At 47.6% G+C, this 144,179-nt stretch overlaps 1 protein-coding gene and 1 pseudogene across 4 annotated transcripts; one reads left to right on the top strand and one right to left on the bottom strand.

Moving 5' to 3' along the window:
• Nucleotides 1-431: 431 nt before the first annotated feature.
• Nucleotides 432-62,266, bottom strand: DRD2 (dopamine receptor D2). 3 transcript variants are annotated; one of them, XM_084893731.1, is made up of 9 exons: nt 61,923-62,266; nt 57,565-57,674; nt 12,952-13,271; nt 7,892-8,001; nt 6,796-6,932; nt 5,448-5,638; nt 4,433-4,519; nt 2,655-2,982; nt 432-1,528 (listed from the first exon to the last, which is right to left on the bottom strand). In XM_084893731.1, exons 3-9 carry the CDS (start codon nt 13,234-13,236, stop codon nt 1,335-1,337), a joined length of 1,332 nt encoding a protein of 443 aa, XP_084749857.1. In that variant the 5' UTR covers nt 13,237-13,271; nt 57,565-57,674; nt 61,923-62,266; the 3' UTR covers nt 432-1,334. The 3 variants fall into 3 exon arrangements, with proteins under 3 accessions (XP_084749857.1, XP_084749856.1, XP_084749858.1); XM_084893730.1 differs by lacking the exon at nt 57,565-57,674; XM_084893732.1 differs by lacking the exons at nt 4,433-4,519; nt 57,565-57,674.
• Nucleotides 62,267-86,435: 24,169 nt separating this feature from the next.
• Nucleotides 86,436-87,380, top strand: LOC311627218 (lysine-rich coiled-coil protein 1-like; annotated as a pseudogene). The gene has a single exon. The product of its transcript is annotated as a lysine-rich coiled-coil protein 1-like (transcript).
• The last annotated feature ends 56,799 nt before the right edge of the window (nt 87,381-144,179 follow it).

Genomic DNA, 144,179 nt, shown 5'->3' on the forward strand with positions numbered 1-144,179 from the left:
TGCCCTGGCGACGAGGGCTGAGGCTCAGTCCCTTCAGGGATGCTGGGCCCTAGAGTGGGGAATGAGATGTGGGGACAGCCTGGCTTCCCTCTGGCAACCCCTGTCACTCTGGTGATTAGGGGAGCCCACGGGGTGCTTGGGGTTCCCCCTGGAAATGTTCTTGCCTTCATCTTGGTTGACAGCTAGGTCAGGGCCGCCCAGTGACAGGACGGAGAGGCACTCAGGCGGCTTGAGAGGAGAAGGCGGGAGGAGGGAGACACAGGCACACACATCTCCCTGTCCTCCTGGGGCCTCTTCCTTTCTCCTCCCCACCCCCTTTCCTGGAGGGTGTGAGGACGCCTCTCCACCCTCCTGCACAGACAGGGATCTTGGCTGCGTCTGAGGCGAAGGACAAGGTGGCGCCGTGCCCATCCCCACAAGGGGCCGCCAGGTGACTTATCAAAGTTTTATTCGTTTGGAGCATGTGTAGTGATGTTACAGAGCCTGGGGCTGGGGCTCCCCCACTGCAGCATCCCGTCCCCCCGCAGCAGGGCCAGGCCAGGGCTCCTCCCTCAGCCGGGCTCCTCCGAAGCCCAGGCCGTGGGAGGGAGGGGGAAGGGAAAAGAGAGGAGACAAAGGAAAAGGAAAGTGGGTTTGTGACATCGTATGGCAGGAGGCTGCCCCCAAAGAACCTCAGACACCCCGATCCAGGCCCCAGACATAGTCACAGCCGGGTTCATCCCCGGCTCCAGGCTGGCCATGCATTTGCTACAAGAAGTTCACCTGAGTCCCTCCGGAGGCGGCAGGGTGGGCTTGGGGTAGTCTCTTAGGGAAGCAAGAGGCTCCTGTCCGGCGGGAGAGTGAAGATTTTTGGCTTGGGCTTCCCTGGGGTTCATTCTGTGGTCTGGTATTTACAGGTGTCTCACCAGAAAGAGACAAGCGCCCCGGTGTGGGCCTTGTGGGCTCTGCAGCGTCCATGCCTCCCCACCGTCCTCTCCGGCACAGACCTGTGGAGACCAGGCTGAGCCCAACCGAGGGCACAGCCTCAAGCCCGACTCCGGCCCCTGCAACACCAGCTCCCGAGAGAAGCCAGAGAGGGGCCGCCGTGTCTTTGGTGCCAAGGAGAAGGGTCTGGAAGTGGGAGGGGAGCTCTGTGAGCTGCCACCGAGCCACCGGGTCCAGCCCAAGGGCTGGCACCACACCTGGCTCTCTACACTACCCTGGCAGAGCGAGTGGGGCGTGGTGCCAAGCTAACACTACAGGGCCTGCCAGGCAGAGGGAAGTCTGCCCCACACCCTCCCGCCCGGGGCTCCTGGGGACTGCGGCCGGCGCTGGGCAGGGAGGCGGGCAGCGGGTCAGCAGTGGAGGAGCTTCATGAAGGCCTTGCGGAACTCGATGTTAAAGGTGGTGTAGATGATGGGGTTCACGGCGCTGTTGACGTAGCCCAGCCACGTGAAGGCGCTGTACAGGACAGGCGGGATGTTGCAGTCACAGTGAATGTTCAGGATGTGTGTGATGAAGAAGGGCAGCCAGCAGATGATGAACACGCCTGGGAGAGAAGGCGAGGTCAGGCTGGCCCAGGGCAGGGAGAGGCTGGCTGGGAGGGCCCTCGCGCTGTGGGCACCTGGACTGCACGCCGCGGGCCCCAGCCCAGATAGATGTCCGTCCCACCCACTCTGGACGGGATCCTGGGCATCAAGGTATCGTGTGCACAGGATGCTTTGCTGCGATGTTGGGGGCCCCTGGGAGGGAGAGGTGCCTGTGAGGGCAGGACTGCCAGCCAGAGACCCTATGGCCTGGAGCAGAGTGCCCAGCTCGCCTGCTCCGTCGCTCCCAGCGGCATGATCGACCTGCGGTGACCCTGTGCCCTGATTTGTGAAATGAGGAGAGTTACACCTGCCCCACGCACATCTCAGAACTGCCGGTGGGCATGGAGGTGTCACACACTAGCCGGGTGGGCATGGAAGACAGGGCACATCAGTGCCTCCTGTTCCCAGCCATCCACATCAGTCCCGCCCACATTTTTTACCTTTATCATCTGGTTTTCCAAGGGACTTCCTCTGAAAGCACTACGGGATCCCCTGACAGACAGGATCCACTGACAGCCATGCCCTAGTTTGGATCGGGCTTTCTCACAACCCTATTCTAAATTATTTACAACTCTGGTCCCTTAGGGTCTAGGTTAAGCTCAGGGGGACTGATTTTCCTAATTCCTGAGGAATAGCAATATTAACAGAGATTGTAACGATAACGCCTGTGTGCTCTGTTGAACAGTTTATAAAATGCTTTCCCCACCGTCTGCCATTGATGACCACACAGCCTTGAGAAGTAATCTACTCGACTGATGGGCTTACCGGGGTTTTGAGGTTCTGGGTTATGAAGGTAGACTGGTCAAGTTTCACATGTTATTGAGTCAGACTCCCTAAGGTTAATTGTGGGTCCTCGTTGATCACGTTATAGGACCACTCCGAACCTCAATTGCCTTATCTGTAAGCTGAGCATAACTATGGAGCCTACCTAACAGGGGGCATCCACAGGCTTGGCCTGGACCCAAGGAAGTGCCAGTCCCATGACTCGCCAATGCTGGCTGGAAAGAGGATGGCAGGTAAAGGAGAGTCCCTCCCCCCACCAGGACTGGGCAGAGCTGGGTGTGGCCTGCAGCAGGGCCTACTCACCGAGCACGATGGCGAGCATCTGGGTGGCTTTCCTCTCCTTCTGCTGCGAGAGCTTCCTGCGGCTCAGGGTCTTAAGAGAGGTCCGGGTTTTGCCATTGGGCATGGACTGGATCTCAAAGATCTTGGCAATCTTGGGGTGGTCTTTGGCATGCCCATTCTTCTCGGGTTTGGCGGAGCTGTCAGGAGTGCCATGGAGGCTGTGGTGGGACGCGTCGGGGAGGGTCAGCTGGTGGTGGCTGGGCGGGATGGGGCTGTACCGGGTCCTCTCGGGCGGGCTGGTGCTGGAGAGCATCTCCATCTCCAGCTCCTGGGCTCGGCGCGCAGCCTCCTGCACCAGGCAGAGAGCTCGGGTCAAGCCAGGCAAGTCTCAAGCAGGAGCCACCCAGCGCACCTGGCCTACCTGGCCCCACCTGGCCCCTCCCAGCTCTTCCCTACCTCCCTCTTCAGATGTCTGCGATCCCTCAGAGGCGGGGGCTGTCTGGGTATAGGACCCAGGACCCACAGCAGTCCCTGACGGTGTGGTCATTTGGGCCCCTATCCCAGAGCAATCCTTATGTGTCCTCAGTAACCCCATAACCTTTTGGGGTGAGGTTACTACCCAGGCACTTCTCTTTTATTCACTGAGCAATACTTACTGAGCTTCCGCTCAGTGCTGGGTGCTGAGCTGGCCCCTGGGGATACATTGCTGATGGATGCCCGGGGCCTGCCCACAGGAGCTCACGCCCAAACTGCAAGAGGGCACTGCTGTGCTCCCTGCAGGCTCACCCGCAGCACCTGCAGCAGCGCTCACACGGCTCCATTTCTCTTAGGCCCCCACACCCTCCTTGCTGGGCTGGGCTGGAGGGCCTCCCAGGTTCTCCCTGAGGGTCCCTTGTTCTAGGCCTCAGGTTCTCCACCTAAACTGCTGAACGCAGCCTCACTGTGTGCCCAGGTGGTATAACTGGGATGCTACCTTGGCCCCATCCTGAGTCTCTGTTTTGGCACCTGCCTCCAAAACGGCTCCTCTGAGTCCTGCTCTTGCTGTGCAGGTAAACGTGGGGGCCCTGCTTCCAGAGGATACTGGCCTGGACTCCCCATGTGGCCTGGGTGGGTTCCCTGGAGTACCCCGGGGAACGAGACATCTGCTGCTTGGACCCTAGTGCTACCACCACTAGGGTTTGCTGTGATTCTGCACCTCTGGGCTCTCCTGAGAGGCCATAATTCACACTAGCCCTATAGCTGCTCAGCTCCCTCCTCCCCCAGCTCCTGCCCAGCCTCTAGCCTCAGAACCTGGGGCAGCTCACACAAGTGCAAAGCCCAGTGGAGGCGTGGGTTTCACAGTCACAGGAGTCTGGGCTCAGATATGTGCTCTCTCACTAATCACCCAGCTTTTGGGGAGTTACCCAACCTCTCGGAGCCTCCGTTTCCTCTTCTGTAAAATGAAGGTGGGCGTGATCAATAAGACTTACCTCCCAGGGTTGCTGTGAGGATTTGATGAGACAATAGGGATATGGTAGGTGTTCAATGAATGGGAATAGCCTTTCTTATTGTTTTCATCTTGTTATTAAGGCCAAGTCCTTTCTCCCAAACATTTTCTTGTGTTAGGAGGACCTCTCTGGACCTTGCAGACTTGAGAGCTGCCCTGCTCATGCCTGTAGTGAGGTGTGTGTGTGGTGAGTCGGGCCTCCTTTCTTGAGGGATCCAAGGAGGTGCTTATCCCCTTGAGCAGTTGGGAAAGGTCTCTGAGAATCACGGCAGGTGGGTTTCCCTGGCTGTGGGTCCCTGGCCTAAGCACTTACCACTCTTCGCCTGCTCACAGGGAAGCTGCCATTAGACTTCATGATAACGGTGCAGAGTTTGATGTCCTCGGGGTGAGTGCAGCTGCCCTGTGGAGTGAGCCAGCACACTGGGTCATGACGGGGTGGAGGGCGGGCACAGAGACCCAGTGCTGGAAGTCAGGCTGGGCCCAGGGGCTCAGAGGAGGGAAGGGAACAGGAGGCTAGGGGCCTGAAGAAGCAATCAAGGTCCGGAGGCAAGAGGTGGGCAGGACAAGGGACAAACGAGCCCTGCCTTTTATGGAGCACCTCCAAGGGCCTGGCGGCACGCGAGGCAGGCTCACATCTCTCTCACTCTGAATCCTCAAGCCATCCTTGGGAGGTCAGTATTATGATTTCCATTTAACAGATGAGGAAACTGAGGCTCAGAGAAGTTAAGCAAGTTGCCCAAGGTCACTCAGCGAAAGTGGCAGCGCCAGGACTTGAACCTGATGTGTCTAACCCCAAAGCTCTTGTTCCTCCCATGCCCACATAATGTCTTCCTCAGGGAGGGCTGAGCAGAGAGAATTCACAAAGAAAATTGGGGAAAGGTGGTTAAAGTGGGACAGAATAGAGAAGTAGGCAACAGCAGGGGAGGAAGGAGGAGTTGTGCATAGAAAGGAGGACGGAGAATGTGGGAAGTAAGGAGATGGGATGGAGATATCAGCGGGAGGGAAAGGGAGGCAGAGGGCTCAGAGTGAGGAAAGGAGAAGTGAAGAAAAGAGGAGAGGAGCCCAGGAGGGTGCCAAGGGCTGCCGTGTTCACACAAGGATCTCCAAGCAAAGACTTCTTCCAGGCCATCCCTTCCACCCTCCCACCTCCTACGCCTGGAGGTCTAAGTCCCTCCACTGAGGTCCAAGCCTTTGAGGTCCAAGCCTGCTCAGAGCTCCCCATCCTGGACTCCCTCCTGCTGCAGTGTCCCAGGTCCACGCTGAGCACTAGATGACCCACCTCAGTGACGGTTAAGTGGGGACCTTGGAGGGGAGGGGGATCTTGGGACCTTGAGTGGGGCCTTCAGGGTGGCCCTGAAAGCCCGGCTGCTGCGCTTGGTGTTGACCCGCTTCCGGCGCCTCCGGAGGACTATGTAGATCTTGATGTAGACCAGCAGGGTGACAATGAAGGGCGCGTAGAAGGAGACGACGGAGGAGTAGACCACGAAGGCAGGGTTGGCGATGATGCACTCGCTCTGTTCTGGAGGAGGGAGAGCCCCAGGAGGGTGGGTCAGCAGGCCCAGGGGCCAGAGCATGGCCCCTTCACCAAAGGGGCAGGGCACAGGTGCAGGGACTAGACTTCCACGGTGGCCTGCAAGGGCCAGATGCAAGCAAATGCGCAGCCTAAATCAGAGCATTAAAAACACAACCATGAGCAAAAAGCTAAGCTGTGATCGACCCTTCCAAGTTTTTCCATTAATATTCCCTTATTACATCGGCATTAGTTCTGCCACCTATGAGCGCAAAGTGGAGCCAGGATGCTCGGGAAAAAAAATGCCCCAAAGAAATTTATTTTAAGAGAGTAAGCTATTATTTTAGCCTTTCCTGAATGCTGGGGGGAGGCCTGGGACCTTTCAATTTTAGGAGCAAGGTAACTGGGTTGTTTGCTGAACACACCTGTGTTCCCACGCTCCCTCCAGGTCTAGTAGATGTCTGTCCACTATCTCAGGGCCTCTCCAGGTTAATCCGAGCATATGGAGGCCTGTTCCTGCTTCTTGCAATTCCCACAAGAGTAAGATTTGAACCAACGGCTTCATTGTGCACTATTGTCCTGCAGTGCCCTGCACAGGCACCCCTCATTGCTCTGGCCTCCCTGATGGGAGTGAGCTGGAGGCCACACCAGCAGGCAGGCACGGTGCCTCTTCTGCCTGAGATGCTCCGGCTGCCTCGCGAAGGGCAGGCCATGGTGTGCCAGCCTCCCGCTTGTTTCTACCTTTTCTGCCCCGGTGGCCGAGGCCTGGCCTGAGCTCAGCTGGCCCTGGGGCTGCAGCCTTCCTACACAAACACCATTGCCAGGGGTGATGAGGCCCAGTAGCCTCCCACGTGTGCGCACACACATGCAACAAGAACACACATGCCATTTGTGAGGCTATCAGGCCTGATTACGTCTAATAAACAAAGTTGAAAATGGCCAGGCATCCTCCTGAATCATTATGCCCACGCCTCTCCCAACTCCGTGCTGCCCCAGATCATTCATTACTCCTTTCTGGCCCAGCCAGGTACCTCATGGAGTCAGGCTTGGCCCAGGGTGGCAATCGGGCCCCCATGGGTCTCCACCACATCTGTGCTGGGGACTCAGCTCCCACAAGATCCTCACGGAGGCCAGCTGAGCCCTCGGCAGGCAGAGGCAGGGCTCACCTGGGTTGTTGAGTCCAAAGAGCAGCGGACAGGAGATGGTGAAGGACAGGACCCAGACGATGGCAATCATGACGGTGACTCGGCGCTTGGAGCTGTAGCGTGTGTTGTAGAGCATGGGCATGGCCACAGCCGTGTACCTGCAAGGCAACCGGGGGAAGGAGGCCCTCACTCCACAACACGCACAACCAGAGACACCCACTCTTTAGGGGTTGACAGCTGGTCCTCCTCCATGAAGCCCACTGATTTGCCTAAAATCAACCCTCCTTCCTGTCCCCAGTTCAGACAGTGAGGACAATGTTGCTGCCCAATTGACTGCTTGATGACTAACTGGCTACCATTAATCCTGGGCCATCTTTCACCCCAGTCCCTCCACTTGGATCTCATGGCGTGCCTCTTTGTGGCTTTGAGACCCCATTTACTCCACCTGTGCTGAGCCCACTGGAGGTGGAAGTATTTGTTGATGGACTGGTAGGCAGAACCCTAGAATAAGGGTTAAGCCCATTCAACAGAAACAATAACAACAGGAATCATGTATGTACAGGAATTAGCTCATTTTATCTTCCAATAATCCTACAAAGGGAGTTGGGCCGGGGCCTCTGGGAGCCCACGTGGCCTGTGTGTACGAATCAGTGAAAGACTTCATGGTCACAGCTCAGCAAGGTGAGCACAGCCTGGGCTCCTGGGGCATGTGCCCTGTGCTGGACATAAATGCATAATAGACACCACACCTCCTGGGTAGGTGTTGTCATCCTTGTGTCTGGACAATGAAACTAGGGTTCGAGAACCTCCATAATCTGCCATAGGTCACCTAGTAGAAAGTGATAGAACTGGGGCTCCAGGCAGAATCAACTGCTTTCTCCCATGTACCAGTCCGGATGGTCTTAGCAGCATCACTGTCGATAAGATGTACTTTCCTAGCCAGACACCCATGCACCTACACATGTGTGCTTGTATGTACACATACACATATACACATAGGCACACATGCACACAGACACACTGACTCACAGGCACAAAGCCAGCCATATGGCATCATAGACAGAACCTGACTGCAGGCAAGATGGGGCAGCCTAAAAGGTGGAAGGCCTGAGCTCACCTGTCGATGCTGATGGCACACAGGTTCAGGATGCTTGCTGTGCACATCATGACGTCCAGAGTGACAAAGATGTCACAGTGAATCTTGCTCAATCTCCACTCGCCCACCACCTGCGGACAAAGCAGCATGATGGTGACAGAAGAGGGAAAGTAGCTCGGGCTCGGTAGCTCGGCTCTCCTGGGGAAGGCCAGCCACGGCACAGACGGCAGCTGGGGGGCTCGTGGTCTCTGCCTGGGATCTGGGCAGGAAGAGGGGCAACAAAGGATCATGCCCATGATGGCCAAGGCCCTTGGCCCTGGCCCCTCTTCTAGGCACGGAAAGCCACTTTGTGCCATGAACTAAGCTAGAAGAAAGATGACCAGCCGACACTGAATGCTTCAATTCTTTATCTGCAAAACATTTGTGTGATCACCTGCGACCCCCATTTTACCAACAAGGAGACCAAGCCTCAGGAAAGGGGGGTGACTTGCCCAGGACACTCGGCTCAGCATCTGGTCCTGCTCTGGCCCATGTGTCTGGGGGACCAGGTGGCTCCTTCAGGCCCCACAATGGTGTGTGGCGCAGGGCAGGGGCCCGGTAAGCGCCTACTACTCTGTTTCCCCGAAAATAAGACAGTGTCTTACATTAATTTTTCCTCCCAAAGTTGCACTAGGTCTTATTTTCAGGGGATGTCTTATCTTTCCATGCGCTAGGTCTTATTTTCGGAGGATGTCTTATTTTCGGGGAAACACGGTAGTAACAATGGCGAAGACAATGACCTGATGAAACAGGGACGACATTTCTGCTCCTTATTAGACCTGGAGAATGAAAGAAGGGAAGTCTGGGCTAGGCTGTTAGGAACCCCCGAGTGGGCTGGGGAGAGGTGGTAAGGATATAGCCTTGGAATGATGGAATAAGAGGAGTCCAGCTACTTGCAAGAGCATTTTGTCTCCCTCCCCTGCCCCCACCCCACACACTCATACCCCCCTACACTCGAGCACACGCGCGCGCGCACACACACACACACACACACACACACACTCCCATACCCCTTGCACATCCACACCTCACACCTCAGTTTATATACAGGTTCCCGCGCTCACACAGCAGGCCTGCCCTGGCAATTTTGAAGTCTGGAGCAGCCCCCTTCCCCTCCCTGAGCAGAGTCAGGACAGGAGCTGCACCTGGGCCTTGTCAACAGGAGGAAAGAGGAGCAGGGAAGCCCGCTCAGGTACCTATTGTCACAGCACAGTCGGCTAATTATAACCCTGCTCACTCTCAGTGCTGCCCTCTTCTCTGCTCTCAGGCAGAAAAACAAGTGCTGGCATTTAAGCTCAGGGCCAGGCAGTGCAGCCTCTGTGGTGGAGTGCGGAGACAGGAAGCCTCTGGTGGCACTGCCCCCTCTCAGGCTCTGGGAGGGCACATTCCAGGGTCCCTCCCAGGTGGCAGCACAGGGGTCCCTGCACCTCAGATGCAGCGCTGACCAGGTGGGCAGGGGCTGAATGCCCTGTGGGGGAGGAGGGGATGGAAGGGATTCCCTGGCATAAACGAAGCCTACCTTTTGGCATCACTGGGAGAGTTGCAGGCCCCCCTGTCCATGTGCACACCCCCCACCTGTAGCCTCTCCTGCACTAGGATTTCAGGGCTGTTCTCACGCCTCTGGGACCTAGTCTGGACCTTCTACACCTTCCCTGATTCCTTCTTTCCTGTAGACCCTGAGTGTGTGCCAGGCTCTGTCCTGGACTCTAGACTCCGGGGACACTGGGGAACAGGACTGACAAGTCCCTGCCTCCAGGATCTTAGGCTCCCCGCCCCCACTGGTCTCTCTGGAGGAAACCAGGGCAGCTTCCCTACCAGGTTCAGGAGTAACTGCTGGAGAAGGCAGTCCAGGCAGCTGACTCAGATGCTCAGGGGTTGTGTTGGTACCCATTGTCTCTAGAACATCTACTGTGGGCATGTGAATTGTTCTTAAAGCCCCTAGGAAAGGGGTAGCTTCTGTCCAGTCACTGCGGAGGGAGCTGGGCGGAGTTCACCACTCGGGGTTGGGGCTAGGAGCAGAGGCAGATCCATGTGAGCAGAGCCTGTGCTCTCTCCTACGCTGTCTTGGGAGGCCCCGCAGGCTTGTCCACAGAGGAGACAATTACGTGAAAGGTACTCAATAAGCCAAGTGTGAAAGGACAGGTTCTGATTGCAAAGGTTCTAGTTGGGGCCCAACAGGAAAACGGACTTGTCCAAAGTCACCCGGTGACTTAGCTGCAGAGAAAGGACCAGACCCCGGGCTTCTCTCTGCACCGTAGACCACCACTCACTGGTTCTTGTTCACAGGAAGCAGAGACCTGCGGGGCGGGCCTTGACCTGGCTGGCTGCATCCTAATGACTAGCACGTGTCAGGCACTCACTGTGTCAGGCGCTGTTCCCAACACACACACTCCCACCTGTGGCCTGTGACAGCAAGCCTCTGAAGCTCATGACATGGCTGCCACGCCTCAAAGCCTGGGGTGCAGGCCCCGCAAAGCCTGGGGTGCAGGTCCCGCTCCCTCCCCTGGATGACTCTCTGACAGCATCCCTTCCTCCTGCACCACCTCCTCGTTCCCACACACCAAGTCATAGGCCCCTGCGGCATTCCCGCGTCTCCGGTGGGGACAGCTCTATTTGTCACATCCACCAGACTGCTCGTGCTTGTTGAGTGAGTGGCTAACCAGCCCTGTGATCTGAGTCTGCTCACTTCTCAGTGTCACCTGCCTGCCTGGACCACGCACAGGGAGCCCCCTCAGAGGCTGAGGCCAGGGGACAGGGCAGACAGCCGCTCCCTTCCCTCGGGAGCCCTCCGGGGGAAAGTGGCCGCATCGGGGATGGAGCCTAGTCCACCCACTCCAACCCCAGGGGCTTTCCGTGTGCTGAGCGGAAGAGACGAGGCACAGACAGTTCCACATCGGACACATGCTGACACGGCAGGCCACTGGAGGCGTTTGCCACCGCTGGGAAGGGGGCAAGATGGAAAGTTCCAGACCACTGAGGGTGCAGTACGTGGCTGCAAGAATCCTTGGATTCTTGGGAGAGAGAGAGACTTTACTTGGGACATTCTTAAGTGGGGGACTAAGTAGCTGAGACCACGTCCTGTGAGCAGGGCTCCCTGTCCAGCGCTTGTTTTGGGGGAGACTGTGCGATGCCATTCTCCAACCTGCCCCCAGAACACTGCTCTTTCCCTGTAAGCAGTGTTAGGCGAACAGGCATGTCTAACCTATCTGTTCAGGGACTCAGAGATCGCTAAGAGCCCATACAGCCCATGTGGAGATTCGGGCCTCCTCTCTAGAGTGTGGTGGGGTGGTGGGTCTGAAGCCCCAGAACGCACACCCATAGCCCCGGGCAGAGCACACCTCACTCTGGGAAGAGGGTGCCTCTTGCCTGGCACGGGAGGGTCCCCTGTCTGAGGAGGTGCTGATATCTATGGCCATTTCGTTTGAATACCGATGGGCATGGCTGACTCATACACACCTTATTATGTGCCGCTTCCATGATAAGCACCTTTTCTATTTTAGTTCATCCGATTCTCAAACAACGCTATGTGGTAGATACTACTGTTATCACCGCTCTGTGGGCAAGAAGACGGACACACGGAGCGGTCGTTTTCCCTGGTGTCTGAGGCCGGGCCTCTCCTGAGCGCTAGCAGGAGGGGACAGGCCTGTGAAGTAAGGAGGCTCCTGGGGTGGGGGAGGACAGGACCCCCGACAGACACCAATGAGCAGAGTCGGGGGCCTCATACACTGGGGTCGCGGTGGAATGAGCCCTGGTCTGGGGCACCTCTCTCTTCCTGTGTTGTTTTCTTTCGTGTGTTTCCTTTTGGCTCATCCTTAGCGCTCCCTCAGGCACCCTAGGAAGCTCCAGCCTGGTTAGACTGTGCTGAGGAGTTCCCCCTGCCTCCCCTCGGAAGTGAAGTGTTGTAGCCACAGGAAGCACAGCGAGCCCTGGGAGAGGAGTGCACTTTGGCCGGCCTCCTCCCTCCCTAACCCTCTCAGCTGCTTCCTCTGATGGCCTCTTCTCCCTCAAACCTGCAGAGGGCTCAGAGGGCTCATGTTTTCTGGAAAGAAGGGCTTGCCCCCTGGCCCAGGTAACTCCTCTCTAGCCCAGGGCCGGAAGGAAACAGCTCCGCCATGGTAATGGCCAGCACTGGTTCTTTCCTGACCGCCTAGCCAGATGCCTATGTACCCAGACTCCACCCATAACCCCTGGTGGGAAAGGGGCGGGACCCAGATTGTGCCCACTCACAGCCCTCAGGCCCTTCCATCTGCCCTCCAACTTGGAAAAGCATCCACTGGGAGGTGGATCCCCTTAGGGACTTCTTACAGCGCTTCTCCCTGTGCTGTATGATCTGGGTGAAGACAGGCACCTTCTCAAAGCTTCTGTTTCCTCTCTCAGTGAGAGAGCAGCATCGGCTCCCAGGGCCAGCATGAGTGCTCACTGTTGAGCCTGGATCTGAACATGCCTGACTATGCCTGAACCACAGCTGGCTGCCCGCTCACTGTGCTGCGGCCCAGAGCTGGACTCTGTCCTGGCCGAGCAGTGGTGACTGGTGCCCCCTGAGGAAAGGGCTGCAGCCAGTTCCCAGAGGCCTCAAACTTGGGGGAGACGGAAGGGAGGAGGAGAGCAGCAGCCCCTACATTTGAAGAGGGAAAGAGGCCTGGAATCAGAAACATGTCCACCCTTGGGGGCTCTCGTCAGTGACTCCCATTTCCAGCAGGCCCGATGAAAGTCCTGGGGCCAGACAGAGTGCCGACTGGGCCCACCAAGAGGCCACCTGACTTCTGTGAAATGGCAATAATACATTGGTCTCTCGGGGCTGCAGTGAGGACACTCTTTGAAAATGCTGTGTATAAAGGACCTAACACAAGGTCTGGCACTGAGTAAGGACTGTGTAACTGATAATTGGGATGTTTAGGAAGACAATCTACCCATTTCATGAGAGAAAAACTGAGGCCAGAGTGGAGAGGAGACAATCTGAGAAAGCACCAGGCAACTCGTGGGTAGAAAGCAGTGAGGTGTTCTCTGGAGAAGGTGCTGAGTGAGGCGGGGCCCAGACCTACCTCCAGGTAGACAACCCAGGGCATGACGAGCGTGGCCAGGAGGAGGTCGGCGACGGCGAGGCTGACGATCAGGTAGTTGGTGGTGGTCTGCAGCGCCTTCTCGCGGGACACGGCCATGCACACCAGCACATTGCCAAAGACGATGATGAAGATGAGCAGGGTGAGCAGCATGGCATAGTAGTTGTAGGGGGGCTTGTCGGCCTTCCCCTCAGACCCGTTGAAGGGCCGGCTCCAGTTCCGGCTCTCCAGGTCGTCATCGTACCAGGACAGGTTCAGTGGATCCATCGGGGTAGCAGGGCCACCGGGTGGCCAGGCTCTGGCTGGGAGAAATGGACACAGGGAGTGAGCAGGAGGCCCTCCCAAAGCAGGCTGCCTCCCAGGGAGGACTCTGGAGCTAAAACCAACCACTAGAAGTTAATAGAGAATCCTCCAGCCTCAGAATGTTAAGTGTTGTATCCAACAATTTTCTTAAAACATGGCAGCCTGCTGCCTCTACTCTGCTGGCAAGTTCTTGCAGATGGTAAAATAATTGAGTCAGTATAATTTTTGAAGAAGTATAATAACATAAATAAGCTTGAGAAGAGCTGACCACTCATTATTCATTTATTCAACAAACACATTAAAGCGCATCCCGTACAGCACACACCTAAGGCAAGTTAGTGAGGAGTCCCAGCTTCTAAAGTTAGGAATAGAAATATGCATTCCTTCATTCTTACTTCTGTAAATATTTAGGGAGCATTGCTCTACATAGTGCTAGAAACAGGCAGGAGCAAAATATACATGGCTCTCCAACTTACAGTCTAAAAGAAACAATGGCCAATGAATCAAGCAATTAAATATGTGAGTGGTCAGCTCTAGGAAATGGAATGGGGGAGAGACACCTAGCCTAGTTTAGAGATTTAGCAAAGGCTTTCCAGAGGAAGTCATGTTCAACAAACTCCTGGAGGTGTGTAGGAATTAGCCAGGTAAAGAGTTAGGAATCAGGGGAGGGTCTAGACATAGGAGTCAGTGGACAGAGCAAGAGAGCAGGTGTCAGGGTGGAGGCCCAAGAGATTGGGACTAGCTGAAGCATGGAGGGACTTGGAATGAGTTAAAGTGGGGAGGTTGGGTCCTAACGGGTTTGGCTCAGTGGATAGAGTATCAGCCTGCGGACTGAAGGGTTCCAGGTTCGATTCTGGTCAAGGGCATGTACCTTGGTTGCAGGTAAATACCCAGTAGGGAGTGTGCATGAAACAGCTGATGATGTTTCTAACTCTCTCCCCCTCTCCCTTCTTCTCTGTAAAAAATCAATAAAACATATTAAAAAAAATAAAAATAAAATAAAAATAAATAAATAAAGTGTGGAGGTTGTAATAGGTGAGATCAGACAGGATCACAGAGAGCCTTAAGGCCATACCATAGGGGCCTTAAAGGGGTTTAGACTTGAGCCTAATGGCAGCGGGAACAACATGATCAGAGAGAAGATGCTGACTGCTATGTAGAGAATGAGAGGGTGGGCCAAGTAATGTGGCAGGACACCAGCTGGGAGGCTGTTGCAGGAACCCCACCAAGAAATGATGAGGCCCTAACCGGTTTGGCTCAGTGGCTAGAACATCGGCCTTTGGACTGAAAAGGTCCCAGATTCGATTCCGGTCAAGGGCATGTACCTCAGTTGCAGGCACATCTCCAGTAGGAGGTGTGCAGGAGGCAGCTGATTGATATTTCTCTTTCATTGATGTTTCTAACTCTCTATCCCTCTCCATTCCTCTCTGTAAAAAATCAATAAAATATATATTTAAAAATAAAAAAGAAATGATGAGGTCTGCACATGTGCACTTGGGAATGGGTGCCCTGCACCCCAGGGAGGAAGAGGACCTGAAAAAAAGCGTCATCTGAGATGAAGTAGGAGGAGGAGTTAGCCAGGCAACTGGGTGGGGGGATATCCCAGCCATAGAGAACACAGTGCCAGCTGGCAGATAATTCTGTTTTCTGCAAGTGTAAGGTATGACAGTGACACTGGGGGAAATCACACTGGAGGGCCATTCATGAGCCAGACCTGGCCTCGTCAGCGTGGGAGCTCCTAAAAGGCCGGGCGCAGAGGGCTCCCTGGTACACTAGTGGTCAGGGCTGCTGCATGTGGAGGAGAGCGTGGCGGGGAGTGAGGTGTGGCTATAACACAGGTGAGAGAGGTGCTGGTGCAGGTGAAAGTAGTGGGGATGAGACTGCAGAGACGTGTTCAGTATCAGGAGCTAACCTGGAGGCAGAGTCATGGCATTTGGTCATGGGATGGATGTGGGTGAGGGCCCTGGGAGCAGGCAGGGAGGGAGCCATCGAGGATAATGCTGGATCTCCCCATGGGGTCCGAGCGCTGGCGGCTCTGTCCCTGAGGAACGAGAGCAGCGGCTCAGAGGCAGTCGGAGGGCTGATGTGCTTGACAGCCTGGGTTTCGGTTGTGACTGAAACATAATGCACACATAATAGAGCTGGCTTTCCTGCTAACAAAAGTGTTCCTATTTCACACAATGGAATTAAATTTACAAGCATTTCAAGGCATCCCGCACCAAGCACCATGAGTTCCAGGTGCTGTGGAAATCACTCATGCCATCAGGATGAACACGGTACCGGGTCCAAGTCAGGGCGGAGGCGCAGCAGCCACTGCAGCCAGGGGGACCCCATCTCTAACCTGGGAGGAGGGTCTGCCCACCTCTATGCCCAGGAGACTTGCCCGGAAGTGAGGAAATAGGACTGGACAGAGAGGCGGGGCTGCGCTGCAGCCACAGCAACGGCCTCAGGTGTCCCCCTCAAGGAGCCTTGGGAAGTTAGGGCCACAGGGTCAGGCCTCTGTCTCCTCTCATCAGTGTGCGCTGTTCCAGGGAAAGGGTTTGAGACAGGCATCTCTTCAATCACCAAGAAGGTGGGCCTGGCCGCGCACTGTCCACAGACCACACTCCCAGTGTGGGGAAGGAGTGCATTAGCTGCACCGGAGGGAGGCGGCGTCGGGGTGGGGGGGATGAGCTAACATGGATGAGCTAACATGAGTGCACACCAGCACCCACGGCCGTCCAGAAATCCGAGAGGATGTGCACATGGGCACGGCTGGGGTGTTCATGAGAAGCTTCCCGGAGCGGGCACACTTAAGCTGGGACTTCAAATTATGGGTACAGCTTAGATGGCAAATATGAGCATCGTCAGTGAGGGGGGCTGGGGGCACACATTCCACTGTCTGCTGCTGATGCTGCAGGACAAAGGGGAGTCCCCTCCCCTGAGGCTGGAAAATGGTTCACTTTGGCATAAATTTTCTAATTTACTATCTGTTCTCAATTGTTTTGCTTCCTTTTTGCTGACACAAATGTAATATACTCACATTTTAGAAAGAATGGGGCCCCAGCAGGTTTGGCTCAGTGGATAGGGCCTTGGCCTGGGGACTGAAGGGTCCCAGGTTTGATTCCTGTCAAGGGCATGTACATCCCCAGTAGCGGGTGTGCAGGAGACAGCTGATCTATGCTTTTCTCTCATCAATGTTTCTTACTCCCTATCCCTCTTCCTTCCTCTCTGTAAAAAAAAAAAAAATCAATAAAATATATTTTTAAAAATGGTTGTAACATTATAATGCTGGTTTTACCCTAAAAAAAAAAAAAAGAAATAAAGAAAGAATGGAAAATGCCTACATGCCTGTAGACCCTATAACCATCTTGGTACAGGCTTGTCTTCCAGCCCCAGTCCCTCCCGTGTCCTCAGCACCCTCCCCACCTGCCGCTGACATTTCACATTTCTCACAAGCAGAGCCGCCTGGCTGGCTCTCACACCGGATCACACTGAGCAGGCATTCAAACCTCGGCAAATCCACCCCCACCAGCAAGGTGCCCTAGCATGAGAGGCACTGGGATAGCATAAGGGCTGAAGACCAAACACCTGGTTCAAATCCCAGCTCTACCTTTGTGAGCTCTGGCGTCTTGGCCAGATTACTTGGCTTTCCTGGGCCTCAATTTTCTCATCTATAAAATGGAGAGAGCAATTATTGTTGTGAGGATTAAGGAAGGTGGCATATGTGTGACCAGCACAAGTAAACCTAAAGGAATGTTAACTTTAAAAACCAAACCAAGCAAAAAGATGAAAAGAAACAATAAGGCTTATTTTCCCTTGGGAGGGAGTAAGGGAAAAGAAAGGAAGGAAGGAAGGAAGGAAGGAAGGAAGGAAGGAAGGAAGGAAGGAAGGAAGGAAGGGAGGAAGGAAGGAAGAAAGGCGAGTTTGTTCCTGAACCATGGGTGCAGGATAAAGGTGGGTGACCCTTGGGGTGGGGTAGCAGCTGGAAGATCCAGCGCCCCCAGCCCACCTGCTACTTAGTCAGCAACTGTAATACCAATTGTTGTATTTCCTAGGCTTTAAGACAGAACGCATGAACACAAACAGCAGTGTGGTGATTGCTAAAGGGAAGGGAAGGGAAGGGAAGGGAAGGGAAGGGAAGGGAAGGGAAGGGGAGGGGAGGGGAGGGGAGGGGAGGGGAGGGGAGGGGAGGGGAGGGGAGGGGAGGGGAGGGGAGGGGAGGGGAGGGGAGGGGAGGGGAGGGGAAGGGAGGGGAGGGGAAGGGAGGGGAGGGGAGGGGAGGGAGAGAAGGAGGCCTACTATACAGTGACAGGAGGAGATGTGACTGTGGGTGGTGGGCACACAGTGCAATATACATATCTTGTAACACCTGAAATCTGTATGTTCATGCTGACCAACATCACCCCAATCTGTTGAATAAATATTTTTTAAAAGACAGAATGCAATGTAATATGCACCATTGTTTCATGTGCCACTAGGAAACAAAAAATGCCATCAACCCCCAACACAGCTCTCAGATGGGGTCCAGTGTAAAATGAATTCTGATTTCAGAGACGTTAAAATGCTGGTGGGATGTGTGTCAACTTGGGATGAATGAAAAACAGTGACCGCCTGGCATTTCCCCCCACATGCCTGCCCTTGCCCTGCCCCTCAAGCTTCTCCATCCAGGCAAATATTGCCTCTGGCAGCTGGGAGAGCACCAAGTGACCTGGCCTGGTCCTGGCTCCACAGAAGCCAGGTGAAGCCAACACCCTCTGTGTAGGTGGGGAGAGCCAGGGCCACGCAGCAGCCGGCACCCTGGGTTTGCCAGGTGCTCCAAATGTCCTGTGGGTTTGCTTTTTTTCTGGTTTTGTTTTTGTTTTAAATGAAGATTGGCTGAATATGTAACCCAAGATGAATTATTCTTAGAAGTCATAAGACTTTTCAGATAAGTAAGATCCCAGTATTTTACTTTGTTGTTGTTGTCAGAGCAAGTATTTCGATTTGGTGTTATGAAAATACCAACTTCCATACTCCACCCACCTTCATCTTCCTCCAGGTGGCTCCTGCTTCATGTGGAAAAGCTCTAATTCACAGGCCCCAGTCACTGAGCATTTAGCTAGCGCCAAATGTGTACATGGTCACTACCATTTCTTAGCATTTGCTAATTTAGCTATGCAGCCCTATCTCGTGGGAGAGGAATGGATACTCTAACTCTGCTGCTGTGGACACCCCCAAATTCATAGTTTGGAGCTCTAACTTGCCCTCTTCCAAGGCGATGGTATTTGGAGGAAGGGACTTTGGGAGGCGGTTAGGCTAGAGGAGGTCATGAGGGTGGGGTCCTCGTGATGAGATGCAGGTGCTCGTAAGAAGAGACGCAGGAAAGCTTGCTCTCCCTGTCCCTGCCAGGTGAGCACACAGCGAGAGACAGCCATACACGCCGGGAAGAGTCCCCCCCAGAAACAGGTCAGGCCCTCAGCCGTCCAGTCCCCAGACATGTCTGCTGTTTCAGCCACTCGACCTCTGGTATTTCCTGATGGCAGCCTGAGCTGTCAAAGATGCCTGCAGATGCCCAGCTCCCTCTAGCAGGGGCTGCCTCTCCCCCAAGGTCCCATCCTCATCTTCCCTTGGCAGCAAGGTGGGCCCCTGCTGCTCCCACCTCCCCCTCCTGAGGCCGTGCTCACAATGGGCTCCAGGCTCTGCTTTCTCCGCTGCTCTGGTGTGTGGGACACAGGTGGGAGTCAGGAATATGAAAAATCTCCATTTGTGGGTGGCCTGCAAGCCTCAGGCCATCAAAGTACCTGGCCCTCACCTGCCTCCAATACTCATCTCCCTGCCCCAGCTCAGAAGGGTAAGTGTCTACTGAAAAATCTCCCAGAATCACCCACTCCAGGGGTCAGAACCCTCCATCAAGTCCGCCCTCACAGCCTCCTGTAGTCGCTGTGTCCTTAGAGTCCACACAGCAGATTTGCAGCAAGGTGTCTGCAATGAACGGAGGAACACGGGGATACTAGGGCATGTGGACTGTGGAGCTACTACGTTTCCAGGCTCCTCTACTATTTTCCGTAGTGCCTTCCCAGTGGGCCAATTTTCTGTGTGTGCCCAACTTGAAAATTTGCTAGCTCTGGGGCTGGGACGGAGTAGGGAAGTAGATGTTGCAGCGAGGAGGCAGGCCGCTCTCCCTGTCACACCCAGCCTGCAAATAGAACAGCTTCTCTCGAGTATGCTGGACGAAAACTCCTTTCAAGCCCCACAGATCGAGGCTGACCACTAGTGCTGGCATTTTCTCAAAAAAACTTGGAGGCTAGTGTCACCCTTGGGCCCCAGCCTGGTGGGGTGGGGACAAAAGGGCCCATCTCTTAGGGAGCCTGGAGCCCTGGAGGAAAGCTGGCTGGTCCCTGAGGTGAGAGGAGAGGGTTCCATGGATCTGGTTGCAATCTGATTCCACCCTCCAGCAAGACTCTGGGGTGCAGGGCCCAGAGGTGGAGCTGAGGCACCCTCAGCACAGCATAAACTCAAGCAACCTGGCTCCTGTGTGCTGCCTCCTCTGGGAGTTTGGCATTTGAAGGAATCAAATTGTCTAATTAAAACTGAACAGTCCCTTATCAGGCTGGATGGCGGGTGAGACACTGCTGTCTTAAACACATCATTTTCCCTTCTTTTCTGAGACTTGAAGCATTTGAGTGAAAAAGGAAGGGAGGGTAACATTTGCATTTCAAAAGCCATTTGTTGGAGAGACCTCATTTGGATGGGAATTAGGATGAAGTGGTAAGGGCTCCTGCTAGGACCCCCTAATTCAAGCCATGCCTGCTTCTCCAGTCAAAGATCCAGGCTGTGACTTGGGGATGGGCCCACCCTTCCTCAGCTCCCCCTGCAGTTTTAGAAAGAAAGAGTGGGAGGGAAAAAGGGAGGGAAGGAAGCATCATGTTCCTTCCTACTCCGAAGGGAAAAAGAGAAGAGTCAGTGAACAATGCCTCACTTACTGTCCAGGAGGGCTGTCCCAGCAGGGGACAGAGGAATGTGGATCTTGGGACTCAGGTTCCCAAAGCTCTAGGCTGGGCAGCCACAGGGAAAGCCCCTGGCCCCAGGCCTTGGGAAGACCTCTGTGATGGGCAGACAGGGACAGTCCCATCTTATCTCCAGGGTAAAACCTCCAAGCGCTGGGGTTGGGGCTGGGGCTGGGGCTGGAAGGGATGGTGGGGAAGGGTCTGTGGGGAGGAAGAAGAATGGATAGGAATGTTGGGTGGAGAATAGGGGAGGCTGAGGTGTAGGGGTGGGGCAATGAACACTGTCACTTCTAGAGTGCATCCTCCATCTCCTCGCCCTGAACATCTTTCCCAGCATCCCAAGCCATTCATGCAGGCGAGTGGGGTGGTGAAGCTAGACGTCTGGCTCAGGCATAGGCAAGGTCCTGCTCCCAGAAATTCCTTGACTCCAAAAGTTCAGGGGATGGTGGGGATAGCCCTCCCCCTTGCTGCTGTGGACAGATGTGGACTAGAGGGAAAACTTGCCCTCCAATGGCCTGGGAGTGGGAAGGGGCTGAGGGGGTGAGTGGGAAGGACTAATACCATCCCCACTTGATGCCCCCTCCAAGCATAGTAAGCACACTAATGCAACCTGGAGTTCCACAGGACAGCCAATCAGCAGCAGAGCTATGTTATTTGTGGGGAAATTATTTGGGTTTCCTCAGAAGGTATAAAACAGCTTGGATGAATCTCTTCCATTCTTGTTCTCTGGCTGTGTCTAGCCCCACCCAGCTGGAACCAGGAGGATGGGCACTGTGAGGATCCACCCTAACCACCATGCACAAGCTGCTGTGCAGGTGCTGACCACATGAAATGAAATTTGCCTTACTTAGCAAGGTGGTAGCTGCCGAGATCTCCCTTTGGATATGCTGCTTGTGAACTAACTGGATCCTGCTCTAATATTGTCTGAAGCTGGCCACTGGGTATGTTGGTTCTGAATTCTCACAGTCAGCTACCATGAGGGTTGACACTATGCATAAATAGGCCAATAGCAATCAAGAGTCAATTACATCCAGAATAAACTGGAAGGGCCTGGCCAGTGTTGCCAGTGATGAGTGGCTATGCATCAACCATGAATCAGGAGGTCATGGTTCTATTCCTCGTCAGTGCATATACCCAGGTTACAGGCTTGATCACCAGTAGGGAGTATGAAGAAGGCAGCTGATCAATGATTCTTTCTCATCATTGATGCTTCTATCTCTCTCCTCCTCTCCCTTCCTCTCTCTGAAATCAATAAAAACCATTTGAAAAAAAAAACTAAAATGTATACACTGGAAGGAATTAAAAGTAGGTTGTATAAAGCAGAAGATTGAATCAATGATTTGGAAGACAAGTAGAAAAACACCCAATCAGAGCAGCAAAAAGAAGTTAAAAAAAAATGTGGATAGTATAAGGACTTCTGCAACAACATGAAACATAGCAACATTATGGATGTACCAGAAAAAGAAGGGAGAAAGCAAGGGATTGAGAACCTATTTGAGAAAATAATAACTGAAAACTTCTCTAATCTGGTGAAGAAAGAGGACACACAAGTCCAAAAGGCAAAAAAAAAGGGTCCTCAACAAGATGAACCAAAACAGGCCCATACCAAAACTCATCATTATTAAAATGGCAAAGGTTAAAGACAAAAAGAGAATCTTAAAGCAGCAAGAGAAAGACAAAAACATTTGAAGCTAAAAAGGATTGTCATGAAATATTCAAACCAATGAAAAGAAAGAACCTACAACCAAGACTAGTCTACCCAGCAAGGCTATCATTTAAAATTGATAGAGAAATAAAGAGTTTCCCAGACAAGAGAAAGCTAAAGGATTTTATTAACACCAAACAGTATTGCAAAAAAATGTTAAACATTCGCCCTAATCGGTTTGGCTCAGTGGATGGAGTGTGGATGGAAAGGACACAAAACAGCTCTCAATAAATTTAAGAAGAATGAAATCATATCAAACATCTTCTATGACCATAATAGTATGAAACTAGAAATCAATCACAAGAAAAAAAACTGAAAAACACACAAAAATATAGAAGCTAAATAACATGCTACTAAATGATGAATGGGCCAAAAACCGGTTTGGCTCAGTGGATAGAGCGTCTGCCTGCGGACTGAAAGGTCCCGGGTTCGATTCCGGTCAAGGGCATGTACCTTGGTTGCGGGCATATCCCCAGTAGGGGGTGTGCAAGAGGCAGCTAATCGATGACTCTCTCTCTATCTCTCTATCTCTCTCTCTTCCTCTCTGTACACAATCAATAAAATAAAAAATAAAAAATAAAAAAAGATACCTTGAAACAAATGAAAATGAGAACATAACAACCCAAAATCTATAGGACATAATAAAATCAGTCCAAGGGAAAATTCATAGTATCAAAGGCCTGCCTCAAGGAACAAGAAAAATGTCAAATAAACAATCTACCTTTACATTTAAAGGAACTAGAAAAAGAACATAAGCAAAGACCAAGCTGAGTAAAAGAAAGGAAGTAATAAAGATCACAGCATAAATAAACCAAATAGAGTCTAGAAAAATATACATAAAATCAAGGAAACCAAGAGTTGGTTCCTTGAAAAGATAAACAAGACTGACAAACTTTTAACTTACTAAGAATAAAAAAGGGAGGACCCAAATAAATAAAATCAGAAATAAAAGAGAAGTAACAACTGACACCAAAGAAATGCAAATGATGGTAAGAAAATATTATAACTATATGCCAATAAATTGGACAATCTGAAAGAAATGGGTAAATTCTTAGAAATTTTTGGACAATCTTTCAAAAAGCTATCAGATCTGAAAGAATCAGAAAATCTGAATAGATAGGTTACAACTAATAAAATTGAAGCAGTAATCAAAAAATTCCCAACAAACAAAAATCCTGGACCAGATGGTGGCTTCACCAAATAATTTTACCAAACATTAAAAGAACTAAAACTTATCTTTCTCAAACTATTCAAAAAAATTCAAGAGAAGCAAACACTCCCAGGCTCATTTTATGAGGCCAGCATTATCCTAAGTTCAAAACCAGATAAAAAAAAAACTAAAAATAAAAAATAAAAAGAATTACAGGCCAATATTCCTGATAAATGTAGATGCTAAAATCCTCAACAAAATAGTAGCAAACTTAATTCAGCAATACATTTTAAAAATCATATACCATAATCAAGTAAGATTCATTCCAAGGAGGTAAGGTTGGTACAATATCCACAAATCAATAAACATGATATACCACATAAACAAAATGAAGGAGCCCTGACAGTTTTGGCTAAGTGGATGGAGTGTCAACCTATGGACTGATGGGTCCTGGGTTTTATTCCAATCAAGGGCTGTACCTCGGATGTGGGCATATCCCCAGTAGGTGGTGTGCAGGAAGCAGCTGATTGGTGTTTCCCTCTCATCAATGTTTCTAACTCTCTGTCTCTCTCCTTTCCTCTCTGTAAGAAATCAATAAAAAAATAAATAAATAAATAAATAAATAAATAAATAAATTTATTAAAAAATAAAATAAAAATCACATGCTCATATCAATACATGCAGAAAAAGAATTTTATAAAATCGAGCACCCATTTATGATAAAACCTTTGAGCAAAGTGCGACTATAGGGAACATATATCAACATACTAAAGGCCATATATGATAAACCCACAGCCAACATCAGACTCAATGGGCAACCCTGCAAGTGTTTCCTTTAAGATCAGGAACAGGACAGGTATGTCCACTTTTACCACTCTTTTTTAAAATATATTTTATTGATTTTTTTTTTACAGTGGGGAAGAGAGACAGATAGAGTCAGAAACATTGATGAGAGAGAAACACTAATCAGCTGTCTCCTGCACACCTCTACCGGGGATATGCCCACAACCAAGGTACATGCCCTTGACCAGAATCAAACCTGGGACCCTTCAGTCTGCAGGCCAATGCCCTATCCACCGAGCCAAACCAGTTTTGGCCACTTTCACCACTCTTATTCAATAGTAACTAGAAGCCCAAATCAGATAAGAAAAAGAAATAAAAGGCATCCAAATTGGAAAGGAAAAAATAAAACTGTCATTATTTGCAGATGACATGATACTGTATTTAGAGAACCCTATAGGCTCCACAAAAACAAAACAAACAAAAAACCCTACTGGAACTAATAAATGAATTCAGTAAAGTAGCAGTATCTATATATATAAAAGTCTAACATGCAAAGTGTCCCCTCAGGAGTTTGACCAACCAGGAGTTTGATCACTCACTATGATGTACACTGACCACCAGGGGGAAGCGCTGAATGAAGAAAGGCCTGGGCTGGCAGTTGGCAGCTGGGAAAAGGAGGCCCGTGCCAGCAGCTGGCAGCCACTAAGGACCCTACCCACACACAAATTTTGTGAACTAGGCCTTTAGTATAAAATAAATATCCAGAAATCAGTTGCTTTTTAGACACTCATAGTAAACTATCACAAATGCAAACTAAGAAAACAATCCCATTTACAACTGCATTAAAAAAAAATACCTAGCAATAAACTTATCCAAGGATGTTAAAAAACCTATACTCAGAAAATTATAAGACAAGAAAGAAACTGAAGAAAATACAAAAAAGTGGAAGCATATACCATGTTCATGGATAGGAAGAATCAACATCATCCATACTATCCAAAGCAATTACCCATAGTAATCAAAACAGCCTATTACTGGCATAAAAAGAGACACATAGATCAATCAAATAGCTTAGAGGTCCCAAAAATAAACCCACAATTTTATGATAAATTAATATTTGACAAAAGAGGCAAAAACATACAATGGGATAAAAACAGTGAATTCAATAAATGTTTTGGGGGAAAATTTGACAGATACACGCAAAAAGGTAAAACTAGACCACCTTTTTACACCATACACACGAATAAACTCAAAAGGGATTAAAGACTGAAATGTCAGGCTTGAAACCATAAAAATCCTAGATGAAAACATAGTCAGTAAATCTTGGACAGCTTTCATATATGCCCAATATTTTTTTCCCCCTGATATCTAGTTAAGCAAGGGAAATAAACACACACACACACACACACACAAAAATCAAATTGACTACATAAAAAACATTTTTGCACAGCAAAAGGAATCATCAACGTAATGAAAAGACAGCCCAATGAATGGGAGAACACATTCACCAGTGATACATCTGATAAGGGGTTAATATCCAAAAATTTTAAAGAACTCATACAACTCAACACCAAAAACAAACAAACAATACAATTAAAATGGGCAAAGACCTGAAAAGACACTTTTTGAAAGAGAATATTCAGATGGCCAATCGATATATGAACAGATGTTCCATGTCACTAATCAGAGAGAAATACAATTTAAAACTAACAATGAGGTATCAGCTCACACCTGTCAAAAGGGCTATCACCAATAAATCAACAAACAAATAGTGGCGAGGATGTGGAAAAAAGGGAGCTCTGGTGCACCACTGGTGGGAATACAGATTGGTGCAGCCACTGTGGAAAGCAACATGGAGTTTTCTCAAAACATTAAAAATGAAACTGCCTTATGACCCAGCAATTCCACTTCTGGGAATTTCTCTGAAGAAACCTGAAACACTAATTGGAAAGAATATATTCCCCCCTAAGTTCATTACAACATTATTTATAACAGCCAACATTTGGAAGCAGCCCAAGTCCCCATCAGTATATGAGTAGATAAACACGCATGTCACATTTACACAATGGCATGTTCTTCGACTGTTAGAAAGAAAGAACTCTCATCTTTTGAGACAGCCTGGATGAATCTGGAGAGCATAATATTAAATGAAATAAGCTAATCAGAGAAGACCAATCTATAATAATAAAAGCTAATTAGACCGGATGTCCTTCTGGACAACCTTTGAGATGAAGCCAGGGTTGTGAGGGAAATCTGGGTCCCGGGTGCCAGAGGGAAGCCAGTGCCGGCATGCAGGGGAAGGAAGGCCTACTCTTGTACGAATTTCGTGCATGGGACCTCTAGTACCATATGATTTCACTTATATGTGGAATCAAATGAACAAAATAAACTAAAAGACAACAGCAAACAAAATAGAAACAGACCCATAGATACAGAGATCAGACTAATAGTTATTCGAGGGGAGGGTGGTTGGGGAGCTGGGTGAAAGGGTAAAGGGATTAAGAAAAAAAACACCCCTCACAGATACAAATAACAGTATGGTGATTACCAGAGGGAAAGGGGGGAGGGGAGGACACGCGCACAGGGAGGAGGTAGAAGAAGGTAAAGGAGGCCGGATAATGGTGATGGAAGGAGACTTGACTCTGGATGGTGAACACGCAATGCAATGCACAGATGACATAAAATTGTGTACTTGAAGCCTATATAATCTTATTAACCCATGTGGCCTCAATAAAAAGAAGAGAATCATACCTATCTTATAGTCTTATGATCTCACTTCCCAGCATGGCAGCGGCAGGTGCTCAGTAAATGAGAGGTATCCCTGGGAGCGAGTATCTCCCCCAAGTGTGAAGGAGCCAGTGCCAGGGCTTTTTCTACCCTGGTTGTTGTTTCTCTCCCTGGATCCATTCAAAGGATACCAGGACCTCCTCTTGAAATATAGTGGCAACCATACTTTGGTAAAAACTGCTATTTGAATTTTAACCCTTCTAGTTTGGCCCCTGCATCTGATTAAAACACAGGGTACTTACCTCAGCTTCCAGGTGAAGACCTGGAGGCAAAGGCAGTTTTCCCTTGCCTGGGACCAGGACCACAGGAGATTGATTCCCACTGACTCAATGGCTTCAGGGATAGAAACTGTAGATAACCTTTAGAGTCTAACCTCTGAGCTCTGCTTCTGTGTTATCGCTATCGCAAGATAGGGCCACATTCCAATGTCCAGCAGGATGTGACTGGGAACCAACCCTGTGGGCTGTCCCCAGTCTTTAGAATTTAGTCTTTAGGGTTTAGAATTTAGAGCAAAGGAAAATTCCTGTGGTTTGAACCTTTAAAAGGGACTGCCTACCCCTGAAATGGTGCAGTCATTTGGTGCTCTTGTGGCTGTCCTGGCCAGTTCAATAAATTCTTGCTTGCTTTTTTAAATTAATTAACCAGCCTCCAGTGGTCTTATTTTGAACCCAGGGTTCGACCCCACAACACTCTGAGATCTCCACCTGGACCATCGGTCCCAGTCATGGTGAAAACTGGGGCTGGATGCTCCGCTGGTTAGGGTCCCTCCAGGAGTTCTCCAGGTGGGCCAGCACTGGGGCTCTCAGGGGTACGGGCATGGAAAGAGAAGGAGAGTGCACGCGTGTGAAGGGGAGTATTGGTGTGCGGGGCGGTGGGGAGATAAGCGGAGTTCCCTGGGAAGGGAAGCACAGAGCCGGTGAGGATAGCTCCTGGAAAGCCTGGTACAGGGCTTCACAGCTTATAGAGTAGCACCCACTGTGGGTGTGAAGTCGCAGGCAGCAGGCAAGGTGGCCCAGAGCCGTCTTCTCACTCCCCACCAACCAGCAGCTATAGACCATAACCAGATGCCCAGCTCATCTACTAGTAAGGAGGGTGCGGATGTCCCAGGGAGGGCAGGGGCACCACAGCTCCTCCTCCAGCTGTGGAGAGGGGCCCCTGCCTGAGGATTTGTCTAGGAACCAGAAGACCAGTGGTGAGCATGGCTGGGGCCTTCTCACCTCTGCTGCTCTGGACACCTGCTGTTTCTGCCACGCCCAGGGGGCCAGGCGGTCCAGGGAGTGTGGACTGCCTCAACTGCCGAGGATTCAGAGCTTCATGGCCTCATCCAAGGCCTCCCTCAGGTCCTCAGGACCCCTGGGGTCTACCGTGGGGTGAGACAGGGTTGGGGCTGCAAGAGGGAGTGTCTGCCTGACAGCCCATCCCTGCGGATTTTGATGGCTCCATAAAAATGTCTCCTCGCAAACTGTCAAAGTGTCACAAATTAATTAACTGTTAGCTGGAGTGACTCAGTGGGGAGGAGGTGGGGGAGTGCTGCTGAGCAGGGCGGTGGCGGTACTGTTCTCTGCGTGCACTGCCTTTTGATTAAAAATCCTCGCTTCTCAACACCGTGCCCGGGAAGGGGCAGCTCACACGTGTGCGAAGCAGAAAGTTGGCTGGTGGGAAGCAGGGTGGAGGGCGTGGGGCCCAGGCCCTCTCAGAGGAAGGGAACACGGTGGGGATAAGCAAGGAGCTAGAAATTACTCAGGAGATCTAAATCCGGAGCAGAGCCCACAGCCTGGCACTGTTTTCTCCTATCCTTTCCCCATCTCACCCTCCCTCCTCAGTTTCCCCCAGAAAGGAAGGAATCAGGAATTGGGCTTGCTTTGCCCTGGAGCCAGGCCAGGTCACTAGCCCAGGAGGCAGGCACACTTCTTCGCTGCCAGACTCGCCCGCAGGAGCCGGCGGGAGGAGGACTGGGTCTCGGAACAGCCTCCTTGACCTTTACTTTAATTTCAGGAAGGAATTGAGAAAACATGCTCTTGAAAGTCAAGAGGGAGACAAATCCTGAACCTTATTGCTCTAGAAGAAGGAAAAACAATCCTCACTATTTAGCCGAAAATTGCTCTGCTTTATGAAAACACATCCCTGTTCACAGAAAAACGAGAGAATCCCAGCCAGATAACAGCCGCCGTCCCCCAGCCCCGTGCCGGACCTCTCCCCATGTCAGCCAGTCCCCCGGCTTTGCCAGGCTGGCCCTGGGCATGTATCCTGCCCACAGAGGTTTCACCTGAGGACCCCAACACAAGTACCTATTTGGTGTGGTACTCCCAAGACAAAGTGAAAGCAAAACTTCACAGGAACCCACTGAGCAAAATCCAGATGTGCAAAACGCTTCAGGACTGACGACCTGGTTTCTTCCAAACATAAGTTGCACAGAAACAGAAAAAGAGATGGAGGGGAGGGGAGGGGATTTATAACAAAAGCAACTTAAAAGCCACATCAGCCAATTGCAACGTGCGGGTCTGATTTAAATCCTGATTCACCGAGACCAGCTCCTTAAAGGTCTTTGACATTCGTAAGACAATGGAAAATCTCAAGAGTAGATTGTTGATATTAAAGAATTACTGGCAATAATGTCTAGGTGTGGCAGTGACATTCTAGTTAGATTTTGAAGAATCCTTATTGTTTAGAGATACTCAATGAAACATTTACAGATAAAGTTACACAATGATTTCTTTGGAAAGAATATGGCGCACCTTGCCTGCCTGAGCTCCTGGCACCTCACTCAGAGGAGAGCAACATGGGCACAGCCATGGAGGGAGCAGGGAGGCCGCTTCCTTGACCCAGGACAGGCTGGGGACCATGGACAGAGCTCCTGACTTCGTCTTCCACAGGTTGCAAGTCATAGGCAATCACAATGACTAGGGCTGTGTGCTCACTGGCACTGCATACTCTCACCCCTTCACATCCCTGTCCCCAACATCTGAGGCTTTTCTAAGCAGTGAGAACCAGAAAATAAAAGGGAGCCGCTTCCTTCTATCCTGGGATCTGAGCGGGGAGGAGTCAGGGTGGCCTGGTTTTTTAAATCAGGCAGCAGCCTGGGTTTCAGTCTCAGCTCCAACACTGGCTGGCAGTGTGGCCTTGACAGTGGGATCGCTCTGGGCCTCAGTCTTCTCATCTGTAAAACGGACACAGGAACTCCCTCTTCACTGGCGTGGTTCTCAGCTTAACTTAGAAAATGAAGATGAAGGGGCCGGTACCGCCAGATGCTCAATAAATGGCGGCTGGTATCATCAAGAGGGATGCCCCAGCTGCCAGGGAGCTGGACCTGAGCCATGGGAGGGTGCCAGCTAAAGGCCTGAACTGTGTGAGGGGCCCTGAAAGAAAGAGACCTCCCTGTTGTCTGTGGCCCCCAGTCCTCTGCACTCTCCAGAGAGACTCAGCTGTGCCCAACATGTAGTTCCCACCCGCCAGCCCTAAGCTCATGCCCTGAGGTGTGGGGGCACCCGCAGGTGACCTGGGTTCAAGTATCCATGCAGATTGCAGCAACCTTGACTCTGCCCTCTACATCTCCACTATCAGAAGCACGGCTTGGCCTACAGCCTCCCTGGTAAAGTATGACGAGACACCAGCTATGGGCGTCTCTCGGCTGGAAGGCAGAGGGAAGCCAGGCACACAGTCAGACCTGGAAGTGAGCTATTGTCAGCACTGCGTCATTTCATCTAACATCTGCTGCCTGCCAGCGGTTGCCTGGCATGCAAAGGGTGATCCAGCCCCCCTGGATGAGCCGCTTCTCTGATGATCAATTTATTCATTAACAATTAGCAATAACTTAATGGCAGCATAATAATTTCAGAGAGTGGAGGAAGAATAAGATAAAATGATACATCTCAGAGTCTCTTGCAGACTCTGAAGCCCTAGAGAAAGGTCAGGACTTCAGACCTTCCTTTGGCCGTCTGTAAACTGATCATTCCTCCTCGCTAAGGAGAATCAGCCGGGGAGGTGTTTACTACCACTCCGTCTGTTTGCAGTGTTCTGTGGTCCCCGCTGCTTCTGTGTCCGGCCCATCTCTGTGTGTGTCTGACGGGCAGAGGTTGTGTTAACCCCGCTGTGTAGCCTTAGCATCTGCAGGGAAGGCTCCTGGTTGGATAAGCATCGCTGAGTGCTGGTGGTGTTGGTGGACTCTGGGAGCGGCAGTGCTGGTCTGCACAGCTCTGACGCCGGTGACACAGCCTTCCTAAGGGGCTACTGTGAAGGCTAACGAGGCACACTGTGCCCTCGCTCTAGTCTCTGGCCCAGAGGAGGCGCTCGGATGCTCATATTCTCTTGATCGCTAACCTGGAAAATGTAAAATATTCCATTTTACCCAGGGAAGGACACTTAGAGAAGGTATCACCTAATCGCTTTCTTTTTTAGATTAAAAACAAAGACCCAGAAAAGTGAAAGGATTTGCCCTTCACAGAGATGGTTGCTTCCAGAATCACAATTACGGCCTCTGGATGGGTCACTGCTTTACCCTTCACAGTTCCCTGTCTGGCTATAATAGAAAGGACTCAGCCAATGGCAGGTATTAGTCACCAACACAGTCACTATCATTATTATCATCATCACCTGTGTTTTCTCGTTTTAAAAAAATATTTCTATTGCTTTTTTTACAGAGAGGAAGGTAGAGTGATAGAGAGTTAGAAACATCAATGAGAGAGAAGCATTAATCAGCTGCCTCCTGCACACCCTCTACTGGGGATGTGCCCACAACCAAGGTACATGCCCTTGACCGGAATCGAACCTGGGACCCTTCAGTCCGCAGACGGACGCTCAATCCACTGAGCCAAACGGGTCAGGGCATCACCTGCATTTTCAAACGTATGAAGCCAGCTCAAGGAGAAGGGTCTGGAGGCTCCATGGCATCTCTCCCGGGTCTCACCCAACTTCTCATGGACCCTGTCTCCCCCATTCCTGTCCTTAGCAGAGAGAGGCAACAGCTGGCACTCGGAACCTGCTACCCCCACCAGCCTGTTCCCTTCCTGGCAACGACCCTGTTCTTTCTAAGGGCCGCTCTGCACCTCTCCGACACGTCTCCGCTCTCCCCGGACCCTGGTGAGGCCATGCACATCACAGTGCCTGTGCCCCTACGTGGTGGCCAGATGTCCAGGGCAGAGCCCAGGGCCACGGGGCTGGTAATTTCTTTGGAGAATTTTGTTTCTGGAGAATATTTCTTTGGGAGGTTTTCTGTCTCATTCTTCCACAGGAGCCTAGGGGATGGCAGAACCTCGGGATGTGTTGTTAGCAACCTGACACATCAGCCAGGAAGACAGCAGCGGCGGCAAACCGTCCAGATCCCGGAGAGCTGCGTTCAGGCAAAGGAGGCAGCGTATTCCCAGTAGGACAGCGGTGGGGCCAGAGGATGCTGGAGGGACCAGGGGCCCTGCTCGCCCCCGGCCCTCCTGTGCTAGCTGCTGCCCCAGCTCTCCCACCTACTCAGCGGAGGCCAGGGCGAGGGGGGGACGGAGCCCAACAGGCGCCCTGCAGAACACCGCGCAGGAAGCTCTCCTGGCTGGAGCTGCCACCCTGGCTTCCGATCCTGAGAATTTATTTCTGAGGCAGAACATAAACACCCCGGGCTTCTCTGGGGACTCCTGGGACACGGATGAGCTGAGTGTTCGGAGCCTGTCATGGCAAACAGCATAACGTCGCTAATCACGCTTCCTCCGCGCCCACCCAGTTTGATAAACCAGCCTCTGCCGCACTAAGTGGAGATGAATTAGCTGTAATGAGGCTGTGACAGCTCCCGAGGTGCAGGCTGACTGACGGAGCGCTCTGGCAGGAGGGAGGGGAAGCTCTTCTCAGGATCGGTTTGAGCTGCCAAGTTTGTGCAAATAACCCGCTGAGGCCAAGGCACCGTGCAACCCGAGTCCCCTCCCACAGCCCCCATCAAAGCAGTTTAAGCCGAGGTGACTCTGGCAAACTGAGTTGGCTGTCTTCCCATAGCAAGGTGCATGCCTGAGGCCCAAGGAGTAACCACTCTGACAGGCCAGTCGGACCTATCCATTTCACCGCATGGGAAACGCAGGCCGGCAATGGCAGGCTGGTAAAAGTCTTATTGGCAAGGTTGCCTGCTACCTAGGCAGATCTCCACCAGCCCAGCAAGGAGGCCCAGCACTGATTGGCTAATCCCTGTCCCACCAGCGGCAAACTGGCAGCTACAGGCCACGGCTGCCTTGCAGATATGTGCTGTTGGGTTCACAGAGCGCTGTTGAAAAATTACTATTGCCGCTCAGCTGGCGTGGATCAGTGGTTGAGCAGCAATCTAAGAACCAGGAAGTCACCGTTCCCTTCCCAGTCAGAGCAATGCCCAGGACGCAGGCTCGATGCCCAGTATGGAGGCATCCAGGAGGCAGCCGATCAATGATTCTCTCTCCTCAGTGATGTTTCTGTCTTTCCTGCTCCCTTCCTCTCTGAAATCAATGAAAATATTCCCCCCCAAAATTTACTATTAACAGTATTTAAAATCTGAAGATTTTACATTAACATGCAAGTGTCTAGCTTCTCTTATAAAAAGAATGACGCGGTTTTGGAAACAATGGGTCAGCATTTTTTTAAAAATATATCTTATTGATTTTTTACAGAGAGGAAGGGAGAGGGAGAGAGAGTTAGAAACATCGATGAGAGAGAAATATCAATCAGCTGCTTCCTGCACCCCCCACCCCCCTACTCGGGATGTGCCCACATCCAAGGTATATGCCCCCGACTGGAATCGAACCTGGGACCCTTCAGTCCGCAGGTTGACGCTCTATTCACTGAGCCAAACCCGTTAGGGCTGGGTCAGCATTCTTGCAAGGCAACCCCAAGCTGGAGCCAAGTGGAGGCAGCCCTCTTCCCACGGGGACACACTGACCAAAGATGGTAGGGGCCTCCCTCCCAGAGGAGGCCCCGCTGGTGGGGAAGAGGCTGTGCCTGTACTGGAGGATGGAAGAAGAGGAACGAGCTACAGCCCTACCCTGTGCTCTCCACCCAGTTGTCTCAATTTGAAAGGAGCAAGGCCCCAAGGCTTTGGCAAAGCCCCCTTTCTCCCATCACCCATTCAGCTCCAGGGATTGGGGCACAGTGCCTTCAAGTTTGCCATTGTCCCCACCAATCCTATAGCCTTATACCCAACTGCTTTCCCTCCATGTACATCCACTGCTAGGCCCCAGAGCATACTTCCGTTTGAGTCCCCTGTTTTATAACCGTGCCTGGGGTAATGGAGTGGTTCCTGTGTTGCTGAACTACCGATGCTGTGTCTGAACGAGGCTCTCACATCTTACCCAAAGCTCGCCATTACGGCTGGTGGTGGCAGGAAGATGGCACCCTAGCTGAGGAAGCTCTGGGCCTTGGGGGCAAATAGGTTTTTCTCCCACTCCCCAGCCCTGTCGGGGGACTCAGCCCTCTTTCTGGAAGCCCCTGTCCTGCTGTTGTGAAGCTGAGGCTCCCTTGAGGCCTTTATGCCCGGCTGACAGTCCCAGTGACACAGTGAAAACAAGCCTCTCTCCCCTAGAGGTGCCTTCGCTTCAGACTTTCTGTGACTGATTATCTAATTACATTTGTAGCTCAGGAAGTAACCATCTCTTCAGCTACTGGGGTGTGCACCCCAGGTTGAAGCAAAGCATTCCATCTTCCTGGCAGGAGACAGACGGAGGTCTGGAGGTCCCTGCATGTACCAGCCTGATAAGCAGGGCTGCTAGGACGCCCTGTTCATTGCTTTCCTACTCTGCACAGGCCTTCCTTCTCTTGTAATTCAAACAAATACACCAGGGTGTACTCGATGGAGGAGAGGCCCAAGAATCCTGTCCCCCGTGGGATGTGGTGATGACATAAACAGGTAAACCCAGAAGCTGCTGGTACCTTCTGCTTCTGTTTCAGAGAATACCAACATCTTGGCTTTATGGAGAGGATGATGCTCAGTCATCTCTGCCTCTTCCAAATTCCTTTCTCACTTAGGGTCTCTACTGCCACCTCCTCCAAGAAGCCTTCCATGATTTCATCCAGAAGAACTACTTGTTTATTCAGTCTCGCAGCACACTCTTTGTTCTTAGTGCTTGTGATAGCAAGACCTGCTAGTCTGACTCCTCCCATCTCCCATGCCTTTTCATGGCAAGGTCTGCATCCAGTTTCTCTCTTTATCCTCCGGCGTATGACACATGCTAGGCAGAGAGTAGGAGCTCAGCAGATGACAACCAACTGAGATGGAAGATCATATGCTTCCAAAGTACTTCAGCCTTGGCTGGTTTGGCTCAGTGGTTGGAGTATCAGCCCACAGACCAAAGGGCTGTGGGGATCCCTGGCCGGGTCAGGCACATACAGAAGGCAACCAATTGATCTCTCTCTCTCTCTCTCTCTCTCTCTCTCTCTCTCTCTCTCTCTCTCTCTCTCTCTCTCTCTCCTTCCCTTCTTCTCTCCCCTCACCTCATTCCTCCCTTCCACAATCTCTCCGAAAAAATTAATGGAAAAAATATCCCCAGGTGAGAATTAACAAAAAAAGAGCCCTTAGTGCCCTCCCTGTTGCTGGCACATTGGATCATTGGACTGATCACTGCTCTCCTGTCACCCTCTCAGGAAAACATGCTGGTCTATGCCCCTGGCACTCAGCATGCTCACTTTTCCGCTGAGCTCTCCCCATTTGCCTGGCACCCCTGGAGAGCTGTGTGCTTACCAATCAGCTGGATTGCTCCCAAGCCTGTCCACGCTAGTTCTTGTAATTGTCATTAATCTAGCTCACTACTTCATAAGTGACAAAATATGAACACCAAATTGAGATATGGGCTTCATAAAAACGAAGCTGAATGCCTTGGGGAAATTTTTTGATAAAGGAAGTTCGCTAGAAAGAAACAAAAATCCTGACTAGTTGCATGTGAATGAGATAACTGAAAATCCTGATACTCTAGAACAGGGGTCTTCAAACTACGGCCCGCGGGCCACATGCAGCCCCCAGGGGAGTCTGATCCTGCCCGCCAGGTTTTTTGGGCAGTGAGCGCAGCCAAGGTGTTACAGTAGGGATTAGTAGTTCATATAGTCCGGCCCTCCAGCTCTCTGAGGGACCGTGATCTGGCCCCCACTTTAAAAAGTTTGAAGACCCCTGCTCTAGAAGCATATATCTGCACTGTTTAATAAGTGTAAGTCTTTGCTCTGCTTTAAGTAAACATAGTTGGAGGCTGTATACACAGCTTTATATGGACACATGCAAACAAGATGAGGCCAAACTCCAAAGGAAAGACAAAAAATTTGTTAGAAAGAGGAAACAAAATGTTTGAAGTATCGTTTTTTAACGAATGTTCTCTTTAATAAGCTTTTCCAGCTGGCCTATCAACCATCCTGGACAAGGGGCTTCTACTGCATCGTAGGCCACATGTTAGCTTTGTCTGCATGTGTTTGATCTCGCCAGGGCTGTTTGCCCTTTGAGAAAGTAACATGCCCTGTGCTTCTACAACCGGTATGCCTGCCCTTTGCCCTGTGTGGGCCCCTGCAAACATGCCTCACGGCGATGGTGAGTGCTCATTCCTTCAGCACAGTCCTCAGCCCCCGTCATGTGCAGCCCTGGCTAGAAACGGGGAGACAGCCCTGAACGAGAGGCAAGCCCTGTTCTCGTGAGGTTAGCCGTTCAGAGAAAGTGACTCTCCACAGCTGAGGCCCAGACAGGAGCACAAGCTGGACAGAAAGAAGACGAAAGAGGGGTGACAAGGCTAGTGTGGAGCGCTGCACAGGCTAACTGCCCACCACTGAGCAGCTGGACGGGATCTCCCCCTCCACGGGGCAGTTTGGGCAGCAGCCAAGGCTCCGGGAGTCTAGAGAACGATCAGCAGGAAAGTATGGAAGTGAGACTGCAGGACCCTGTGCTGCCCGCTCATCACAGATGTTCAAAAGAGGCATCCCACAGCCTGCAAGGCCCTGACCAGAACCCTCCGAGGGTCCCGAAGTCATGACAGGCCCCGAAAGAATACGGAGCTATCACACATTAGAGGAGACTGTGATATGAGGACAAGTGAACACAATGCGGACACTGCATTCGATCCTGTAGCAGAGAAGGGCAGTAGTGAACAAAGGGAAAAAATCCAAAGAAAGCCTGCCATTTGGTTAATGGTACTGAATGAGCTCTGCTTTCTTGGTTTTGAAAACTGCACCACAGTTATGTAAATATCATTGCCCCTTTTAGGGCAGGTGAAGCCAGTGGGGCTAAGGTGGCCCAGAACCCAGCTCAGCCGCAAGCTCAGGGGAGGCCTGAGGCTGGCATGTCGGCTGCAGAGCTCCCTTCCCCTAGGCGGGGGCACCACAATGCCAGGCCCTCTCCTAGTGCCGTACCAGTCACTGCCAAGCCTCACGACAGCCCAGGGTCAGTTCAGGACCTGATTTGACAATACAGGCTGATGCACGCAGTTGTGGAAACAAGAAAAAAGAAACCGGGAGCATTTATCACGCTGCTGGGTGAAGACACGTGCGGCCTCTCGTAGAAGAAGGTGCGTGTCCCCCTGCCATCCCACGGAGGACCTTGGTGTCCACATGCTAGTAAATGGCAGGTCTGGGTCCTGACCCAGGCCCCTTGCTCTCCAAAGCCATGTTCTCATTGCCATCATCACAGCCCAGTTCCCTGGGCACAGACTCCTGGTAATGGACCGATCAGAAAGAAGTCCCACTGAGATGTAGTCCTACTGGCACATCAGGAACCGGACGTCCAGCAGATGAAGGTGACATGTCACGTATAGTGAGGCCCACACTCTGTTTCCAAAACGGGAGGAGTTTGCATGGGACCAGCCACACTTTCCCAATTTGCCTGCCTGCCTGCCTGCCTGCCTACAAAATCTGTCGACGGGCTGGTGGGACAATACTAAAGGGCCAGCTCGGATCTCGTCCACAGCCTTGACAGGCAGGGCTCAGACTGGGCAGAGGAGAGAGTTGCAAAACACCAAGCAGGTGCAGGTCTGCGCCGAAGCCCTCGGAGCACAGGGGACAGATCCAGGAGCACATCACAGCCCCCGTTCTGCTTCCACCTCCAAAGAGAGCAGCCCCCGGACTGAAGGCGACGTGGGGTGAGGTCCAGAGACCACTGCTCTGCACGGCACCTTCGGCTCCCCCACACCCGTGTCTGTCCCCACCGTTGCTGCACTGGCAATGGCACGGGCTCCGTGATGGCTTTTAAATCATACACTCTCCCACTCCTGCACCTTTCCCTGCTTGCTCCCCGGCTCTTCTATAAAATTGGTATTTCTGACACATCCCTATTGCACAGAATGCCTGGCATGGGTGGACGGAAGCAGCTGTGAGGACAGCTTTCATACCACCCTCTGAAGGAAAAAAAGACAGAAAAGGTGATGCTGGTTCCAACACATACAGCTGGCAAGTCAGCAGGGAAAACCGCCATTCAGCTTGCAGAGGAGCAAGGGCCAGCAGACTCCATGGGCGACGGGGAGTGAGGGCGGAGCTCCGGGGCTGAGTGCACAGGGCACAGGAAGGACAGCAGGGAAGAGCTCTGTGCCAGTGGCCCCGGGGCCAGCCCAGCTCTGCACTGCATCTCCAGCTGTGTGACCTCAAGCAAGTCCTTCCTCCCAGTGCGGGGGGGGGGGGGGGCCTCCATACACACACACACACACACACACACACACACACACACGCACGCACACACGTGATCTCCAGCCGCCATGCTGAGGCCCATGTGGAGGGAGGTGCTCACAGTGCCCGCATCCTCCCTTGCAGCCTGGGAACAACTGTCGGCGGTGGTTTCTGTCCATTCACGCAGAGGTCTGCGGCCCGGTGAGGATAAGACTCGCCCCGCCTCCCACCCCCCAAAAAAAGACTCTGAGGGGTGTGTGGGGTGGTTCCCAGCAACAGAGAATACGCTTAGAGGACCTGCAGGCCAAGGAATCCTCATCGCTCTGTGAGATGGAGCCAGAGCCAGGGAGGGCGAGTCCCCAGGGCAAGGAGCTTCGAGACAGGAGGCTCCAACATCTTCTGGCACCCTTTTCCCGTCCTGATGGCGCCTGGGGTTCAGAGGCCAGGAGAGCACCCAAGCCTTGAGAGGAAACCAGAGCCATGGGTGGCAGGTCCAGCTTCCGCCTGGGGCAGCCCAGCCTCAGAGGCAACCGGTGCCCACTCCAGTCCAGAGGAGCTGGGCCTGGGGACCACGCCCCGTGCCCTAGAAGCTCCCTGGCTATTCCTGGACCCAGGACTCCCGGCACCCTCTCAGCCGCTCCCCACTCCAAGCCAGGAGTCCCCGCCACACATTTCCCCTCTGGAGGAGCACCTCAGTAATGGCAGCGTGGCACTCCAGTCCCGGCCCAGCCACAGAGAAGGACATGGGGAAAGCAGAACCAGAGGGCCTGGTGATGCAGACCTCACCAAGGGCAAGGCCAAAGCAGCCTGGCCTTTTCTTCTGCAGGCTGGCCCACTTCCCAGAGAAGGCTGGGTTCAGAATCCATTCGCTCCTCCTGAGGTGAGGGGGCAGAGGGCGGGGAGCTCTCCTGCCAATTCCGAAGGAGCTGTGCCTGGCGTGGCCTGTGCAGTGAGACCAGGTGCCCCAGCCCGGAGCCTGGATGGCCAGGATGGGCGGGGTCAGGGGGACTGGTGCTCAAGCTTCTCATTCCCCTCCTGCACACAGCCCCACTTCCTGCCCATCCTGCACGAGACTCTAAGTCCACCTCCAAAGCCACAGCTTTAGGCTTGGCCATCCATCATTTTGCTCAAAATACCTCCTGCAGGAAGGCTGCACTCCAGCGAGAGCTGAACTAGTCCTACCTCCTCGCTTTGCTTCATCCTCCCACTCCCTTAACTTCGAAGGTAGTCATTTCTCCACCTGTCCCCATTCCCTACTCATCTCAGAGAATTCTCCCTCAGGGATTCTCCTAGAAGAGACCTTCCCCAACTGTCCGAGCTCGTCGGCCCCTCCTCCCTCTGACATCCATGACTAATTCTCATTATAACGCTGAGGAGCATCCCAGATCCCTGGGGAAGGAGAGCACCCAAGACCCCTGGGCAGGGGGGCAGGTGAGACAGAAAGGGCTTAGCTCTCACTAGGTGTAGGCAAGGCAGGCACCCGTGCTATGCAAATGGGTTGGGAATGACAGGTGCCCTTCCAACAGGCAGGGAGCACAGTGGGCCAAGGGCAGGTCTTGGAAAACAACATGCTTCTGCCACTAAGCACACCCCCACAGTAGGTTGCTCAGTCACACTTGCTGGAGGAAGGACTGCTGTGCCAGGGGGAGGCTGGTTCAAGATGCGAAGCTGGAGTACTCATTGAGGAAAGAGCAGAACTGGCTTCATATCTAAGGGAAGATGCTCAGACCCACCAGATGGGTCTTCTAAGAACTGGAGCCAGAGAGAAGTGAAAAGTCACCCCGGAGTCAGAGTGAGAGGGCTGAAGTGCAGGAGAGAATCTGGGGTGAAGTGCACTCCAGTGGGGAAGACTGACTGCTCCCTGAGCTGCTGCTCATGCTGGCACCATCCCTGTTCCTTGCACTTGTCACGCTGCAAGGTGAAGAGTTCACATGGTATGAAATGGCACATTTTCCCCAATTTCCTGTCCACCACCACCTATCCCCAGAACCTGGCCCCTAGAGGTACCTCAGTAAGCAGGTGCAGGAGGGAGGTGGTGGTGGGCAGGAAATTGGGGAAAATGTGGCCCAGTTAAAGGAGGCCCCTCAGTCTATTGCTGCCACGTGAGAATGTGCCAACTTCCGGGACTTCAAAAGAAGACAGAAATGTGGACTTTTGCCTGAAATCCCTCATTTTAAAATTCAGGCAACTAATTCTCACACTGTTTGAGCTAAAGCTCTGTGATGGGTCAAACCCAGCTTACGTCCTCCACTCACACCATCGAAAACACCAAAGCTCTTTGAAGATGCTGAGTTCTTTCCAGCAGCCCTCTGACCACGCAGGAGGGTTCCTACTCCCTCTTCAAGACTTGAAGAAGATGGTCCAAGAGGCTTAGTAAATTGCCCGAGGTCACTCCACTAATCTAATTAGTCATGAAGGCAGGTTCAGGGCTCACATCTCAACACTCTTCTCACAGGCTATTGCCCAACCCCACAGTTGGGCCCAGATGACAGCAGAGCCCATGCAGCTTCGGAAGAATCTGCCTCTCCGAGACCTGTGGCAGCCGCTGGTGGAGCCTACCTGGTCTGTGTAAGTGGGAGAGTGCTGGGTGAAGTAAGCAGAAGTCTAACTTAAATCACCAAAACAGAGGTTATCACCCCTCAATCAACTCCCAGACTTGAGCCAATTTACAGACCAGAATCCTTTGAATGAAGAGGGGAAGCCACGTCCCCTTCAGGAAGAACTTCCTACGCTGCCAAAAATGTATATCGTTAATCTCCCTCCCAGACTTTCCCAAAGGGACTGATGGCCTTTTACCGGGGTGACCATGCGCTGGAGGAAAAGAAATAATCTGATTTTTCAGGGACAACTGGATGCTGCTTGGAACTGACACTAATTCAAGGGGAGCAAACACCACTGTGATCAGCAGTCCTAGTAGGGGTTCACAGAGGCAGGTGATCAAGGGGCTTGAGCTGGGTTCTCATCACGATGGGTCCAATCATTGGGTCCCTGAACCAATCCTGTGGTTATTTCCCCAGTTCCAGAATGCATAATTAGACTGGACATACTCAGCAACTGGCATAATCTCATAAACTCAAGGGATCCTCTCAGCTTTAAGAAAATGTATCCTAAACCTGGAAGTAAGGCACCAAGGCTACCTACAGCCCATCTCTAGGGGAAGGCACTTTGTTTATTTACTATCTACTATCCGAATGGGCCCACACTAAAGAGATGGTAACAGGGGCAGAATCGATAATATGCTGTGAATAACTGCTATCCAGTAGGGAAGACAATCCCAAACTTCATGATTTTATCTAATTTAGCAATCTTATTCTAGCTTTCTTCCTTTCTTTCAATGATACATACAAGAATCCTCTTTTAAACCTAGCTTTGGTCATCTCACTGGTCCTCTCATTAATGAGTTAAATAAATCTTTCATGTGTAATTGAGAAATAGTTTTTTAACCTTTTGAAAATGACTACTTTAACAGTTTACATGACTAAAATGTGAACACTCTGCCCGGCCAATGTAGCTCAGTTGGTTGGAGCATCATTGCATGCACTGAAAGGTTGCAGGTTGGATCTCCGGTGGGGGCACATACAGAAGGCAACTGATTTATGTCTCTCTCTTTCTCTCTCTCTCCCCCTTTTTTCTCCCTAAGTATGCCCTCAGGTGAAGCTTATAAAAAACAAAAAAACAAAAACAAAACAAAAAAAACAGCAAAATCCAACAGGGGAGATGGGTCAAGAGGCCAAGTGAACTCCACTGTCTCATTCTTCTCCCCTCACCTGGCTCCCACCAGCCCAATGCACTAGGCTCACACCAGCCTGTCTGTAGGACAAGTTACACAATTCCTCATCCAATGGTGATTCATGGATTCAGGCTCAGCCATGTGGTTACGCCACTGCCCTCAAGGTGAGAGGTGGCTAACTCCAGATCACATATGGGAGGCAGGTGCTTTCCAGGTAATCGAAAGCATGACCACCTCTGCAGGAGTCAGAGATGAAGACCTTGAGAAAGGCCAGTGCCATCTGGGCAGCCTAGTGGCCGGTGGATCCTTTATCTAACTAACAAATAAACACACAGGAGAAGCAGTAGCAGCTGCCGAGGTTTTCTCCTGTGGTCTCCGCAAGATGGGCGAGCTTGCCTACAAGTTATCCCTTGCTTTCTACTCTGGGGATCAGGAGGCAGGACCACTGGTGTGTGTGTGTGTGTGTGTGTGTGTGTGTGTGTGTGTGTGTGTGTGTGTGTTGGAGAACACAGGGATGACATTGGGTGATTCAAGATCTCATCAATGTTAGTTCCCTTCCTCTCCTCCCCCACCAAAGAGACTCTGGGTGACCTCGGTAATAAAAAAGGTTGTGTAATTCTCCGTGCTTATTCAACAAATATATATTGAGCTTCTGCTCTGTCCAAGACCCTGTCCTAGAGCAGAGTATGGGGCATAAAGAACAGAGAGGGAATTTTTTAGGCCTGTGACCTAGCCTTGCCTTTGGAGACTCCTGCTTGGTTAGGTGACCTTCCCATGTGCTGTCCTCTCTATCAAGTGACCTTTAATCACCTTTGTATTTGTCTTTTTCACTGAGCTGAGATCTTGAAGGCTATGACGTGTCTTATTTTGGTGTCCACACTACCTGGCTGTTCAGACCTTTCTTCCCAGCTCTGCATTCATCCACGTCAAGTGGGCAGCATGCAATCAGTCCCCATTTCAGTATTTATGCAATGAAATCAGCAAGTGCCACAAATCAGAACATTGTGGAGTTATTTTCTTGAGAGCTGGTAGTTAAACCATTCACCAGCACACAACCATAGGTATCTCTCACAGATCTACAGATCTTGGTCTGGACCTGAGGGAGCCCTGATATTTAAAGAGACTAAGAGGAAGGTGAAGCTTTAAAAAAAAAAAAAAAGTATCAATATATTTTTTATTGATTTCAGAGAGAAAGGGAGAGGGAGACAGAACTAGAGAGAAAACCATCAATGATAGGGAATCATTGATTGGCTGCCTCCTGCATGCCCCCTACTGGAGATTGGGCCAGCAACCCAGGCATGTGCCCTAACCAGGAATCACGCCCTGACCTCCTGATTCAACGGTCAATGCTCAACCACTGAGCCGCAGCAGCCAGACTGAAACTTTTCTGATTTCCTTTTCAGCCAGAAAAAGTTACAGAAGATGAATTAATTTATAACTGATCAAGCTCATGGGGGCCTGATAGGGAAGGGCCACAAGTTACAGAGGGAAAAGCCACTGCCTAGGAGTGAGTGAGAAAAATTCTAACCCTAAATCTGCCTTCTATGGTCATATGACTTGGAGAAAATTACTTAAATTGTGTTTGTGGTGTCACATCTAAGAAAACATTACTAACCCAAACTCATGAAGATCAACCCCTCTGTCTTCTTATAAGAATTTTACAGTTTAAACTCTTACGTTTAAGTCTATGATCCACTTTGAGTTAATTTTTATGTAAGGCATGAGGTAGGGATATACATTTATAGGATGGCCACTTTTAAAAAATAGAAAATAACAAGTGTTAGTAAGGATTTTGAGAAATCGGAACACTTGCACTCTGCTGGTGGGAGTGAAAAGTCGTGAATCTCTATGGAAAATGGTGCGGAGGTACCTCAAAATATTAAAAATAGAGTTACCCTATGACCTAGCAATCCTACTTCCAGTTATATATCTAAAAACTATTGTGAAAAATGTTGCTGTGATGATGAGTGTGCAGATGATGAGTGTGCAAATCTGCACACTCATCGTCACAGCGACATTATTCACAATAGCCAAGAGGTAAAAGCCACCCAAGTTTCCATCAATGGGTGAATGGATAAACACAATACAGTATGTACATATAATAGAATATTATTCAATCTTAAAAAGCAGGAAATTCTCACTCATACTACAACATGGATGAACCTTGAAAACATTACACTAAGTGAAACAAGCCAGTCACATATACAGTATGATTAACTTACTGATGTATCTAAAGTAGCCAAACTCAGAGAAACAGGAAGTGGAATGGTGGTTGCTAGGGACTGGGAGAGAAGAAAATAGGGAGCTAGTGTTTGATGGTGTTGCAGCCTGAGAAATTTCTGGAGAACTGTCACACAACAGTGCAAACACAATTAACGCTGCTGAACTGCATGCTCTCAAAGGGTTAAGGTGGTAACTTAAAAAATAAAGAAAAAGAAATTATTGGTGGTTCCAAATGGAACTCATCTTCTTGTCTCTCCCTCTCCCCCAAAAGAATGAGAAGCACGGAGCCCTCTGGGGGCTCATGAGGCAGCATCTCTGAGAAGCCACCCAACCAGACTCACCTCCAAGGACTCAACCAGCCCCAGAGGTGACTGTTGTCCAGATTCTCCCATGAAGAAAACTGAGAGACACAAAATACCTGTACTAGTAACTTTCCCAAGTCTCCAAGGCTAAGTAGGACAGGGCCAAGCAGTTTTATAAGAATTCTAAAAATGGATGCATTTATTGAACAAATATGCATCTGTGCCTATTGTGTGCAAAGCTGGTTGCTAGGCCTCACGGTGACAGGGAGGTAGCACGCCTTCCTTCTCAAAGCTCCTACAGTAGGTGGAACAGGGAGTGGCTGGGAAGGTCAGAGGGGAGAATCCCAGCTGCCTTTGAATCCCAGCTGTGCCATGTCCTTAGACCAGTCACTCCTCCTCTGAGAGGCTCAGTGACACATCCATAAAATAGAGATGGTATCTCTTCCCAGAGTGGGTTGGGCTAAGGATATGTGCCTAGTAAGGGGAGAGTTGCCTGGTGCAATGAATCTTCATTGACTCATTCAGTCATAGAAAGCCACAGTGAAACAGTAAAGACAGTAAAGACAACGACCCTGTTCCACACAGCACTTCTTGGACCAGATGTTTCTGTCTGTGTCTAGGCAGGGAGCTTGTCTAATCTACAGGGTGGATATTGCTGCTACTTTCAGAGGTGAAAGAGTGCAACAGAACTGGCTCTCAGCAGCTCCAGCTTCATTGGCTCCAATACCTCCTGTCCCTCCTCCAGGCTCTGATATAACTGACTTTCCCCAAGACTGGAGCAGCTGGAATTCCCCATCATCACCACCACCCTCAGAACCACCACCACAGCAGTGGGACTTTGCTGGAACGAAATCTGCATTTGCATCTAAATAAAAAGGGGAAGAGGGAAGCCCCGGGCCCAGTTGCCCATGAATGAAATCACAGTCTGTGTAAGATTTCCATTTGTTTGCTTTCTGCAGCTTCTGCCAGAGCAGCTCTGAGCTCACGCTGCACTGCAAGATCCAGGCCTCAGAAATATCTAATTTGGAAATTATGTGCTGTTCAAGTGTCTCCAGGCTGCTGGCTTGATGCTGGTCCTGGTCCCTCTGCAGGAAGTGGTTCCAAGTGGCTGATGGGTTTTGTCACCTTGATCCTGCTCATTAGAGCCAGGCCAGTGACTGCCCCAGCCCTGGAAGCTCAAATAGAACAGCAGCCTCTGGTTCCCAGGGCTGCTCACTGGGCACCGGGCAGGGCAGGCCAGGACCAGCCTGGGCTGGGGAGAGACACCAAAGACCTGTGGGCTCCCAGGCCCTGTGAGTTGCTGATGATGAGGAGGCAAGACCTTATAAAATGGATTAAAAGGGCAGAGCAAAATGCAAAAATTTCTAAGCCACCCCTGGGACACCCAGCCAGCTGGTAACACAGCCAAGATCTGCAATTAGAAAAAACAACTGCCTGAGGCCATAGCTCAGCAGTTAAATGTTGTCTAACCTGAGCATTTAGCAATTTTTATAAATAAACACACATATCCCTGTAACACACATAGCACTACTTTTAAAATTAGAAAATGGTTTTCCAGGCTTTCAATTTTGATAAATGCTTCTCTCACCAATTTCCTTATTCCCTGCCTGGACTCTGCTCCCTGCATTGTCATCTCTGACCCAAATCGGTGTCACAGAATGCCAAGTGGAGGCCCACAGATACCCCCAGGAGAAAATGAGGAAAGTGTCTACTGCTTTCCACTCAATGTCTGCTAATGTGGAAACACAGCCCTTCGTGGGGTTTGATGGAGAGGCCACGAGGGTCAGCATAGGTTTACTGCTTCCTCCACGTGCATGAGCCAAGAGTAATGCACTGATGTATTTGAAAGGACATGTATCAGTTATGACCTGGAAAAAAGTGCTGGTCCATCACAACTGTAAAACCAGTGTTGTTCAGATACCACCAGAAACAAGCACTGATGGTGTGTGTGTGTGTGTGTGTGTGTGTGTGTTATGCGAGCACATGTGAGTTAGCAAATATTGAATGCTCACTCTTGTGCATAGCACTGTGAACAATGTTAAAGTATTTAAAAGCAGCTTCCACCATGGCCTTTTGGCTCAGTGGATCAAATGTTGGCCAGAGGACTGAAGGGTTTCAGGTTTGATTCCAGTTAAGGGCACCAGGCAGGTACCTTGGTTGCAGGCTGGATCCCCAGCTCCAGTCTGGGGACATGCAAGAGGCAACTAGTAGATGTGTCTCTCTCACATCGATGTTTCTCTCTCATTCTGTCTCTCCCCCTCTTTTCTTCTCTCTCTAGAAATCAATGGAAAACATCCTTGAGGGAGGATTAACACAATAAAAATAAAAGTAGGTTCCAACTTATCAAGTTCTAAATTAAGGGGATATACACATTTCTTCACTCATCCGTTCACTCTATATGTGTTCAGGGTCTACCGTGCACTAAGCAACAAGAATAAGAAGGTGCCCTACCTTTCATGGCTGTCACAAATTAAAGATAATACACATCATCTCTAATATAGTATAGCCAGCATTTTAAAATAGATATTATTCAGTTGGGTACATTGAATGCTACTGTACACTGTACACAAGAAGGCATCTGATTGTGAAATTAACACCTTCAAAGTAGACATTTTAAGGCAGAATTTGTGATTTTCAATTGCAACTCCGGGTGAAGGGAGGTACAACAAGAGCAGATGTTGATGGTCAGTCTGTTCCCACTGAAAGGTACCTCATCCAATCCTATCCCATTGTCTTAGAAATAGGAATCAGAGGTCTGGAGGTTAAATATCCCTTGACCCTTGATTAAGATGAACAAACTTTAGTCAGGGACCCCTCAGCACTCTTCCCAGCTGGGCCTCATCTTCCAGCCCTGTCTTAGCAAGAATCCCACTGAATTTAGAGAGAATGCCCACCCTTGGTACCTGATGCCATTGGCCTGCCTTTGAAGTTCATTTATCCGTGATGATCAACTCCCTTACCCATGATGCCTCCTCACAGTAATTTTCCATCCACTGACCCCCTCGTTCTGCTCACTGGTTACAAATCCCTGGCTGGCTCTGTGTATTTAGGGTGGAGGCTCTCTCTCTCTCCTATTAAGACAGTCTGGACGCCAATCTCAATAGTCATGAATATGTTTTCCTTAGTGTTTGTTTTAACAAATGAAATAACTTTTGTTTTTAACAGAGTGATGGTACTGAGGCTGAACCCCAAGTCTCCCAACTCTCTAGACCCCCATAAAGGCCCATGTGAGTCTAGTCTGCATAGGGAAAAAGTCTAGCAAAATAGCAGCATGCCAAATCTCCCAGATACTAGGTAGTGGGAGCCCAGGAGCAGTGGCATGGCCTGGCAGAAATATACTGGATTCTGGTTCTGTGTTTTATTTTGTCACTTTTTGTGTCCTTTCCATAAGTTTTGCCTGGGTCTCTGTGTCTGGGGGCCTAAAACACAGAAGCTCTAAGCACTATCACATTGACCATCTTCAGACCAGTTGCTCGTTTTGACCATTATTACAGTCCATGCAGCCAGGCTCTCCCAGGGCTGAGGCAGCCAGTGCTGTTTGCTGAGGGCCCTGCACCCACCCAGCTGGCACTGGTGTCCCCCGTACCATCCAGGCCTTCCTCAGTGCCATGGAACATGTGACTCTCACAGGCAGACACCTGAATAGAAGAAAAAAAGGTCCACTGTCTAGTGAAACAGAGGCAAGGACTAACAAGGGAGGACTGTGGGACTCCCAGCTAGGTGGGTTTCCTGGGCTAAAGAGGCCTGAGTTCTGCCCCAAGCTGGCCTGTCCATGATTCCCACCTAAGGAGGTCCCGAGCTGCTAGCCTCCAAACACTCCCTAAGGACAGAGACTCCACCTGCCATCCAAGAGTTCCTGGCTCCTTTTCTGAACCAAAGGGTGCCCAGATGCCTTCAGCCCCACCCCTCCTCACTGCCAGCCTTGGTGGTGGCACCTCCCTGGCCTGTTGAAGCTTCACTGCTCAGAACAGGCCTATGGACACAGCTGGTCTCCTATGCTCCTGCCCTTGCCCTTTTCCTCCTTTTCCCTCCACCAGGACCATAGACCCCTGGGGCTACGTCTCCATTATTACCGTGGAGACAGAGTGGGAAGATGCTGTGGATGGCAAGTAACTGCAAAGAGATAAAGAGGTCGTTGCCAGAAAGGCTGGGAGGAGGGGCAGGCCCCAAGCCAAGCCTCAGATTGAGTAGCAAAGGCCTTGAGTCCGAAAGCCGGGCTGAGAGAACAGCTTGGAAATCTTCCAGGCCTCCTTCCCCGACACCCCCTCACCTATTACAGGAGGGGTACACTTTTCTCTCTGGGCTCACTCAGGCCTTTAACACATAATTCCTGAGCACTCGCTTTGACCAGGTCATTAAAGACCAGCATGCAAATCGGAAAGCTCAGAAGGACAGGGTCAGACCACCCTGCCCCACAAGGAGATGCCAGAGGCAACCCCATATTGCCGTGTTGGCTGCTAAGGCAGAACCCCGGGATGGTGAATCTCAAGGCTGTGGATTCTTTGGTTGCAGGCATGTGATCCATGCCAAGGGTCCAGAAAGTTCCCAGCAACATCAACATCTCCTTGAGGACTGGCCAGCTGGGCAAACTTAGGATGGGGCTCCCTTGGGATTGACAACAGAGCCAGTCCCTGCTAGCTTCTGTCTGTGAGGCCCTCGCTCTTCCCCTTCTCTACACCCCACTTCCTCCACCCCCGGCAAAGCTGAACTCAGGGGCAGAAGCTGCGAAGCCCTCCTCCTCCTGCCTCCACCCCCTCCACACAGGGCACAGCTGTACAGTAACTTCTGGGGAAACACTGTGCAAAGTCAAGCCCTGTCCAGACGCAGGGGTTGTTATTATTACTGTGTGTGAGGTACATTGAGTGTCAGAGATTTGGATTTGTGCCCTGACTCTGCCCTCCCTCCTCCCCACTAGAGACCTTGCATAGTTCTCTTGGCCTACTGGGGCATCAGTGTTCTCACCTGTGAAATGAGAGCATTGGCAGAGGATCTGACACAGAGGAGGCATTAATAAAGGGCTGTTGGAATGAATACTGAGTGAAATAGTACAAATCCCTGCATCCCTAATGACTACGGAGGGGCCCTTTGTATGAGCACCCAGCCTCTGCCTTCACTGGGCCAGAGCCCACATGCTGCAGGAACCCAGTTTCCCTGGGCCTCCCCTGTCTGAACACTCATCCCCACCATCCCCTCTCTCTCCAAACTCCCCTCCCCTTCCCTCTTCCTAACCGTGCTGCCAGCAGGTCAGTGAATCCCCTTTAATCCCGAGCTACCAGCCATACTAATTGCTTTCTTTTTTGTCCTGATTTGCCTTCTAATGCAGGAGAGACAAGGCTTCAATTAGATAACCAGGCAGCTGTTCCTAGAACAGGTGACTTGGAGGGAAATGGTCCTGCCCTGGAAGAGGCCAAAGATGTCTGCAGGGACCAGGGACCAGCGAGGCAGGCAGCTCCACATAGCATACACACACACACACACACACACACACACACACACACACCCTTCCCCAAGCTGCCAAATTCATGAACACCCAGAACCTAAAAATGTGACATTATTTGGAAATAGAGTGTTTGCAGATATGATTAAGAGTAAATTATGAAATACAGTAGTTAAGGATTGAGATGGGATCACACTGGATTAGGGTAGGCCCTAAGTCCAATACCTGGTATCCTTCTGAGGAGAGGAGACAGACATGAGGAGACAGAGCCGATGTGAGGATGGAGGCAGAGACTGGCATTACCCCAGTGGCCAAGAGAAGCTGGAAGAGGCTGGGGGCATCTAGAGCCTTTGGAGGGAGCACAGCCCTGCTGGCATATGGATTTCAGACGTCCAGCCTCCACAACCGAGAGGGAATAAGTTTGTTGTTTTAAGCCACCAGTTTGTGGTGCTTTGTTAGAGCTGCCCTACAAAACTAACATTCCTCAAGCTTACATGATCCTACAGGGTGTGAGGGTCACAGACCGCTCTGCAGAGAGGTCTGCCTCTTCCCCTCTCCCTCTGGGATGCAGGGAATCTGAGCAGTTTCACAGCCATCCATCTCCAAACGCTTTACTATCACATTTAGGAGCCAAGCCAACGTGCTTGGAAAGGAAGGCGGTAGCCTTAGCTTTCTCCAACCTGACTGCCTGCCATCCAGTTCCTTGTAGCACCAGACCCATGAGAGACGGTATATCAGCTTTGGAGCAAATCTCAGCCTGCTCTGCAAGGGAACAGTACACATTCATTCATTCATTCATTCATTCATTGCAGCGATTATTTATTGACAGCCTACTACTTGCCAAGCATGTGCTCAGTGTAGGGCCAGGGAACTAACTACCCTTTCTCCTGTCCCCTCCTTGCTGCCCTGTGGTCAGATCTGACTGATGAGTTATCAGTGCACTTTAACATCAGTGACAATAACACAGCATCCAAAAAGCTTTTGCATGGCTCTTGCTATATGAGCACTAACTTGCCTACAGTCTGCCTTTCTGTGAGAAATGGGAAAATTAGGACCAACTTGGTCTACTTTTCACTTCACTTTATCTTCATTTATCTGTATTTCCCTCGCCATTGAGTTGAGCTGAGTAATAAAGGTCACCAAATCAGCAATTTCAACCTAGAAACTGGGAGAAAGGAGAAGAGGATGATTTTTTGGAGCTGGTTAAATTTAGGAAACTTTTGGTAAAGCTATCGAAGGCCAAGTAGTGTGGCAAACACCACCCTGGCTCTCAGGCATGGTGTGGGGCACTGGTTTGGTATAATGGGAAGTGGGCTGGGTCACGGGCCCAGGGTCTAGGTCTGGTCCTTCTAAGCTGCCATGAGACTCTAGATTAGGGGTGTCGAACTCAATCAGAGAAGGGGCCAAAATCTAAAATCCAGCCTAAATCGCGGGCCGAATTGTTAACTGAACAGTCATAAACTGACAATGTCATAAACTGACAGCGGAGTGCAGTGATGACAGCGCGGTGCGGGCCACATTGCAAGGCCTGGCGGGCTGGATTTGGCCCGCGGGCCTTGTGTTTGACACATGTGCTCTAGATATATTGCTCATGCTCTGGGCACATTTTCTTATCTGCACATGAGGAGTTAGTCTATGAACCTAGGATGCTTCACAGCCTTGACATGCTGGGCTCCCTCCAGTCTAAATCACTTGCTAGAGGAACTTTCTAGTCTGCCTTAATAATGTGGGATTTTGCCGAAACTGGTTTGGCTCAGTGGATAGAGTGTTGGCCTGCGAACTGAAGGGTCCCGGGTTCGATTCTGGTCAAGGGCATGTACCTTGGTTGCGGGCACATCCCCAGTAGAGGGTGTGCAATAGACAGCTGATCAATGGTTCTCTCTCATCGATGTTTCTAACTCTCTATCCCTCTCTCTTCCTCTCTGTAAAAAAAAAAAAAAATCAATAAAATATATTTAAAAAAATAATGTGGGGTTTTCAAGGATAAGCAGAAGACACTGTGCCCTCCTGCCTTATTATTGTGGCGGGGAGCGGGGGTGCTGGGGGAGGTGTCTCCTAATCACAGTCCCGCTGCGTACAGTGCAAAGGGCTGGTACCTAGCCTGAAGAGGTAAGAGCTCCCCTCCCATCTTCAAGGAGTTTACCAACTAGCGGGGAAATAGACAATCATAATACGGTTTGGTAAATCCTACATTCCCAGGTTTGGAACTAGAGAGGAGGGGATCCCTAGCCAGGCTGGTGGTACAATATAGTGGGAAAATCAGGGAAGGCTCCCTGGAAGAAGTGATGCCTGTGCTCAGTTTTAAAGGCTGCTTAGACGTGAGCTTTTAATGCCAAGGACTGAAGCATTAAGGAAGGTTGCCCAGGCTGTTTTGGCTCATTTGGTTGGAGCATCGTCCCAGGCACCAGAAGGCTGATCTGGACCAACACATCTGCATATGTTTCCTTGACAACTCTCCCAACACCTTCTCTATGGGAGTGTCTGACTGAAACAGGATCTAGGCCCTATGAAACTGTGAAGGATTTCCAGCCAAACTATAATCTAGGGAAGCAGAGAATGCTAACTGAAGATGAAAGGAAGGTCTGAGCATCTTGCTGACCCACTCAGCCTGTCGAGGACACCCCAGCCACTTCCAGACACTCTTGCTGGGCTTCAAGTAAGCACAGCCATGGAGAAGTAAGCCATCACTCACCTCCTCACTCACCCACTTACTCAACAGTTTAAGTGACTACCAAGTGCTTAGCATCATCTTTGGTGACAATAGGTTCTGGGGACAATATGAAACAGACTCTGCATCAAGGAGTTCTCATCTAGTGAGGAAGACAGACATGCACAATTGAAAGATCATCATTATGCAATAAGATGTCCTATAGGAGCCCTGGCCAGGTGACTCAATTGGTTGGAGAGCCATGCCTACACCAAAAGGTGACAGGTTTGATTCCCCATCAGGGCACTAGGTTGTGGGTTCGGGGCACTGTCCCAATTATGCCCCAATTAATTGATTATCTGTCTAGACTAAGTGGGACAAACATGTGACCAGGAGTCAGCAATAACAGCCTATCCCCTGGTACTTCAATGTCTAGACAGCTGAGCTGAACCAGAACACAAGACACACAAGACAGAATTAGTTTATTTACCTATTCCTAGTGGGTCCTAGGCTCCAGCAAAGGCCACCTGGCGATGCACACTGAAGGGCAGGTGATGAAAACAGAGACAGGCAGGCAGCCGCAGTTGGTTCAGGCTCACACAGCAAAGCAATCAGAAGCTTGTCTCTCAGAGCAAAAGACCTCTTATCGGGCAAAAGACCTCAACTGGAGATAGTCTCTAGGTTATATAGACCGTGGTAAACAACTTGTGTCTTTATCAGTGTGGGCAGATGATGTGCCTTATGTTGGAAGCAGGGCATTTACACTTTAAGGGTGCAGAGCTTTTAATATCAAGATATTGGGGTGGCCGAAACAGGTTTGGCTCAGTGGATAGAGCATCAGCCTGCAGACTGAAAGGTCCCAGGTTCGATTCCAGTCAAGGGCATGTACATTGGTTATGGGCACATCCCCAGTAGGGGGTGTGCAAGAGGCAGCTGGTCGATGACTCTCTCTCTCATCGATGTTTCTAGCTCTCTATCTCTCTTCCTTCCTCTCTGTACAAAATCAATAAAATATATTTTTTTAAAAAAAGATATTGGGGTGTTTATTCATTTTGGAAGTTACAGAGTATTGGGGGTTTCCATACAGCAAACATTTCACACATTAATTATTTCATACATTAGAGGAGTTACATTATTATAACAAGCACGTATAGGAGGCAACTGATTAATGTTTTTCTCTCACATTTATGTTTCTCTCTCTCTCTCTTTCTCTCTCTCTCTCTCAATCAATCAATCAATCAATTTTAAAAAAACCAATATCCTAGGGTGAGGATAAAAAGGAAAAAAGATGGTTATATAAGAAAGAAGCACAAGAGGCAATAACTGCAGTACTTCCTACTTCTGTGAGCCTGAGCAAATTTCACAGAAGTAGGAAGTACTGCAGTTATTGCCACAAAAGTAGGAAGTACTGCAGTTATTGTCTCAGTGGCCACATCTGCAAAGTAGGGGCTATAAAAGGGTTTGTAATGACCAAAGGAGATAGTGTATGTGAAAGTGATTTACAAATCAAAGAGATTACTATTGCCTCATGGGTTTTGAAAATTAAAAGAGAGTTCCAAATGCAGAGTGCTATTATTGTTCCGTAGGGAATAAGAATTAAAATGCTTTCAAATGCATGCAGACCCGTGATGCCCTCTGCCTGCATGCTCTTCCCTCTGATAGCTCTGAAAAGCTCACCCTCACAATCCTCTAAGTCTTTCCTCAAATGTCACTTCCTCATTTAGATCCATCCAGCCCACCCTGTTGAATACCGCAAACTTCCTCTCACCCCTCAGCACTTCACATCATCTAATTCTAACAGATGTTTTACTTTCCAAAGTATTATTTGCCAGGTAATATACTCAGTAATTTATTTTTATATTTATTTTTACCATTTTTTCTCCTCCACTAGAATGTAAGTTCCCAGAGAGCAGGGATCTTTGTTTTGTTTACTGACATATTTGCAACCAAGAAGAGTGCCTAGTACACAGTAGGTGTTCAATAATATTTACTCAATTAAATAATTAAAAACAAGCTGCACATTGAATGGTTAGCATGCCAGAAGATATTCAGAGAAGAATGAGTACAAGAAAGAAGAATACAGAAATCAGTAGCCTGGTCTGGAGAGATGATGGCCGAGAGGTTCATGACCATAGTGAGTGAAACATAGTTATATACTATTGCAAAATAAATGATCCTATCCTAGTCTTGTAAAACAACAAAAATTTATTATCTCACAGTTCCTCTGGGTTAGGAATTCCAACAGATCAGTTGGGTGGTTCTGGCTCTGGGTCTCTCAAAAGGTTGTAGCTAAGACCTTAGCAGTGGCCACAATCATTTAAAGGCTTGTCCAGGGAGGAAAGATATGCTCCCAAGATGGTCCATTCATGTGGCTGTTGGCAGGAGGTCCCAGTTACTTGCAGGGCAGACCTTTCTACAGAACTGCTTGAGTTTCTTCATGCCATGGCAGCTAGCTTTCCTAGAATGAGTGGTCCAAGAAAGAACAGGGTGAAAGTCATGATATCCTCTATGACCTATCTTCAGAAGTCACCATCCATCAGGTAGGCATTATTGTACACAGGTCTTCCCTATTTAATGGAGAAGGAGGTCAGGGTGTCAAGGGCCATCTTGGAGGCTGGCCACCACAAAATGCAGCTAAGGAAGGATTCAGAATGGGTGGAGGGCAGCATGGGTCTCTGGAAGCAGTCTTTGCCTCCCACCACCTCCTTCCAGCTCACCAGAGAAGACTGACGAAAGGGCAGATTTTGTGCCATTAATCATCCAGAGTGACCCAGGCCTTCACCTATGTGTATAATGTATATCACCCAAGGAAAGATGTGTATGGGAATATCTTTATTTCTCTGGCTGGCCTGACATCCTCTTTTTGGGACCTTGCTTGATGAATGTAAGAACTGAGGGAGTTCTGAGTCCAAGAAGGAATAACCACGTGACCCGAGAGAGATGGCCAGGAAACAGAACATCTGCCACACCCTCAGAAATCTTCCACTTTCACTGAACAGCAAGCCTGATTAAGTGGTCAGAAGCAGCTGCATCAATTAAGGAAGAATCCTCCTCAAGGAAGGATTCACAGAAAAAGAAAAAAGTGAAAGTCATGAACAACTTTCAGAGAAATGTCCTAGAAACGATTGTTACATCCCTTTTTCAGGAAGGACCATACTTCACCTCCAAAACAGATGCATTTACTCCTGCCATCAATGGCCCCAAAAGGTTTATTCCTGCCAGCTTTGGGGATTCTAGTGTGAGGTTCGTTGGCCCTTTCAATAGGGGGAGAAGACAGAAGTCTCCCAATCCTTGTGCACCAGTATGTTCTCCTTCTATCTCATTTTAATAAAACGTGGTCTATGCAAGAGTGCATCACAGTATGTGCCAATGCCAATCAAGAAGGCTCCAACCCTGAGGAAGTAGATGGAGGAACTGGAAAACTGGGAAGAAAAAATGAGGCTGTGCAAAACCATAACCATTAAGACCAATATCTCTTCCTGGCTTGCATGTGGTAAGATGGGAGCTCAGCTGAACCTAATGCAAAGAGATGACAAGCAACCTGAATCCTTCTTGCCTCTTACAGGTGAGTACCAAAGAGTTGTAGTGCAGATTAAGTGGAGAATGTAATAAATGTAAGCTTGGATTCTGTAAAAGTTTTAGAAACGCTCTTAACTTCAGAGATGTAAAATCAGGTGCTGAACTAGTGCAAAAGGAAAACAGCTAAAAATGTTCCCTCTGGAGTTTCTTAATAACCATCATTAGCGTTAACATTTATGAGGTGCTTAGCCAGGGACTCTCAAATCTCTTGTATCTATTGGCTTACTTCTATAGCACAATGAGGTAAATATTACCATCCTCACTTATAGATGAGAAGCCCAAGATGATAGAAGTTAACCAACTTGCTTAAGGTAGTAAACTGGTAAATATTAAAGTTGGGATTCAGATTTTGGTCATCTAACTCCAGGCCCACAGGCTTAACTATCTCTCTGGGTTGTTTTTTAAAAAGTTTAAATAAGGGACTGAATGCTGGTAAGTGTCATTTATAAAACTTGTGGTGAGGTTAGAAGTCTGCTAGCTTAGTTGACCTGCCTCCCTCCCCTCTGTGCACACTGCTTGCTGAGGTTCTCCCTGGTGCATTTCTTCCAGTGGTGCCCAGATCCAGGTACAGAACCACACTTCTTAGAATGGTCCTCAAATTTAAGAATCTCAAGAAGTATATTTCATCCATCCTTCCCCCTCTGCTGTCTCCTTCTCCTTTCCTGGCATCACATGTAAAGTTCACTGTTACTTCAGTGTTTCAAGAAAGTTTCTTCTTATCCCCATTCTTCTCCTTTTCTTATTCTGGGTGCCCTTACATAGGTCAGAGAGTTATGGCTTTAGCATCAGTCTGACTGTGACTCTCAGCCTGCATTTAGCCCTTGGCCTTGTGCAAGCCACTTAATCTCTTGATGCCCATGCTTCTTCCTGTGTAAAGGAGGGATAATAAGGGTGCCTACATAGAGTTGTTGCAGAATCAAGAGTTGAAATAAAAAGCACATTTCAAGTGCTCAGCACACTGCCCCGCACATAGCAAATTCAAGCTGAGATGGTGAGACCAGTGATGGAGGGACTGGGGAGCAGGAACACTTGTCAAAAGCAGCCCTTCTAAGGAAGTCTGTGAGCAAACCACTTTCCCAGACCAAGAGTTCCTGGAGAATTGCTAGTGATATTGCTGCCTGGGGTAGCAGGAAGAAGAGGAGGCAATTAGACAGCACGTAACAAAAACAACTTCATTTCTCACGCCTTTCCCTGCTGGGCCTCTTGGAATCCAAGCAATAACAGCAAAGTGGGATTAGGGACAAGAAGCCCCGTGACCAATGGACAGGCCTCAGGACTCACTCTGGCTCCCCAACATCTGCAGGGGGTGTCCTTGGAGCCATGGCTGCTGTTTGGCACACTGAGCTGCACCTTGAGTTGGAGGTCAGGGCTGGCAGGGGCCTATAGAAAGGACCCCAAGAGCTGATACTGCTCAACTTCACTCACCATCCTGTCTGACATCAGGCTTGCATGACTCGGAGGGCTCCGGGGAAAGCCTGGTGCTTCTTGTGTCCCCTCCCCATCACTGCAGAAAGCAAACAGTTTGCCATCTCCTCCTAGAAAAAACAAGGATCCCTATAGATGCCATCAGATGACAAAGTTGTCTAAACTGCACAAAGCCAATGCCTTATATGTGCATGCCTAATGTCAACCACTTACAAGGCCTCCAAGATTCTACATCTCAGCTCCCACCCCTGTACACTCTCCCACTCTGATGCCCTGTGCCTCTGGGTCTCAGACCCTGGGGCTCTGCAGCAGCACAATCTCTTCTATCCAGAGGGATGGGCCTCTGCTCCTCCACAGAGAAACATTCCCATGACTCCTGGGAAGAGAGGAGGCTGCACCCTCCCAGGGGACATCCCAGCTGCCAAGGGTGTTGATTTAACCCATTTATCAAATTGAGGTGAAAGAAAAAAGAAATGGAAATGTGTGCAGATCAGAAGGACAAGTCCTCTCCTTTCTCTGGACCCGAAGAGGAACTAACCAAGTGGCTAATCGTATAGTTCTATTCCTCTACCCACAGTACTGACACTATAATCAAGCTATTTTCCAAGCCCGTGCATTTAGATAATATGATTCTATTGTTTAAAAAAAGAAAGAAAGAAAGAAAGAAAGAAAGAAAGAAAGAAAGAAAGGAAGGAAGGAAGGAAGGAAGGAAGGAAGGAAGGAAGGAAGGAAGGAAGGAAGGAAGAAATCTTCAAATACATTGGTGGTGGGTAAGAGGCAGGATGTGTTAACATTAGATTCTAACACTATTAGAGTAATTGAAAAAAGCTGGAGCTAACATATCAGTCTCTTGCCCAGAACCGCAGAATTAGCAACCTCACAGCCTGAGTGGTTCCATTTAGTATCCTGGAGAGCTAGAGAGCTCAGACATAACCCTAAGGCCAAATCATTGGTCCTCCCAGGGCCGTAAGATGCCCTAATGGGTGTGGGTGAGGAAAATGTCATGCTGGGGTTCAGCTAAATGAGAGGCCACATCCAAGGGAGGGCATCTGCTAGGAAGCTGAACCAAACTGTGCCCTTCCTTCTGTATGTGGTTTACAAGCACTTCCTAGATACAAGATGTTCTCTTGCTAAGCATAACTCCTGATAAGATGGAGACGTTTTGATTGCAGAGCCCAGCCCTGGTGCTCTGGAACTAGAAAGAGTACGCCACTCCTTTTTGGGAGAACTTGAATAATAGGAGAGGCCACCATATTTCTGGACTAAAGGAAAAGCTTCCCTGTTTAGGGTCTGGGGCATCCAGGATGACCTCTGAGGAACCCAAATAATCTGAGATAACTACAAAGTCCCAGCAACTACAACTGACCAGGCAAGCCATTCTAAGTTGTTTTCAAGACCTCAACTCTTAGGTTACTATGACCTGTGACATACAATCTGGTGCTTGGGATCCTGGCATTAAAAACCTCCACTTTGGCCCTGCCTTCCCTGCCTAGGTGCTGAGATACTCACTGCTGGAGATGCATAGGTATTAAGCCCTAATGAAGAAAGAAATGGATGTCAGAAAATATGAGTCACTGGAAAAGGTGGGGTTATCTCAAGGAGCCTCATCATTCTCATTCTCACCTCCCCTGCCCATGCCATCTTCACAGCCCTGCTTCTTCAACCAAAGTGAGACTTCCCAATTTGTAGGGGAGATGGAGACAGCTGTTTCCAGGCTGAGCCCACATGCTTTTCCCCTTACACATAACAGAGATCTCAGGCCTGTCTAAATTCAGCAGATCAATCCCTGGTATATATGAGGTCATATGTTTTATGAGCCCCTGAGCTATCTTTGTTTCCTCTGGTTTAGAAGAAGAAACAGGAGGGTTTCTATCAAGTTCAGACTTGCCTGCATCATTGCATGTTCTAGGCAGAAGTAATGTAACCTTGCATGTGTAGGTAGAAGACTGACTATCCCACAAGCAATGTTACTGGACTTATTCACCCTTATGAGCATTCTAGCTTATAGTTAGATCAAATCAATACAGTCAATGTGTCATTGCCAGCAGGGCACGAGTGGCTATCAGCCCTGGGGAACATAGCATGCTACTAAGCTGAACTAATCACTCCTTGGTATTTCAGTAGCAGTTGAGTTAGCAGATCACAGCACATACACAATGAAAGACAATTCCCTCAGAAGGGAAGGGGAGGTAGGAGGAACACATCAGGTTGGCCCCAGAAGGGGACAGGTCAATCTGAAGCCATACTGGAGATTCTTAGAGAAGAAAAAAAAAATCTGTTTTAGAAGGAAGAAAAGTCCAGGAAAACCCTGGGGGAGAAGAGATTGAGCTGCCACCTTTATTGCAGCAAAGGGATTTAATCGAGGGCGGGGGTCCTCCTCCATCAGCAACAGTCTCACACCTGTGAAGTTTAACATGTATAACTGCAGGAAGCAAGGAGAAGGTCAAGGAAAGACCTTAATCATGTTCCTTCCAGTCAACGGAGTTAGAACTTTTATCAGAGATGATTTCTTAACCCAATGTACATATGAATCACCCAGATATAGAATTAATATATACAGCACATTCCTGGGTCTCAGCTTGAGATTCTCATTCAGCAGTTCTTCTGGGAAGAACCAAAAATATGCATCTTAACCAAGTTCCCAGGTGATTTAGATGCAGGGAGTTCATTAAAACAAACAAAAAAAATGACCTTGGAGAAATGTCCTAGACCTCTACAGTAAATCAGAATTCCCCTTCCCATTACCAGGCACCTTCCATCCCCAGTTTGGGCAGGAAAGGTAGAAGGAATTCAGAAGCTCTTCAGGAGAATAAGACTGGGGCTACCATCATCCTTACTTTACTCTAAATCTAACCCTCTTCCTTGTCAGATGTTTAATTTCAGAGATAGCATCACACCACCACCCCCAGTCACATGCCAGGAATTTTGAACTCTAAGCAGAGAAATCAAAGGCAGGGGACTGGGACCCAGCAAACCACACACTGATTATCTTGCAATTGGTCATTCTCTCTCTCTCTCTCTCTCTCTCTCTCTCTCTCTCTCTCTCTCTCTCTCTCTCTCTTTTCTCTGCCAATCTTCACCAAACAGCAGGAATGGGGAGAAAGATGAGAAGAATGATTTCTTTTTCAAGTGGTTCTAATTCTGCAGGATGAATCAGGGATGCACAGATTATTTGCATCTAAAGGACAGAGAATCACTGAAAATCTAGTTTCTGGGGAGAATCTAAGATTAGCCTGAAAGGTTTGAAGCCTGCTCACAATCTATAAGTAGTTGGATCTGCAGAAGAAACTGCAAAGATCCGCAAAGTGCCTTGCACCTCATCAACCTCAGACCAACCTCAGGAGCCTCCAGCACTAAAAGTACTGGGGTACCAGGTGGGGCAACAGTTACTCGCTCAGACAGCTTCCCTGTGTCTGAGACAAGGACCTGTTCCCACGGAGCTGCTGGGCTGTGACTTGTGTCCATGACGAAGCCTGTTGCGTACATGCACACACGGCTTCTTACCTCTGCTCTTGGAAAGGAACTGCACACGGGCTGCCAGCCTCAAGCAGGGAGAGGGGCAGGCTCTGTCTGGCGCTTAGAGCTTCCTGCCTCCTTCCTCCGCACCCCATCCTTCCTGGCTCCAGGTCCATTTCAGAGTCCGACAGTCACTCTCCGCTACTGCCCCACCATCATACCCATTCTCAAGCCTAGATGGGTCTGAAACCTCAGTTTCCCTCCTCAACTGGATCTCAAACAGGGAGATGGCTGAGGAGAACGCTAATTCAGCACCAAGGACAGCGGCACATTAGCAAGCAGGAGAGTAAAGCCAGAACCCGCCTCTCGCCAGCCCAGGGCTTCGGTCCATAGAAACGGAAAAGTCGGGTAGCACAAATAACCCTCCTCCCTCCATGGCGGTCGGAACCTCTGGCCGGGCGCCCTGGGGTGCCGGGCGGAGAGTGCCCTCCTGAGATCGCCAACAGGCGGCCACACTCCGGAGCTGCGGCTCGCGGGGCTCGCTCCGGGTGCTCCGCGGGGAAGCCGCCCCAGCCCCGCCCTCTCGTGCCCACGGCGATTCCCGCCCGGGCGGCCTCGAAAGATGCCGAGAGGAAGGGAGAGAGGACAGCGGCCACTGCGTTCCCGTTGGCCCCCCCTGCCTCGGGCCCCCACCCCCCATCCCACCCCCGCCCTTCGCTCCCCGCAAGCGTCTCGAAAGAAAGTCCTTGGAGAGCCCACGGCAGGCGGAGCAGTCCTGGGCAGAACGCGTCAAAGTGGCCAAACTTCTGGCCGGGCTGCACCGGCCTCCCAGCTCCCTCCTCCTCCCCCTGCGACTACACTCGGCCCGGGGCCGCCGGTCCCTCCATCCTGCTGGCGCTTACCTTCAAGCCATAGGGCGCACCGGGGCTGAGGCGGAGCGGGCGCAGGCTGCTCGAGGCTTCCGTCTCCCGCCGCATCCACCCTCGGCCACCCCTCCGGCAGCCGTCTGGGCCGCCGCTTTCCTCCGCGGGCCCCCGGCTCCCGGCCCCTCCGCGCTGATCAGTGCCCCGGCGGGCAGCGGCTGGATGGGCTCCGGCCTTCCGGGAGCGGCGGACCGGCCGCTGCGGGGCGGGGCGGGGCGCCGGGCTGGGCTGCGGCGCAGGACCGGGACTGGAGGCCGCGCGGGGCGCGCCGAGGGCCGCCGGCTCCGGCTCTGATCCTAGACAGCTCCGCTGCTCCGTGCGCCCCGAGCGCGGGAGGGCGGGGCGGGGCCGCCGGGGCCACCGGCGCCCTGAGCCCCGCCCCTGGGACAGGCCCCGCCTTGCCCTACTGTGCGCACGTGTCCAGGCTCCCAGAGCCAGGGCGTGGTGGGATTGGCTTAGGGTCGGAGATGCTGTCTTCCCTGGCTCTGAGGCAGGTCAGAGCCAGGCAGGAACTGAGCGGTCGCCTACATGTTGCGCTCCCACAAGACCCTGGATATATGCAGGGCTGCTGTGATCGCCGGCTGCATCGCCGGCTTTTCTGTTTCCTCATAGGAGAAGTCAGAGAACAAGGACTGGTGAGCCGGGAGGCACCACCAGCCAGGGAGACACGTAAGAGGAGAGGTCCAAGGTCCGTTTTCTTTTTTTATATAGAAAGTCCTTTGTTCTTCCTAGTAATGTAATTACTTCTTTTCCCTTCTTTTTTTTTTTAAAAAAAATATATTTTTATTGATTTCAGAGAGGAAGGGAAGAGAGAGAAACATCAATGATAAGAGAGAATCATTGATCCTGCATGTCCCAAACGGGGGATCAGGGATATCGAGCCTGTAACCTGGGCATATGCCCTGACCAAGAATGGAACTGTGACCTCCTGGTTCATAGGTCATCACTCAACCACTGAGCCAAGCTGCTGGGCCAACATCCGTTTCCTGACCTCTGCTCTTGGAAGCCCTGTGGTCAACCCCCTTTCGATGTTTGATTCTTCCTGGCGAAAGCCTGCTTGGAGTTGACCTGAAATAATAATTCAAAAAGGGGGCTCTGGAATTCCAGCTCAACTTTGACTCTAAATGGAGGTGGGGGTGGGGAGGAAAGGAGATTGTAGTTCCTTCTGCCCAGGGTCCTTTGGGCTGCAGAGAAATCTCCTTCCTCTCCTATTACTCCCCTTTCTTCTTTAGGAATTAGTATAGACTGTCCTCCCTTTGCTGGGCTCTATGTCAGATGCTGGGGTCACAGTGAGGAATAAAACCAGGCCCTTGCTCTGATGCCCTGCCAATCCAGAGTGCAGACCTCCAGGAAATAGTGTAACATACCACAGCACATATGGCTTAAAGGGGTGCTGTGGAGCACAAACGAAAGACACCTCACAGAGGGGGCTGCCCATCAAAGAAGGCAGCGTAGCACTCCAGGCACAGGGAACAGCGTGGGGGGACTGGCCTTGCATGCCAGGCAGTCCGTCCATCATGGCTGGAGTCAAGCCACTCCGGGCCACAAAGGTTTAAGTTTGCATTTCCTCCATTGACCCACACAATTATGGAAAATTGAGTTGGAAAGGACCTTGGCATTCCTCTAATTTCCACTTTCATTGCTCTAGAAGGGGGAACCTAGGCCCAGAGAATTGGAGTGACCTTCCAGATCCTACAGAGATCAGCGCTGGACCATTTGCCCAAGCAAAGACCAGCACTTCTCTCAAATACATCATCTTTTGGAGGAAGTTGGGGCAGGAGTAAGTGGACATGGTGTGCCTCTTCCCCTACCCCTTGCCTTTGGAACTATTGTGTGGATCTGGACTGTCCCCTGCCCAGTGCCTGCCCTCCCCCGCGCCCCCTCCCCCCTCCACACACACACACAAGCTTCATAGGGAGATTTTATAACAATCAAGAATCCTATCATTTTGATGTATTTGCTTTCAAAGCAATGAAACATTGCAGATATAGTTGGAACCCCAGTGCTCCTCCTCATCTACTTAAGCCATTTTTTCCAGTCTAATCCATTTAAGGAGGATTTAGTGCCTTTTAGTTAAGCCTGGGCCCAGGGCAGAGCCACTCAGCAGGTAAGCCACCCCTCTTCTGACTAGTCAGAGGACTTGGATTGGTGTCCTGCTTCTGTCACCTATCAGTTTTGTGACCTTGGCTAATGTTTAATCTCACTGAGCCTCAGATTCCCCATATTTTAATTGGGTCTGAAAATACCTTTCTCTCTGGCTTCATTGAAGGTAATAGATGAGGAAGTGTTAGACAAATTGTTGCCTGAGTGCTCCGAGGGTGGGGGGAAGGGTAGCTTGTTCATCCAAGTACAAGAGGGAGAGCAAGATGTGACCTCAGTGGGCTCTATGACCCACGAATCCTTTGTCTCTGTGCTGTCTTTTTAGGCGGATCGCAGGGCTGAGTGGATTGCAAGCCGGCTGTGAGGGACAATGGAGGGATCTTTAGTTTTCAATTAGCAAACTTTATATAGTTTTAGTTTTCAATTAGCCTCCCTCTTTAAACAAGCAAGACAGCAAAGGAACTCACTGACTGGTGACAGGGAGCATCTGCAGACAGCAGGCAACTGCACCGGAGCCTCCCAGCTTCCCGGGCAGGCAGGGCCCCCTAGAGGTCATTCGGTGCCTCCCAGCCTCCAGGCAGAAAGGCACGGGGTCCAAGTAGGCCAGGTTGGACCAAAGTCAGATTTTCCTTGATAGCTTTTCTCTTTGAGTTTCTTATCTGTATGTCTCAGAGTATGTGTCTAACTTTTTATTACTATCCTCTTTATTGTTGAAACTGGTAAGAAATGATTAATAATGGCTATTAGGCGGGAGTTTTCTTGGACTACAGAAATGAGGAAAAAAGAACTGAATCAACCGAGAATAAGGCACTTCTAGAAATCCCTATTGTGTTCCAACGACTGCCTCCAAGCCGGGCAGTGAGGTATGGCTGGAGCTTGTCAAAATCTGATGCACCCACAGCGGGAGAGACACAGGCTGTCACAGCCCTCCCTCTGAAGGTCACTCCAACAGAAAAGAAGGGAAATGCCTGGGTTGGAGGGTCAGAAGCAGAGCAGGGTGAGGGAAGCAGCACCATCCAAGGCAGGACTCTGTTCAAGTCCAAACTCCACAACCTGGAAAGTTCTAAATGTCTGTAAGTCTGTTTCCTCGGTTGTAAAAGGGGAATAGAGACCCGCACAGCTGGGTTACGTGAAGTTTAAGCGTGAACAATGAGCAACACACCTGTGGATTTTCCCTCTTACAGAAAGCTTCAGCTGGAGGAGCGCTGAGGGAGCGCAGACGCCCTCTCTGTGGTGTCCCAAGTGCAGACTCCAAACCTACTTTGTGGATGAAAACAGAGCCCCTACTTTCAAACTATGGGAATCTTTTTTGTTCTCCTCCTCTGTCTTTTGCCATTTTGTTCTTATCCCATTTGCAAATGACTCTGAGAACACTAAGGTGGCAGTCCTGAGCCAGAGGAGATGTGGACAAAGGCAAATGAACATGTACTACTTATACTTTATTATTTCTACCAAAGTGCAGGAAACCATTGAGAGATGCAGAATTCGTGGTTACTGATGTTACTGAGCGAGCCACAGCATGTCAGAATAATCTAGTGATGGACTGAAGGTAGGTTAAGCTAGTCCTCCCGGAGGGGTGGGGAAAGAGAGGATCTATTTATTTATTTATTTGTTTGTTTGTTTGTTTATTATTATTTTTAACTATGAAGCCTGGATATCTCTGGAATGAGAAGTGGCTTCTTTTTTTCTTTATTTTTAAAATATATTTTATTGATTTCTTACAGAGAGGACGGGAGAGGGACAAAAAGTCAGAAACATTGATGGGAGAGAAATATTGATTAGCTGCCTCCTGCACACCTCCTACTGGAGATGTGCCCACAACCAAGGTACATGCCCTTGACCGGAATCGAACCTGGGACCTTTCATTCTGCAGGCTGATGCTCTATCTACTGAGCCAAACCAGTTAGAGCAGGGAGGATCCTTTCAAAAAGACTGAGGGTCAGGGAAGTCTCTCTGATCAAGATTGAAGAGCGGAGAGACTTACTTACCTGATAGCTTTCACATCTGCCCATGCAACTGCCTTAAAGAATGACTCCTCACTGGTGGGCCCTACTGCACTGCACTACATCAGTGTGAAAGGGACATGGGTAGGTGTCCTTTGCATCCTCCTCGTTTGGAACAATAAAGAATACAGGGGTGACCCACCTTATGAAAATTCTACTATGCAGTTCTTCAGCGTTACAAAACAGAAAAATTAAAGTGCAGGTTTACAAATTTATTTAATCTCTTGATCAGAAGAGAAGATAAAAATACACACTTTGTTTGCACATCCATGTTCATAGCACCCATGTTCACAGTAACCAAAAGGTAGAGGCAACCTAAGTGTCAATGTATATAACTTCTGAAGTTGCATTTAGTAAAGTATGAACAGTATGTGCTGCCCAGGATTTTTTTCAGCCCTGTCTGTGGCTAATAAAGCACTTGCTCATCTGTGGTCTCATCTACTTCCAATAGCTTGGGAGGTCAAGAATATCATTGATTTGGAAGAGCACTGGGAAGGCAATCAAAGGTTCTCCCTCCCAGAAGGTGGGACCACAGTGGAACCAGGATGTTTCTGATGGTCCGCAAATGCAAGGACCTTTCGGCCACTCAGGCTGGAATGGAGTTTTACAGTTTGGAGAACACTCCCTAGTGAAGAAAGGCTCAACCCAAGCTTCCTTTCTTGAGGGTGAGCAAGTCAGGACCAGAGTTCTGTAAACCAGCCAGCAGCACCTGGGATTCTTCCCTCACAGCCTGCTCCTAAGGACTGTCCCAACTGCTCACACCTTTGCTGCCTTCAACAGTTACTACCAGTCAGGGATCCTGGATGTAAGACACAATCTGGACAGTTTGGGCAGAAAAGGAATTCACTGGAAGTGTTTTCATGGCTTACAGCATCACACGGGAGATGAGAGAACCTGTTTTGCAAAGCAGGAACAGAGAGTCTGATGTTGTTAGGACTTCACCAAGTCAAGCCCCTGCAGCACTCCAGCAAGAGAGAACTTGGTTGTTGCAGGCAAAGGCAGGGCATCAGGTGGCATGGCCACCACTGCCGACATGGTGGCACCCCCTGCAGCTCTGTTATGCTGCTTCTGGGAATTGAAAGTTGGGGTTGCTTGTGCTGCCCCCGGAATAACTGCTTTGCTGTCTCTGCTTTCCTGACTCACCAGCACTTGAGTGAAAACCCGGGGTATCTGCTTCTCCCTGAACTCAAACTGAGAAAGAGCCACACAGTGGGGAGTTCCCAGCTTAGGAAGGAATGAAGGCTGTAGAATTTAACAAAAACAATAACTCACTACATGCAGATCCAAAAGGAAAAAAAAAAATCATTCAACCCCTTCCATCCCACTTTCTGAACACCACAGACCTGTCCTCTCTCCACCCTCTCTGCCACTACTCCAGTCTCGGTGTCACCATCATAGACTCAGGCAGATAATGGTGCTCCTCCCTGTCTCTACCTCCAGCCCACCTTCCACACAAGAATGTTTCTAATACAAAATCTGATGTGTCACCCCTGCTTAAAACCCTCCAAAGCCTTTCCGCTGCCTTTGAGATAAACTCTAATCTTGTTAAAATGGATTAAATGCCTGCCACATCTGTCCCTTTCTTCTCTCAACCCATCTCTGCTAGTGTCCCCTCTGTAGTGAATAAATCGATAAATGAATAAATGAGTTTGGAAAGGGTCCCAGCGATGATCTACTCCAGCATTTCCTAAATGTCAGTCCTTGGATTGGATGAAATAGGAACACCTGGAAAAACTAAAAAAAAGATGCAGATTTGGGAGCCCCATGCCAGTTACGCTAGGTCAGAATTTAGGGGGCAGGGCTTAGAGTTCTCTCTTTCTAAAAGCTGATTGACCAGTGGTTCTGAGCCCCAGCCAGGTGGGGAAAGCCTAACCTAACCCATACCCTCATTTTATGTATGTGGGGTGAGACCCAGGGCAGTTAAAAACTCAGTGTATATAAATCAAGTGTGGTGGTATAATGATACAAAACTGTGAGCAAAGTTAATGTGACACATTTGGTGCTGTTCATGTCATTATTGTGCCACATGGTAATTAGGCATCAATAGTGGATAAGTTATCCAGAGGGAGGACTATTATTACAGTTATAGAAACCAAGAATTTTGGGTCAACTTGAGAAGAGGGAAAGGAACATTGAAAAAGATTGGGATGCTATTCTGAGGCCCCATAGAGGGCCTCCAGGTTTGTCGTCTGGGTTCCAATAGGCCTGATGACAGGTAAGTCCGCCCAAAGCCTTGGAGAGTCAGGTGGGAGCTGCCTCCAATGCAGGTAAGCCCTTAGATGAGGCTGGAGGAAGACAAAACAGCACACAGCCCCATTTTCCAGGGAGGGAGGGACTGGACTGGGTAGGGAAGCATGGGAAGGGGGAGGGGAAAAAATTGTAGAAGATCTTGGTTCCTTCCCCCATAGGAACAAACCAAAGGCTGGGATTTAAAGAATTCCCCTTTCCTCCCTAATTTCAAAGAGAATCATCTTCCTCACACGTTATGCCCATTGTGCTGTGGATACAGGTTCCAGGCCCACCTTCATGGCTGTGTCCCACCTGCACCCTTTGTTTGAAATGCCTGACCATGCTCCATATCTCTATATGTCGGAATCTGGCTGACCTTTCCATGCCCAGCTCAAATATTGTGCTCCATAGGCCTTGCTTGATTTCCCACACCCAACCCAGATATAAGACCCTTCCCCAGTCTTAATAAAGTCATGCTCCTCTTTGTGGAATTTATGGCTGCATTATTTGCATTCTTCTCTTACTTTTTGAGTAAAAAGGGATATCCCCTGACTCACAGTCCCCCTGCCCAGTCCCCTGCGCAAAACTTATCACAAGGTAGACTTGCAACAAATGTTTTCTACATCTCCCCAATTAGTAATCCATTTGGTTTACTCCCAACTTAGAGTTAGTTGGTTTATTTCAATTGCTTTCCAGTTTCCTAGCTGAGAGGCTCTGGTCGTGTAGATGCTTTGATGGGAAAGAGACAAGGAAAATTAGAGGTAGGGGAGAGGTCCTGGTGTCCAGAATCTGGACAAAGGGGTATCTGGGTGGGTGGGACAAACTGTCTCAGGGCTTTTGAGAGAATAGTTGGGTGTTGTTAGATATCTTGACACTGAGGCACCAGGCTATAGGAAGAAACAGAAGCAGGAGGGAGAGAGGAAGAGAGGGAGGGAGGGAGGGAGGGAGGGAGGGAGGGAGGGAGGGAGAGAGAGAGAGAGGGAGAGAGAGAGAGAGAGAGAGAGAGAGAGAGAGAGAGAGAGAGAGAAGAAGAAGAAGAAGAAGAAGAAGAAGAAGAAGAAGAAGAAGAAGAAGAATAGTAGTGATGAGACCAAAGCATAACTGGTCCCTCTTTATACTTTGACATACTCTTGTTTTGAGCATAGACCCTTCTCTTTAACAAATATATAGTACAGAAAGGAGCCACCCACCAGTCATCCATCCCCAACTGAGTTTGTGGCCAGCTTGGGGCTAGAGGAGAAAAGCACACAAGTCCAGGATCAGGAACTTCCTTCTCTATGTTCCTGACCTTCCCACAGAGTCCGGAAACTGGCTTTCCTATTTGACTCCCCTTTTCCCAGTTTGATCACATAGTTGCTACAGGGATCTGTGCTGGGAAGGCCAAACTCATGAAGAGCTCCAAAAGTTGTATGTTATTGCCTGACTTTGTGACCTTGAACAAGTTGCTTAACTCTTAGTTTCCATATCTGTAAAATTGACATAACAATTTATTTTTAAAAGTTGTGAGGATTAAATGTGATTCTCTCTATGGATTGCCTGGCCATGGGAAGTGCTACATAACTGGGATTGACTCCTGTTAGTAATGAGCTTGACCTCTGAGGCTGGTAGATTCATCTCCCACACAGTCCTCAGGATCACCTATGACTGACACAGGAGGGAGCAACAGAGTCTTAGTTTCCAGGCCTTGCCCTTTGGGAACTTCCAATCTGGACAGAGAGAGGACACAGTCCAAATGCACAGTTTCACAGTCATGGGCTGCTTTCATAGTTGGGTAACTCACAACAACCAATCTATGAGGTCATCTGATTTCAAAAGTTCTTTCTCAACTGAGACAATAATGATGATCTGGACCAATTAGATTTTCTCTATTGGGAATCTGAATTATGAGATTCTCTAGAGAGAATATTTTCATTGGTGTTTAGGATCAGACACTGATGCAAGCAGAGACCATGACCAACCATAAGTAAGTGATATTTATGTATAACTAAATTATAAGTAAGCAAAAGATATGAGTAGAGTGAGGGGTGTTGGTTTACTGACTGAGAAGTAGATAAACACAAAGAAGCAGACATGTGGAGTAGAAAACACTTCAGTGGCAATGAAACTGCTGTGGGTGACAATCTATCCTGATCACTAGAGCCACATAGGATTAGCTCAGTCTTCCGGTTTTGATCTCTGTAAAATCTAGTTAAACTTCAGTTCCTGTTCTTCTTCAAGGTTCTTCTTTCTTGGTACTCGTGACACCTGACAATGTGGTTGAGATTTCTAACTGCCTTGTTTCCATGTTCCTCTTTATAATTCTTCTTTCCTCACACAAAACATAAGCATATACTGACTTGAGGTGACCCAAGAAAGCCACCAGTCCTTTCCATCAGTAGAGCCTAATACACCCACTCTGAACTGAGTCCTGATTCTGAACAAGGCTTTACTTCCTTCTTTCCAAGATCCAGGTCCTATCTTGCTGCCCAGATCTGGTGCTCTACGCTGGGATCACTGACTTGATAACCTCTATGACTTGGGGCTCTTTCTAGACCCCCCCCCCCTGCATCCATCAATGCAAGGTCAAGACCTGGAAAGGGTAAATGAGATAACAGAACACTAGGACTCTAGAAGGACATGCAGCGATCTACTAAAATCTGTTAGGAGACTGAAATCAAAGGCAGGAGAAGACTTTGCAGTTCCTGCTGGCTACTTCCTGGTCTTCTTCCATCCACACTCCTAAATTGTCCTTTCTCTGCTTCTCCAGCTCCATAGTTCTTCTCCATTCTCCCCAAAGATGATCATTGGCATCTAGGTTACTCTGAACCCCACCTTCCTTTTTGGTATGGACAGTAACCTCCTCCCTTCAAATTAAAACAGAATAAGTTGGCATTTTTCAACTTTAGAAAACTAAAAGAAAACCCAACTCAACCTACATGGAAAATAATGAAAAGGTCAAGTAAGACACATTCTGTTTGTCTAACACACATTCTTCATCGTAGGGCTACCAAAGCCTCACCTCAGGTCACCTTGGCTGGCTCACCTTGGCAGATATAGGTTTGAATTTGTATCCAGGTTGAGCCTGATCAAGGGATTCTTGGTTGCTGCCACAATAGGCTTCCTTGCCTCTCTTTATGTTGTCTCCCTTAGAATCTGGCTGGATAACTTTTTGACACATTAGCCAATCTCATCACTGCAAGTCCTGGCCCCTGGACCTCTTTATACAGGCTCATTGTCATTGTCTTTTTCTACCAGGTCAGTTTTTAAGATGTTGAGAAACCTATTCTTGCCCTGACCCAAGACTAAACGTGTTGATCACTATTTGTGAAAGAAGGACACAAATGCTTCCCTGGGACTAACTGTGCTGGAGGCACTGTGGTTCACACTTTGACATTTATTTAATCCTTCACCAGCCTTCAAATCTCACAGATGGTGAAGTGAGCTCAGGAACCACTTGAAGAGGGAGGAACGCTGTGCAGGGCTAGGTACCTCAAACTCTAAACCCAGTTCTTTGTCAATCACATGTTCCTGCAGCATCTACACCAGGATGGCAAAGACTGACTTAGGGGTAGCCTGCATTGCTGTGGTGAGGAGGATTATGAGGCTGCATCTATGCTCTGTGGGTGAGAGTATCATGATAAATTAGATATGTCTGCCATGGGAGCAACAGGCAGTACATATGCCATATATTTGCTGTTCTTGGTCCAAGCCATTCTTGTGGCAGCCACATGATCTTAGCAGAAGGCACCATTATGGCCAGAACTTCCCTGCTTTCCATCAGTCTCCCACCATATGGAGAAACATGCCTCTTCTCAGACAGGATTCAAGTAACAACTCTGCTATTGTACTTACTAGCCATATGATCTTAGGCCAGTTACTGCACTTATTTGAGCTTCAATTTCTTTGTCAGTATAATACTTAACTTCATGAGATTTTAGTACGTATGAATTAGCATAATGTTTGTAGAGTTTCTGGTATAATGCTTTATACACAATAAGCATCTGACAAATAGCAGTAGTAAATGTTGTTGTTGGCCATCATTATATTGAGGCCTATTGCCCACATTGTTCTGCACATGAATTTCCTGTTTCTTTGACCTGCCAAGGCAAGAAGTGCACAGTTGTCCCAGCTCTTCAAGTGCCACCGGATATATGACAGTTAGTACTGGTTCTGTGTTTACCATGAAGTCCCATTACTCTGCAGTCTACTGTTGGGTGTTTCAAATCCTCCCTATGGGCTCCACCTTGTTAGTGTGATTATATGTCCTAATTGTTTCATTAAGCTTTTTCATGGAGATGCTAGTGTTTAAACACCTCATAGAACATGGAAGCTAATTGTCATCTTAATTGAGAGGATGACCTGGTAAATAATGTAATTTAATTCTCAAGGTAAACTCCATAAAAATTAATGAGAAATCAAAACTCATAACCAAAGGTTTTGAAATTCTGGGCAGGTAATTCCCAAGATTGAAAGCAGTATGGGTCAGATTATTGTGGCTTAGAAGGCTACTGACCCTTTCCCTAACCAGGACCAAAAAATAAGAGCTGTAGCTCTTTCCAATGGAGGAGAAGGTGGCTCATGGACCCAGTACTTTCTTCTGATATAATTCTTTTTATTAAGTATTTCTTATGGCCTTGTGCTTTTCTAGTGAGTTATGACTGCCTCATCCTCCAAGGATACCTACTGTTTTCCCCACGTGGTAGGAGTCTTAGCAACTACATCTCCTGGCTTTGGATTCCCTCTTTCCAGAAACACCTGGCACCTTCTTTCCCCGAGAGGCCCAGGCATGCCTCACACCCATGCTGTCTTTCCCCTGGGCATGTGTCTGCTCTTCTACTGCTGTAGGCTTGCCCCTCTGCAGAACCAACTCTTCAGTAAACAAACTTCCTGTTTCCTCAGATTCTTCAATGACATAGTTCTCTCTCATGCTAACTGGAACTTGACACTTTCCCAAAAATGTTGGTTCCCTGCAATCTTCTCTATTAGGAATTGCTCCTTCTTCCATAACCCAGAAATGTCTGTCAGAAGTTGGAGATGGTGCTCTAATGGGTTTAGTTCAGTGGATACAGTGTCAGCCTGTGGACTCAAGAGTCCCAGGTTCGATTCCAGTCAAGGGCATGTAACTTGGTTGCAGGCACATACCCAACAGGGAGTGTGCCGGAGGCAGCTGAAAGATGTTTCTCTCTTGTTGAGGTTTCTAACTCTCTATCCCTCTCCCTTCCTCTCTGTAAAACTTAATAAAATATATTAGAAGAAGTTAGAGATGGATTACTCCATGCTCCCTGATACTGCTTTCAAAAAAGGTGCCTCTAATACCACCCAAAGCCCTGCCTCCCTGAGGTTTGTATCTCAGCCTTTCCTTAACCCTGCCTTCTCCAGGTTCCCTGTGACATCCATCTTCACCATACTGCTCCACACTGGGTGATTTTATCATCTGCATGTGCCAGACATTGAGGAGTCATTTAATGCTGGTAGTCTTTATCTTGATCTGGCATCTAGAAGGATTCTGGAATCTGAAGAGGGGGCCATACATAGATTAAATAAGAGTCCAGAGACAAAACATAACTTTGAAAGGTATTATGGGGAGTCAGAGAAGACATAGCTAAAGGAACTAAGTTCTCCTTGTCTCAGAACCCCTTGCTTTTTATTAACACAGTTTGTCCTAAGGCAAGGTGGAGATATACACATCAAAAGGTAGGGTTAGGTACAGAATTCATTCAGATTGGGGAATTGCCTTCACCTGTTCAGGTATTTGGCCAGTAGGAGGCAATAGCATGTAGATTAAGATGCCCTAAGCTGTCTGGCAGCAAGCAATCATTTTATGCATCCTTTTCAGGTTTGGGAAAATGCCTTTAGCCATTCCCAACAGGTGATAACATATGTGACTCAGCCCTTGTTAAGTCCCCAAGTCCCATCAACCTTTCAATGAAACTCTTGCAATTATGGCATCCTAGAACTGGCTTCTGGCATGTGGACAGAGTGCTTTTCCCTGACATATCGATGTTGAGATTGAGATTACCATGTGACTTATTTTGGATAATGGAATGTGAACACAAGTGACAACGTGCCTATTCTGATCCAAGGCCTTAAGAGACCTGAATGTTTCTGATCCTCCCTCTTCAGCCTGGGCCAACACCTTGAGAGGAGCATGCGTTGGCTAGCCCACTGGCCCAAGGAGCAGACCCAATATGCAGACATGCAACATGTTGCCGAGCCAACCTGCAGACACATGAGCAAATCAAATAACTGTTTGTTCTCATTGGAAGCCACTGAAACTGGAGGTTGTTTCTTATGCAACAGCCACATTTGACTAATGCAATCTCCTTTATCTTAATATCCTTTCTTCCAGATATTTCCCATCAATATTTAAATATAGTTAAGTCTCTTCCATCTTACAATATTACCCCCAATCCCACCGGAATCCTCTTCAAGCTATTGCCCTTCTCCACCATTTCCTTCTTAAGTAAGATTCTTGAAGAAGTAACTCTTTTCATTGTCTCCAGGACTCACCTCCCATTCTTGCTTCATTTTCCTGTAGTCTGGCTCTGTTCCTACTGCTCCCTGAAACTGTTCTTGCCAGAGTCGCCATTTTTCAGCAAATCCTTACTGAGCACCGATTCTATGCTCTGGTTGGACATTGGGATACATATATGAAAAGATGGAGCTCATGGGCTGGGGGCACATAGACAACTTTCAAAATGATTATTGCCCAGTGTAATTACAGCTGTGAGGGGCACGTGGGAGAGTGCAAACTCAGACCTGGAGGTCAGGGAAGTATCTCTGCAGGAGGAAACATCAAATTGGAAAAATAACAAATGGGAGGACTTAGCCAGGCAAGGAAGGGGAGGAAGTTCCAACTAATTGGGGAAAACGTGGTATTTTTAAAGGTATAAATCCCATCAAATCACTGTCTTTCTTAAAGTCTTCAAAAGTACCCTTTGTATCCATGCAATCAAAGAAGGGCAGATTCTTGTTCATAATTTTGTCCCCACAGGCTCACAGTAAGAATTTGATAAATATTTTGGTAATACAAAAGAATTAATGAGACATTCATAGGTGAAACATAAGAGGCACAGTTTGCTAAATTCTCTAGATGGCTACTGTTGATAAATGAATGCTGTAACAAGACTAGCATTCATGTGATGTCTAGTTTACTGTTGACTGCATGGTTGGTGCTTCATAAATGTTTGTTGAATACACATATGTTTGGTAATTTAAGGGACCTAAAATATAATATGTTGTAACCCTCACAACGTCTAAGAGGGGAAAAAAAATTCTTAAAGGTCAAGTGAATTTCCCACGATCACCCAACTAGCAAGTTCTGAGTGACAGTTGGATGTGACAAAGTCTATGCTCTTCCCATGAAACACGCACAGGCCAGGTTTATGTAAATTATAGTGTTGGAGAGGCCTTTTCATAGGTGAGACGTAAGCTGGGCTGTGACAGGCCAGGAGACCAAAGGTGATTCAGAGGAGGAATTCTTGCTCAGAGGACCAGCATGAACACAGAAGTGGAAAAGGAGACCAAAGAAGATTGGCATGCTTCAGACACAGCGCTGGTGGACTCACATCTGAGGGGCAGCTTGAGTTCACCGCTGACTCGGAAGAGCTCTCCTCTAATCCTGATACTTGAGCATCACATGGTTTCTGATTACACACATCCCAGGCAAAAAGGAAACGTGGTCACTAACACAAGGTTTGTCATCAAAGAGGAGACAGTACATGACAGCTGTGCAAGCCTCCATAAGACATTGGTATATACTCATGATGCTAGATGTGTGTGTGCAGGTTCCAAAGTGGGACACCCACCAGGACGAGCAAAAGCTGCCTATTTCCTAGACAAAGCTGTGTGAACCACTGGAATCAATAAGGCCTTGAGTGAACTTAAGTGTAGTTAAAAGCTAATCTGCTTGCAAATTCTTCAATGGGCATGAAGTCTGTTCTGCAAGATGATTAAGTTCTAGAATCCACTGGGCAATATCACACCTGTGGTTAACACTGGACTGTGCATTTAAAATTTTGTTAAGGGAACAGATTTTATGTTGTGTTTCACACACACACCACAAAAAAAGGCACCTTTTGGAGGTGATGGGTATATTTATTATTTGACAGTTTCATAGGTATAGGCTCATGTCATCAAATTATGTACATTAAATATATGCAGTGTTTTTTATATGAATTATACCTCAAAAAATAAAAAGAAACTAGAGAATGTAGTTTTATTAGGCAAAGATCAAAACTGCAGTAAAGGCAGAATTGGAGACATCTCTGAGATGCCGGTGCTGCCTGGGCTCACACTCTGTCATGGTGGGAGTGGAGTCTGCATGTGGTGCACAGTTGGATGAGCATGCAAATTTGTTGAAGCTCATAAATGTTAAAATCGAGACTTCGTGTCAGTTGCATTTACACAGACTTCCCCTTCTCAATTTTGAATAATTTCTTTGTTTAATCAAGATTTTCCTGTCACTAGGTTTTTTAAGTTTACTTTCAGAGATTTTATGTCTTATAATTTTCACTTCTTCTTTATTACCCAGCAGTACTTGCACACAGATAAACAACAGTAGAAACTACAGCTGAGCAAACAGCAAATAATAAAATTCACCTGCAACCTTAGCACTCAGAGGTAAGTATTGTTAATATTTTTCCAGAATCTTTCTATAATCTGTATTTTATTTATTTTTGATAATCCTTGCCTGAGGACATTTTTTCCCATTGATTTTTAGAGAGAGTGGAAGGGAAGGATAGAGGGAGAGAGAGAGAAAGCAAGAAACATCCACGTGTAAGGAATATATCAATTGATTGCCTCCTCCACTCGCCTGGACCAGGGTCAGGGATCAAGCCTGCAACCCAGGTATGTGCCCTTGACCAGAGTTAATCCTCAGGCCTGTGCTCTATCCATTGAGCCACACAAGCTAGGGCTTTGTAAAATTTTTAAAATAAAAATAAGACCATATTCTACATACTATTTTATATCCTGATTTTTATTTGATAATATAACATTGAATATTGTTTGCATCAATACATTCAGAGCAGAGCAGTGTTCTATTGTATTGGTGTCACTGGGAACCTACTGTTTGACATCGAAGTTGTCTCCAGACTTCAGGTATCACAATTATACATGAGGCTTTGGTGAGCCTTTGTGTGCGTCTTGAATTATTTCCTTAGGGTCCTTTGCCTCCCCTTAAGAGACTCCTCCTTATCATCTTCCCACTCTTTCTGGCCAAGAGTGCATTGAATTTCTTAAAGGTCAAGTAAATTTCCCAAGATCACCCAACTAGCAAGTCATGAGTGACAATTGGATATCAGGGCTATTCAGCCCACCAGGCTCTCTCAGTGCCATTCAGCTTTGTGCTCTTATACACACGCTCCCTCAACCTGCAATCTAATACCTAGCTAATCCCTATTCACCTTTCTAACATCACTTCCCTGACACCGCACCATCACCATTATCACCACAGACAGGGTCAGCTGTCGTCGCCTGCCCTTCATTCTACTACAGCAGGAGTCAGGCTACCGTGTAATGTCCTATTTTCCTGTCTCTCCCCTTCACCAGGTTCACAGGATAAGATCATGTCTGTCTTGGTCAGCACACCTGGAACAGTGCCCAGCACATACTGGTGCTCCATAACGATCTGTAGAACAATGCCCTGGCCAGTGTGGCTCAGTTGGTCGGGCATCTTCCTGTGCACTAAATGTTGCCCGTTTGATTCCAGGTCAGGGCACGTGCACAGATTGTGGGTTCAGTCCCTGGTCAGGGTGGGTATGGGAGGCAACCCATCGATGTTCCTCTCTCCCTTCCTCTCTCTATAAAATCAATAAAAACATATTTTAAAACTTTTAAAAAATCTGTTGTACACTGAATAAATAGATTCCTAAGAATAAAACAGCTGTATCAATGGCATGGACTTTTTAAGGCTTATGATACATTATTGCCAAATTGCTTCCTCAAAATGCCTTCCCAATTTCCCTCTGCTCCCATAGTGTGTGCACATGCTCATTTCATCAGATTCTGAATGGCCTTGCAAAAATTTTGAAGTTTCTGCCCATGGGGCTTTACTTAGGGAGCGTTGACTGGAATGTGTGCAGTGGATTATTGAAGAGTCTCAACTCAGTGGGGTATAAACAAGAATTAATTTTTTCCAGTCACTGCTTTCTTCTGTGTTCTGTTGAATCCCTTTCCCCTGTCATTACATGACATTTTGGGTAGAAAGTAATGTTCCTATCACTTTCAGTTGTTAAAATCCCAGTCCAGTCCATTCAAAGTTCTTCCTTCCACCGAAACTGGGTTGGCTCAGTGGTAGAGTGTCGGTCTGTGGACTGAAGGTCCCAGGTTCAATTCCGGTCAGGGGCATGTACATTGGTTGTGGGCACATCCCCGGTAGGGGGTGTGCAAGAGGCAGCTGGTCGATGTTTCTCTCTCATCGATGTTTCTGGCTCTCTATCTCTCTCCCTTCCTCTCTGTAAAAAATCAATAAAATATTTTTTTTTTTTTTAAAAAGTTCTTCCTTTCCTGAAGCCTCAGGAGGATTATGGCTCCAGGGATGGAGGTGGAAGGGGCAATGTACTCTCTTCTTTCACTTCTGCTCCTCCTCCTTCCTCTCCTGGTCTAGCTCTCTAGACTTCGGGCAGGCAGGAGGCATTTCTGCCTGGCGGAGGGGCAGTGGTGGTAAGGAGGCATCCCTGATCTTGGCCTGGTTCATTCTACTCCCTCGTGAGGCCTGTGACCCTGCTGAAGTGACAGTGACCACATGGAAGGTGAGGTCATGATTTGGAGCCATACCCAACTCAGCCTGATCGCCTCTCATTCAGAGAGGTGGTGGCAAAGTCCCCCTTCAATCTGGGCCATAATCCCTAACCTTCCTTGGGAGGAGGCAGTCAGTCTGCGGAGCCCACAGCTCCTGACCCTCCTCAGCCCATATCCTTTAGGTGGAACCACAGGAAAGGCTGGAGACTTCTTTGTTTTCTAAGCACTGATGGGAACTGGGATGGGGGTACCTCCAGCCCTTCCTTCCAGGCCCTTTATAGTCCCTTCTCCCTTGTTGGCATGGGCCACCTCCATTCAGATCAGAAGTGGCTGTGGTCTCTGTGATGACATGTCTTTTCAGAGGAACTGCCCCTCACACCAAACACTGTAGGCTTGGCAACTCTGATGCTCTCTCTTCACATCCCCCCATCCTTCCTTTATAGAAGCAAGAGTGGGGGGACACGAGTCAGGATGGGGTGCGGGTTGAAGGTGCAGCTGGTTCTGACCACGTTGTCATATTGCCAGGATGTGTTGACCCTGCCCCAGGGCAGCTCTCTGTAGAATGCAGAGCTCCTTTGAGCCTCTTGTCCACTGCTTTGGTTTGGACCGTGGTCACAATTCTGGGACACCAGACAAATCCTCATCATAACATTGTTGTAGATGCACCCAGACACAGCCCTCAAGAGCATTTTTATAATAAATGCAGAACCAGATTGCACATGTCTGTTTCTCATATCAGCACTGGATAAATGCGGAAGGCAAAACCAGGCCATTCGGAATTAAAGGGAAAAGAGCCTCACAGAGCACGACAAACAGAGCCCAGAGCCCTACGATGTGGGAGTGGAAGAGAGCAAAGGGTGCACCGGAAGGAGAGTAGATGCTCTTGTGCCTCCAGGGGCTTTAGAGTCCGGAGACCTCCCTGTCCAGTCTTGCCCGTTGCCAGGGACAATCAGGTCATGAGAAGCAGAGAATTAGGGAGAAAGGGACCTTAGTGAAACCTTCTCAACTTCCCTCGATCCTTCTAATGCAAATGTCGCATCCAATTGAGTTGATGCTCTGGCTGGAGCCCCTCCCTCCCACTGGCACTGGCCATAGTAAGCCATATGGTTACTTCCCAGAACCTGCGCTTTTACAGGCTGAGTGGTAAGGGCAGCAGTGGCCACGGAGTGGGAGAGGCTGGCCAGGGATCGTTGTCAGCCCCCAGCATCCATGAGAAAAGGAAGTTTGGTCTCACTGAAGCAATCATGGTGAGAAGGGCCCTCTCCCTCCAAGCTCTCTCACATGGTCTGTGGAAATAAGATCTTCAATATTGCAATTGCAGTCAGAATGGTGGGAGCCTTGAACTTCAGTGGTATTGATTTCTTGTTTAGTGATTAGCTTACCAGAGCTCCTGATGGCATAATCGCTCCATTTACATAATTAAGACATAAATCTCAAGCCTGGGTGGTAGCCAGAACACTAAGGACACTGGACACCAAGGGCAGCAGATGCTTCAAAGCTCGTAGCCAGAGTTCCACACTCCCACCAGCTGATCTCATTTACCTCAGTGACTTCACTGGGTTGGCAGCATCTCCTTAGAAACATATTTTTGAAGATTCGTGCCAAGGAGATCAATCCACTTAAACTAGCCTCATAGAGAGGCTGTAATGCTCTTAAAACATGCTCACAATGTATTACTTTTAAGGAATAGAATGTGGTGGAAGTGATGGTGTGTGACTTCCAGAGCTAGTTTATAACACGTGTGCTTCTCTCTCCCTCCTTTCTCTCTCTCTCTCTCTCTCTCTCTCTCTCTCTCTCTCTCTCTCTCTCTCTCTCTCTCTCTCTCTCTCTCTCTTTCTCTCCCTTCTTCTTCCTTCTCCCCCTTCCTGCCCCCCTGCTCTGGGGAACCCAACCACCATGTGGTAATGCTACTCAAACAGCCCGTGGAGAGTCCACACTGGGGGAGAAGCTGAGGCCTTTTGTCAGGAACTGGCACCAGCTATCCAGCCACATGAGTGAGCCACCTTGGAAGTGGATCCTCCACCCTCAGACAGGCATCCGGTGATACAGCTCTGGCTGGTGTCTGGATGAGCATCTCAAGACTAAGTCCCTCCCAAGCTCCTGACTTACAAAAACTCTGAGGAACACAATGTTTATTACGGTTTAAGCCATGGAGTTCTCGGTAACTTGTCACCCCAATAAACAACTCGTACAGAGACCACTTCTCTCCTCAGTGCTGCTTCTTCAGGTAAGAAATGGTCTGACGTCAAGACCCAAACAGCTAAACTTGTTTTTATTTTGTGACCCAGCAATTTCTCTTGTAAGAATTTACCTTATAAAATATATTTTAAATGTAGAGTCACAAATTTGCCAAATACTTGTATAAATGTGTTGCAGCACCCTTAATAATAGTGAAACTGAAAGACATTGGAATCATCAACAGATTCCAATTAAATAAATTATGGAGAAAAGCTGAACAATTCCATGTAAACATTAAAGAAATCGAACTAGTAGTAACAAAAACTCCTCATATTATCTGAAAGATGCAAATCAAAACGACAATGTGGTACCATCTAGGCCTGTCAGAATGGCTATCATCAACAAATCAGCAAACAACAAGTGCTGGCTAGGATGCGGAGAAATAGGAACCCTCTTGCACTGCTGGTGGGAATGCAGACTGGTGTAACCACTGTGGAGAACAATATGGAGTTTCCTCAAAAAACTGAGAATGGAACTCCCATTTGACCCAGTAATCCCACTCTTAGGAATATATCCTAAGAACTAGAAACACCAATCAAAGCAGATATATGCACCCCTATGTTCATAGCAGCACAATCTACAATAGCTAGGATTTGGAAACAGCCTGGGTGCCTGTTAGCAGATGATTGGATCAAAAACTATGGTACATCTACACAATGGAATACTATGCTGCCATAAAAAAGAAGGAATTCTTATCATTTGCAGCAACCTGGATGGAATTGGAGAACATCATGCTGAGTGAAATAAGCCAGTTAATGAAAGAGAAACACCACATAATCTTACTCATTTATGAATAAAAAGGAACATTATAAACTGATGAACAAAAAGATAGATACAGAGACAGTAAAGAAACAAATAGACTGTCAAATTACAGTGGGGAGGGGAGGCAGATATGGGGGAGATAAGAGATCAACCAAAGGACTTGTATGCATGCATATAAGCATAACCAATGGAGGGAAAACTATGGGAGGGAGGGCATGTTTGGGAGTGCGGGGGTGGGGATTGGTAAGGTATGTACACATTATAATATCTAAATTAATTAATTAATTAATTAATCTCCACATACTTCTACATGTAAAAAATTAATTGAAGACATTTTTTAATAACATAAAAACATATCAAGCACCTAGGAATTCAACTTTCTTGCATTAAGGTGCTAATAGAGTTTTGCAAAAGTGTACATGTATAGCAATCTCTATGCATCAGATCTTGAAGTTAAATTTGAGATAATTAACATCTTTATAATATTGAGTCTTCTAATCTATGAATTCAACATACCTCTCCATCTATTTAAGTCTTATTCAGTGTCCTTTAATAAAAGTAGTTTTTCTTGTAGAAATCTTGCTCTTCTTACATATTTCCTAGGTACTTAACTTTTCTTTTATGTTATACAGAATATTAAAAAGACATGTACTCAAGGGTCATGATTTAAAACAATGCATAATTTTTCCTACTTAATGAAGGGCATTCTTAAATGGAACTGGCATGTTTTAAACTGTGATACATTGTGGTGAACACAACAATTATTTCCAGTACCATCTGTTGCCAATGTCAGGATTCTCATTTAGACAGCTGTGACCTCATGAATTCCTAAAAAGGTCTTGGAGCAGCAGACTACACTGCTATGGAAGATGCATGCCCCCCAGGTATCAGTAACGTCTATAAAAACATTTTCAGAGCATTGCTTATAGTAGTCCCAAATTAGACATAACCCCAAAGTCCTTCAACTATAAAATGAATAATAAATTATACTCATTAGTGGAATACTATAGCATTGAAAATGAAATGCCTACAACTACATGAAACAGTTTGCCATACCCAAGACATCCACACTGGTAGCAGGAGGAGGGTGCATGTGAGAGCTCAGGGATTGAGAAAGAGAATGGGTTTTAATCACCTGAGAACCTGGCAAGAGCGAAGGTTCCAGCAATAGAAATTTGGATTTCCATTTCCTTGGGCCTGGGGAGAAATTGGAAATTTTTCTGGTTTTCAGAGAGGTAGAGCGAGCTTAGCCAGCAGAAGGCCATGAACCTGCTGGGAAGCGGTTCTAACTGCCTGTTTTGTGTAGGTCTAAAAAGGAATCTGCCTGATGCTTGAACTAGTGATCCAGAGGTTCTGGGATCAGCACTGGTGGAATTTTACCAAGCACCACCTATGGATTGACTAAGAAATATCCTCCTCACACCTGAACAGAGGAGTAGTACCTGCCAGTTCAATCACAGCTGTTTCAAAAAAAGCTGGAATTATGGTGTGTTCCACCACGTATCAATGTGACACTGTAGATAGCAACTCAAGCAACCTGCCTTATATGGGGCTCTACTTAATGATTTGATCACTGAAATATCCAAGGGTATGTGAACTAAGGTCTGAAATTTACTTTGAAACACATAAAAAAAATAAGTAGATGTTATGGGTTGAATTACATCACATCAAAATCCACATGTTAAAGCACCTCTGAAGTGACCTTATCTGAAGACAAAGTCATTACAGAGCTCATACAGTTAAAATCATGTCATAGGGGTGGGTGAAATCCAATATGACAGGAGTCCTTGTGAAAGAGAGAAATTTGGGCACAGACACACGTGAAGGATGACAATGTGAAGAGGCCAGGGAGAAGACAGCCATCTACAAGCCATGGAGAAAGGCCTGGAACAGGTTCTTTCCTCACAGCCCTCACAGGAACTATCTGTGTTGACACTTTGATCTCAGACTTCCAGCCTCCAGAGCTGTGAGACAATACATATCTTTGGTTTAAGCATCACAAAATGTTCACTTACAATAAAGAAAAGTCAACTTCATTACAAATAGCAGTTCAGTTCCTAGAAACCCAATGATTAGATAATCCCACAGAAAACATCAAATAAGCAATCTCCATAGTAACAATGGCACTTAACACACAGCACATCTCTACATGTTGACTTGGAAATTCCACTTTGGAGACACTGTCTTATAAAAATAATACCAATGTATAAATATATATGTGCTTATTTCACTTTTGGTTGTATTGACATTAAATTGGAACATACCTGACTGTCCACTTCAAGACACAACAAAATTAAAAATGCCAAAGGTCAGAAACAAAAAGAGTAGCTTAAAAGAAGTAAGAGAAAAGCAGTTAGTTAGCTATAAGGGAGCTTCCATAAGACTGTCATCTGATTTTTCAACTTGGCAGGCCAGAATGGACTAGCAAGAAATATACAAAGTGATGAAAAGCAAGGACCCACAACCAAGATTACTCTACCCAGCAAAGCTAACATTTAAAATTGAAGGTAAGATAAAGAACTTTCCAGACAAGAAAAACCTAAAGAAGTTCATCACCACCAAACCAGTATCACATGAAATATCAAAGGGTCTTCTTTCAAAAGAAGAAGGAGAAGAAGAGAAAAGATTATGAATAATGAAAAAGCAATAAATATGTATCTATCAGCAACTGAATCTAAAAAACAAATAATCAGAACAGAAATAGACTCATAAATATAGAGGATATTTTGATAGTAGCCAAATGGGGAATTGTGGGGATCGTAAAAAAGGTGAAGGGATTAAGAAGTACAAATTGGTAGTTACAGAATAGTGATAGGGATATAAAGTATAGTATATGGAATATAATCAATAATATTGTAGTAACTATGTATGGTGTCAGATAGGTATAAAATTTGTCAGCATGATCATTTAGTAAGTTATATAATGTCAAACCACTGGATTGTACACCTGAAGTTAATATAATATTATATGTCAGCTGTAATTGAAAAATAAAAAATAATTTAAAGTAAACAAAAAGAGAAAGAAACAAGGAAGGAACCTGGAGTCAGGCCAGGAAATCAAACTAAAGGAATGAAATGTGCTCACTAGTTCCTCCTGACAGCAGTGGAAATGAGAACAGAACTGGGTTTCAGTCTGGTGAAGAAACTGGGATTAGTTCATTAAAAATCCTGACTTAGAGGGACAGGAGAACACAAAACAGCAGGAATATGTGCAAGTATGAAGATTCCAGAGTCAGAATAACCTGGTTTTGAAAATTCTGGCTGATTTACTACCTGTGAGGGTGGGCAGATGCCTCATTCTATCTTATCTTGTAAAATGGAAATAATGATCTTCACCTTCTAGGTTTGATGAAAGGAGCAAAGGGATTATGTATATAAAATATATACTGTAAATGTTCAACAGTGACGTATTATTATTAGCATCCCTGTGTACATACACCCATTCACAGCAGGTGCTCAGCAACAATGACCATGACCATTAGTACAGTGTTTTTCTAGTCTTCCCTGGAAATGAAAAGAGAGATAAGCTTGCTTCTGCCCTCTTTGGCTTTCTGTCCCACAAACCCTTGTGCTTCATCTTTTATTGTTTCTGCATGCAGCTGAGGAATGCATCCCTTAGACAGCTCAAATGGCAGGAAGCCCGGGAAAGAACCCATCACAATAGTGTCCTGATAATAACTAATCTTGATTCACATATGCATCTGACTGATGTGTGCACTGTGCCAATGGAGACATCAGGATCTGGGAACCAAGTTTCAGCATCTGGTCCAAAGTTCAGTTGTGATGCGTGTGTGTGTGTGTGTGTGTGTGTGTGTGTGTGAGAGAGAGGGGGGGGGGGGAAATGCCATGGTTATTGTGTTTATTGCTCATTTGATATTTTCTGTGGAATTATTTAGTCATTGAATTTCTAGGAATTTAGCTGCTATTGGTAGCTAAATTGACTTTTCTTTGTTCTAAGTGAACATTTTATAATGCTCTCTTTCCCTCCTAACAATTTTTCAAAATTTCAAATATACAGCAATGTTGAAAGAATTTTCAACATTTCACTATACTTATTTTTATCGTGTACCATATATCTATCTAAACCTCTAATTACCCATCTATCCAACTGCATTAGTTTCCCAGGACTGCTGCAGCAAAGTACCACCTTATGGCTCACATGCTCACCATCTCTATGGTCAGAGAAGTCTTCCCTAGGTCATGTGTCAGCACCAGCCAGTCAGCTGCTGCTGATAGCAGCAACTTCCCCTCAAGAATCCTGGTCTCCGCCTCCTCCTCCCACCCTGCCTCTCTGGCACCTCCACCTGGGCCTATTCCTACCCCCTGCCCCCCCCCCTTACTCCCTGGCCAGAGAGGGGTTTGGCAGGGAGAGCAACAGTAGTTATAGATGCAGGCCCCTGCCCCTCAAAGGCTCCCCAGTTGTTGCACAGTCTCACTGTTTGGGGAAAGTTTATACTAGAAAACTGAAGGCAATTCATGTGTGCATATGATCAGATTTCTCCACCAAGTTCTCAGCCTGATAAGGAAAATCCCTTGTTGCCAACCTAATGGAGCATTCAAAGAAGACACCTGACTCTTTTCAAGATGAACTTAAAGATTATATCAAAGTGCAGAGAGCCAGAGGCTTAGAACCAAAGACTTGTGTCAGACAGATGAGAGAGGACTATTTGGAAACCTGTAGGTACAAAGAAGAAGTTGGTTTCAGACCCAGGTACAGAATGTTTGATCAAAGACTCCCAAGTGAAACCATCCAGACCCACCCAAGACCGTGCAATATTTCACAAACAGTGGAAAACCAGTTACCTCATGCCTACCAGCCCATGACAGCAGGCTGAGACTAGACTCCCTGAGCTACTGTAAATTCACCAGGCACTGTTTCTTAGAAAAACCAGCACCCCTGAACTGCAGTCAGCAAGAGTATTATTACAGCTCATACAGTATAGAATCTAGAGTTTGCAAGCATCTCTCAGGAAACAGTACCAGTGCCCATAAAGCCAGTCACAAATGGATATAGCAGAAAACAGCACCCAGAAGAAGGCAGAGAGAAATCAGAGGAAAAGCAGCCCAAACATAAGAAAAAAATGGTTGTGACAAAATAGATTTAGACAAACACAAGAGCACCCAAAACAGCAAAACAGAGGTAGAAACAGGATCAGTACAAAAAAGCTTAAGAATCAAAGGGAGAGAAAAAGATGAGATGTAGCCTCTGAGAAAGAGAATCCTATGTATAGAAGAGAGAAAAGGGAACAAGGCAACCAAAGGGCAGAGGAGGAAGTGCTCTGGGACCAGTCTACCCTAGGCTTTTGAAGCTCTTGGGTTGATTCTCCTGAGGTTAAACTGAAAAATCATTGAGGCGCTTGGTTTTATGATGTTCATGTTCATGACACTTTTCTCATGGAAACAGCACTTTCACTTCTAACAAAGGCCAGGGGAACAGAGAGTATTCAGGCCTTGGCCGGGCAGCTCAGTTGGTTGGAATGTTGTCTCAATAAGCCAAGCTTTCAGGTTCCATCCCTGTCAGGGCACATACAGGAAGCAACCAATGAATGCACAAATAGGTGCAGCAATGAATTTATATATTTTTTGTTCCCTGGCCATTGTACTGCTCTGTTAAACTCTCTTTCCTTGATAGGAGCAGAAAACAGGAAGGCACCCTTCTCTGAATAAAGCACTTCTAACAGGACTGTAGGACACCTCTTCAGCCTTCCACGTAAAAGTCCCAACCTTAGAGGGTGCCCAACAGCTCTGCCCTAATCACGAGCAAGTGGCCTGTCCTACCCTTCCATCCACTACCTCTACAGAAGGAGGGAGAACAGATAGTATCTGCTTGCAGGACTCAAGTTGGGGACGTGCCTCCTGCTCCTGTCAACGCCTATTGACTTTAAGTCTGTTACTAGCCACAGTGGCTTTGGAGGGTGGTTATTGAAAGCAACTCTCTCCTTGAAAGCCGGCCAGCTCTTTATTTAGGCTGAGCCACTTCCCTCCCATTACCCAATGCTGAAGTTGAAGTTTGATTTTATGTCCATTGGAGAATTCTGCCTCCACAGCTTTACCATTCAAGGCTGCTGCCCTGGGCTGGCCCTTTCCATTATGTCTATTGCATAACAAGCTCCTCTGTTCCTGGCTAAGTGTCAATATTACTCAAATGTGGAAATGCTCCCTCTGTTCTCCTCCGGACACATCAGCGTCAGCCTTTCCATACCACCCGGCAGCGCAAATCAAATCAGCAGGAGCCTGCTGGAAACTGATTCATGTTGCTGGAGAAACTTGCTCTGGATGCTAAAGAAATGCCCATTGTTGGCACCTTCTCTTGGCTGTTTCAATGTTGCTGAAGACCCTGTTGCTTTGTTAGCCACACAGGTAATGAGCTGTTAAGTGTTACCTACTTCTGTCAATCGCATGGTTATTTCTGGACTCACTAAGTTTCCCTGAAGCTATAGATTGTCAAGCTAGGAGTAACCTGAAGAGGTCATTGGGTCTACCCTCCTCCAACTTCCTGACTAGCTGAACCACCTATCTATCCACTGTCCAAGATAAGGGGGCACCTATTATCCCTTCAATCCTCATAAGATCCCCAGTGAATGAGGTCTTCCACTCCCATTTCACAGATTTAAAAAAGAATGTTTGAAAGGAATACAAGGCTAGAAAATGGTGCACAGGCTAAGAATCCAGATTTAGGACTAATTTTATTCCCCCAGACTATTGCTGAAGATTTAGAAAAAACAGTTCAAGGTCATATTTTCTTCCTCTGCTTTTCAGCTACCCCTGACAAAGAGGTAGTACTATTCACAGAAGCAACCAGAATCTCAAGCCTTACCTCTGTGGAGCAAAAAGGAAAGGGGGTGCGGGTGATAGGGAGTAAGCATGACTGATTTGAGCTAGCAGCAAATCCTCAAGACTGTGTTGAGAGCACAGTCCCTGAAGCCAAGGCTTTTCTTTACTACCCTCCATGGGAAAGGAAAAGAGAGGCACTGTGATGTGCAGACTCACTGGTCCCCAGCCCAAGCTCAGTATCCCATCAACATCTCCTGACAGAGAGGTCACCAGGCTGTGGAGCCTGGATTTCAGGTAGGGGACTGCAGGACTTCCTTGGAGAAGTCGCTGGATGCCCCCAGGTCTGTGCCCATCCTTTGCCTGCCTCTCTCTGTGAGACAAGACTCTCTGATTCCTTCCTAAGCTGGAGGACAGAGGGGTAACCTCTCCCATTTTGATTCCCAACTCCCAAACATCCCTGCTCATGCCTTATGGAACATTTGGACTTGGGGTGGGCTTGGCTGTGTCTTAGTCTGTTCAGGCTGCTATAACAAAATACCACAGACTGGGTGGCTTATCAACAACAGAAATGTATTTCTTACAGTTCCAGAGACTATAAGTTTAAGATTATAGTGCCTTTTTGTTGGGTTCTGGTGAGAGCTTACTCCCAGATTTCATATAGCCAACTTCTATCCTCTTGTGGCAGAAAAAGAGTGAGGAAGCAAGTTCTTTACTGACTCTTAAAAGGACACTAACCCCATTCAGGAGGATTCCACCTTCATGCGTTCCTTTAATCCTAACTACCTCCCCAAACCCCCACCTTCTAATATCCTCACATTGGGTGGTAGGGGTTCAACCCTAAATTTGGGGAGAACACAAATATTCTATCTACAACAGCTGGAAGGTTTTTACTTTCCTTTTGTGTTTTCTGCTTGCCACAGGAGCTATTCCCATAGCCAGGCTCTCTCCTTGTGTTTGGAGAGGGAAGCTCATCTGAAAAACATTGGAGGTTGTGTTCCCAGGCTTTGCAGCCACCCTGTGCCCCTCCCACCCACCAAAGGGTGCCTTCGTCTGTAGCTTGGGAAGAGCATAAAACCAGCTGAGCTCCCAGGACATAGAGAAGGCAGGAGTACAAGGGAAGGTGAAGACCTGAGGGTGAGGGATGGGAGAGAGAGGGGCAGAGAAAGAGGAAGCTAGAGGAAAGAGTTGGGGAGGAAACAGAGGAAGTAGAAAGACAGAAGAGGGGGGAGGATGATAGAAGCAAGGAAGGAATAGAGGGGGAGAAAGGCGGAGATGATAGCAAGTGTTTGCTATGCGAACCCCATCCATTGGTTGCGGGCCACACTGTGTGCTTCTGGGCTCTGCTCGCTCAGGCCCTGCTGAAACTGACGATGATTTTCCTGGGGGTGATCCAGGCTGAGCAGTAGAAAATAGAAGATGTTCCAATAGTACTAATAATACTAATAAATAAAAGAGCTAATGTAGACAGTAATTGGGTGGAAAGAAAAGCTCACTGCAGTGAGAGGGAAGCCATTCCAATGCCCATTTGACTTTAATTTGTGTCCTAGTAAGGAAATGTTAAACCCTTAGAAACTGAATTGTCACGCTAGAGGCTGTCAGCCACTCATTGTACAGAGAAGGCACAGAGAGATTACATGATTTTCTGAACACAGCCCTGCAAGTTAATACCCTGTTTCCCCGAAAATAAGACAATGTCTTATATTAATTTTTGCTCCCAAAGATGCTCTAGGTCTTATTTTCAGGGGATGTCTTATTTTTCCATGAAGAAGAAGATGTCTTATTTTTCCATGTCTTATTTTACACATTTATTGTTAAATGAAAATAAAGGAAATTTATTACCTGTATACGGTACGGTAGTACGGTAGTTGTCAACACAAACCAGACAAACTGTGAACCCTACAGCATCAAGAATTTACTCATTTATTCAATGACAATCATGTCATTATCTTCTGGAACATCATCATAACAATCCAATTCCTGAATTTCCTGGTGAATTTCTTATGACTCCATTTATTTCAGAATCAGTGGACCAAATCTCTCATGTTTAGCCTAGGGGGGGGGGGGGCCTTATTTTCAGGGGATGCCTTATATTTCACTCAGAAGGAAACCTGTAGGTAGGTCTTATTTTTGGAGGATGTCTTATTTTCAGGGAAACACAGGGTAGCAGAATCTGAGCCGGGAAATCCCAATGTGAGAGGCAGCTGCATGCTGCTGAGAGCCTGAGCTCTTATCTCAGCTCCCCTCTCCGCCAGGCAGGAGAGGCGTGCCTTCTAGGGTCACCTCCATTGAGAACTGTTGCAATGGAAGAACGAAGTCACTTCTCCCTTGAATGCAGCGGGGTTCCCTGGGAGCCTCCCTTCCTGCTGGGAGAGGAACCATAAGAACAAAACTCTACAGCAGCCCACGATCCCAAGAAGCCACAGCTCAGAGCGCCTGGCTCAAAGGGAAACACTCCATAACGTATTCCAGCCCCACCACAAAGACTTGAGATGTCTGCCTGCCATGTGGTGCCAGGCCAGTGTTGTTGTTTTTCCTACTCACCAGGCCCAGGCTTCTTCCTCCTCCATCAGCCCGGCCACATATACCCGCACTATCTCATACGGTAGCCACTACGATGGCTATTTACATTGAAGTTCACGACATGAAATAAAATTTAAAAGTCAGTTCCCTCTCCTAGCCACACTCCAAGGGTGGCCTGTAAGCCAGTGGCTGAATCCAGAACATTCCCACCCCTGCAGAAAATGCCATTCGACACTGGCAGTAAAAGGCCCACTCCTGTCATTTGGCTGTTCTTTGTATGTTTGTTTTGCTGTTTCTACTGGAAACTGCTGTAAGCGCAGCTGGGGGCAGTTGCCTGGCTGTGGCGGGGCTGCCAGCCCAGGAAGGTGTGTGTCCCATAGAGCTGCCACTGAGCCTCCTTTCAGAGCAGCAGATGGACGAGTAGGAAGAGAAGACTCTGCACTGCCTGCAGGGGCTGACTTGTTGGTCTCTTTCCTCACCATCATCTCTGACTTCCTCTGTTCCTCCCCAATGTCCCCAAACAGCCCCATCTCAGCCCCTGAAGTTGATGGGGCCACAAACCGGAACTTGAAATGGCCTGGCCCCAGGACTAAAAGTTAAATGGTGACTAAAAGTTAAATGGCTTGAACAGCAACTTACGCTCCCAGATCCTGCTGAATTGAGCTGAGCACTAGATTTATCACCCACTTCCAAACTGACTCATCCCTCCTCCCCTTCCATGGTGTATTCCTCCATACCATGATCTCAACTTCCAACCCAACATAGGGACTAACAACCAGACAGCAAACACAGCGACCTGCACATTGGAGTCCAAAAAGAAAAGGCCAGCTGAAACCAGTTTGGCTCAGTGGATAGAGCGTCAGCCTGCAGACTGAAGAGTCCCGGGTTCGATTCTGGTCAAGGGCATGTACTTGGTTGCGGGCACATCCCCAGTGCGGGGGGCGGGGGGAGGGGGGGATGGAGGCAGCTGGTCAATTTTTCTCTCTCGTTGATGTTTCTAACTCTCTATCTCTCTCTCTTCCTCTCTGTAAAAAATCAATAAAATATATTATTAAAAAATAAAGAAAAGGCTCGCATTTCCGGGCCATTACTGACTTCTGGAAGGAAAGAGGAAATGGCCACTTCTTGCTTCCCCACCAAGTGCTGTTTGGTTTGCCAATCAAGCAAAAAGAAACAAGACCAGTGGGAGAGCAAACCAACCAGGTTCCTAAACATTATAGGATACTCATTTGTTTTTGCTTCTACCCCCCTCTGATTAGCTCAGATGTCTCATGGATTCATTCGCTCACTCATTTTTTTTAACCAAAGCTGCACATCCGAATCACCTGGAAAGCTTTTTCAAAGCACACAAGCCCAAACTATAGGCAGGCAAACTGAACCTGAGAGTGTGGAGAATGGGAAGGGTGGTGAGGGGCATGAAGAGGCATTGGGTCTGGGCTCATATGTCCCCAAAACATTGCCAGCTTATGCTGTTGTTGGCACCTGGGTGGGAAGCCCTGTGCTCATTCATTCCTTCACCATTCATTTATCTGCTCAACAAACATTCCTTGCACAGACAATGGAGGGTGAGGGTCTGGGACTGGGAGACTGTAGCGGGCTGGAAGGGGTTAATGGGAGAAAAAGGAGGACCTATATAATCTTTTCAACAACAAAGATTATAAACTAACAAACAAAAAACATTCCCTGAATGCAAAGACTGTGTTAGGTGATGAGGAGACAATGGACCATATGCAGAGATCCTTGGGCTTGGCTGAACATTAAAAACAACTGAAGAGATCAGCCAGTGTTCTCAGTGGTTATTATTGACCTATGCACCAGAAGGTCACGGTTCAATTCTCGGTCAGGGCACATGCCCGGGTTTCGGGCTCTCTCCCCCTTGGGGGACATACAGGAGGCAGCCCATCAATAATTCTGTCTCATCATTGATGTTTTTGATCTCTCTCTCCCTCTCCCTTCCTCTCTCTGAAATCAATAAAAACATATTAAAGCTATAAAAATTATTTTTTAAAAAAAAACCACACCTAGAGCACTTTTGAAAATCCTGATGCCCTGGCCATGATCCATAGCAACAAAATAAGAATCTCTTGGGAGTAGAACCGAGGTATCAGCATTTTTAAAGTGCTGCACATGATTTCAATATTTTGGCTTGAAGGTGAAAGAATTCTGTGAAAGCATGGGCTGGGGAGGATGGGGCTTCTCACTTATCCTTGTTGGGGAGATCAGCAATCTTTCCCATTGAGAATGCAGGCTCAGCACCCGTGCTAGCCTGCTAAGTATCCTCAGCATCCTTCTTCAGGCAGGGGTTAGTGCAGAGGGGATGGGGAGGACTCACCCAGGGAGTGTTCAAAGGACATAGGACTCAGTGCTGTCCCAAAGAAGGAAGAAACAGCCCCACCTCTGCCCTTGAAGTTGGTGGGGCCACAAACCGGATCTTGAAATGGCCTGGCCCCAGGAACCACATGATCTCTGCCTGGAAGCCAGGTGCTCGTATGCTCAGGGAACACCACCATTTCTAGGGGGAGTGGCCGTGGGACAAGGCCAGAGGCAGACATCTCTCATCTCATTCTATTATCTGTGTTCTTTTGTCAACACTTTTGTTCATGTTTTTTAAACAGGTTTGAGCACCTAGCATGACTCAGGCATATAGACACTGGGAGCTTAGAGATAAAAACAACCTGGTCCCATCCCCCAGGAGCTCATGCATGGTCTTGGGCAGGGTACACATGAGGCTATAAATCAGGGGTCCTCAAACTTTTTAAAGTGGGGGCCAGATCACGGTCCCTCAGAGAGCTGGAGGGCCGGACTATATGAACTACTAATTCCTACTGTAACACCTCGGCTGCGCTCACTGCCCAAAAAACCTGGCGGGCCGGATCAGACTCCTCTGAGGGCAGCTTGTGGCCCGCGGGCCGTAGTTTGAAGACCCCTGCCAAGGGCATAAAGAGGGAAATAGCTGAGGCTCCAAAAGATACAGATATCCTTCATGACTCTGTGACACTCCTACAGGAATTGAAATGGAAAGATGCTCCTCACCTCCGAAGCTGATTTCCTAGTGGCTGGTGAATAATGCATATGCTTTCTGGTGCTCCAAGGCTGGGCCAATTACCCTTTATTATTCAAAGTAAACCCAATTGCATATCTACTACAACCAGCATTCTGCTGAGCCTGGGATAGGCATGTGACAAGACCCCAACCTACTCCCTTTCACTCTTGAGGGGGCTCTGTCTCTGCTCTGCCTTGTCTCAAGAACAAGGCTGTGTGAGAATCTCTACATGGGCATCGCCTATGCATTCTTTTCTTTTTTCTAAATTTAATGTGTTTTTTATTGTTGATAGTATTACTGATGTCCCCCATTTTCCTGCCCTGGGCCCCCTTTCACCCACTCCCTGTCCCCTCGCCCAAGGCTTTCACCACACTTGTCTGTGTCCATGGGCTGTGCATCTATGCATATAAGTTCTTTGGTTAACTTCTTCCCATCTCCCCCACCCCTTCCTCTGAGCTCATTCCTACTTAGAGAGTTTGTTTGTCTATGTTGTTATGGTTGTTACAAGCCCAAAGTTCTGACCGCAAGCCTTAGAGATGGCCCCAGTTCAGAAAAGTGTCACCAGGCCAACGCTTCCTGCAGCAGGAGGAGTCTTCCAAAGTTGAAGGAGACGGTGAACAGAGCTTCATTCTCTTCTGCTCAGCACCAAGTCCCTTCTATTTTATCAGACAGTTTCCAAAAACTGCAAAAGGAGGGCTATGCTATAGGAAGGAATTTTGGAATGAACAAATGACTAGGTTCAGATCCTGGTTATTTCATTTATAATTTGGCTGAGTTATATGAAGTTGATGATATATTTCCATTTCTACTTACATATGTAGAAATTTTATATATTCCAACCTGTAGATAAATTTAATTTCTTTATGCCTCAATTTGTTCATCTGTAAAATTGGGTAAAGTTACTTATCTGTCAGGATTGTTGTGAAGCTAAGTGAGATGTATAGCAATATGCCCAGACAGCATCTGAACAGATTCCTTTCATATGAAAACTGAACACTCAGCATCTACTAAATTCCAGGCACTGGCTCAAAATGGCAGGTGTCATCATTATTGTCATAAGCAGTAGTATTATAGCAATCTGGTCATCTTCCTTGTCCTCATCCACAGGCCCTGCAGAGCTCCTGTCACACCAGCAGTGGAGTGAGAATGGGTGTGGTGAAGAACTCAGGGTCACACAGGCCCAGAGTAAATCTGGGCTCTACCCTGTCTCACCTGGTCATGCCTTCTAAGACCCTCACTTTGCCCGCTGGTGAAGGGGGTTCACTCTTCCTCCACAGCTTGTTTTGAAAATTAAGTGATTATGTATGCAAACTACCTGACACAGAGTAGGTTCTTCATAAATGGCCTGAGGCCACAAGAGACGTGGGTGAGGACTCTGAAGGGAGCAGGAGAGGGGCTTAGGAATGAACAGGGACATGGGGAGAGCTGGAAGCTAAGCTGATGGAAGAGTTTTCCCTGCTCACCCTCTCAGACATCACCTTGGGGAGGGGTTTCTGGCTGTCAGGAGCCTGAGGGAAAGGACCCACTCCTACTGGAAATTGTACTGGAAAGAGAGAGAGAGAGAGCTCGAGAAACACAATTACCGTAGCCATTGGCAACCAGGTGCCGGATGCAGTTAAGACCCAGCACCTTAATTGGGGATTAGAGGCTGAACTTTACCAACGCACTGCTTCGGTGGCTTCATTAAGAGCTGGAAAATTCTCCATGCAAATGCAATGACCTTTTGTGAAGTGACCTAGAGTCAGACTGGGCCCCAAGGAGCATCCTGCCCCGCCAGACGCTGCAGTGACCTCCCCACCTGTCCTCTCCCTGCCCAGCACCTCAAGACATTGCCCTGCCTTCTCCACCCACCTGCAGAGCCTTCCCTGAGAGATGGAGAAGGGAGACAGACTGACCACATACACTCTGTCTATGGTGCCACTTGATGGGGCCCGGGCATTGATAAGGAGATTATCTCAAGTTATTTGTGACTCGATCAATTCCAAAGCACTTTATTACTTGGTATTAGAATCTCCTGTACATTTTTCTGTATATAGAGCATTCAGCCCAATGTTCCCTGTTTCCTGGAAAGCATAAATGTGAAGCTAGTATTACTGTTATTTATATAATTTCCCACTGAACTATATATAAGCTACTTGAGAATAAGCTGTATTTTTATTCATCTTCTTGTCCTCTGCACCTAGTCCTACATGTTTTGAACTAAATACAGAATAAATATTTGTAACTGTTCGATGAAATAAGTTCATTTAAATTTCATAAAAGTCTATGAAGGGATTTCCTTTCATTTAAAAACAAGGACTCTGAGGCACAGGGAAGGAAAGTGACACACAGGGACAGAGCTAGGACTAGAGGACATTCTATGTTGAAGGTGAAAGGATGACATGGGGCTCTGCACAGAGATTGATCCAGGAAGGCTTCCTGAAGGAGGTGCCATTTTATGAGTTTTTCACAATAACTGGGCTTCAGAGACCCACAGGATGAGGAATAGATAAAAGGGAAATGAATGAATAACCTACTGAGGAAGGAAGGAACACGCTACAGGGAGTGGTATGGGGAACAAAAGATTCAACAGAGTAGGTTGAGACCGAGCCTGAGAGGATCTTGAATGTCATACTGAAAGTTGAGGCTTTATCCTGAAGGCCATCAGGCTGGGGCACACCTAGACCATCTTATACCCCAAAATGCCAAACCTGGGCCTATGTCTCTACGATGTTTGGCTCTGTGTTGGCCACTAGCACTGAATCCTTGAAAGGATCAGAGCATTTTCACCCAAGTACAACACAGGGTCATCTGCTGGGCAGCATGATTCATTCACTAGTGCCAGGAAAATGAAGAGAAGCAATCTGCCTGGGCTTCTAATGAGAAAGATTGGAGCCCACAGCGCGCATGTTTATTACTGAGGATGCCACATTAATTATGGACTCTGAAAGGGGAGGGAAGCTGTATGCTCAAGCTAGGGAACTTCTGGAAAAGGTAGCCAGAGTCAGGTGCATATCACTCTGCCCAGCCTCGAGGGCTCACACTCAGCCCCCTGAGGAGCTCTGTATTCATTCATTCGCTCAGCAAATATTTCTTAAATGCTGACTTGTGCAAGGCACCTGTACCAAAGCCTGGAGGTCCATGTCCTGGATGCCCCCAGACAGAAGCACACCCTAATATTTAGAATAAACTTTGCTGGGATAGACTCACCCAAAGCACAGGCTCCAAACCTAGTCTGGTGTGACTCAGATGGGCAGGGGTTATTTGGAGCTCCTTATAAGCTACCTCAGGGGCTGGTTCTTTAACTTTTCAGCAAAAAGAGCCACTGGCCCACGGTAGAGGGCAGTTGTGCCAGATCAAGAGCCATCCTAGGATCTAAACTCAGTGTTGGGACCTGAGCTCTAGAGACCATGTGACCAGGGAGAGTGGAGGAGCTCTGAGCAGGACTCTGAAAGATCTAAGCTCCTTGGGCACAAGAGCCCTGTCATCCTGATTCATCGATGGGTGCCCAGTGTCAAGTGTGGGGCCTGAAGGTATTGTGAATGAATGAATAACTGAATGAATGAACAAATTCAGTCACTTTCTAGCTCTGTGACTTGGAAGGATCACTTCACCATCTCCTTTGACAACTGTGAAACACTTGATAACAAAGGGTTATGCAGAAAATTGCTGAGATGGTCAAATGTGATGGCCCTGAATGTGTTCGTTCTTATAGAGGGCTATGTCAAAAGTAGGAAATTAGGCCACCTTGAGGGGAAATGACCTTTTTCATAGCTGCGGTCTCCCAGGATGGTCACATCAAGACACTCGTTTCTACTGAAATTGAGATCTAAGCAACACCAGTGATTTGGCAAAAGTCATATCACTGGATCACAAATACAGGTCATTTGTCATTCCGTCATTCAGTTGCATCAGCAAGTATTCACTGGGCCCCCATCAGGTGCCAGAAACACCCAGCATTCTCTCCACTTCATCCAGCTGGGGCATGGTGTAGGCTTGCCAAATGCCCATTTTGGAGACCATCTCATCCACCCTCTTCCTCTCACATGCTGGGAAAAGGGCACTAGTTGGCAACAGGCACTGGGTCAGTGGACTGGGCAGTGGTGAAGTGAGCTCAGGGATCTGTTTTCTGACTTCTGCTCCAGGCTCCTCCCTTCTCCATGTCCCTCCTCTCATTGAGACCAGGGATTTATTTCCCAAGGATGTGAGAACAGCAGTGACTACATGGCCCACGTGTATGGGGAGTGGAAATGAGAAGGGAGTGAGGGAGAGAGGGTAGAGGCAGAGTGGAGAAGAGACTCTGCTAGAGAAACTAGAGCTTGTTAAGACCCTGTGGTCCCCAGGCAGGAGAGGTCCTCCTGTGCTTTTGTCTAGGAACACTCCCAGAGATCTGGGTAAGGCTGAAGAAACTCCAGCTGTGGAGTGGGGGCCATGCTCCTACAGATGGGTCTCCCAGAGTCAGCCTCTAGATGCTCTTTGGATGTTGGCTCTGAATGTTTACCTCTATCCATCCTTGGGACTTGTGGGTAGGTGTGAGGCAAAGGAATGAAAGCAGGGGATGAGGAGACCAAGAGAGGTATGCTGTCAAACCCCACTCTGCACTACAGCCTTAGGGGAAAATTCTACATATGTGCATGTGTGCACATGTATTTGCATGTGCATGAGTGTGTGCATGTGTGTGAGTGTGTGCATATGCATTTAAGTCAGAGTTGTCCAGAGTAAAAGAACTAATAGAATGTAAAAAAAACTTATTGTAAGGAATTGGCTCACATGAATATGGAAGATATCAAGACCAAACTCTGCAGGGTGGGCCAGCAGACTAGAGACCCTGGAGAGCCGATGTGCAGTTCAAATCCCAAAGCTGTCTGCTGTAAAATAGAGAAGAGCCAATGTTGCCGATGAAGTCCAAGGGCAGCCGGCTGGGGAATTCTCTACTGGACTTTTTCTTCTATCCAGGCCTTCATCTTACTGGATGCGGCCTGCCCACCTTATCTCCTTTCCTCAGAGAACACCAATTTAAATGATAATCTCATCTGAAAGGCACCATCCCAGAGATACCCAGAATAATGTGTGACTAAGTGTCTTTGGGCACCCTGCTGCACAACCAAGTTGACATACAAAATCACAGAACATGCTTGTGCGTGAGTGCTTGGGGAGGGCTTGAAGCATCGTGTCTCCCACATCAAAACAGCACCCAGCACTAGGAAAGGCATCTACCATGGAACTTAGCGTGTACACCAAATCTTATTGAAATGTCCTCTCAACACGTCTGTATGTCTCTGTGTGGGGTTCCTTGTCATAAGAGTCATGTGTCTCTCTGATTCTGAGTCTGGGGTCAGGGAGTAGATGTGGCCAGATGCTTGTGACAGGAGTGTGTGGCTCTCTGTGTTAAGCAGAGTCCACACCACAGGCCACTTTGCCAGAACTCACAGCACATCGCTGTCCAGAAATGTGGCCATCACCCTCTTTGCGTGATAACGGAAGCACTAAGGGGAAGTGCCACATCAAAATGACACCCTGATCAGGAACTGGGCTTGCTGCCTGTCCCACCTCTCCCAGGAGGAACATGTTTATCAAACCAAGGAGCATCATGTGGAACAGAGCTGGACACGCCTTGGACCGGACCCTCTTTCTCTCACTTTTACCTAAACTGCGCACTTCTACTGGAGGCCAATCTCATGTCCGCTGGTGGGTCTTTGTAGAAATGGAGAAGAGCCAGTGGCCTCCATCCCACTCGTGGCCTGTCCTCCTGACACCCACCTCCCCTGGCCCAGGTCCTGGCTCCAGCTGCCTTTCCCAGGCCTGCTCCCATTCCCATGTAGTGCATGCGGGTTTTCTCTCTACACCTTTGAACTTGTGTTGGTGTATGGCCAAGTAAGGTTCCCTTTTTTGTTCTTCTCTCTCAGATTTGTTTTAGATATCTGTGCCCTTGATTCCACCATGACCTTTGCTATCATTTTGTCAAATTTCTGGAATGTCCTAGAGAGATCCTGATTATAGTGACACCAAACGCAAAGATTAGTTGGGGAGAGGATCTTATTATATAGCGGAGTCTTCACACCATTGAGTGTTACATCTCTCCGTTTGTGTTTATTTGATTGTCTCCAATTTTCCTGTATGTTTGTGGTTAAGATTTTTGGTTTGGGTCCCCCCAGAAGCAACCTCTGAGCCAAGGGTTCAAGAGTAAAGTTTATTGGAAGGTACAAGGAGCACAGGGCAGAGTGATCCAGGGGATGAAGGCAGCCAATGAAGGGGCGTTTACTTAAGCCAGCTTCTCAATGGTGACAGGAGCCATATCCTGCAGGGACACTGGAGAATGGCACGATGTTCATGCCTCCGAATTATCCCCTGCATACACACTCATTGGTCCCCGGCTGCCTCTAGGAAGGATTAACCCCAGCTTCTGTCCAGGCTGTGCAGCTGTGGTTTCCCACAGGACAGCCACAAGGGAGCAAGAGCTGGTGCTACAAAGAAATGGTGATGGCAACCATGGAGGTGTGAGCACTACCCAGGCTCTGGGCAGCCTGTAGGACAGTCCTCCTTCTTAGGAGGGAAACTGGGGCTACAGCTGGAGACCACCACAGTTCAGTGGTCTATGAGTTTTCTGCTGAATCCAGGTTTCTTCTGAGATGGTGGTGCCACCTATGAATGAAAAGAGCCACATGCTAACCTGACAAGCTCAGGGGAAGCCTGCATGGCAGTCTTGCAAACTCAGAGAACTAAAACAACCACAAAAGATGGTTTGAAAATTAAATATCTAACTACAAACAGGTTATAGTGGGTAGTCATGTCCTAGACCGATATTTTATCTGACAAAGATCAACTTACATCTTCTTTCCTGAGCGCATTTGCCTTCCTGCCTCTAAGATAACATATCTGTGAGATGCCTGGTTAACTTATAACTTCCTTTTTACCCCGGATCCCTCAGGACACAACAAATGGCCTCATTGTTATTGTTATCAAGTTAATTGCCAACTGTTAATTTCATTAAAATATCCTGTAAAAGAAGCACATGTCCATCATTTCACCTTTTACCCTATCCCAGAGGTTTCCCCTCTTTGCTCTGTCCCACTCCCTAATCTATCACCAATGAATTTCATGTAACTCACTTATGTCTCTTTCCTTTGACTGCAATGTATAAATATAGATATAACCCTGCATTCTCCGGAGCATTATCTCAATCCGTTGAAGTTCTGCTTCCTGGCATATGTCGACCGTTTGGCTCAAATAAACTCACAAAAATTATTTACAGGTTTCAATGGTTTTTTGCCGTTAACACACCACACCTCAGTTTCCAAGCAGAAGCCGATGGGCCTGTCAAGGGATGTGTAGAAGGAGTCCTGCCACCAGGAATCTGGACTAGAGCAGCGGTTTTCTGCAGAGATCCCTGTGGCGATGCTATTAAAATGAGATACTGACACTAGCACAGCTGTGGGGCCAGGCTACCTCCGAGGGCTTGACCCACGTCACCAGCCCCAGCAGGTGGACAGGCCAGGGCGCTGTAAATGGGCGCTGGCTCTCCAGCCCTGGGAACTCTGCTCCCTTTCTTAGTAGATTGCTTGGCACGTTGAGCAATTTCACATTCTTCCATCTGAAGTTTGCATTACAATGAATTATCTGAGCCTGAACAGTCGGGGTTCTGAGCACAATGGACTCCAAGAGGGATCGCAGCTGGATGGTACCAGATGGATTCTCTGTGCATAAATGCTCAGAACATGGCTTCAGAGTGGGGAGTGCTCTTCAGGAGCTGGGACTGAGTGAAGGGGGCAGGAGAGGAACCGGTTTCCCGTGAGGCGTGGGAGAAAGCAAGGCCCTCCTGACCCAGCAGGTCCACCCATCAGTGAACTCCAAGAGCTCACGACTCCTGGGCATTTCCCTTTCCAGGCTCCTCTAGTACATGCCTGTGCAGATGGGGGGACCGGGAGTAATCAGTCAGAGGACACATTGATGGGTGGACCAACCCCACCCGCCTCCACCCACTTCCTGCAGAGGGTAGGGCAGGCCTAGCTAACTTTCCTAAAAACACTACTGGTCCCGACAGAAAGAAATCTGTTGCTTATAAAACATTCTCCATATCACAAGGGATGCCTTTGCAAATAAAGAATTCTTAGAGGGAGGTGGGGTATTAATACACTGTTCCCCAAGGTTTCTGACATGAACTTCTTCACTCTGAGGTTCATTTGGGGGCAGAAATGCTGTGTTTTGATTCAACTGAATAAACGTATATTGAGCCTCTACTACGCAGTGACAGTTTAAAGGGAGAGCTAGGCAATTCAACACAAATGCTAGCTCAGTGCGGTGTGTAAATGTAGCGATCTTCCCTCCTTCCTCCCTCACTCTCCTTCCTTTTTCCCTTCTTCTTTCCTATAATATATATGAAGCACTTACTTGGTAGCATCACTTTTCTAGTTGCAGAGTATGTGGTGCCATATACACTGAGTGGCCAGATTATTATGATTTCTGAATGCATAATAACCTGGCCACTCAGTATGTATATATATATATGTGTGTGTGTGTGTGTGTGTGTGTGTGTGTGTGTGTTTTAGAGTCCCAGTGCATGAATTCGTGCATGGGTGGGGTTCGTCCAGCCTGGCCAGGGAGAGGGGACATGGGAGTTGACCTGCCTGCTGGTAGAACTCCTGGATGAGGGGACAATTTGCATATTAGTCTTTTATTATATAGGATATACACTGAGTGGCCAGATTATTATATGTCCAGAGATCATAATAACCACTCAGTGTATAACAAATAAAATCCTTGCTCTCATGAAACTTAATGGTTGAAGGTAGGCAATTAACAAACAAAAAAATCTATTAAATAACTTACTATGAATTAAAGTAATTTGATTAGAGGGTACTTGGGGTGGTATTTTATTAGGGGTGGTTAGGGGCAGCCTCCAACAGATGACTTTTGAGCATGGACCTAAGTAAGAGGAGGGAATAAACAATATAAAATGAAGGGAAAGCCCTGGCCGGTTTTGCTGAGTGGATAGAACGTTGATCTACGGACTGATTCCGGTCAAGGACATGTACTTTGGCTGCGGGTGCATCCCCAGTAGGGGTGTTCAGGATCAATGTTTCTCTCTCATTGATGTTTCTAACTCTCTTTCTCCCTTCCTCTCAGGAAAAAAAAAAAAAGGAAAGAAAATTCCTATATCAGGGAGAATAATGGCAAAAAAAACAAAAACAAAAACAAAAAAAAAAAAAAAACAAAAAAAACAAGCAGAGTCTTTCAAAATAGTGGGATAAGTAAGAGATACAAAGGAAGTTCAGGGACCTCATTAGATGAGCACAGGAGAGAACAGGGAAGGATAAGGAGGGCTGCCCCAGGGGTGTACAAGGGCACTGTGCCTGGCGGGGGTTGGATATGCAGCAGTGGGAGGAGAGGTCCGCACACAGGGAACTGCAGGGCCTGGCCCAGGGTTGAGAGTGCAGACAGCCTTCAGGGTGCTGCAGGTGGTCTCTTCTGAGGAGCCTGAGTTTGAGACCACAGGCTCCACGATGGTTTGTGAGGCAGAACTTTCAAGGGAGAGAGTTCATGGCTGTAAGTCAAGAGGCTCACCAGCTGGGACACCATTTTTCCTTCTAACCTTGGTGGCCCCACCTGTAAATGTAAGATGGCCACTCTTGTTCCTGTGTGCACTGAACATGTTCAAGGTCATGGAGCCCCTTCATGCACAGAACAGATTCTGTGTCCCCAGGAGGCAGAGTTGTGCCCTCAGCAACTGAGGACCTCCTTGTGAGAGAGGCCGCTCTTCTCCTCACCTGTGTCTGTCTCTCTAAGCCTGAAGATCCAGCCTTCCCACACCTGCAGGACTCCCTAGAAGCCATCCCCTGTCTCCAGGCACAGCTACCCCCACTGTGCTCACTGCCCAGCAGCAGAGTTGTATAATAATATCAGCCAGGAGTGGAGTAACATAGAGCTGGCATTTCTTCCTTCTCTTCTCAGAAATCACCTCCATGCCACAAGGCAAACGAGAGGCAGGAACACAAACTCCACCCTTGTACAGTAGGAGAAACCAGAAAGTTGAAGTCACACGGCAGATGGACATGCCACCCCAATACTGAAGGTCCAGTTGGAAGGAGTGGAGAGAGAAAGTCCCAGCAGCACAGCTTGGAGAGAACTTGCAAAATACATTTCTGGAAGGTGAGAAGCCCTCCTTGAGATGTAAAGCCCAACTCCCATGATTTCAAAAGCAGGACAAAGGAAATGGAGTGGTGCCAGGAGAATTTCTGGACCCAAATCCATGAAGCAGAGAGAGTGGAGAGAGACCTGTTGCCACCCAGAGACAGTCCATCCTCGTGACAGTGGGCCGGATGGAAGGGCTGTGCCTGTGGGTTAGCCCACAGCAGCCTATCTTCTCTGGCTGGAGAGAAGTAAAGCCTAAACTACTGTATGCAGAACCCTGAGTCCCGCTGAGTTCTGGCAACATGAACGCAACCCAGCCCACACATGCTAACTACAAGGAAACACTCCTCCCCTCCCTCAAAAGTGAACATTCAGAAAGGAACCAGCACAGGTCCCTACAAAGAAAGCAAGAGGAAAGGAGTAAAGAAACAGGAGAAACAAATCAACAGGAAAATGTTTCCACAGAGCTGGATAAATTGTGACTAAATATTTCACCATGATTTTAAAAGAAAAGAATGAGGCAATTATCTTGGTGAAGCAAAAACACTGAATAAAGATATAAAAGAAATTAGTACCTATTATCTAAAGAAATAGAGGATTGAATGTATTATATAGAAAATTACAGACACTGCCTAAAAAGAGGGGATTAAGTGTATTATATAAAGTTATAGTTATGAAGGTAAGTACCAGAAAAGTACAAACTTTCTAAAATACACACACAAGGCAAAGGCAGGGAAAGGGGAGAAGGAGTCAACATAAGAGAATGTTTTGTAAGTAAAAAACCAAAAGCATATCATAAAAACAATGACAGAACTATGGACAAACATATACATATGTCATGTAAATCCTTGTTAACAACTAAAACTCACCTACTTTATTTAAAAAAAAAAAAAAAAAAAAAGGCTTCAGACTATATCACAAAGCAAAACCAATCCTGCTGCATGTAAAACCCACCTAAAACAAAGGGATTTAGAAGATTGACAAGAAACGGATAGGCAGTGGTAACAGGCACATGCACACAAAAATAAACAGTTCAGTATCTAAACACTGGGTAGGCTGAATTGCGATGAAAATTAGACAAAGAATAACACTTTATAAGGCTAAAAGCAACAATTCACCATGAAATAAAGCATTCTGACTACCCATGTATAAATGGATAACAATTCAGGGGTCTTCAAACTATGGCACGTGGGCCACATTCAGCCCCCAGGGGAGTCTGATCCAGCCAGCCAGGTTTTTTGGGCAGTGAGCGCAGCCAAGGTGTTACAATAGGAATTAGTAGTTCATATAGTCCAGCCCTCCAGCTCTCTGAGGGACCGTGATCTGGCCCCCACTTTAAAAAGTTTGAGGACCCCTGGATAACATCAATATTTACAAAGCAAATATAGAAGAAGATCTAAGAAAAGAAGAAATAGGCCTTCATTCAACTTTTTATGGTCAAAGATCAAGTGGATAAAAATTAAGTCTACACAAGACTATAATAATATAGCTTAAAAAGTACATTTTATTTGTCTTAAAACAAAGACAACATCTTCATTTGAAATGTACTCAAAGTAAAACAGTTCAAAATTCATTCTCTGGTCATATGCACTAAAACTAGAAATGAATAATAAAATCTAAACTAAAAATTCTCATTATTGGGGAAAAAAGTTTAAAGTCTTTTTAAAACAAGTCTTAGGTCAAAAAAGGAATGAAAATATTCATAACAGAGCAGAATAGTTAGAACATGATAATTAAGACAATATATATAAATTCAATGAGATACAGCCAAAGTAATATCAAAAGAGAAATTTATTTCATTAAATACTAATATTAATCAAGGGTATATAAAATAAATGAGTTAAAGCATTCAATTTTAGAAGCTATAAAAAATAATGAGACAATGTTTAGGAAAGCAGAAGGAAGGCTTTAATAGCTAAGAACAGAACTAAATATTAATTTAAAAAGAAAAGTGTTAGAATAAATCCAAGAGCTGACTTTTAGGAAAATACATAAGTAAATAAATAATCTAATTAATAAGAAAGAAAGCAAAACTCTACCAAATAAGTCATATAGAGGGGGAAACCATGGTATAAAGGAAATCAAAACACTACTTTCCTCAATTCTTTGTAAATCCAGTTGAAATTTTTAAAAGACTGAATAATTGCATAAGTCATATGATTTTCTAAACTGACTACAAAAGAGAAAATCTAAACAGACCAATTACAGAAGAAAAAATAGAAAAAGTTGGCAATTTTTCTCTCTATAATATTACATGTCAGAAATTTTTACAAAATAAGTTTCTAAGTCTGATCTTAAAAGAAGGAGCCTTTAACACTATCCTGCACTGGAGATTGAGAGGTATAGAGGATCTACCTAATCCATAGTCATAAACCTAAACAGAAAGCCAAAATGAGGAGACAAACAGCTCCCCAAATATAAGAACTAGAGAATTCTCCAGAAGAAGAGATAAATGAAGTAGAGATAAGAAATTTATCTGAAACAGAGTTCAGAGTAATGGAATGGCATGAAGTACTCAAGATAATGGAAAGCAAGGATCTGAGACCAAGATTATTATATCCAGCAAAGCTATCATTCAAAATTGGTGGACAAATAAAGAGCTTCCCAGACCAAAAAGAAAAAAAAAAAGGCCAAAGGGTACATCATCACAAAGCCAACATTACAAGAAATGCTAAAGGGACTGCTGTAATGAGAAGAAGAAACAGAGAGAAGAATCTACAAAATTAAATTAAATAAGTACCCAACAATAATAACCCTAAATGTAAATGGATTAAGTACTCCAATGAAAAGTTGTAGGATAGCTGAATGGATACAAAACATGACCCAACTATATGCTGTCTACAAGAGACTCACCTCAATACAAAAGACACACACACAGGATGAGAGTAAAGGGATGAAAAAAAATTTTCCATGCAAGTGAAAAAAAAAAAAAAAGTTGAAGTGCAATATTCATATCTGATCAAATAGACTTTAAAATGAAGGTCATCACAAGAGACAACAAATGTCACTACATAATACTCAAGGGATCAATCCAATAAGAGTATATAACTCTGATAAACATATATACACCGAATATAGGAGCACCTAAATATATTAAAAACAAAACAACTTCTAGAGGACTTTAATGGAAATATTGACAACAATACAGTCATAGTAGGGGAATTTAACACCCTTCTGACTTCAATGGGTAGATCTTCTCGACAAAAACTTAACAAGAAAACAGAGACTCTGAAGGACACACTGGATCAAATGGATTTAATTGACATTTATAGAACATTTCACCCCAACGCAACAGAATATACATTCTTTTCAAGTGCACATGGCTCACTCACCAAGACCACATGTTAGGACACAAAACAAGTCTCTACAAGTTCAAGAAGATTGAAGTCATATCAAGCATGTTCTCAGATCACAGTAGAATGCAATTAAAAATCAACTATAGTAAAAAAAAAAAAAAAAAAAAAAAAAAAGAACCAAAAACATTCAAACACATGGAGGCTAAATAGTATAATATTAAACAATGAATGGCTTACCAATGAGATCAAGGAAGAAATCAAGTGAAAATGAACACATAACAACCCAAAATCCCTGAGACAGCAAAAGCAGTCCTGAGAGGGAAGTTCATAGACTACAGACATACCACAAAAAAAAGAAAAATCAGCAATAAATGATTTAACCCTCAACTTAAAGAACTAGAAAAAGAACAAGAAAAGTCCAGAGTAAGTAAAAGTAAATAAAGATTGGAGCAACAATAAATAACAGAGAAAAATAAATAAATAAATAAATAAATAAATATCAATGAAACCAAGAGCTGGTTCTTTGAAAGGATAAGCAAAATTGATAAACTATTAGCCAGACTCATCAAGAAACAAAGAGGAGAAAAACCCAAATAAGTAAAGTCAGAATCAAAGTGAAGGAGCAACCACTGGCACAACAGAAATACAAAGGATTCAAAGCTGGAGAATGTGGGTAAAATAGACACATTTTTATAAAAATGCAATCTCCCAAAAACTGAATCAGGAAGAATAAAAAAACCTGAATAGGCCAATAACAACTGATGAAATAGAAGCAGTAATAGAAAACTCCCAGCAAACAAAAGCCCAGGTCCATACAGCTTCACAGATAAGAACTAACACCTATAATCCTCAAACTATTTCAGAAAAATCCAAGATGAAGGAATATTTATCCTAATGTTAAAATCAGATAAAGGCACTATAAAGAAAGATAATTACAGGCCAATATCCCTGATCAACATAAATGCTAAAATCCTCAACAAAATATTAGCAAATCACATCTAGCAATATATCAAAAAGATCATACATCATGATCAAGTGGGATTTATTCCAGGGATGCAAGGCTGATATAATATTTGCAAATAAATAAATGTGATGCATCACATAAACAAATTGAAAGACAAAAATTACATGATCATATCAATAGATGCAGAAAAAGCATTTGACAAAATCCAACACCTATTTTTTATAAAAACTCTCAGCAAAGTGGGAATAGAGGGAGCATATCTCAACACAATAAAGGCCAATTATGACAAACCTACAGCCAACATCATACTCAATGGGAAAAAACTAAAACCATTTTCCCTAAGAACAGGAACAAGACAGGAATGTCCACTTTCACCACTCCTGTTTGACATAGTACTGGAAATGCTAGTTATAGTGATCAGACAAGAAAAAGAGATAAAAGGCATCTAAATTGGAAAAGAAGTAAAACTGTCATTATTTACAGATGGCACGATATTGTACGTAAAAACCTCAAAGACTCCATAAAAAAAATACTAGACTTAATAAATGAATTCAGCAATGTAGCAGCATACAAAATTAACACCCAGAAATCTGTGGCTTTTTTGTATATTAATAATTAACTCACAGAAAAAGAAACCAAAAAAAATCCCATTTACCGTCGAAACCGGTTTGGCTCAATGGATTCGGCTTGGGGACTGAAAGGTCCCGGGTTCTATTCCGGTCAAGGGCATGTACCTTGGTTGCGGGCATACCCCCAGTAGGGGGTGTGCAAGAGGCAGCTGATCGATGACTCTCTCTCATCGATGTTTCTAACTCTCTATCTCTCTCCCTTCCTCACTGTACAAAATCAATAAATAATATTTTTTTAAAAATCCCATTTACCATTGCATCAAAAAAAATTAAGATGCCTAGGAATAAACTTAACTAATGAGGTAAAAGACCTGTACTCAGAAAGCTATAGGATGGTGAAAAAAGAGATAGAGGAACAAATGGAAGAAAATATCGTGTTCATGAATTGGTAGAATCAACATCATTAAAATGTCCATACTACGCAAAGCAATGTATAAATTTAATGCAATCCCCATTAAGATACCAACAGCATATTTCACAGACCTAGAACAAACTCTCCAAAAATTCATATAGATTTGTTACACCATCACAAACAACTGGAGCAGGCCAATGTGGAAACTCCCAAGTGCCTGACTCCTGGCACAGAATGCATCCTCCCTGGCAACCCTGGCTGGTCACTGCAGCTGTCCTATGTGCCAAGGTCACTTGCTGGGACCAGGGAGGCCAGAAGCAACAAACCCAAGTGAGAGAACTGGAGCCCTAAATCAAAGCACAGCCTTGCAATAGAAATACCTGAGCAAGAGCTGCAGCTGTGTCAGAGCATGAGTGGTCTTTGTTGAGGAGGAGAAAGGAAGGCTGGGCCATGCTTTCATGTTACATTCCTCTGGAGCCTCCTCAAAAGCTCACCTGGCAGCAGCATCACAGAAAACTCCCAGGGCTTTTGATATCAGAAAAAAAAAAATCATGTTTAGCATTATCCCTCCATGCGGGTACTCAAGGGGAATTCTGTGCTCTGGCCCCTTCTCTAGCAGGGTGGGCCCACGCTCCTGCTCACTCTATCTAGCATCCCTGTGTATGTGGCATGTACATAAATCCATGATTTCAGCTTCTCTGACAACCTGGAGAAAAGTCAGAGGCCCTAAAGAAAGGGGTGCATTTCTGGTTTGTATACAGTGTTCTCTCCTCCAGGACTAAGTTAGATTCCTTTCTTATGCCATGTGGCTCTTACTTTAATTAATGAAGTCATATTTAGTGAGTCTTTCTTCCCAGTAGAAAGGTAGATAGATACTCAAGGGCAGAGACTACGTCTGTCTTCTTCCACATTGGAACGACCTTCCCAGAGTTTGGCCCAGAGTAGGGACTCAGTAAGTAGCTGTGAAGTTGAAGAGGGAACAAATGAATGAACACCTAGCCCAGCACAATGAAGATATGGTTTCTTAGCAAAGACACCACTGATGCTGTCTTCCATTGCAATGCCTCTATATGGCTGTTTCTGTGCCCATAATTCCCTTTCTCTCCTCATCTACCTGGCACACAGCCTTCTCAACAGCCCTGGGATGGTAAGCTAGTCCCAGACTTCTTCAGTCCTCGGTCATGTATGGCGGTAACACCCTGCCTTGGAGAGAGGGTGTGCAGGATCAATCTAATCCTTAGAGTTATTCTTACCATGAAGTATCTCAGCAAGTGAGGAGAGCCCATGGCTGAGCTAGACACACACTTCTCAGCTGTTTATGTGCATACAAGTTGTCAGGAACCCTGTTAGCACATAGATTCTAATTCAGTGAGCCTGGGGGCGGGGGCCAGAGCAGACACTGCATTTCTAGCAGGCACTCTGGTGACAGGGTGCTGCTGGCCAGGGAGCACTCCTTGAGGAGCAAAGACCACAGCATCAGCTGTGGGGTGAGTGCAGAGAGAGCCCTGGGCAGCAAGGGGTGGTCACTGCAAGTGGAGGGGGCAGTGAGAGTGGTCATGGTTCAGCTGCTTCCATGAATCTGTCCCCCTCAATAGTGGGTCCCTCCTGCTCTAGGGCTCCTCCCTGGAGGGCAAACAGTAGAACTGCAGAGAACCCCTGAGGCAGTCCATTTCAGGGAGGTGGAGGTAGGAGGGAGCAGGGGAGCTTTCTCTTGGGGGAGAGATAACTGTATACAAATCAGGAGCCCCCAGCTCCTCCACAGTATCAGAGGGCAGCAGTGGGAAGAACACTAAGCACAGGAGGTCAGGTAACAAGCGTCATTCCCTGAGTAACGCTCCCAATTTGGAACTGGCATCGTAGGAAAGGAAGGGAACACCAATGCCAAACATTTTACAGAGTTCAGTCAAGCCTGCCAGGCCTGTCCGTGGGCCTGTGGTGCATTTTGTGGTGGCCAGGCAGCCTCAGAGGAAAGAAACCAGAGCTCTGCCAGGTCAGAAGGGCCCTCCTCCTCAGGGCTGGAAGGCGTGGGGAGTAAGCTCTTTACAAGCGTTATCTCCGTGGTTCCCAATGTTCCTGGGGCTTCTAATGACGCCCAACTCACGGTAATCACATCCCAGACCTCACGTAGAGAATGGTGCTCAGTGCTTTTCGATTGAAGAAAGCATCACAAAGTCTGCCGGGAATTCTGGGTGCTTTTCCTTGAATTCACATTTTATTATTCACATTTTATTATTGGAGTAGCACCAATGTTCACAGGGGAAAATGGTTGAACATATCTGAGTGGGGAGCATAAATTCAATGTGTGGACAATGGGTGGGATGTACCAGTGGAGACCCAGATCTTTTGCAGTAATTGGTTGCCCCTCCCACCTTGGTCTGCATTATCTCATTTAATCTTCATTTCAGTCTTCATTAGAAACCCTTCAAGGCAGGCACTGCTGCCCTGCTTCACAGATGGGGAGGTGGAAGCTCTATGAGGCTGAGTTGTCCACGTGAGTGATTCTGCATGCGGCACAGAATCAGGTTTCTAACCTGTTTGTGACTCAAAAGCCCTACCTCTCTATACTGTTCCACTGACTTCTTGGGCAGCTACTTAACATGGAGTCATTCTGGCGCCCTCTGGAGTTCACTCTCCATCCTGACCCCTTACAAAGGTCAGTTAATCTCAAATGAACACCTACTGGTTTGTTTTCCTTTATTGTAGGGTCTGACACCCTGAGGAGACTCCTAAGTAAAGTCGAGCTTAGTATTATAAACTCTCAGCCCCACTCCCACAGCATAAGAAAGAGGAGGTGACAGCCCCCCGCCCCAGCCCACCCCACGCAGGTCCCACAGCTGTATGTCTGTATCCAATGTTCTGAGCAGAGGTTGGGGGCTTCAACTCTCCACACAAAGAGAGTTCAGAGCTGTCAGCACCCTTCCCACAATACACCAGGTGCTGAGGAGCGGGTGGTAATTGTAGCCCTGTCACCCTCGTCACCTCTGAGCTGGCTGGGTTTTTTCTAAAAACACATGTTGTGCTGCCTGGAAATCTAAGCTGGATTTCAGTTGAGGAGGAATTACAACATGCAGGCTGCTGCTCTTCCGCAGGAAGCACACAGGAGCACACAGCAGAGGTCTCTCCTGTGGCCTAGTGCTGGGAGGAGGGTGCCCAGCCACTCTGAGTGCTTCCCCAGGGAGAGGTCCCAGCCACAGTGAGCCTGGGTGTCAGAGCGCCACCTTTCTCTCCGCGAATCCAAAACCACCTCCACCTGTTACTGATCTTCGTTCACCCTGTGGAGAAGAGACGTGGAAGCCTCTGCCTGTGCCTTCCCTCCCTGCACGTCAAAGGGCGCGCCCATGCCTGGCTTCTCAGACGAGCGCTGTCTCCACCTGGATTCCTCGCAGAGTTGACCCTGATCGAGAAGGATCCCAGGCTCTTGAGGTCTCCTGTCCTTGGACACACCACAGACTGAAACAGCTCAGAAGCACAAACAGGTTTTCGTTCAGATCTAAACACGGATACAAACCAGAATAATGTTCCGTAAGAACAGGTGTAGATACTCACAATAACATCTAAAGCAGTGGTTCTCAGCCTGGGTTGAGACCCACAGGTTGAGAACCGCTAGCAGGGTCACCTAAGACCATCGGAAAACACAGATATTTACATTATGATTCATAACAGTAGCAAAATTACAGTTATGAAGTAGCAACAAAAATAGTTTTATGGTTGAGGGTCACCACAGCATGAGGAACTGTATTAAAGGCTCACGGCATTAGAAAGGTTGAGAACCTCTGCTCTAAAGTGAACTGGGTGGTTCGCTTGGTGCCAGGCTCTGCAGTAGATTATGTCACTTAGTGTTCACACACCCTATGACATTACAGAGGTACCCTATCAGTCTCACTTTACAGAGGTGAAAACTTAAAGACGTTAGAAATCGACCCACATCTCAGAGCCAATGAAGTGTGGAGAAAACACTAAAACCCATCTGTCTCCAAAAATAAATGCTCCAAACCCTTCCTCTGTGTTGTCTACCTCATACAAAGTTGATTCATGTTGTTTTACATAAAACTGCACATGCACTCCAATGCCGCTCCTCGCAGCCACACACGCTGATATCACAGAAGCACATACAATGGAGAGCTCAACGAGTCCCTGCACGCTGTCACACAGACACATCAACATTCCTACTTCTCAGATCCACAGACATGTAATTTTCCAGTCTACGCTACCTAATCAGCTGTATTTACAGATACCTCTCATTGCAGGAACTACCAGAGCAGGTAAGAGCGGTGAGCATCCAGTGCCCTTGTGATTTGCTTCCAAAACTGACTCTCAGAATGCAGAGGTCAGGGAGAGGGCAAAGTGTCTATCTTAAACCTGATTCTGCTCCAACAAGACACACTGTCTAAGGAAGGAATGGGAGGAGAGCCCCTGAGAAATAGGAGCCAGGTCATCTCCAAGTTTATACTATTCATGGGGGGAGCTGGCAGTCTGGCATGTATGTTTATAAAGGCAGATTGCCAAACCTTCAGAGAAAAAAGACGTGCAAACCCCATAACCTTATGCTCTCAAGGAAGACAGCTCTGGAGGGATGACTTTTCAAAATGAAATTCTGACAATACGATTGCAAGTGACTCTGATGCAGAAGAAACATGGCTGCACAGGAGAAATTCAGAGAGTGACACAGACCTTCAGGCTTAATGTCAGGAAGGCTGCAGCCAGAATGAGCTGTGGACATGACACAGGCCTTCCTGGGTATATTCAGAGCAACAGGACAGAGAAGGGCTGAGGCACCTCTTAAGTACTGGCTATGTGACCTTGGACAATTTTCCTAAGCACTCTGAACCTCGGTTTCCTGTCCCTAACATGGGCATAATGTTGCTTACCCTGTGGCTTTGTTGTATTGCATGGGATGATGCATTAAAAACAAGCAAACAGAAAGCCAGCACTGAGGAAAGCTCAATGAGTCTCAGCTGTCAGCTCCCTCCTGTGGTCCTGGAACTGCTGGTTAAGGATACCAGGCAGAGTGTGGAGTTGCTGTTGGGAATCCTCAAAGAAGCCCATGGAACAGGAGAGGGACAACAGATATGCCTGGGAAACAGCAAACCTTCCATGAAATTTTTTGTATTTTTGAGTGTTACTGGAAAGCAGCAAGAAGCAAACGAGTGCCTTGCTTTTCCAAAAGGGTAGAGGCTTCCTGAGGTCCATCCCAGGTAGAACTGCAGAATTCCATATTACACAGGTGCCTTCCGAGCCCTCAGGAAGAGATGCGGTGATACTAGTGTGGGTCCACAGAGAACCCATCATGCCTCACACACCTCATTGCCTTCTCTGATAGAGGTGCTAGATGAATAGCCAAAAAGTGCATTTTCCTTGGTTCAGTGATCCCGGATGGAGAAATGTGCACTAGATGATGATGCAGTCAGGGGCTTAGTACCTGAAGGAACGACCATATCCAAAGAGAGCAGCTTAGGTGGACCAACCTGGAGGGGCCTGGAGTCCTCAGGCAGGGCTCTCATCCGAGCTTGTCCTAGCCCATGCTTTCCTTATTGACCAGGGGAGAGTGTAGATGGATTGCCAATCAGCTCTGAATGAAACAAGGAGGGGCAGTTCATGTGTTGGGGAGTGGAGTCAGCATCTAGCTACATTGCACCAGCTGAACCTGGAGACAAAAAAAATGCAATATTTTCCATCAAACCTTTTTTCAGGCTCCAGAGTCACTTGGGCCAGAAGCTTCTCCCTCTCACTCCTTCCCTAAGTCCATCCACTCACCAAATACACTCGTTTTCCCTCCTGAATGTTTCTCAGACTTTTCCTTTACTTGAATTCCTATCGTCCCTGTCCCAGTGTAGGCCCTCGTTGTGCCAGGGAATTAATGGCAAAGGGTTTGGAATCTGGTCAGAAAAAGCTCTTTTAACAATAATCAATTTATGCTGATAGCTGTGTGATCCTGGGCAAGTTATTTACCCTTTTGAATTTTCTGTTTCCTCATAGGTAACATGGGGATAATAATACACACCTTAGTGGCTGTTGCAAGATTTCTGATAAAAGTCTTGTAAAGTGCTCACCACTGTGCCTGGAAAGGGGTATATGTTCAATAAACATTGGTCAACATGACTGGACAGTTTTGATGACCTCCTAGCTTGTCTGTCTACCAGCAGCCCCACCTCCTCTTGTATCATCTGCCTCTCACCAGAGGGGCAAGCAAATACAGAACCATCAACAATTCTTCTCCAAGTAAAGCCCAGTGTACACATGTGTGTGCACATGCACATATATGCACGCGCATGTACACACATGCACACACCATACTCGGTACCACCCCATTATGAAGTCTTAGCTCCTTAGCCTGGTATAGAAGGGTCTCTTGACTTTTCTAAGCTGCAACTAAACTACCTATTATTTCCATAGCACAGGAGGCCGTATCCCACCTCTAAGCTTTTGAGTAAAATACCTGAAATACCTTTGGCGTCTTATGCATCCAGTGGCCTTCAACTAGGTCCATGAAAATCCAGCAAGTGTCATGCCCTCTGGGAAGCCTTCCAGGTCCTGTCCAGGTGCCATCAGAGACCTCCTGGAGCCTCCTGAAACAATGAGGCTTCAAATGCCCATTCCAGAGAGTGTCATTATGGGAACAAAGTGAGATGAAATACACAGCAGTCTAGGAGACTGGAAGGCAAGCCAATGTGGAGAGGGCTCAGAGCCTTTCATATGAAGGATGGGAGGCAGAACCGGGATTGTTACACTAAGAGGAGACTTGATCAAACAGGGACTTTTAATGTGAGTCGTAGGGGCAGAAGCCATGTTCTGTTCATTTTTGTATTACCAAGTATAAGAGATGATAAATGCTTGCTAAGTTGCAGTGTGACTAGATAGATAGATAGATAGATAATAGATAGATAGATATATAGATAGATAGATAGATAGATAGATAGACAGATAAGTAATAACCAAGTCAGTCAGTCTCTCAGGCCATTCTCCCTGCAATAAATGTGGGTGCCATTTGGCCAGGATTTCTACCAATAGTCACATGTCTTTTCTCCCAAGTGAGGAAGTGACTTTCTTGATCTCACTGATTGCCCGGAGTTCTGGCAAGGCAAGGATGGTCACACCACCTTTATCTCCAGCTCACAGGAGGAAGGGGATGGGGTTTGGAGGGCACATGCTCTCCCAGGGTGCCCAGCTTGTCACCTGGCATTAACTGAAGTTTAACCATCTTGCTTACACTCTGCTTCCTGAAGATAAGGACAGCTGTGTGCACCAGCCAGAGAAGCGTGCCCATTGCTCGTAACAGCAGAGGGACACAGGAGAACCTGTCCCGCTCACCCCTACCCGCTCAGCAGGCAAGTTTGGCCTCTCTCTCTCCAGAGCTGAACCTGCCCTGGGGCTACTGCCTTTTCTTATGACCAAAGCAAAGAACCCCCTCTGCTTTCTCAGGAGCTGTGAAAACCAGCATGGATAGAGCATTGGGAGGGATTTAATCTTAGAGGTTTCTCACAATTGTTTTCATAGATGGAGTCAACTTTTGGGTCGGTGCATGTGTTGCCTGCAGCCCTCATTCACTAGCAAGGCTGGACATCTCCTTTCTTACTCCTTAAAATCAGCTCTCCAGCTTCCTGTGGGTTTCCGACCACACCGACTGCAAAATAGGGCACAGCAGGGCTGAAAAGAGGCTCACCTGGTCACACAGGGGGATACTTGGTTACGTCTGCCCAGGTCCTGACGCCCAGGCCAATATCCTTGTTTCCCTGGCTGCCTGGGATGGAAACAGGTAGTGCCCTCCACCTAAGGATGGATGGAAACTCCCCTATTACTATGAGAATTCAGAAACTTCTACCAGCCAGTAATGGGGCTGAAGACCTTGAAGCTTAGTCACAATAATCAGATCCACATTTTTCTCACTTTTTGCCAGATTCTATACAGTTATCTCTTTGGACCTCACAAAACTTTAGGAGGCAGTTGTTATCACCCCCATTTTACAGATGAGTAAAGTGAAACTCAAGAGAAGTTCGGTAACAAATATCCCAAGATTCCTCATAGAACATTTCCTTTCAGGACCACGAGGCCTCGGGTGCAGCGGGGCCAGGCACTGGCTTAGAGGAGGTAGGGGGAAAAAGCCAAACTTCGCCCGAAAGAACAGGAGAAGCAGGCAGCGCATGCTCAGCCAGGGGACCTGCTGCAGATGTGCAGGGAGGATGAGGGGCCGGGGGGAGACCCCTCCAGAACAAGCAGTGGACACAGCTCTGTTCTGCATGGGGCTTGTTTCTTTAAAGCTATTCTGCCAACAGCAAAAGCCTGGGTCGACCTGAGAGGCCAGGACTGCTGCAGAGATACATGCAGTCACCAGGGCCAGGAAGCATGTCCTGGTCCTCTCCCAGGGAGGAGGCTGGGCAAAGGCTCTGGCTCTGGCTCTGACAGGAGGGGGCACAGCTGATCTAACACCCACATGCAGGATGAAGCAGGATCAGTATCAGCCACGATGCCCACTAGGCTTTATGTCACCTTAGGATAACCATTTGATTAACTAGCTAGCTTTTGAAATGTACCAAGTTTTCTATCATTGCTTCATGATTTTTCTTTCCAACCATGTTACCATGTACAGGCCAAGCTAAGGTTGAAATGTGTCCCTCTGAGTGAGCAAAGCAGCCTGGAGGCCAGGTGAGGTAGTGAAAGCCTGGCTACCCATTGGTTCAGCCAATACTTCCTCAAGCACCTGTTTGCCAAGCCCCATTCCAAGTGGGAGGAACCATTGTAAACAAGCAGAAAGGGCCCCTGCTCTCACGGAGCCAACATTCAGAGGGAGGGAAGCAAACACCATGTTAAACAAATACTACCCAGTGAATTCGGAGTAATGAGGCCTCGAAGGGCAGTTGAGACACCTCCCTAAGGAGGCAATGAGGTATCTTTGAGCTGCATGAAGAGAAGGCGCCAGTCCTGTGAGGCCCCAGGGAGGAGGAACAGCCAACACCACAGCCCTGATGTAGGCCCCAGCTGGATGTATGGGAGGGACAGTCTGAAGGGGAGTGTGAACATGAGGATAGGGGCCGGAAGTGAAATAAGGGCAATGAAACGGGTGGTTTGGTTGGCAAGGTGAGCCCTAGGGGCCACATCTCTTCCCCAGAGCCTCGCTGAGCTCTTGGCACAGAAAGCGTACTTAATAAACATTTGCTGGATAAGCAAATAAATGAGAGAGTGCCTGGTTAATGAGTGATGCATGGACCAAGGTGAATGGAGGTGATTGCTGGTGGCTGTCCCATCATGGACCTCCTCCAGCTTTCAACATCATCCATGGGGTCCTCCTGGCAAGGAGCCATCACTAAAGCAGAAAGGGGAGACCAAAAGAGGTTCTCTGAGGTGGGGGTCTATAAAGCTGATTTCAGCCGAAACCGGTTTGGCTCAGTGGATAGAGCGTCAGCCTGCGGACTGAAAAGTCCCGGGTTCGATTCTGGTCAAGGGCATGTACCTTGATTGTGAGCACAACCCCAGTAGGGGGTGTGCAAGAGGCAGCTGATCGATGATTCTCTCTCATCGATGTTTCTAACTCTCTATCCCTCTCTCTTCCTCTCTGTAAAAAATTAATAAAAGATATTAAAAAAAAAAAAGCTGATATCAGCCCCTCTTAGCAGAAAAAGAGGGCCTCCGGGATGCTGACAAATCCCCTTTAAGGAAACATGGGAGTTTCCATTTAAGCCAGATGCTTTTTCCCAAAATGATGCCTTTGGCACCAAGGGCCTTCAAGGCCTGCACTACTGCTGCAATGGAGCCAGAGCTCCCACTCCCACCCTCCACCCCCCCATTGCACCCTTCACTCCCCAACCCCCACCCCACCCCACCCCACATCCCCGGTGGTGCAGCTTGCCGATTCCACTGACACCAGTGCAGTGAAAGTGGCATTTATTGTATGGTGCCACACCATGGAGAGGGGGCCGCTTGCACTAGAAAATTCTGAACTCCCCATCCAGGGTTGGGGGTGTTTAGAGTTTAGGCAGATCAGGTATGCAAAGTGCTGGCAGGGCAAGTTTTAATTGGAGGACCTTGGAGTTTGGCCATTTATGGTAAAGGGGTGGCAGCACCGATCTTCCTGGACAAGAGACTCTTCACTTCTGAAAGGGTTCGGGTGTGCAAATTCTGGTTATGTCCCAGACCTTTGGTTCTGTGGGGTGGGGCCCAGGCTTTGGTCCCAGGTGAAGCTGAAGGTCACAATTGTTTCCTCTGCACATGCTCCAGCTGCTTGACTTATGGTTGTGGTTCGTCTCTGATAAACAACTATCTTGTTTAAGAAGATGGGACCGTTTTCAAATGTGGCTACACCCCTGAGTTTACCCCAAAAGACCAAGACTGGGCATAGGGCCTCTGTACTACTGGATTTTGTTTTTGAATGATAGATTTTTTCCCCCCAGTTTTTTCCCCACTTATCTGGAGGGTTCAACTGGGGTGGACGAACGTGTGTGGTCCCAGCCGGCAAGGTTCTGGGCACTGGACTTGCCCAGGGATTTGAGGAAGAATGAGGAGCCGTCTAGAGCAAAAGACAGCACACAAACAAAACACAAAAGCCTCCCTCCACGCTGCCCTGCTGATCAATGAATGTCCAGGGCGCATCTCCCTTAGAGCCAAGAGCAGGACACATAATGATTTCAATCCTGCTCCCCACCCTTGCTCCTCATCCTCTGTTTGTTTTTTGCAAGGGCCGAAACACACGTGAACATTGAAGCATGAGATTATGGGAAGCTGAAGTTGCCAATAGGAAGATGAATTATTGAAGTGTTATGCTTGTTAACGGTACACTCTAAATCTCTGGTGTTTATGAGACTGCTGGCCACTCGGGGGTCAGTCAGTCAAGCCAAATACTTTTCAGGGACAAACATGGAATCCATTATAATGCTTTTGAAATGCCCTATTTCTCCAAAATACTCAACCAAGGACAAAGGGAGAGTGCAATTGGTTCAGCCTGTTTTCAAAGCATCAAAACATCCTGGAGCTCCAGGCAGGCCTGCAGGCTGTCAGCTCAGAATCCCTCACAGTGTCCCAGGTCCCTTACAGTGTTTCAGCACCCAGATCACACCGCCCAGCCAAACCTACAGACCCTGTACCCACCCAGTGGAAGCCTCAGACAGCAGTACCCAGCCCCTTCCTCCTGGGAAGATCATGGTAGACAGCACCCAGGGTTCCCCCTTGAAACTCTCACCTCCCTCCCCTTTCTGAGTGCTATATATTTCACCCACATATTTCTGGGTGAATTTACCTATTGTTCTGCTCCCCACCATTAACTGCAGGTTTCCTAATTTAAAAGTAACATATGGCCCCGACCAGTGTGGCTCTGTGGTTAGAATGTTGGCCCATGCACCAAAGGGTTGTAGGTTCAATGTCTGGCCCTGGTCGGGGTTGTGAGGTTTGAGGCACAGGAAACTGACCATCAATATATTTTAAAGTAAAGTTTATTCCCCAGTAATGAGTGGGACTCATTACAGAGGTAGAGAAATCAGAATTGAAGGAGTGGGGAGTGGGGATGGACCCAGCCAGGCTGCCACCTGGACATGGATACAAGCAATACGTAGCTGGTCTGGGGGTAATGTCATAACTCTGCCCATCAGCTGGGAGGAGGGAGAACCTTATAGGGGTGAGTATGGGTGGCAACCAGTCAATGTGTCTCTCTCACATCAGTGTTTCCCACTCTCTCTCTCTTTCTCTCTCTTCTCTCGCCTTGCCCCCCATTCCACACTCTCTTAAAAAAAAAAAAAAATCAACGGAAAAAATATCCTTGGGTGAAGATTAAAAAATAATCCTATATAATAAAGAGGTAATATGCAAATTGACCCCATGCCCTCACAAGATGGCCACCCCCACATCATCAAAAGATGACCAGCAGGGGAGGGCAGTTGGGGGCAATTGGGCCAGCAGGGGAACAGTTAGGGGGTGATCAGGCTGTCAGGCAGAAGCAGCTAGGGGCAATCAGGTGAGAGGGCAGGGCTGGGCTAACTCCTGATCCTCCATTTTGTATGTCACTGTGTAACTGGACCATAGCCCTCACCCAACCAATCAGGGTCAACCAAATCAGTGACATCACCACCCCTCCCCCAGGCCCCTATAAAACCCTTTGATCTGTAGAAGCTTGCTCTCTTCCGCCTCACTGCTGCATCGGTGTAAGTTGGACAGAGCTCAGGCTAGCCTGATTAAACGGCTCTTTTGCTTTTGCATCAGACTCGGCTCTCTGGTGGTTTTTGGGGATCACAAAATCTGGGCATAACACAGGCAGGCAGGCAGGCAGGCAGGCAAGCAGTTAGAAGCCAGCAGTCCCAGATTGTAAGAGGGATTTCTGACTGCTGGGATTGGGCCTAAACTGGCAGTCGGACATCCCCCGAGAGTGCAGGCTGGGCTGAGAAACACCCCTACCCTCCACAGTACACAAATTTCATGCTCTGGGCCTCTAGTAATATATAAAATAGATAAAATAAAAGTAACATATGTACAATTAATTCAATAATTCAACAATCAACATTACTCATTCCGTGTCTATGAAATGCATTATTCTAGGCACTTGGAATACTGATTTTAAAAAACTGGTAAGATTATAGAGCACATGGAAATTACAGAAATCTGTAGAGAAAAAGCTATTACCCATTAGAAAACTGTTACCCATTAGTCAATCATTTAGGAGCAAGGGGGTTAACACTGCCATGTATTCCTTTCCAAACAGTTTTCTATACATTTCTAATATGGTTGAGATCTCATTGTAAACATGATTGTAAATCATATCTTAGTGTATTTGGACTGATATTCCTCACATAACAAACATTCATTTCTCACTGTTCTGGTGGCTGGTAAGTCCATGATCAAGGCGCTTGCAGTTTCTGTGTCTAATGGGAGCTTTTCTCCTGGTCTTCTCACTGTGTCCTCACATGGCAGAGGGGCAGGGCTGCTTTCTGGGGTCTTCTCTAATGCCATTCACGAAGCTCCAATCTCATGACCTTATCACCTCCCAAAAGCCCACCACCTAATGCCATACGTTAGGACTTTAACATATGAATTTGGGGCAGGGAACCCACAAACTTTCAGCCTATAACACTGATCCTTAAATTTAATATTACATCTTAACAAAGATATTCCTCAGACAGGAAACAAAAATTCAGTACATGCAGTTAAAATTGGATTTCTGAGACACTTATAGTAAATAAACTTTTACTATAGGTATTTCCCAAATACTGTGTGGGACATCCTTATACTAAAAAGTTATTCATGTGTCTCTGCAATTAAACTGTAACTACTGTCCTATATTTTACCTGGCAACCCTCTGGCTGAAAATTCCCAGAAGGCCTTTTCTGGCTTCATTTTTGCCCTCATTCTGCTCCAAACATACCACGCTTGAGGAGGTCATCTGCACCCGCCATAGAGTCTCAGCACTTATTTCTCTCTCTTCCCAGACACTCATCCAGATATCTGAGTGACTCCTTATTCACTTAGCAAGAGACCTCCCCAGCCACCCCAACATTTCTAGCCCCATGGTTTTCTCCACATAACTTTAGATATTTGTTTACTGTCTGGCTCCATCTATTAGGGTGGATCCCTGAGAACAAGGACTTTACTTTGTCTTGGCTTGCTTGTTTGTTTGTTTGTTTGTTTGTTTGTTTTACTGACACATCCCAGTGTTTAGACGCACCCACTCAATAAATATTTGTTCAATGGCTGGATACATGTGTGATTCTGGTTATCAATTCTGTTCTACTGAACAATGGTCTAGTCTTAAACCATTACCCTATTGATTTAATTTTTAGTTTCATAAGTTTTTAAAAATATTTATAGAATTAGCCCTCTTATTAATCTTTCACACTTTTTATCCTTGGTATTTTCAACTAATTATTCTTCTGTCTAAATTTAGAGGCATAAAAATGGCAAACAATTAAAGAGCATTTACTCTGTGCCAGGCACATTTCCATCCGTTAATTTATATAATCCTCAAAACTAACCTATGAGGTACTATATACTTATCTCCGCCTCCAGATAAGGGAACTGAGAGACAAGCAACTTCCTTAGAGTCACACAGCTGGTGAGTGGCAGAGCTGTTTCCCATCTGAGCAGGTGTGCATCTCAATTTATTCAAGTCTTCTTCTATGACTCAGTAAAGTTTTGTACTTTTCTTTACACAAGTTATCACCTTTTTGTTATGGTTATTCAATATATTTTATGGGTTTTAATGCTATAATAAATGGAATTTTCCTCTATATTTTCTAATTAGTTGTTATTGACATATAAGAACTATCTTTACAGAGATATAATTGAATACAATAAACTCCACATATTTAGGTGAGAATTTGATATATTTTATATTTGCCCATACCCATGAGACAGTGAAGATATTGTATTCATTACCCCCAAAATTTCTTCATGCCCTTTTGTAATCTTGCCCTCTTAACTCACCCACCCTATTCCCAGACAATCACTAATCTGCTTTCTGTCACAGTCGATTTTTGTATAGTGCTGTCTTTTTAGCTACAAAATTGTCTTATTACTTTTCATAGTGTTACAACTTATTTTTTTAAGTTTTCTAGTACACAAACAGATCCTCAATCCTATCTAATAAAAGAGTAATATGCAAATTGACCATCACTCCAACACACAAGATGGCTGCCACCATGTGGTCAAAGATGGCTGCCCCATGTGGACAAAAGATAGCTGCCACAAGATGGCCAGCAGGGGAGTGATTAGAGGGTGATCAGGCTGGCAGGCAAGCAAGCAGTTGGGAGCCAGCAGTCCTGGATTGGGAGTGGAACATCCAACTGCCCATTTGGCCCAATTCTACCAGGATCAGGCCTAAACAGGCAATAGGACATTTCTTGAGGAGTCCCAGATTGGAGAGGGTGCAGGCTGGGCTGAGGGACACACCCCTGTGCATGAATTTCTAGTATATAATAACAATGTATTTCTTCCTTTCCACATATGCATGGCCTAATTCTAGAACCTGCATAGTGTATCATTAAGAATTCCCAGAACAATTCTCAAGCACATCAGCAACTCTTGTGTCAGCCCCTAATTTTCATTAGAATGACTACAGTCAATGTTTGGGTCATTGTTTTAATAGATATCAGCTATAATCCGGAACCAAGCTTGAGGAAAAGAGTCTTCTGTGACCAGAGGGCATCCTCTTTGCAAACCTGGGTCGGTCTACTCCCTGGTCCTTGCTTTTGTCTGATTATTTCCAATGCACTTGAACAACTCCCTCCTCTGTGTCTGGTACATATGTAGCATCTCTCACACTAGAGCATAATTAGTTTTTATGTGTCTTTCTCCACTACAAGACTATAAAACAAAGCAGAAATTGTGTCTTTTTCATCTCATTGGGGAAAACACTTATTAAATTGAATGACATGCAGTTACGTTTATCTGAAAACACCACATTAGAATCACCTTAGTATATAGTAAGTGAGTTTTAAAAAAGAAATAAGGATACCTTTGTCATGTCCTATCCCATGCCCCATAAATTAGAATTTCTGCAGCCTAAAATTTGTCTTTTTCATAAGCTCTCGGGTGAGTATTACCCAGTCAGGCTGGAGAATCATCACCTGTAAGGAACAAGACAACCAAGAACCAAGCCCCCTAAATTATAAAAAATCTATCCCACTACTACCATTTCTAGTGGGTGAAACTGCTGAAAGGGCAGTTGCTTTCCCTAAAGCATTTCAGGTCACCCCAGTTAGTCTCAGACACTTGCTGGGATCCAGAGGCCACTTCCCCCTTACCACTGACCTCCCAGACCTCCATCCCACCCTTGGCAACAATGAATCTCTTAGGACATTGGGGAAATCCCAGTCACCCCAGTCCCAATGTGTGAGCAGTGAGCAGCAGGGGCAACCAAGGAAGCTTCTATATATATATAAAAGCCTAGGTGGCTGGCCAGTCAGTAGCTATGACATGCACTGACCACCAGGGGACTGACACTCAACACAGGAGCTGCCAAGCAACAGCAACTTTGCAAAACTCCCTCTTGCACTTGGGACCCCTCGGGGGATGCCAGATTGCCAGTTTTAGCCCAATTCCCACAGGCCAGGCCAAGGGACCCTAAGGGTCTCTAGTACTGAGAATAATTACATTTGGAGGGATGTGATACTATAAACCAAACCAAACTTTGCAGCCAAATGCTTAGGTGTAGGTTCTGAAATGATTAAAACTCTTGAGAAGGTTATAAACAAACACAAAACCAGACAGCAGGCAATAATCCTCCAGACCACCTCGACCAGACACACTGTTTATAAGGTGCGAAATGTAGTTGGTATATATTTTCTTTGCAGACATTCAATAAAAAAAACACAAGGCCAAAAACACAGCTCCTAACATTCGGCTTCCCAACACCACTGACTCACTTCCCTGCATCTTTCCCTGGATGGAAGTCTTCCCAACCTGACCGCCCCCCTCTTTTGCCCCCCAGGAAATATTCCTGAGCACTACCAGGAGGCAAAGACCCTCAGAATGAGGGAGGAAGTTGGGTATTATTTGGCAAAGCAAAGCTCTTGGGGAAATTTGATTTGCTGACAGCACCAGCAAGACAGTCTTAGGTTCTAAGTAGTGCTCTTGCGGTCCTGAAGCTTGCATGCTAAATGTTGTGCGCTTTCTTCCTGTGGAACAGGCTTTTGGGTTTCATGAGATTTGTAAAGGGGTCCATTCCCTCAGTGTTAATGTCTAACCCACCACCACCCCATGCCCCCTTTCCTCTCTCACTGCCCCTGTCCAGCCTCCATCACATATTACCTGCACTCCTCCCACACCTTTCCACATTGCATGCTGGCTTTGGGTGTGACCTGCTCTCCATACTATTGAGAGAGCCCTCTTCCTAAAATGCAAACCCACCAGAACTGCTGCTCTGCCTATAGGACTACAGTGTTTCCCAAGGGCTCTCAAGATAAAAGCCTAAACTGAGTTTATCACACAAGATCCTCTATAATCTATCCCTGTTATGTCTTTCCAGCCTTAAAACTCACTGTTTTGCTGCTTTTCCCACACAGAGTGAGGACTGGGGCCTGGGCTGAGAGATTTCAATCTACATCTGTTTGGCATCAAAGCACGTGGTCTTTAGATACCAAGCTGTTCTATACCAGCGAGGAAGTTCATCTCCATCTCTGTCTTGAGTCTCAATATGTATTCCTTGGGCTCTTTCTTAAACCCAATGAAGACCCACCCAGTTTGCATATACACTGGCTCCAGGGTGTCTAATGTGATTAATTCTATAACTTAGAACTCACTATCCTGTGTTAGGCACTGATTTTGCCCCAGACAATGTGCCAATTGCTCAAATATAAGCATGAATAAAACATAACCCCTATTATTAGCCATTAGGGCAATGCAAATCGAAACACACTAGGATGGTTATAATAACAATGTGGTGGTGAAAATGTGAAAAAATCGGAGCCCTCATCCATTGCTGTGGGAATATAAAATGATGCTTCTGCTTTGAAAAACAGTCTGAACCTCCTCAGATGATTAAACAAAGTTACTATTGACCCAGCAATTCCACTCCTAGATTTCCACCCCACAAAAATGAGAACACAAGTCCACACTTGAATGTTTGTAGCAGCATCATTCCTGATAACCAAACGTAGAAACAACCCAACTGTCCAAAAACTGATGACAGATAGATGATAGATAGATAGATGATAGATAGATGATAGATAGATAGATAGATGATAGATAGATAGATAGATAGATATGGTATATCCATACAATGGAAATTGGCTATAAAAAATGGAATGAAGCATTGATACATGTTACATCATAAATTTTGAAAACATTATGCTAAGTGAAAGACACCAGACACAAAAGGCCATATATGGATCCATTCATATGAAACCAGAGACCTGATGCATGAAATTCATGCAAGAGTAGACCTTCCTTCCCGCAGCTGCCGGTACTGGCTTCCCTCGAAGTCCCTTCCAAGCAGGGTAGGAGTGGCTCCCTTGGACCTGTACCTGGGCTGGCAGAGTTGAATCTGCAGGAGCAGACACTCTGAGAGAGTTTGCAACCAGAATCAGCACCACCCCGCCCCACCCTGCCCCGTTCCCCATGGGAGCTGCTGGTCCCCACGCTGGGCTTTGATGTTTTAAGCAGACAGTCAGACTTCAGTGCCACACACTACTCTGTGAAACCCTCAGCTTCCCCTGCAGAACCCCCCCTGCCCAGCAGCTGCCAGCGCTGCCGTGGGCCTCCACGCTGCTCCAAGGAGGCTGCTCAGAGAGCAGATCTGAGAGGCTAGTGATGGGTGGTCTTTCTAAAGCTCTTGTAATCATCTCCCATTGTATGATCCAGTTTCAAACATGGCAAAGAGCAGAGCCCGGTCCTGGGGCCCCTGTCTCTGAGGCTGACAAGGAGGATTGCTGGATGGCCTCTTCAGCCAGGAGGTGGTGCAGGCCAGAGGCAGGAGCATCCATCTCCCGCTCCCCGCCCCAGCCTGCTGGATGGGACTCATTTCCCCAGAGGAGGCGGCTCTCCCTCTGCCACCCGTCAGCAATCAGACCTCTCTCCCAGGGGGCCCCCCACTCTCCTGCGGCAGCTGCAGGTAACTCCCTGCAAATAGCGTGTACCATAGGAGTACACACATTTACTTTGGGTCCCCTGTGGGCAAGAAATTACAACAGGCGCTTAGAAATCAGTTCACCGCTTACTCGTCACACAGCAGCCTGAGTTGTTTAAAAACGTAGGTCAGACTAAGCACGTCACAAGGCTGCTCGGATTTCCCGGCTTCTCCCTCTCTGCGGGAGAGCCTCACGTCCTCCCCAAGGCCCGCAGGCCCTGCACAGCCATCCCGGCTGCTCCTCCAGCTCCACATCTGACCACCGGCCCTCCTTTGTCCCGCCTCCAGTCCCCCACCCTGGCCTGTCTGCTCCTCTTCGAACCCCAGGCTCTCGCACACACGCACGCACGACCTCTCTGACCCAGAATGCTATTCCTCCAGGTATCCCTGTGTCCCCTTCACTTCCTTCCATTTCTATTGGAAGAGGGCTTCCCTGGCTATCCTTTCCATTACTCGCTATCCCTTTGCCCTGCTCCATTTCCCTTCACGGTGCCCATTGTATTGAATGTTTGTTTATCCGTCTACCTCCTGCACTAGGACTCAGATCAGCAAACCGTCTGTTTGCTGCTGTGAGCTAGAATAATGCCTGGTGTATGACAGGTGCTCAGTAACTTTCCCTAAATGACCACTGTTTCCGACGCTCCTTTATGAGCTTGATATCAATCTGCCTCCAGCTCACGTGTGAGGAAATTGAGGCACAAGAAGCTTGTTACCAGTTCAAAAATCATGTAACTAGCAAGTGGCAAATATAGAACGTGAACTAAATCTCTCCTAAGCCCAACCCTATGTTCTTTCAATTATACCACGTTGCCTCACCCCTGAAACTCGGTCCTTTGTGGAACTGTGTGGGCAGGGAGCTTAAAAAGGGAAGAGTCTCCTCGGAGCAATAAGGAACCTGCCGCCCTCCACCTCCTCCTCCAGCTCGCAGCTGATGTTTTGTGACATTGAAGCTGGGGCAATTCCAGCTAAAAACATTTCTCCATTCCAAGGCCCAGCATGCTCGAAGTACAGCCTTAAGGCAATCCCATCCTAGAACCGAAGTTGCTGGTGACAAGAAAAAGTGACGGCCCATCTCAAGGTGACATCATGCAGGGAGAAGCCCATGACGATATTGCAGAGATCCCATTGGCGGGCTTGGAACCCTCCCTACACTCCAGTCCCCCCATAAGGGTGAGTCCACATTTCCTCTGCTTACAAAGAAGCTGTTGGAGCAAGTTATTACCATCTCCAGCCATGCCCATGGGCATCTCATCATCCGGGGCCCCTGGTCGGCCATATTGTGAATTCAGACAGGGCTCCAGCTGACAGGTCCCCGAGCACTGACAGCTGGCTTCACAGTGGCATCACCGGGCTGAGCTGGGCTGAGCGCAGGAGGCCTGGCAGACTGAGCTTAGACAGCCTGGGGCCGCTGCCCTCTCATCACAGAACACTGACAAGTCTGTGGCTCTACCACACAGGAACTAACATGTGCCCTATTACATACACAGGAGGCTGGGAAGGCCTGGATTGCAATGCACACGATAGTACTTTTCTTACAGAAAGTCTTAAGCATTATAAGATTAGCCTCTAAAGGACTAATAAAACTTCAGAATCCCTTTGTCACTATCTCAGCATATAGACAACCATTTGGACAAAGTTCATCCTTCCGTAAAAGCCCATTTTAAGGGTTCAGATTGTACCTGGCTCCCTGCGTGTCTCCAGAAACGGTATTGTTAAGAAATAGATTTGTTACAAAAATAAAACTTCAGAGTTACTAAAGATCCATTCCATTCCCTTCTTCTTCTCTGGAACCAGCACTCCTGTTGCCTCTGACTGCTGCTTTCAAACCTGTTTTTCAAACTAGTGATTCTGGAGTTCTTAAGGATTCTTAACCTCACTGGGAACCCAGTGAAAATTACAGAACCTCTCCGCCGAACACGTCACCAGCAAACTTTTATGCACAATTTTAAGTGGCTCAGGAACCTTATGGAGCCCATGCACACGCCCTACCCAGAAAGCCCATGTGCTCCCAATGAGAACCTCAGTTGTGAGAATTTCCCCACTCCTCCCCCCCCCCCCCCCCCCACCAACCCATGGGCAGTGCCCTGGAAGCAGCCCTTGCTGGGAAACTTGTTTCTGAGGGGGCCTGAGGTGACTTCAGATACAAATAATTGGCAGGCCACTAGTCCGAAGTGGCTCGGTGGTTGAGAGGTGACCTATGAACCCGGAGGTCATGGTTCAATTCCCAGTCAGGACACATGCCTGGGTTGGAGGCTCGATCCCCAGTCTGGGACAAGCAAGAGGCAGCCAATCGATGAATCTCTCTCATCATTGGTGTTTCTAACTCTCTCTCCCTCCCTCTCTCTTCCTCTCTGAAATCAATAAAAATATACTTTTTTTAAAAAGTTGTTGGCAGGCCTATTGTTCTGGAGGAGCCTGGATTTGGGCAGAAGTAGTCAAGCTTGGGAGAAACACACCTCAGCACAGCCCGAGTCTGGCAGGACAAAAGCCCAGTTACCAACCTCAGACCTTCAAAATGTCAGGCCCAGTTTATCAGAAATCATTCTCAGCTGAGAGGCACTAACAGCACCAATGGGAGAGAGCTGAGTCAGAAACAGGGAACGCCAGGCCTGGTGAGGGAGATGGTGGGTTCGCAATGATGGGGTCTTTGACAATATTGCAGAATCCCATTGGAGGGCTTGGAACCCTCCCTACACTCCAGTCCCCCCATAAGGGTGAGTCCACATTTCCTTTGCTTATAAAGAAGCTGCTGGAGCTGGTTATTATCATCTCCAGCCATGCCCACGGGCATCTCATCATCTGGGGCCCCTGGTCAGCCATATTGTGAATTCAGACAGGGCTCCAGCTGACAGGTCCCCTAGAAACAGCCAGGAGAGGTCCCTGAAGTCAGATGCCTGTGTTGGCTTCCTTTACTGCTTCATTGCAAGTATGTCAAACTTGTGGCCAGCGTAACTGAGGCATGCAGTCTGCCGGCCATGAGTTTGACATGCTTGAACAGGCCTCAGGAGGTCACACAACCTTGTAAGCCCAAGTGTCCTCATCTATAAAAGGTGGATCGTACTTCTGCAGTAATCCCCAACAAATGGTACAATCTATTGCCTTCTATTGCCTCATCCTTTACATCTGGGCTGGCTTTCTGACTTGCTTCACCCATCTCTTGGAATTGAACTGAGCATTAAGTGAGGAAATATAAGTAAGGAACCTGGAGTCTGGGAAGCCTCCGTGAATGGCAGCTGGTGATACTGCTGCATTATTAGTATTGCCCAGGAGAAAAGGGATTGCACTAATATTCCCATTTCATTAAACGTGAAAAGCCTACTTGTAATAGATAACAAGATGTGTGTAGGATTGAAGGGAGAAGCAACCACTTGCAGACAATTAAAATCTTCCTTTACTACCAATTGCTGTGGCACTATTTGTTCTTGCAAACCTCTAAGGAGCTCCCTCTTACAGAGAATGCTTAGTGTGGTCACATGCTGGTTGAGGAAATACAGCTACTTTTGAGGGAAATTCTGCAGTTAGACTTTCTGCTTATTCAGACTGGCCTCTTCCCTGGTAATCCTAATTAGTGAGATTTACCTACAAGGAAAGAAAACCCAATTGACTGACTGCCTATGAGCTAAGAGCTTTCACAGCTATTTCATTCAAGCTTCACAACCCTGCTAGGTAGGTATTATGTTCATTGTAAGGTGAGACATTTCAGTTTAAGAGAGGTGGGGCGGGGGAGGGGGGAGCAGGAAGTGGGGGAAACATTCTTTTGGCTTGAGATCACAAATAGACCTCTGGGATTTCAACAAACTGCCTTAATCCATTTTCCTCAAAAGGCAATTTCTCCAACCAAAGCAATATCTGGAGGGAGCTCACGCCTAGCCAGAGCAGCTGTGTGAGGGAGCAAGGAAGGGAGGAAGAGGAGGCTCCGCTAAAGAGAAATTGCACTGGGCACGTCTTAAACATGGCAGGGAAGACTTTGTTCAAGACAACTGCAATAGTGGAGAGAGACTGAGCTCAAATAAAACAGGAGTAGCTGGGGATGCAGAGCCAACTGTCAGGGTGAGGGAGAGGATAGAAAATCACTGGCTAGGCCCTAGCCATTTTGCTCAGTGGATAGAATGTAGGCCTGCGGACTGATGGGTCCCAGGTTCAATTCCAGTCAAGGACATGTACCTTGGTTGTGGGCCCATCCACAGTAGGGAGTGTGCAGGAGACAGCTGATCAATGTTTCTCTCTCATTGATGTTTCTGACTCTATCCCTCTCCCCTCCTCTCTATAAAAAAAAAAATCAATAAAGTATATTTAAAAGGAAGGGAGGGAGGGAGAGAGAAAGGAAGAAAGGATGAAAATCACTGGCTAGATTTCAAGAGGCGGGAATAAGGGATTTGATTGGAGGTCAAGGATGGGGGAGTTCTCCCTGAGCTGCTTCGCAGGATTCTTGCTAAACTGAGCAGCCAAGGACAAGGCCTAGAGGATTAAAGCTTGGTCAAGTAGCAAGTCCTTGTCAGTCCAATGTGGTAGACTACAAAAATGGCCCAGTCCTCCACCCCTCTTGGTGTCTGTGCCTTTTGTATGTACTTCTGCAGCAATTCCCATTGAGAGGTACAATCTGTTGCCTCATCCTTTACATCAGGTCATACTTTATGACTTGCTTCACCCAACAGAAAATGGTGGAAGCAACATAGTGTGAGTCTACATCTCTCTCTCCCACCCCTCCGGGCCCTCAAGCTACCACATGAATAAGCCTAGGCTAATCTTATGGATGTCAAAAGAAATATGGCCCAAGTCCCATCCTCTCCCCTTGTCCTAGCAACATGCCCGGGAAACAGAGCCACTCTGCAGATCTGAAGCTGATTGAAGACACATGAGTGGGTCCTGCAGCAACTGAGGAACTGCCCAGCAGATCCGGGCCCAAAGTGCTAATCTATAGAATCATGAGCTAAATAAACGGTTATTATTCTAAGCCACAGAATTTTTGGCCGTTATGCAAAGTGCGGAGGTTCCAGAATACCTCTGCACATTGTTCTTGGATTTCCAAAGAAATAACCTGGAGGACTGGCTGTGAAAGGCATGGGTTTATTAAGACATACATGAGCACTGGTGGTGGCCAACTGGTGAAGTTTATCACCACACCAACTGCCACTGGTGAGATTGCATAGCTAAGTCCCATCTGGCCTGCAGATAGGATGCACCAGGGCAGCCAGCCAATGCTACTGTTTTTACCACCACGCAGACTTTTCCAAAACAAGGTTCTATAGAGCACAGAAAACAGATAAAAACAGGGCATTGGGAGGGGAGTTGGAGCATGGGAAAGGGCCCATGTTACCATTTACCATTCAGGGGATGTTTGTTACAAGGCAATAGATTATTCCCTGCAGAGATTCAAATTTGTTTGGCCTTGAATGTGACCTCAACACCAAGAGCCTTAAAGGTAAGGTGACCTGCTTTTGGCGGGACAGTCTCGATTTTTAACAATTCAGAATGTCCCACCAAAAGCGGGACGTCTGGTCACCATACTTAAAGGTGCCCCCCAAAATTCCAATGTGTGGCCAAACTGAGCGTCGGCGCCCGGGCTGCTCTGGCCTGGGCCTTCCTGAGGCAAGCCAGTTGTACTCTCCAGGTGTGTGGAGGGTACATGGGAGGTACATAGGTCAGTTATGACTTGAGCTGTCCTGAGATCCAAGGATCTAGGAATCAGTGCTTCTCAAACTTTAGCATGCATACTTAACCCCTGAGGCTCTTCTTAAAATGAAGATTCAAATTCAAGGGTAGGGACTGAGATTGTCCATTTCCGGCACTCTCCCAGGTGACATGCTGCTCTCTGTGGACTATAATTTAATATTCCTCGAGCTCCCTCTTTAACACCTCTCTTCAGAAGGCTGGCAGCCACCGCTGAGCTTCACTTTCTCACAGGTGTTGCTGTGACCTGGAAGAGAACAGCCTCCAGATACCGAGCTCCAGGTGTGCTGCTCAGCCTCCTGTCTGGGGGCCCCGGAAGGTGTGGGGCTCTTCTTGCTAGTTCAGACTCCCGAGGAATCACTTCTAGGACAGGGGCCTCTGCCAAACCCAAAGTACGGCACTGGATCCATTCGCTAGGATTGCCATAACAAAATACCACAGCCTGAGTGGCTTCCAGAACAGAAATGTACACTGAGTGGCCAGATTATTATGATCTCTGAACACATAATAATATGGCCACTCAGTGTATATCCTATATAATAAAAGGCTAATATGCAAATTGTCCCCTCCACCAGGAGTTCAACCAGCAGGCAGGCCGATCAACCGCCCATGTCCCCGCCCCCTGGACAGGCTGGCGGGACCCCACTCATGCACAAATTCATGCATCAGGCCAGTTGCTTTCTTCTGAGCCTTGACTTGCAGATAGCCACTTTCTGACAGTCTCCTCACTCAGGCTTTCTGCTCTATGTACCTGTATCCTAATCCTCTCTTCTTCTAAGGACTCTAGTCAAATTGGATTAGGGCCTATAATAGTGGCTTCATTTTAACTTAATTACTTCTTTAAATACAGTTGCATTCTGGGAGTTAGGATGTCAACATGTGAATTTCAGCATAATTCAGCCAAATTCATAGTCACCCACTTTTCTCTCCCCTCCTGTGTGGAACATGACCGTCACTAACTGGCTGCAGTCCCACCCAGCAGAACCTGGAACGGGATGCAGGTGCAGGGCTGTGAAGCACCTTCAAGGGCAGGATAAGCACAATGCCATGTTTCAAAATAGAGAACAAGTTGGTGCAGCTAGAATATACTAGTATGTAAACTACCTGGAAAACATGGTATTTACTCTCCAGAACAGCCACACCATAGCATGGGTCCATAGTATAAAGTCCATGTCCTGGGCAAAACAAGTATCTTGGATGAAACTTGATTTGGGCTGGGAAAATGGTCAAGGGATGGTCAGAAAACACCCAAGATTACCCAGGGAACCACAGAATTGTTTGGATGAGACTCCTGTGGCCAAAATGCTGGGGAGGCCTGGAGCAGAGAGTGGGAACTTTGCTGAGGGTCAGCACAACAGCATCTCCGCGCTAACTTCTTAATCTTCTACCGACCTACTTAACCTCTCAGAGCCTTATTTCTTTCTTTATAACAAAAGGTTCATTTCACCTCACCTCGTAAGGTGTATGTGACCAGAAGAAGGCTTATCATTGTGTAAATGTGTCAATATTCCCAGTCTCCATCCTTCTTTCTCCACCTCCTTTCTCAGAGCCTTATTCCTTATTCAAGGAAACCTTCTTTGAATAGTTCATTACTGGGGAAATCCAAGCCTCCTGCTCACTCTATGGCTGCAGCCATCTTGGTTGGATTAATTTGCATACTTGTTCCTGATTGGCTGATGGGTGTGGCTTGTGGGTATAGCGGTGGTATGGTCAGTTTGCATATTATTCTTTTATTAGATAGGATATCTAGAACTAGATCCATATGCATATCCATGTATATCTCTATCTGATCTTCTTTTTTCACTGTTTCTATCACTTAGTAGCTACTTAATAAATGGCAGCTTATAACTATTATTAACAGCCACCTTCCTAATGCTCCGGAGCCAAGGTCCGCTTTCTTCTGAGAAATACTGGATGTTTCAGAAATCTCCCCTCCTCATATCTCTCCAGACCCCTGTCCTTCAAGACTCACCTATAGAAAGTTTGTTTCAAGATGATGGGCAAAAAGATAGTGTTGGCTTGTTACCACCTATCTCTGCTGCTTGCAAAAACCAGACAACTGGTGCTAGTCCAGGGACTATGGACTCCAAGATCTCTCTACCTAGTAGCTCTAACCCACATAGTCCTGAAGACAGAAGTCATGAAGAAACCTACAAATCCAAAGATACTCCAAGTATTTGCCTATGAGCTGAAAAATATGTTATCATATATACAACCCATTTTAAAATGTACTCTGCTACTAGATTCACAGTAATCTGTTACTTTCTATCTGCTCAATTAATACGCACTTTCACACAATTTCAGCTGTGTGAAGAAAAGATCCACCCTCTAATTTTTTTCTGATGTCAAAGGGTACTTATAAACAAAAATGTTAGCAATATCCAATACAGAATCTCTTAGGGCAAGAGCTATGCCTTCTCTAGGTTCTGGAATTCTCCAGCCCTCTCCTGGCAAATAGCAATTGTTTATGTCAAGCATCTCTCAAGAGACTCATAGAACCTTGAAGCCACATGAATAGTGATATAGTGATGGCCTGAGGGAAAGAAACATCCCTCACTGACCACCTTGTAACTCTTCTGGGTACTGCCTCTAGGGCTCAATCCAGCTCTCCCACTAACTACCATCAGTGTCACCATGGACAACTCATCCCTCCCTCTCAGGATCTCAGTCTCCCCAACTGAATGGTGAGGGAGAGTCATTAGATGGTCTCGGAGGTCCCTTCTAGTGTTGAGCTTCTAATCGGCCGAGCATGGGTGGGCATGAGGAGGACAGGGAGCATTTCCTTCCTTCAGTTTAGGAGGAAATCACTCCCAAAGCAAAGTGTGGGCAAATGCAAAACAGTGTGTGCTGAGGAGTGGGAATAAGAGAGCAGAGTACGAGGTGGATTGAACAAGGAGGGTTCTTGGGGGAAATGTCATGGATCTTAGAGCCATCGTTTGCAGAGGAGCGGAACTGAGAACAAGCTGTGCCAGACAGGCTTAGATGACATACGATGCTCCTGAGGTTTTTAAGTTTTCATCCCGAAAGCCACACGATAAAGAATTCCTTTATCTTTCGTCATTATGTAAATCATCTTGGTATCTATTGATTGCATTTGCATGTGAAGAGGGACTCTGTGTTTGTAACTAATGTATTCGCAAGTGCAATTTTAATTAATCCTCTGGCAGGAGGGGGAGGATCAGAGGGACAGGAAATAGTACTCTCTTCTGCTAGCAGAATTTGGCACCTGGGAGGCCAAGTGCAATCTGACGGTGGGATTATTGCAGACCAGTGTGAGCTGAGAATTCATGCTGCCTGCTGTCTGAGGCCACTCGCTGCCTGTCTAGCCAACCTGAGAACCTGGGGTGAGCAACTGAGCTCTGTGATAGAAGGGTTCTGCTGGTCCTCAGGTCTGCAAGGGGAGGAGCTCCTGTTTCTACACCCTTGTGCTTGTACTCCCATGGGGCTTGGCAGAAGCCACCAGGAAGCTACCACATCAGGTCTGTGTGCTGGAATAGGCTTTTCTGGTCAGAAGAACACCTCACAGCTGTTTACCTCCTTTGCTTTGTGCTCCTTGAAGCTAAAATTAATTTTATGCCTCATTTGCATCCAACATTTAAATTTACTCATTAAACTCTGAAAGCCATAGCCCAATCCCAGATAAAAACAGCAGTCCTTTCAGAAGAGCATGTCCCTGTTCACATAACTTTCTAAAACACATTTTACCCAAACAGAAGGGTTTTGGATACAAAGGAATCAGGTGACTTTGCTCCTGGCTGTCCCAGGAGATGCAGGGAGAGGGCTCAGTGGTGAAGGGAGCCCTGAGACTGGGGGAATGGGAAGGGAGAGGGGCGCAATTCCCACATTTAACTCTTGTGGAAATAAGATCTGACACAAAATTTTAAATGTGTTCTTTGTTCATGTTTTGCTGTTGTTATTTGTTTGTTTGTTTGTTTATTATTTACTTAAGATCTGTATTTGGGAAATGAGTGAGAATGGCCACCATTTTGCAGCCAAGGACTCAGCCTCAGCTCCAAAGGCCCCTGTTGCATGATTTCTCCTTCACCACGTGGACCAGCTGAGGACCACCCATGTGTCACTTCCCAGGAGTGTTTTGGGCTCAACAGGGAAGCCAAGTCAAGTAAACAAATTCCAAAAGATTGCTCCTGTATATTTGATACATCTCGTGTGAGAGTAAACAAAGTGAAATATATATTTGAAAAGAGATTCAAGTTTACATTTTTAAAACGAGACAGAGTCTTAGGATACAAAGTAAAAAATATTGGAAGAAAATTCAGAGATTAGACAAATGGATAGATGGATGGATGGATGGATCAACCACTCCATTTAAATGCGGCCCCCACCCCTGCCAGCACCCCAACTTCCATTACCCTTCCATTACTCTCACTTCTGTTGGAATGTCAGCTCACCAAGGCAGAAATTATTGTCTGTGAGTCCTCAAACCTAGAACAGCTCTTGATATGTAGTCGGTACATAAACCATATATGCTGGGTGAATGAATGGGTATTTCAGTAGGCCAGGCAATGTCCTAATTATTTTAAATACACTTATGTGTATAATCACTCTATTGCTGTTTTGTTAGAGAGAAAATGAAGACTTAAGAGTAAGTAACTTGCCTAAGGTTTCACAGTTAAGAAATCATTAAGTTGGAATTTGTATGCAGGCCCATCTGACTCCAGAACATCAAATAGCAAGCATAATTTCTGAACAAAAAGAGACTTTTCTCAGAAATGTCACAAACCTTAGTGGGGGGATGTTTTGTAGTGCCCGTAGTTCTTTCCCAGGACATAGTTAAAGGGGCAACATGCTTCTCCTTTCCAAGGCGGATCCGCAGAGGCTGGATACAGGGGGTGGGCACAGCCCTCTGGCTTTGCCAATTCAACAGGTGGCCTACACCAGCTCAGGATCCAGGAATGGGTCACACACCACCAGCAGCAGAGAGGTAAGCGTGAAAATCTTAACCACTACTTCATTGTCTGGATGGGGAATGAAGGAGTAGAAGAAAGACTTTGAATGCCAGGGCTCTGTCTCTTAGAGCCCCAAACTGCCAGCCCAGTGTGAATAAGAGAATCAAGTTCAGGCTTATTCCAGAGAGGAACATCACCCCGAGCTTGGCAGGTCCTAGAACAAGTAACTACTATGCTTTTAGCCCATTACATGGTCTCATTTAACCCTAACCATATACCTAAAAGGAAGGTCTTATGTCTCCCTGGAAATAGAGGCTCAGAAAGGTTAAATAATGTAACTAAGAATAAACATCTATAAACGGCAGAACTAGATTTGAACCCAAGTCTCTTTGAACCCCAAGTGCATGTTCTTCCCATAATTCCCTATTGCACAAATGACTCGCCTTTCAGGCAGTTTGGGCAAAAAAGAGATAAATGTGGCAGCAAGCTGCTCTAAGGCCCCCGGGCGCTCAGCTCAGAGAAGCAAGAGCCGTCCCAGCTCTCAAAAGCTGGAGGCAGGCCAGGGTGGGGTTGGGTGAAGAGCTTTGAGACTTGTACCATGGGAAGCAAAGGCAACATTAACACACTCATCTTCTTAGACCTGGAAGGGGCCTGCCCTGGAGCCTCAGCTTTATTCCCTCACCTTCAACCCAAGCCACTCTTGGCTCTCCTCAGAGCAGCCCTGGCTCATCTTTTTGGACAGCCCCACAGTTGCTGGAGCCTCTGATGGACCACATGTTAGTGGAGTGGAGTGCTGTGTCAAAATGGCTACATAGAGAAGCAGCGTTTGGGAAGGAGCCTGAGTGTGGGTAGGAGGTTTGCAAGCCTTCATGGAAATGCAAGAGGGCAACTCCTGGCAAGGGCAGAGGTGCTGGGGCAGAAAAGCACAGGGTATGTGTGCAGGAGGGGGTGGCTAAATGGAGGCCATGAGCAGGAAAATGGCGGGAAAGAAGGGAACTTCGGGGTCGGGAGTGCACAGGCCTGATCGCTGGGCCTGGGACACACTAGCTGCTTCCAGAGGCCAAAGCCACATTTCCCAGAGATTAACCTGGCGACAACCAGTAAAAGGCTCAATAAGAGCCTAATGCTGAGGCCAGGTGTGAGGCAGGACAAAGAAGAAAGGACGGTGTGAGAAACTCTGCTCCATTCCTGGAGGCTCCTAGCTCTCTCTTGCCTCAGGCATTAGCATAGACAGTTTTCTCCCCCTGGAACGTTCCACCCATGCCTCCCTCTGCCTCCCCCTACCCACCCTAAAGCTCTCTGCCCTCCCTGAGCTTTGAGATTACAGGGGCTCCTTCATGTACTCATTGCCATTGCATTTGCTGTACATGTGCGAGGCAGGGGCGTCCCCCCAGCCCACACTGTCCACGTCAGCACTCTGCTGCTGGCAGCTCCCAGCACGGCCGAGCCCGGGCTCTGCTGGGCTCTCTCCTCCCCGCTTTCGGAGGCGTGGGCTTGGGCTTCATGAGATGCCTGTGCTCACTGGGAGAGAGGGCTGTGTGGAGAGCAATGGGGACTGAGTGGGATGGGAGCTTGTGTGGGGCCCCTGCGCTCCCCATTGTCACTGGGAGAAGCTCCTCCCTCCCGAGCCGCATCCCGCGGGCTTGCAGAAGCATTTATCATGCTTCCAGGGTGATTGACTTCTGACGGGAGCTCAGGAAGATGCTCTTGGCTTACAGCGCATTGTGAGTAAAAGAAAAGAAATAGCAGGTACTCTTCCAGTGTGGGAGCTGAAATCAATGCTAATTAAATGTCAGGGCTGGAGTTTAACCCACTTGAATGTAGTGCTTCTATTCTGGAGTCGTGAGCTTCTCCTCTCCAAACCCGGGCTCTGAAGCACTCAGCCCGGCTTCAAAGCTTCTGGCAGGGGGGGCGGGGACATGCAGAGGGCTGGGGCCAGGTGCCGGGCTGGCCACCCTCTCCAGTCTAACGAGAAAACTGGTGAGGAGGAGGGGAATGGTAGGGGTCGCTGAAGCTGTGGACAGCCTCGAGGTGGCTGAGTCTTCTTGGTCATGTCCAGAACAGAGGAAAGCGGGCCAGGGAGGAAAGATCCATTTCCAGGGTTGGGGTGGACGGGGACAGGTCTTAATTCCACCCGAAGGAGGGTATCAGGAAGCAGATGGCTCAGGAGGCCAGGCCAGCATAGATGAGGCTGAGGCTGAGGCAGAGGCAGATCTGTCCCTGGCATTACACACAGGGAGGCAGCCTCAGCTGGCCTGAGAGTACAGACCCAGGTCTTTTATACAGCCCATTTGCATTCCTGTCCCCAAGAGAAAGCCTAATACGGGGCCTGAAGAGGAAGCCCATGCCATGTGGAGGTTTTACTAATGAGCACTGGCTGGAGAGCTCAGCAGGGCGGCGCTCAGGGACCTGCTCCCCACTAGAAGCCTAAAGGCTCAGATGTAGGAGTCACTGCCAGCCACTCCTGCAAGGCCCAGCTCTGGGGTCCTGCTCCCTCCAGTCCAGGACCCTACATCAGCTCACATGGAAATGAGGAGGGGTCCCCTTCCTCCACCTTCATCCAGAGGAGCAGCTGGCACTAACAAGGACAAACCAAGCACCAGCTCCCAGCTCAGCGAGTGCCTTCCCCAGCCTTTATCTTTCTAACCCTCATGATTGCCCCCAGAGGACAGGACCACATTCCCGTAGTGCAGCGAAGAAAATGGAGACCCAGAGGTGACAACTTACCTAAGTTGAAGTGGAAAAATCTGACAGGATGAGGACTCCTTCTCTAGGGCTCTCTCCCATGCCAAGCAGCCAGAGCTGTGCCTTGCAGCCGGGGAATTTGTACACCAGGGCCCGGGGCTGGCACCCTGGACTCTCCCAGTCTAGGTGCTCTGAGCCCCCCACAGGAACCACTCACCAGGCTCCAGCCCCTCCTCCCCGAGCGCCAGGCGGGCGGGGTCTGGGCTCAGATGCCAGGTTGAGTGTCATAACAAAACCCAGGCAATAAGGTCTTAAACTAATCCTTATTTTAACCATCCATTTCAATGTATGTTAGCCATCTTTCTATTTTCTCCTCCTGCCATCACAGGCGAGGAAGAAGGGGGAGATGAATGAGGATGAAGAATGAACAAAAGGTGAACAAACCCCCCACAGGAAGCAGCAGCATAAACCATCTATACTAATAAAAGGGTAATATGCTAATTAGACCAGGAGACATCCAGGAGACCTTCTGGATATCCTTCCAAACAAAGTCATGGTGGTGGGGCCCAGGCAGAGGCAGTTAGGGACGATCAAGACAGGAGGGGAGGGCTATTGAGGGTGATCAGGTCAGCAGGGGGGGAGAGGGGATGTTGGAAGCAAACAGGCCAGCAGGTGGGGGCAGTTGGGGGTGATCAGGCTGGCAGGCAGAGTGGTTAGGGGCCATCAGGCAGGCAGGAAGGTGAGCGGTTAGGAGCCAATAGTCCTGGATTATGAGAGTAATATCCGACTACCGGTTTAGGCTTAATCACACAGAGATCCCATATTGGAGAGGGTGCAGGCCAGGCTGAGAAACACCCCCACCCCAGTGCACAAATTTCATGCACCAGGCCACTAGTTTATTATTCACAGAGGCCTGAGAGAGGCTTGCTTTTAATATGGTTTGGATTAGCAGAGAGAAGGAACATGGGCTCCCACTCACACACCCTGGTACAATTAAACCAGATGCAAAGGCAGCCTCACCTTGCAGCCACCAGCTCTTAAGCTCCCAGGCTCCGAGGACAAAGCGGGGCTGGAAGTGGGTCCAGGCTCTGCACAAGGGGCTTGGAGTCCAAAGCACTTCTAAGCCCCAGGGCAGCCAGCTCATAGTAGCTGACCACAGACAGATAACGCCATCCTCAGGAGCAGCAGCCAAGTCTCTGCCCTCTAACTACCCAGGGATTCTCTCTCAAAGTGGGTTTCCTGTATTCTCTGAAGACAGCAAAGAACACCAACCAGGACCGAGGTCCCAGTTCTGCCACAGCAGAACTCAGTGAAATGACATTTGCTCTATCTGAAAGTGGTGGTCTGCAAGCCCTAAGGCCCTATCCAGTGGTGACATTTCATCAGATATAAACAGTCTTTTTTAAGCTTTGTCATTTGGCTATACAGTGTAATGCCCATCCCCCACCCAGGTACCTGCAGAGTGCCAAGATTTATTTATTTATTTATTTATTTATTTATTTATTTATTTATTTTAGTAATTCTTTATTACTGATGTTACAGAATTTACCAGGTGATTGAAAAATACACAGCAGTACTCGAAGATACAAGAAAACCCCATTTATTTCCAGATGGACTAGTACCATGACTCAGGGGAGCCTATTTCCAATCTTGAGCAAGCCATATGGAGGAAGCTCTCCCCTTTACCCTTTGGTTTCTTTGTCCTCCATATATGGATCAGACTTCTGAACCTTTCAAGGGCTTTGCAAAAAGCCCCATGTGTTGGGATGGGAACTGTGAGACCACACCTAAAGACCTGGCCTGGCACCAGTGCTGGTAACCCCCTCTGAGGATAGTGTATTGCTCATGGTTTATGCCTCTGTAAAATGGGAGTATTTAGGTAAGCAGGTCTTGCAAGACCGGATAATTAAGGAAGGGGCAGGGACTAGACTATAGGCTAACAGGAATGTGTATTAGGAATACTGACTAACTAGGTACAGAGTCTGGCTGCTAGCTCCACACCCCCCTAAAAATGTCTTATTTTTCTCATCATTGAAAGTATGACATATGTCCTCTGTTTCCCCCTATTGACTCCCGCCAGCCTCCTCACCCTTCCTCTGCCCCACCATTTCACCACCGTATTGTCTGTGTCCATGGGTTATGCATATATGTATACAAGATCTGGTTGATTACTTCCCATCCATCCATCCTTTGCCACATGCCCTCTGAGATTCCACATTCTGTTCCAGGACTCCATGTCTCTGAATTCACTCTGTTCATTAGTTTATTTTGTCACTCAGATTCCACATATGAGTGAGATCATATGATACTTGTTTTTCCCTGACTGACAGATCCCTCCATGCTGTCTCAAAGGGTGAGAGATTCTTATTTATTTATGGCTGCATAGTATTCCATGGTGTAAATGTACACTTTTTTATCCACTTTTATCCACAAAAAAAGCTTTTTCATCCACTCCTCTACTGATGGGCACTTGGACTGTTTCCAGATCTTAGCTATTGTAAGTTGTGCTGTAGAGGCTGAAAGAAATAATATAGAAAAATTCCCCTGCTAGCCCAGACTTCCCGTGAGAATGTGACCTTTAGAACTGCCCCAGGAAAAACAGGGTATGAGCCACACAGCACCAGATCCTGGGTCAGGGCAGGGGTCTCCTTCGGGGGGTCCAACATCTTGGGGGCTCGTCCGGGATCGGCGGCCACCCCTC

The sequence above is a fragment of the Pipistrellus hanaki genome (genome assembly GCF_964339955.1).
Source record: "Pipistrellus hanaki genome assembly, chromosome: 9".
Taxonomy (NCBI): Eukaryota; Metazoa; Chordata; class Mammalia; order Chiroptera; family Vespertilionidae; genus Pipistrellus; species Pipistrellus hanaki.

Bases quoted from the DNA above. Each gene is read 5' to 3' on its own strand.
- DRD2 (XM_084893730.1), bottom strand. From the start codon at position 13,236: ATGGATCCACTGAACCTGTCCTGGTACGATGACGACCTGGAGAGCCGG. The intron at 6,933-7,891 runs GTGAGCTCAGGC...GTTGCCTTGCAG, and splicing joins TGTGCCATCAGCATCGACAG to GTACACGGCTGTGGCCATGC. The intron at 4,520-5,447 runs GTCCCAAGATCC...CTCACTCCACAG, and splicing joins CCCTGAAGGCCCCACTCAAG to GGCAGCTGCACTCACCCCGA.